This window comes from Xiphophorus couchianus, chromosome 9 (genome assembly GCF_001444195.1).
Source record: "Xiphophorus couchianus chromosome 9, X_couchianus-1.0, whole genome shotgun sequence".
NCBI lineage: Eukaryota > Metazoa > Chordata > Actinopteri > Cyprinodontiformes > Poeciliidae > Xiphophorus > Xiphophorus couchianus.
Genome location: NC_040236.1, coordinates 9,593,854 through 9,723,560, shown reverse-complemented (window position 1 = coordinate 9,723,560; position 129,707 = coordinate 9,593,854). Strand labels below are relative to the sequence as shown.

General features: G+C 38.1%; 4 protein-coding genes across 12 annotated transcripts in view; 1 reads left to right on the top strand and 3 right to left on the bottom strand.

The window, feature by feature from the left end:
• Nucleotides 1–9,202: 9,202 nt before the first annotated feature.
• On the bottom strand, nucleotides 9,203–61,572 carry LOC114151557 (arf-GAP with coiled-coil, ANK repeat and PH domain-containing protein 2). Of its 6 annotated transcripts, XR_003596955.1 has the most exons (27): nucleotides 61,168–61,572; nucleotides 49,161–49,218; nucleotides 46,130–46,249; nucleotides 45,579–45,632; nucleotides 42,692–42,750; nucleotides 40,802–40,985; nucleotides 35,543–35,587; nucleotides 35,337–35,432; nucleotides 30,163–30,237; nucleotides 28,672–28,683; nucleotides 26,500–26,562; nucleotides 23,407–23,519; nucleotides 22,495–22,546; nucleotides 21,453–21,553; nucleotides 21,176–21,281; nucleotides 20,722–20,930; nucleotides 20,031–20,100; nucleotides 19,809–19,903; nucleotides 18,886–19,088; nucleotides 18,272–18,373; nucleotides 17,612–17,704; nucleotides 16,476–16,702; nucleotides 15,988–16,097; nucleotides 15,799–15,909; nucleotides 15,520–15,581; nucleotides 9,553–11,750; nucleotides 9,203–9,517 (listed from the first exon to the last, which is right to left on the bottom strand). XR_003596955.1 is itself a non-coding variant. In XM_028028835.1 (26 exons), exons 1-26 carry the CDS (start codon nucleotides 61,218–61,220, stop codon nucleotides 11,647–11,649), a joined length of 2,577 nt encoding a protein of 858 aa, XP_027884636.1. In that variant the 5' UTR covers nucleotides 61,221–61,572; the 3' UTR covers nucleotides 9,203–11,646. The 6 variants fall into 6 exon arrangements, 5 of the variants coding, with proteins under 5 accessions (XP_027884636.1, XP_027884639.1, XP_027884637.1 ...); XM_028028835.1 differs by having other exon boundaries at nucleotides 9,203–11,750; XM_028028838.1 differs by lacking the exon at nucleotides 18,272–18,373 and having other exon boundaries at nucleotides 9,203–11,750.
• Nucleotides 61,573–62,613: 1,041 nt separating this feature from the next.
• ppp1r2 (protein phosphatase 1, regulatory (inhibitor) subunit 2) lies at nucleotides 62,614–84,801 on the bottom strand. Of its 2 annotated transcripts, XR_003596956.1 has the most exons (7): nucleotides 84,413–84,801; nucleotides 75,262–75,369; nucleotides 74,119–74,205; nucleotides 70,768–70,862; nucleotides 67,762–67,953; nucleotides 66,845–66,951; nucleotides 62,614–65,066 (listed from the first exon to the last, which is right to left on the bottom strand). XR_003596956.1 is itself a non-coding variant. In XM_028028840.1 (6 exons), the coding sequence occupies exons 1-6, from the start codon at nucleotides 84,541–84,543 to the stop codon at nucleotides 65,047–65,049; spliced, it is 633 nt and encodes a 210-aa protein (XP_027884641.1). In that variant the 5' UTR covers nucleotides 84,544–84,799; the 3' UTR covers nucleotides 62,614–65,046. The 2 variants fall into 2 exon arrangements, 1 of the variants encoding a protein (XP_027884641.1); XM_028028840.1 differs by lacking the exon at nucleotides 66,845–66,951 and having other exon boundaries at nucleotides 84,413–84,799.
• Nucleotides 84,802–88,833: 4,032 nt separating this feature from the next.
• On the top strand, nucleotides 88,834–124,493 carry rnf13 (ring finger protein 13). The gene is made up of 10 exons (XM_028027918.1): nucleotides 88,834–89,058; nucleotides 90,063–90,311; nucleotides 90,463–90,543; nucleotides 99,905–100,027; nucleotides 112,677–112,764; nucleotides 113,481–113,571; nucleotides 114,038–114,143; nucleotides 115,357–115,450; nucleotides 123,040–123,120; nucleotides 123,371–124,493. Exons 2-10 carry the CDS (start codon nucleotides 90,198–90,200, stop codon nucleotides 123,724–123,726), a joined length of 1,134 nt encoding a protein of 377 aa, XP_027883719.1. The 5' UTR covers nucleotides 88,834–89,058; nucleotides 90,063–90,197; the 3' UTR covers nucleotides 123,727–124,493.
• Nucleotides 124,494–126,570: 2,077 nt separating this feature from the next.
• The window catches only part of LOC114150693 (profilin-2-like), an 8,836-nt gene continuing 5,699 nt past the window's right edge, over nucleotides 126,571–129,707 (bottom strand). For 2 of the 3 annotated variants that reach the window (XM_028027294.1, XM_028027292.1), the window contains one exon: nucleotides 126,571–128,360. In XM_028027294.1, coding sequence (XP_027883095.1) covers nucleotides 128,263–128,360 — 98 coding nt within the window. In that variant the 3' untranslated portion in view covers nucleotides 126,571–128,262. Of the gene's footprint in view, nucleotides 128,361–128,520; nucleotides 128,777–129,707 lie in introns of those variants that run through there. The other variant, XM_028027293.1, reaches the window with a different exon arrangement.

The following is a 129,707-nucleotide window of genomic DNA, read 5'->3' as shown; positions in this document are numbered from 1 at the left end:
TACAGTTTTTTTGGAAGTTTGTTCCAGATTTGTGGTGCATAGAAGCTGAATGCTGCTTCTCCTTGTTTGGTTCTGGTTCTGGGGATGCAGAGCAGAACCAGAAGACCTGAGGGGTCTGGAAGGTTGATACAACATCAGCAGACCTACATTTACATTGATCTGGTCAATTGTTTCTCAAGAAGAATACTTTAACAATAGTTTGATATAAAACATGGCTCCTTTTGCACAGCACCATCATCTGGTTTAAGAATACCAGTTTAAAATTGTGATCTACCATGTTTCTATTTACTTATCAGTTTCAATGTAAAACTCATTAAAGACAAAATCTTGTAAATACCTGAAACTATTCAGAGCGATTGGAAAACTGTTTTCCTTTTCCTGTGATGGACATGTTTCCTAAAAAATCAATCAGCAATGAAATGAAATGTTCAGTTCCAACCCTCCATGTTGTAAAATTACTCCTCATTGCAGAGGAATTTATTTTATTTCATTGTGGGGTTTTTTTGGGGGGGGGGTTGGGTTTTGACACAGGATAAAGTTTATCGTCTCAAGAGGCTGGTTTCCCCGGCTCTGGGTTCGGTCAGTTGGTTAAACAAAGCTTCCTGAGCAAAAGTGGTTTGGAAATGTTATAGGAAACGACGACACCGGCAGCTCTTTTATGCATCATATGTTGGACTGCAAAGAAAAAACATCTAAAAATGTGATTTGCTGCTTGTCGGCTCCCATCATGGAACAAACCCATGTGAGTTTCTGGCCAGACATATTTAGGTCTAATCAATTTCTCCTCTCCACATTCCTGCACACTCTTGTCACGGCAGGCGGTTTAACAAGCTTTTTGTTTCCGGATCTCTTGGAATTGGCCGTTCAGGAACAAAGACCTGATGCAGAGCGCAGCGGGTCGCTCCAGCTCCCAGTTTGAGTTTCAATCTCTAATCTATCATCCCTGCCACTCAGAACATCCCACACATAGAGCCCACAGCTTCCTGCTGCATTCCTGGAGGTGTGATCATGCAAACAACACGGAGTCTTTAGTCATGCTTCCAACTCTCACCCCTTTCCATCCTACATGAACTGATGTCCGCCCTCACCTTCACTTCCCGTACATCTCCATAAATCCATGGCTGGGATTAGCTGCAGATCTGTGGAGCATCTGCCTCTGTTCAAAGCCACACTTCATGCTTCCTCTACGATGAGGTGGACCGCCTCCTCATCATCATCATTGTCTCAGTTTCTCCACCAGTCGACGGGAATCCACTGAGAGCGTGTGGAAACTCTCCAGCTGTTTTAGGTGATTCATAAAGGCAGGTGTGGGATCTTCAAAGCTCGGTTGTCACAGTCAGTCGGAGTAAAAACAAATCTACAAACTATCTAACTGGATGAAAATGACTAACAGCTTTAAAAATCAAGGAAATAATAAAAAAGATAAATGTTCAAGTCACACTCAATATTTATTTATTACAAAGGGAAAATAAAGTTTCTTCAAAGAGTTGTGGATGATGCTGTGGGCCGGGGAGGATCTCCAGTAGCAGTCAGTCTTGCAACAAATCTGAAGAGGCCTCTAACTAAAGACGCATGCTGGCAACCAAATATCTGATTCTATTAATTAGAGTCATTATAATTTGTGTTAAACTTGTGTATATTTTTAATTTGTTTCGCCAGGTTGCTGTATGTTGCAGATCTTTCGCATTACTTTTGGAAAAACTGCAAGTGGTCCTACTTATGGTTTCTTCTAACAACTCTTCCAAAAGGCCAGGTTTGTGGAGTGAATGCTTTTAGTAGACACTGGATTCTATTTGGAGGTATCAGTAAAGAAAGGTGACTAAAATTACTAAACACAATTTTGACATTTATATTTTTTTTATTCCGTTTACTACATAAAATCCCATAGTTTGTGGTTTTGATATGAAAAAAGGTGTATACGACCTGTTCAGGAACAGACGAGTGTGGCTCTTACACCCATAAAACCACATTTTAACCATTGCTGTTTGCGGTGTTAAAAAAAAAAATAAAAAAAAAAAATAATTTTTGCACCCCTGAAGCCCCAAAGAAGAGCTACAAATCTCCTTACAAGGAAAAAGTGATGCTGCGGCTGTGGGGAGGAGCCGATATCTGTCAACGAACTGGTTGTAAGCAGCTGTCGAGGAGACGGAGCGGCCCGGCAGACGGAGCATGTAGTCACCGTCTGTGGATGTGGTGATGGCGGTGATTGAGTCGATGAAAGGAAGTGGGGTCAGCAGCTCGGTTAAAGCAAATAAATCGACCCACCAGAAAGCCCGACCTGCTTCCACCAGGTCAAGGTCTCGCAGACTTCCTGGCAGTTCTGTGGGACCAGCGAGTGATGTGCTGGTGGTCCATGATGGAGTTCTGGATGTTCTTGGTGGACACATTTTTTTTTAAAAAAACATAATAATGTGGATTTTGGCCTCAGGGATATGTTTCCTCTAATCGCAGACAAAGATAAAAACCACCAACGAAGTATTTTGAAGAGATAAAACACACCCCAGCTTTGTTTTCTGTTTCATTGTATTTTTAAAAAAAAATATCCCTCGTGTGTGTGCATTCTGCACCTGAATTAATAAAATTAAATGTCATAACTGAACTAGAAAATGTGAAGTTGGCCTAATCACAGTTCTTAAATTTTGTCGTGGCAGGACTATTTGGTGTATATTCTATGTAATTTATTTTTCTCGTGAGACTTTTCTGTCAGGACGTTTGACATCTTCATGACCTTCTGTGACTCGAGGCGGTTGAGGCTGTAATTAGCTGCTAATAAATCTTTTCTAACAAACTAGCTGGCTTTTTGTGACTGTTATTGGTAAATGTAAATTATCGCCAATTGCTTTTGGCATTCTCTCACTTCTGTTGCCAATCCGTACGACGCTACATTCGTTTTGTGCAAAAAAAACAAAAAAACTTGGCACTACTACTATATAAAATACGTGATTTTCTTTTGTACATTTGTGTCCTGATACAAGTCTTAAATTTAATTCTTAATGGATTTAAAAAGTCTTAAATTCGAGTTGGTGGAACCTGCAGAAACCCAGATGTTGTCCTGAAAACTTTCTTAATTCAGAAGCAAAAACTTCATAAAATCTAAACTGTTCATTAATTTGACGATCCACGGCATAAGTAAGCTCGGCTTTCCCTGAAAACAAACACGCAGGTAGCATTCAGTGGATTCAGCGCTCCTCACAATACAAGATATTTTTAGCACTTACAAGTTTTTATAACACTGAATGTTTTCCTCACTTCAGCCATAAAATTGTATGTGCTTCATCAGCATTTTGTGTGGGAAACAAACACAAAGTTGTAGGAAAGGAAAGGATTTTCAATATCTTTTTTCTTTTTTTTATTTTTTTTATAAAATGCATGCCACAAGTTGAAAGAATGGCAAGCCTTTGTAGGAGGAGTGAGAGCGACTCTACATGTCAGAAGTTTTAAACAGAGCAGGAAGATGGAGCCCAGATGTTTCCAGTCAGCACCTGATGTCCTGCCAGTCCCGATTTCTCTGGTCCGTCACGTCAACCATCCTGGTTCAACACCCGCTGGAGCCATTGTTTCCTGTAACACTTCAGGGTAAAAAACGAAAAGAAAGTGCCTATTTTTCACCATTTCAGAAACATCACCTGAAGAATAATTGATCATCTTGCAGGTCTACTCAGAATTCATGATCAGAGCCATTTAAAACGCGTTAAAAACAGACTGCTTTGGGCTCTTGCCACTGAATGAACATGTGAAAAAGGAGTTTAACGCCTTTGCAAGGCACCGTGTGAATAAGTGTGACAGGAAACAGTTTATGTTATTGCATCGCAGGTTGTGTGCTCGCTCTGGGAGCCACTGGGACAGGGAGCTTCCCAGTGGCTCCCAGAGCTCACTGCTCACATCTTCACTTGGCAAGCCTGAACTAGGGAGAAGCGGCCGATGTCAAAACATTTAAAAGAGTTATATAAGGCTGGCTGTCGTCTCTGGCAGCCGTCAGCTGCAGCAGCTGTGCAGGACGAGTGGCGAGTGTGAACCCTGTGTTTGATCCCTGAGCAGCTCCTCGCTGATTAATTAGCTTCTTGAAGCTTCTTGAATTCCTCATTCAGCTGGGGGAGGAGAGCCGTGTGAAGTCAGGCTGACTTCTGGGTTCTCCAGCGTGGAAACTGTGGAGACCAGATTGGATTCCTCCCAGCATTTACCATGTAGACAAAAAGAAAAAAAAAAAAACTGCTACAGTGGAGATGAAAGTCACCACTCTGGAATCGGCTTAATTACAGAAATGTCTCAAATTAAAATTCCATTTGATGTAAAGTCTTATGAAAGTTACTTTTATTTTGTCACAGATGCTTCAGATCATCGAAGGCATTTAATTATCAGACAAATGTGAGCAGAATATGAGCGTTAAGTGAAAAAAAGATATGAAACAAGCTGGTCTTATGAGCAAAAAGTAGTAAACCTAATAACTGAGCCATCCTCAGTTTTTGTAACTGAATGACTCTTTTGTTGTGAGGAGATTTTAGGCTCTATGTTTTAATTTAGCCACCTTGGACAGATTTCAATAATACTACATTTTTTATTTATTCTTTGTTTGTTTGAATTGGTGCGGCCAGAACCATTTAGGGTTTTTCACCCATTCCCAGGACTTTCTGGTTTGCTCTGGATCATTGCCCTGCAGTTTTAATACCAAGATCATTACTGAAGTCTGGACATTCATTGCCCATCAGGATTTTCTGCTACTAAACAGAATTTATGGTTCCATCAATTACAGCAAGTTGTCCAGATGTTGCTGCACCAAAGCATTACCACCACTTTGAACGGAGAGGCGTTAGTTTTCTGAAATGTTGTTGGTGTTAAACCAGATGCAGTGGTGGGCACACTTCAGCTGACAGCGGAGCCAATTTTGCGTTCAGCACTTCTGCTAACTTCGAAAACGTTTAGCGCGCTTATAATCCCCCAAGTTCATTTTTTGGATAAATTCTTAAGCGCTAATTTACTTGGCTGTTTTGTAAACTTCTAGTTGAGTAAAGTTGACATTTGGGTTAAGGTTTTGGTTATCGGCTATAATCGACCCAATTATTTGGGTCGATTATAGTCATGCTCTTCCATTTCTCTTCCCGCTCTCTCCCCCATAACTTTATTTAACCAAGAAACATACAGGAACTAAAAAAAGACAATAGAGAACAAGATATGAACATAAATCACCTACAATATCTAGAGCAGTAGAACATGTAAATAATGTCAAAATTAAATTGGTGCTCCGGGTTTTTGGTTTTTCAAGGACAATTTGCATCGAGATTAGCGCAATAGCATTAGCTTCTGCTAAATACCTTAGCAGGAGTCTTAAGATTAAGATGGGAAGTTTTAGGATGGGCTACTGTGTTTGTTTTGGTCAGCAGCGGTTTTAAAATTGATCTCTACCCTTTCTGTTGAATCACAAACAAATCTTTTATTGAGGCAAGTGACGCCTGCAGAGTTTTAGATGTTTTTGGTTCTTCAGTAACTTTCTGGATGAGTGTTTTTGTTAAATTAAACTTCATTTTGAGTGTGACTTTGTTGAATCCAATGTTTTTATGTACAGACACTGAAATACAAAAAAAAAAAAACCCTAAACCAAACAGCTTTTGTATATTGTTACAAAAAACCTTAGCGTTTGATTCAGAGACAATATGAATTATTGTTGGCTTTAGGAGGTTAACAGAGAGAAAAAAAAAAGACAAGCTTGTTTTTTTTTGCAGTAGTTGTTTACAAAGCCTGGAGTGAAATTTATTCTTCCACTTGTTCACAGCTGCTTTGAGGGAATATAACAGATGACCCACCAGCAGAGTGAAAGTTTAGACCTTCAAACTCCTTCATATATTTGCATATTTTTAAAGTAAAAATTTTATTTTTCAGTAAAATATAGATCTATTGGCAACAATTAGGGAGGAAGGCAGGGAAGGAAAATAAGAAAGAAGGAATGAAGAGGAAGCAGGGAGGAAAATGAGGGTACAGGGAAGGTAGGACACAAGGAAGAAGACAAAGACACAATGAAGGAAGAACAGGGGTAAGGAAAGACAGATGGACACAAGAGAAGAAGCAAGGTCACTTCTTTTCATACTCAAAATTTCTTCCTCCAAACGTTTTCAGACCTGGAAAATATCGGAGCGAGCCTCCAGTCTTTCCCAGACTGTAGGACTCTGGTGTCCAACAGCTGGAGGGAAGACCTGCTGGAGGAAGAAGCAGCAGCAGCAAAAGGCCCATTTTTCCCCTTCAGATGGAGAAACCTGCTGGAAACATCTGACTGCTCTCCAGGGAAGCTCCTGTTGGGGGAAAATAAGGCGTGTTCATTCTGGGAAACGCGCAGCAGAGACATAAACTGAACGGGTGGAGGTGACGGCAGCGCATGGTGCAGCACATTGCTCCACCAACATGTGCTGTTAACACTGAGCCTATTCATGCCGCCGTCCATTCATCATCAGCACTTGGAGAAAACGGGCAGGACTGTTTGGATTGTCAGCACAAGGCCGCTGCAGAATATGAAACCCGAGTTGTTCGGTTCGGTGTGAGCGCTGGCGGTGTAAACACCACAGCTCAGGGCGGAGGAGTTAAAGACCACAACAGCACAAATGTTCTTCAGCGTTTCTGACAGGATGACGGCTCCTCTCTAACACCGTGGAGGCTGAGAGCTGTGAGGTGACTCCCGGCGAGCCGCCGTTTACTGTCAAACTGTAGTCCTTCAGGCGTTGGACGCTGCAAACACTGACCACAACCTTGAGCCTCCTGGTTTATTCCTCAGCATTTTAAAAACCAGAGGACGTTTGTGGAAAATGTGAACCATCCAAAGGCTAAATCAGCTGCAGCGAGATCCACTTCTTCCACAATAAGGCAGCAAATGAAGGAAGCTTTTTAAAAAAAATAATTACCCTCACTTAAAGAGTTGCAAGAGGTATTTCACAATGTGGAATCAACAACTTGAGAAGAAAGTAGAAAGATCTCAAAATGTTACCAATTATCCCCTGATCTAAAGAAACTCAAGAACAGATAAACACCTGTTCACATCTTTTGGTCTGAAAGGGATACAGGAACATTTCTAATACTTTGACACACCATTGAACCACAGTGAATCGATGTCAAGAGAGGCGAGTCTTAAAATTTACTTTTTTGTCTGTTTTTTCCCCTCTTTTGAATAAAATAAAACCTCTCTGTCTGGCATTTTTGCACCCTATAAAGCCATGAGCGACGACTCCAGACTTTTGCACTAAACCAGTTCATTATTTTTTTTTTATTAAATCCTTATAGACTTAAAGATGCACAAGTTTTGTACTTTTGTTAACTTACCGAGTTAAACTGCAGAAGGTGGAAAAGCCCTGGACGGGAGAACGGAAGTGGCGAAAGCAGAGACTGACCCTGCGGCTCAATCTGAGCAGCACGAACATGTCGGCATGTTGACATTCGGCAACCCAAAACACGGCGCTGAACTCAAGACACTCCTGGCTTGTGGATGTAAAGTTGGTGAAATGATCTAATCCCACAAACACCTGCGCGCTCCCTCTGTTTAAAGAAAACAAGCCCTCAGTTATCGCCGGACTTGTTAACATGACTGCGCTGCACAGTTTGGGCCCTTGGCAGCCGCAGCAGGATTAATGGGAGCTTGGCCCTCTGAGCATTTGTTCACGTGGTGTTTTTATGGGGGGGAAACATCTCCTTCGTTTCTCCACAGGCGAGCAGACCGCAGACTTCCTGGAAGGAGAAGATTCAGAGCAGAGGGCGAGGAGAAACGAGCTGCAGGCAGGACGGGACAGGAGGGAAACAGGTCGACGACTTGACCATTTGGAGGAAAACGAGCATCAGGAAATGTTTCAAGTTTCAGCTGACAAAATGCTTTTGCAACATCTTTGTTTCAGTTCCCCGTGTTGTGCTATTTATCCAGAAATCAGATTATCTCTCAGTCATGCTCAAATGTGGTTAAGGCAACATGTTTGCAGGATGACTTCCAGGTGGGAATGCGGCGTCTGAACTGAAGCCGCCGACGCTCCTGGGAACGAAAGGCCAGTCTCAGAGCGGACCGGCCAATCAAATAAGATGGCGGCACGTCGCCCTGCAGCCGCATGTGATCTGCGGACAAGCAGCAGCAACTAACCTGCACTTTGTGTTTGAGGTGGAGTTTTATTGTGGCATTTGTTGTGAGGAGCATTAGCTCGCAGCAGACTAAACAGATTTGTTGGCAGACCCAGTAGTTTGTGGTGGGCTTTGTTGAAACAGCTGCAGAAATAAACACCATGTGATTATTGAAGCAGGAAGGAGCCTGTGCCACGTATTAATGGGCACCGGGTCGGTTTTCATCCATGTGGACACCGAGGCGGGACGAACACGCTGCTAGATTACTGTAGGTCATTAGGGTCATGAGGCAGATGTGGTTAATCTGCAGAGACGGTTAAAAACAGAAGGAATTAGTTATGGGGGCAATTAATCAAAGGAGGAATTATTAATCTTAATAACCTTGTAAAAAAAAATACATAAGAGGAGTGGAGTCTACTTTATGTTAACCGGCTAACTGTTCCAGTCGTAAGGAAACAGATGAACCACATTAACTGCTGTAAAAACCATTTTAAATTGTCCGTAATTCCGTACATCTCAACTATGCAAGCTCATTTTTGCCATGAAAGAAAAAAGTCCAACAAGAAGTCATGATTTTGACGTTTAATGTCAGAATTATGAGATATGAAGACATCAATTTTAAGATTCAGTGATAATTTTGACTTTCTAAGTCATAAATATGACGTATAAAGTCACGATTATGAAATGTGGGCTTCCACAGGAGCAGGACTCCTTAGAGAAACAGTGACTCTAAATGACTTTGAAAGTCAAATTTATTACTACTTCTTGAGATTTTATGTCATTTTCATGGCAGAAATTAACTTTCATACTCTATAGTTCGGTTGTTTTTTTTTCCCCCAGTCAACATCTTTTGCAGATGGCAACATAAAAATGAATTTCAAAAAGGTAAAAAAAAAAATAAAGAGGGATGGAAGGAGTTTTGATTTCCAGGTTGTATTCACAGCATGAAAAGGGGAGTGGAAGCAGTTCTCCCCCTGCTGGACAAATTTCAGAATGTAGCTTATTGTAGAGGCGAACTAAAAAGAACCTGAACAAATAAAAACAAAATTAACTTTTTTAATCAGCAAAAAGCATCCATGCATTCCTGCCCATTCAAACCAAAAAGAGACCCAACAATCGGAGGTTTATCATTTGTTTCTGTGTATTTAAGACCTTGCAGATATTACAGGTGTATTATACAGTACATGTATACAGGCGAACAGACGGCACATATAAAAACAGGCTATGGCTATCAAAGGATACAAACAGCATATATAAAAGCTTATTTAAATCATTCAAGTACCTCTAACTCCTTACTTCAGTCTTGAGAATTTGAAATCATCTGTACAAAATGTACAAAAACTGTATCCCATGTTGCTTTGGACAGATTTGTCCTCTGATCAGAAAAATCTACACAAAATATCAAAAAGATAAAAAAAAAGAGAGAGAGAAACGAGAACTTACAAGATAAAACAGAACTGTATTATATTAAACCTTCTGATTTCAGCACAAAATGCTGAAATCACCATCTAAACTTTAGAGCTGAATTTCTACATTTGGGAACTTATTCAGAAGTGGAGGCTAATTCCTAAACAAGATCCTAGATGCAAACTTTGAATTGAATTTTATTCAACAAAAACACTCTAAACTTTAAGCTCCTTTTCCTCTACTGAAAAAGAAATGCAGGGATTAAAAAAGAGAATTCATTCATGATCAGTTCCCTCTGCTGTCTGCATCAGCTCCGACTCGGCTGAATAATTACAAACAATGCACTGTTACAGTCTGCAAATTTATCAACATGGACATTTTTACTCTTGATTTTCAGGCTGATCTCTGTTTTCTTCTGCAAGATGAGCAGCAGAAGAGCAAGAAGAGGAGCATTTACTCTTTAGCTAAGTGTTGTGGCGTAGAAAACTTGACACTCAATGAAAAGCTTCACTTGTGGGACAGGCGGCGTCCTGTCCTGGACAGACGGCGTCCTGCCCGGTTAGTGCTCCAACGCAGCTGATTCAAATGGTCCAATCACCTCCTTGTGTTTCTGCTAATGAGCTGTCATTATATTCAGGTGTGGTGAACCAGGTAAGGAGCTAAAACATGCGGCCGTCAAGGACCGACTTCGGACACCACTGAGGTAACAGCTGCACTGCAGTGAAAAAAGGATTTTTCTCTTTACAGATCTTCAGGTTTTCTTGTTTTGTTCGGCACACTTAAATGTTTCAGATCATTAAGTGAACATTAACTCAAGACAAAGAGAAGCTGAGTAAAGCTGGCCCCATGTGAATTCACGATTACTCCCCTTGTTAAAAAGATCCCTCACTTCTGGACACAAAAACCTGTCTGACAACACGAAGCAGGTTAAAAGAACAACTCATCATGCCCTGATCGAAATGCATTTAAGAAAACAAAAGCAGTCATGATGTCAGTCAGTCTAGAAAGGGTTACAAAGTCATTTTAAGGCTTTTCAAAAATTCTATTTATTTTTTAGTTTTATTCTATTGAATTCCAGTAAGGTCATTATTCAAAACAAGAGAAAACATGGAGAAGAGAAGTCACTCAAAGAGCAGCAAGAGCCTTGGTTAGGGTCAAAGTTCACTATTGAACAGGAAGAAAGAGACTGGGGGAAAAAAACCTCAAAGACCCGTCTCATATTAGCACAAAAACAGCTTAACGATCCCAAAACATCTGGGAAAATATTCAATTTTCTGCCAAGTATTGGCTCTAGGGAGGATAAGTTGATTTGATCAGATTTATACTCTATATAAACCATATTCTGTATTTACTCACCTGATTATTAAACTTGATGATTTGAAACTTTTAAGTGTGACACCTTTTCAGTGCTGAAAGTAGCTTAGTCTTTTTTTTAATGGTGTGTTATTGATGTGGAAGATGCTCAGTTAACAGATGTTTAAGCATCAACTGCAAAACAAAAATCCTTCCTCGAAACTTGTCAATTAACGTGTTTGGCTGATGTTTTCTTGCTGTGCCACAACATTTAGTTCGAGTTAAGATAAAAAGTTTTTCCCCAAATCTTCCAATGATACAATCTGCAGGCACCAAAACATTAAAACTACTAACATTTACAAATCTACTTAAATCAATGTTTTAAAATGACAAATGAAATATTAACAGGTTTGCTTCCAGTACATGAAGAGACTTGTGCAAATAAAGTAAAAGCATGTACAGGCCAAACCTTTCATGAAAAACATGCTGATATGCATCAACAATAAAGGCTTTTTTCCCCCCATAACTTCTCTACATATGTTTCGCAGATCCGGATGGGAGAAGTTAAACTTGGTCAAAGAACAATGACTGCTCTACATTCAGAGTTCAGTTTTCATCCGAGATCCTTTCAAACAGCTTTAACACTGTACCATTCGTTGACAGCAGGAAGGTCAAACTGAAAAGCAAACGAATGAGTGAGGTGGTTTTTTTCCCCCCATTCAGTTGACCAAAGTGCTACCAGACTCTTACAAAAACTAGAAGTGACATGAGATTCTTTCCGAATGATCCTGCAAGGAAAGTCGACGTCACTCCAGACCCGTAGTTGTTGTTCTTGGTTTTTTTTTTAAGTGCGGCGGCGCCGCAGCATCAGGGTCTCTGAGGGTCGTACTGCTGGTAGCGGTTCAGCTTGTCCGGGTCGTTGGAGGCCATGTGGGTGAAGTCCTGGAAGATGTCCTGGTAGGTTTCGTCCCCTGTAAAGAAAAGAAAAACAAGTGGAACAAACATAAACAAAACACAGTAGGAAAATAAAAGCCCTGCAGCTGTTTCTGATGTTCAGCGCCGAGTTATTGTCCACAATCAGCTGCAGACAATTTTTTTTTGTTACTAAAATCCTTCAGACTGACAAATTACAGCTTTCTAGTTCTGCTGCCGCAAAGTGAAACAGCATCTGACAGAATTAAAATTCGGACTAAAGTAATGAGGAATTACATTTACCATACTCAGGGTTTAGAAATGGTTTTTCAGACTTGCAAAGCGTTGATTCGTTTTTTTGTTTTTTTTTTGGTCCAGCTTTAAAGTAAAAAAAAACAAAACATGAATTTGTAACAAATATTCCAATGGAAGGAGAGATGGATGAATGAACAAATAGATGAATGACGGACAAATGTATGGATGGACAGACAATTGAATTGATGGGTAGGATGGAGGGATGAATAAAGGGATGCATCTACCGATAGGGATGGATAAGAATAGACAGCTGGACGCAACTTTTACAGAGTCAAGGAAAAAAGTCAGAAGACACAAATATTTGTAAACATTCATCCCGACCAGGAAATTCCCAAATCAAATTCCAAATTTTTCCAGACAGTGTGGGGAACGAGCTCCAGGTCAGCAGCAGGACAGGTCAGAGTTGAGAGGCTCATGCAGTGAAAGTTTTCATCGGAACAGAGAAGGAAAAAGTCGTTCCTACCTGATAGAGAGTCGGCGCGGCTCGAGAAAATGAAACAAAACAACACAGAGGAGAGAAGGAGAACAGGAAGAGCCAGCAGGGCTCCACTAAGGAGGAAATAAAGAAGCCCACAGACATTTGTTTTTCCTCAACTGTATTGTGATTAAAGTGCAGGAGTTTATATACAAAATACAGTTGTGTTGGCCTCAGTACCCCAAAGAAACAGAGAGAACAGAAGAAAGGCACAAACTCTGGGGTGGAGAGCGAGAAATGAAAAGCAAAATACAAAAACAGAAAGAGAACAAGATGAGAAGAACAACTGTTTGCATCAGGAAAGTGGTTCTCAATCTGAGTTGATGACAAAATAAATCTTCATTTTAGGTTTTCTAAAACTATTGTTGCAGAATTTTGAGTATTTAACTTCAATGCCATTTCTCAGATTCAGAACCACTCCGCTGCTTTTTATTCCAACTCATTAAACCTCAAACAAAGATAAACTTGGCTCCATAAAAACATGGAGGATCAATGAGGCTGGACCTTCCTCACCGTCCTTCCACCTAATTATCCATCAGTCTTCTCATAATCAATAAGTAGAAGTCAAAAACAAAACCCATCAGTGACACAACATGCTTATTCTGCTGCTAATTTACCTCCTACACATTTTTACAACAAAAGTTAAAAACTTTAACAAAAATGTGTGATGCCTTGCTAAAGTATTCACACCCTTTGAACGTCATAACGACAAACTTCAGTGCATTTTGTTGGTATATTTTATACAGACCAATAAAGTCTGTAAGGATATATATTTAAATCTACTAAGGATATAGTAGATTTAAAATCTTTGATGAGACTTAAAGTTCACTGCTGTGCTCTGTGCAATGTCTTTGAAACTATAACAGGCAGAAAGTTTATTCTATTAAATTTTATTAAATGTGCAAAGTTGGTAGGGACACAACCCAGAAGACTTGAAAGCTGTAATTACAGAAAAAGTTGTTTTGACTCAGGAGAGATGAAGACAAATGCATCCCACACTATTAAATTATATATTTTTACAGCTTTGGAAAAAAAGTAAGAGCCCATTGAACTGAACCCCATTGAAAACCTCATGGCTATTCCACCAAATATTGATTTCTGAACTCTTCTAAAGTTAAAACATTAGTATTGTTACTTCTAAATGAATATGAACTTGTTTTCTTTGCATTATTTGAGGTCTGACAGCAATGCATCTTTTTCATTATTTTGACCATTTCTCATTTTCTGCAAATAAATACTAAATTATATGTGTATATATATATATATACTGCTCAAAAAAATAAAGGGAACACTTTAAGTGTTAAACACCTGTTTAAGTGTTCCCTTTATTTTTTTGAGCTGTGTATATTCCCTTCCACTTCACAATTATACACTACTTTGCATTGGTCTGTTACATAAAAATCCAATGTCTGCTATTGTAACAGAAATATACAAAGAGAAAAGGAATGAATACTTTTTCAAAGCACTGTATGTATATTATTATTTTTACCAATCAGTTCTAAATGTGATAAAGAAAATGAAAAGAAATCAGCGTAAAAACATATCTTTAGTGCGCCCTCCAATGGTTATCACAAGCAGCATCTTCACATATTTCCATAAAAAAATAAATCAGTGATGAAGTAGTTAGCTCTTTTACTGACATTTGTCTTTTTAAACGTCTCATGTTGTACAGCAGGGGGCGCTCTTTCCCTTCCCATTAATTCAAAGTGCTTCAGGACCCCTCTGATGATTTCATGCAGCATGAAGAAAACGTATGAGATGAAACTGGGGTATATTTCAATCAGCAAAACCAAACTGAGCTCATTCCACAGTCTTTCTGAAGATTTTGATATAAGTTGCCATTTTAAAGCTCCCACGTGACTCTCACACAGAGAAGCTAGGGCTAGAAGATGATTTTAAAAAAAGCTTCACACAGTTACATATCCATTTTTTTCTAGGCTATTGCACTTGAAGATGCATCATCCCTAAATGGGTTTTGTATATCTGAAGAGAAATCTGCTAACATTCCAGACGATCGTCTTACAATTTTAGATTTCCTGTGAGCATAAGCAACACGCAAGGACACTGACTTTTCATAAATACGTTTCAATCAAATAAAAATAAAAAATAAAAGTACCCAAGGGTGTGAATACAACATCCTCATGGCACCCTGCAGCTACAGTCCCTCCTAACGCATTCTGTTAATCACAAACTATACACATGAATTATTTACAACATGTACAGTGAAAATAGCTCTCACATGCTTCCTAAAGGTACTTTAGAAAAGAAAAATGATCTAAAATAGATTTCTTTTTTCCAGGCATGTAGAAACAGCAAGACGGATCATATATTTAGACCATAAAAACAAGTAAACAAGCCCTGAACGTAATTAAGACCTTAAAACCAGACAGTCACAAGAAAGAAGGTACAATAGTTGCATATAACCAACAACTGGAATGTGCATAATTTCTAAAAATGGATGTTTATAGTTTACAGACACACACTACGCTACCCTACACTGAGCTTCATTCAAACGTCTTGATTATTGCCAGATCTTGTGATGAAGTCACTGAGTTCAGCAGGCAGCTACTTTGCGTTGTAGCAATAAATACTTTCATTTCTGGACCGTGGCTGTAAGTTAGAGAAGCCTTTGACAAAAACAGAGATTGAGAAAGAGACATTTTGTGCTATCTCGCATGAATAACAGTCACAGAAAGGAAAAGTCACTCGCTTTTGGAAGCAAAACTCTGGCTTAGAGTTCAGATTTGATGGCTTTATTGTGTCACGTTTCTCCTGTCTAACACCTGATGAAAAATGGTGCAGAGGCCGTTTCAGCTCCCAGCAGGAGCTCAGCTAACAGAGTTGGGCTAAGCTAACTCTAATCACAGATCACAATGCTCAGAGACTGCGTTTTCTCGGTTTGCTGCTTTAACTGAGCTCAACTCTGAAGCCCGAGCTTTTACACCTCTAATCAGACTCATCGTCAAGCTGCAGGCTAATGAACTCCTGCATGCACTTCCTGTACTGCATCTCGGTGGGGCTGTTGGAGTTATATTGACCTGACGGGTTGTAGGGCCCCTCCGCCTCCCGCATCTCCTCGTTCATCTTGGCTAACCGCAATCTGACGGAGAAAAGCAACAAGTCGGAAACGTAAATCAGAACAGAAATTACACCTATGAAAGCTTTAACAAGATTTCAGTAACACTGCAATCTCTTTACCACTCAGTGCAAAAGTATTCATACCTCTAATCATATTTGATAGGCCAACCCAGGTCAGGTGTTCAACATTTTTAAACATAATTGGACAGAACTTCTGAGTAACAAGGAATAAAACTCACAATGTGACAATATCTGCGTTTGCCGCCTCCACTGCTATGCTCAGCGGCGTCTTCTCGTCGATGTCGGCGGCATTTTGATTTGCTCCTCTTTTCAAGAACAAACAAACTTGGCTGTAACAGAGAGAAGTTGGTTAGATGCTCGGTTTTTAGAAACGTTAGAGGCAGATCGGCGTGGCTGTGTGATCGAACCCCGTGTGTCCCAGCATGGTGGCGTGGTGCAGCGGCCCTCTGCCCTGAGCGTCCAGCTGGTTCACATTCACTGCGTTTTGGAGCAGAAACTCACAGGTGACCAGTGAGCCCTGGAGAAGATATCATGATGGGCTTTTTTCTAATTGTACTGTATATTTGAGTAAGTTTTCTGCTGGATTCATGACATTTCTAACAAATTAATCAATGAATAAATATATACTGCTCAAAAAAATAAAGTGAACACTTAAACAACACAATATAACTCCAAGTAAATCAAACTTCTGTGAAATCAAACCGTCCACTTGGGAAGCAACACTGATTGACAATCAATTTCACCTGCTGTTGTGCAAATGGAACTTTGTACAGAACAAAGTATTCAATGAGAATATTTCTTTCATTCAGATCTAGGATGTGTTATTTGAGTGTTCCCTTTATTTTTTTGAGCAGTGTATAATAAGCCTGACAGGACTTCTTAAATTCACACTGACCCCATGCACTGCCATGATGAGTGGCGTCCTCTTGTCCTCCTCGGTGTTGACCCAGTTGACCTCGGCGCCGTGGGCCAGAGCCTCGGCCATGTCCGGCAGGCTGCGGCTGAAGGACGCCCAGTAGAGCTGCAGACCCGGGCTGTACTCCTTCGGCTCGAAGAAAACCACCTCCTTACAGGGCGACGCGGTCGGGAGCGTGGCGGGCATCGGGGGAGACTCTGCAGCTTCTGGAAATTAGAGGGAAAGATCTGTGTCATATTTGCCCTCTTACATTTATTTTCTGCTTTTTTTTTAGTCAAACATTAACGATTCAGGCCAAACAAACTGGTGACCTGCATGCAAAAATAACTTGTTAAACAATGGTTTCATTTATTAAAGAACAGAGTTACTCAAATATTCTTGATCTGAATATTTACTTTTAATGTGAAAAAGTAATGGGCTCAATTTAAACAGCGACAAAAAAACCTGATTACTGTCAAATCAAGAAATAATTTCACACAGCAGATCTAGATGCTCAATTCAGATTTTTTACTGATTTTTTTTTTTTACGTGGTCGTTATTCTTCTAATTCAATGCAACTGCAGTGAGACTACTACTACAAAGTGATTTGCATGTGCAAAACAACATTGACGTCACATAGCGTACAACTTATGGAAGTAATATATATTGTATATTGCTGTTTATGGTTCAATTTCAAATTTGTGGAGCAACGAGAGGTGACAGTGTTGTCAGAGGTTTATTAAATGGGAAGCAAAGAAAAAAGGAGAGGACAAGTGATAGCGATGTCTTTTTGGTGCAAAATTATTATCCGTTCCATGTCAATGACGTAAAAGTCAGATGAAATGCAACATGATTCCAGACACTTTAAAGACAAACTGACATGATTCAGCACCACATTTGCAAGTCGAACAACTCTGATTGCTTGGTAGTGAAAAGAATCTCAATTGGACCGTTCAGACAGCCTTGAAAAAGTTGGACATACGTTGCAAAACCCAACAAAAAAAAAAACAAACAAACAAAAAGAATCACACTTGGGTCACATTTGCCTGCTGTGAATAAATTGTTAATCATGTTTGGCAGCATGAAGTAGGCAAAAAAATCTCAAAAAGCAACTCATTGGGGTTGGGGCCTCTCACCTGCATCTGGCAGGCTGTTACTGGACGGAGTGGTGGCCAGCATCTCCCTGCTCCCATCTGCGCTGTTCTGAATGCCGCTGTCCGCACTTTTCACTGTAAAACAAACAATCTGATTCACTAGATGTGGTTCACTACATGAAACTGTTGTTGCCAAAGAACATGAAATAAAAGGAGCACCTTCCAGCTGATGAGTTTTGATTTGAGATAATCGATATGACACTCCAGATGTTCCTGAATGAAATGTTTTTATGAACTTTAGTATTGAGGTTTGTGCAGTCTGATTAGGAAGGTACACCTAATATTTCTTATTGGGAACAACTACATGACGGTAAACAAAACAGAGCCCTGGATGACAGACTCCCTCCATCACCTTAAGATCCCGGTCCCTAAAAACAAAACAAAAAAAAGAAAGAAAAAAACAAAACAATGACACAGATATAAGTGCAAATACCAGTTTGAGTGAGAGAAATACTGCCCTCCTCCTTTATAAACACAGTAACATGTCATGTTCTGCAAAGCTTACAGGACAGCATGAGTCTGGATGAGAAAGGAAGAGAAGAAAGGATAAAGGGCAGCTACTCCCAAAACTGTGAAATTCAAAACGAACAGCAGAGAGGGGGGGACGGAAAGCAAGCCAAATACTCAGCTTTTATTACTTACTGCTCCTGAGCTTGGAGGAGGTGTCAAAGTAGGAGAAGAGCGAGTCAAGCTCATCAGGACAGAAGAGAGAGTCGCGGCGGGCCTCTTTGCCGCAGGCAGCAGCTACACAAGGGATGATGGGAAGTGCAGTTAAGGTGGCGGGGTGGGGTTGTAGAGTTTTGAGGTCAGAAATACAAGAGGGGTTAGTCCAGAAGCGCAGAACAGCCAGGGAAGGAATGAAGGGAGTTAAAGTAAAAGGAATGAGAGAGGAGAGAAAGAAGAAAGCAAGGTAGGGGAACAGATGGTTAGACTACAGGCTGGGCTAACACTGGAAGAGACAGACTGCAAAAAGCAATGCGAAGCAAAGAGGCTGCAGACATATGCTGCTCACAAAGAACGTATGTTATGCCGATGGGTGGGCTACAAACACCACACAGCTGTCAGTCAACAGTCTGGATGAGAAAACCCCCCCACATCTAAATCCAGTAACATTTTACAGCCAGGTAAACCTGAAACGCTCTCAAAGCTTCTAAATGTAGTGAGATAGCAGTCAGGGTGACATTAAAATGTTTTTTTTCTTATTCTGAAAGTTGAGTTAGATAAAGAGCCACATGGTGTTTTTATTAGGCACCGACCTGACTGTCCAGCGGCATGAGAGCCCGGCCGAAGTTTGGGAGTGGGTGGAGGTGCTTTAGGCGGCAGGTGGTCCGAGCTGCTGCTCAGCCTCTTCTCCTCTTTGCTCAGAGAAACAACCTTGTTACGAAGCTCCTCGTCTGACGGCCGGCGGACGAAACGCCGATCCACGTATTTGGCTTTGATGTAAGCCTCCACCTCGTGTCTGCCGGCAAATCACACAGACATGTTAGGCTGATTAATGCAACCAAAGGAGGTCAAAAGCTATGAATATTTTTCCAGGGCACATTACGGTGTTCAGTAAAAGAAAAACTAACAGCAGGTTAGGGATGCAACTAATTATTTTAGTAAAGTTATCAATTATTTTGACAATTAATCAGATTAAAAAATGGCCACATTCTGCAGATTTTTTTAATTAGCCACTTAAGCTTCTTTATCACTGTAAAAATACATAACCTTACCAAGTATGTTTGTTCTAGTTTATGGTGCAAATATCTTAGTGCATTTGAAATAAGACAAAACTAACTTAAAAGTAATTTTTCAGCCAGATATAGGAGCTGAAAGTCAGTAATTTATTAATACTGATGAAAACGTCTGACTGCTTCACTGGTAGATTGTTTCACTGATAACTAGTACGTTTTCATCAGTATTAAGAAATTATTGACTTAAAATATTATATAGGTATTTACTGTATCTTGCTGAAAAGTCACTTGTAAGTTAGCTTGGGCTTATTCAAAGTTTTCTGAAATATTTACACTAGAAACTAGACCAAAAATACTTGGTAAGATATTGTGTTTTACCAGTGTACAATATTAAATATACATTAAAAAATGCAAAAAAAGACAAATAATTACATTCCTTTTTTAAATAAGAAAATAAACATTTCATTACCTAAAATGTAATAACAACATAGGCAGTTTTATACCTGGGGTCTCCCGGCTGTGGTTTTCTGGCTCCTAGTTCTTCTCGTCGAGCTTCATATATCTGGTTGATCACTCTGTTTCCCAGTTCACACATCAACTGGTGAAATTCATACAAAAACAAAAAAACAATAATTACTGAACTTGGCATAAATCAGAATAAAATACGGTTTGCAGCAGGGTCAAGACTTGATATTATATGAATCTCAACAATGAAGCTGAATTACCTTCAGCAGTTCTGGCTCCCATGAGTCTAAAGTTAAAGACCGAACCTTGGAGCAATGTACTCCCAGGCTCCTGTAGGGGGAACAAGGAAAAAAATAAAAAGATCACTTTACATATTTTTGTTACAGCAACACAAGTGAATTGAGCTACAGAGCAGATTTGACTCTCTTTCCTGCATTGTGAAGTTACAAAGCAAAATTTCCTTTCTATTCACTCTTTTCATCTTTGAGTAATGAAGTTTATTCTATGAATATATCCTGTGTGCAAGAGTCAAAAACAAAGATATGCCATTAGATTATTTTTTTATAATGTAGATTGTGGGAAAAATCATTTTCATATTAAGCTTTAATTAACATTGCTATGGAAAGTAATTAAATGTTGTGATAACATCCCACACACATTGAGGGTTTATGTAATCGCAGGCTTACATTTCTCAAATCCCAAAGCTTTTCACACCATAACAGGAAATATTTCCCCAAACTTACAAAAGCAAACAAGTTTTAATTATTTTTTGTTTTCACAGAGCTGAAGTGAACTCTACATGACCTTCGTTATGTAAGATCTCTAAAAGATAAATAAAATGCACTCAAAGTGCTCACTTGGTTTATTAGTTTTGCTGGATTTGTTAATGTAGAAAAACCTGCTGCATTTTGAGAGCATTTATCGGTGTGTGGAAAGCATCTGCATCTCTACCTGTGGATACCAGAGCACTGGATGCAGAGAGTGATGCCCAGGTTGATGCTGGCCCAGCGCGGGTCCGGCTGGCCACAGTCACAGCAGCAGGCGTTGCCAGGAATGGCCAGGACCTTCTGGAGAGCGCTCTCTCCTTTCAGCGACTTCTCCTTAGGTTCTCCTCCGGAGTCCAGACTCCCTGTTGACGTGGATGACTTCCTGTCCAGCTTCTGGCATGAGATTGCATGAGGAAACAGGTCAGTGTTCAGAATAGACAGTAAATTAAAATGAAGACTTAAATAAATAAACAGCTGAAAACTACGCCAGAAGTCCACATCTCTCCTCTCACACACATTTCTAAAATGAAATCCTATTCAATTGTGTTGTTAAAAGACTTAACATCTGAATCTTTCTGACATCATTTTTTATATTTGAATAGATTCATGCTCTCATGTTTTGTTTTTTTTTTCTTTACCTCGCCGCTATCTCCCTTGTCGCGGAAGGCGGTGGCGATACTGTTCTGGACGGCTTTGATCCAAGCCTGCCGCAGCTTCTCTGAGTCGGCCTGCATCATGCAGCTCCTTCACAGGGGAACACAAGCATCAAACAGCAGCTGTGAGAAAATCTGTTTGTGTGTCTTAAATGATAGATTTGCTGCTCCTCCAGCCCCAAACCCTTCATTTCCACATGCATTTCTGATAGACTTCAGTATTTCTTAGACTGCTAGAAATGTTCATGTGATTCTGTCTTACTTTGTGGGTGAAACTACTTCAAAGCAGAAGCGCCGCTCGATGTCCTCGCAGTGCTTGACTGTACATAGCCTCAGGTCTTCTACCACTACTGTCGGGTTGTCCTGTGGGGTGGCAGAAAAACAAAATACCACTCACACATCTAAGATACATACGAAGAAGGAAAGTATTGCTCAACACTTTTACAAAGTTAAGGTGCTACCCTGAGCCAATAGTTGAAAACAAACAGCTACTACAGTAATTACTTTAGAACTTATGTAAAGTCATTTCATAGAAATATGCAACTTTAAAAAACTTGAGTATATATAACACATGCAGATTTAGACTTATGTGTACCCTGTCTGCTTTTTAAATAGATCCTGGTCAGGATTACAACACATTATTCTAAATGCCAACTTTGAGATTCTGAAACAACATTTAAATCACTTCTATATAAGATTTTTTTCTACTTTCTCAGGTTTTGAAGAGTAAGACAGCATTAAGTATCCAAAACGAGCATTAACCCAAAACACGCACGTAGTTACGAACCTTGTTTCTTGAAATCGCTTTTTAATACACAACTGGTATTTGCAATGTGAACACCATTTAAAACGTTCTATTATTACTTTTAAAGAGAATGTACTGTCACTTTGCTTTCACAATCCATTTAATTTACAAATGAGGGTAGAAGATTTTATTAAATCATGTAAATCTACATGAGTGACTGGGTTTGAGCGATGTGTTTCTAATAAAATAATTAAAAAAAAACGCTACTACCATTGTATCAAGCACTCTAATTTTGAGTTAGTAGTAAATATGCATAACATTCATAACAAGGGTGAAAAATAGATGTGCTTATCTTCTACTGAATCATAAATACAAATACTTTTCAAAATTATAACCAAAACAGAAACCCATCCTGAAGTGCAGCAGTGCTTTACTCCACATAGTACAGTTGTTTCAAAGTTTTGCCTTACAGCAGTAAACTAAAAATACTCACAAAAAAACAAAAAAAAAAACAGAAGCATTTTTCTGTGTGGTTGGTGTGGGGAGTCAGTTGACATACCTTAAATTTCTTCTGGTAAACTAGCTGATTGTTTTGGATGGAGAACCAACGTCTGAAAGGAGAGCATGTATTTAAGAGGAAAATCAGTCGCATGCAATGAGCAGAAATGCAACTAAAATATCTCACAGGGAAGTCCAGAGAAACTGATGACTAAATAAATAACTTTTATTATTCTCAAAAACAAAGGACACCAAATTTAATTTTAAAGTAGTAATGCATCAACAGAAAATTATCAGTTTGTTAAATTAGTTGAGATTTCAAGGAAGAGAAGAATGATAGTTAAGGAATGTGACTTATGGAGGTACTGTAGTTTTATGGCGAAACTGTGCACAAACCCTGACGAAAAATGCACTTTTGAACATGTTTTCAAAGCATGTCAGGATTATTTTCTATACTTGAAAGCAAATTCTTTGGAGATATAAGTTTTAGGATTAATAAAGCTGGAAGTCATTGCATTTCTTTACTCAAGATGCTTTGAAGCAGCTTCTTTTAACCATCGCTTTTTTGGAAACTTTAATTTCTGTCTTCAAAGACTGACAAACATGCTCACTGGGCTGAAGTCAGATTGTTTTTGTGGTAATTTGAAACTTTATTGCCATCTGAGCAGTAAAGAGCCCTACAGTCACTGCTGCAGGATCAGACTGAATGTAAGAGGAGATGAAGAGATTTCTGTACAAAAAAAGTTAACATGTGCCATGTTTCTTTTGACCAGTTAGGACACATTTACTTGAATCTATAAGTCATTACCTCCTAATTCCTCATAAAATATTAACAATACATGCTATTTTGAAGCAAAAGAGCAAAAAACTTCTTATATTCGTTTATCTACTCAAAAATGTTTCAGTCTTAAAACTAATAAAGTTATATCTGGTACAGATTACTTCTAAGCCACCAGTTGAACTGTGTCATTACCTGTTCCATGTCTTGAAAGCGTTACTGGCCCTCTTGAATAGATAACCCTCCATTGCAATGCCATTATCTGCATCCACATTATACTCCAGCTTCGTGTCGTCATTTGAGAAATCCTGGAAATTACATGGAAAAAAAGGAAACATTGACATATAAACAAAAACTGTAAAAGAACAATAATCAGCATGAAATCTTTAATGATGCTTATTTTCTACAGTGGTATGAAACTAATTTGGAGCATAACTGAGAAGAGCGAAGTGGTCTTTCAGAGGGTAGCTGCTGCTCAGCCTGACCTGAATATATATTCCAAAAAAATCAAGCAATAGTGAGACAGCATGCCTGACTTACAGCGGCTATTTTAAATTATAACCACTGCATGCAACAAATTGAAACACAGAAACACACATTTACCATTTATTTGCCTCACGCAATACATAAAGGGTATCAAGTGAAAAAAAATACATAAATGTTTACAACCAACCTACTAATAAAATAAACTGTGACATAAATAAATGGTAAGGTTGAATGCTTCAGATTAGGGGTTCAATTCAAATGTTCAATAGACAAAAATTTGTTTGAAGGAAAATCTATGCAAAGCATAAACAACAACAATTGACCAAAGACTGGAAACCACCAATTTTCCCCCAACTGTCTATGATTGGAGGTCGGCAGGTCAAATACTTCACACTTTTTTTTTCAGTTCAATATAAATTAAGTAAAAGTAAAAAGTATTTGCATGGATGCATAAATGTGGTTGATCCTGTAATTCCTACATTTCCTGCTGGATTCCAAACTACTTCCTCTATCAAGGCCGAGCCGCCATAACTGTTTACGCAGCCCTCTGGACTCCAGAGAACGTCAAAATTATGGTAGTATGATTTGCCAAGTTTATGATTTTATCAGTCAAATCAAATCACTTTTTATTTTTACTATGTCAGAGTATATTAATGTGATTAATTAATGTAATTTTAAGATGTACTCCGAATACAGAAAAAGCTATAATATATTATCAGTGTGATAGTTCCATTAATGCGTTCTGCCACAACTGGCCTTTGAGGAAATTCATGATCTTGATGTGACTCGATATGAAAATGAGTTTGACACCCTGGTCAGAATCACATCAAAGACCCAATCCTAAAGCCACGAAACGGATTTCCTCAACATTATGGCCGCACCAAGAAAATCTCTCCATAAAGGTTATGAACAGAAACGGAGACAAAAGGAAACTTGGGCAAACTCCACCTCTCACAGGAAATGAGCCCAACTTATTGCTCCGACACAAGTTATACAGGCTACCAACAGAACCACCCAGAACATTATTTAATTCGCTCTGTTATAGCTCTTAGAATAATATGTTCAATTGGTCAAAATCAGAGCAGCTCAAATATTTAAGAAAATCTGAAACCAGTGAGACTATGAAGCTGCTGCTTTCCATATTTGCTTGTAGTTTGCATAGTGAAGAATGAGGCATCACAAAGTCTCTCTCTGAATATCCTGCATGTCTGCTGTAACTCAGTCTCGTGTCGTTATGAGACTGCTTAGCGTTAACTACCCGAGGTGCTGCAACGCTCTCCTCAGCTTCAGGTGACATTAGGCACCACCCTGTACAACTGCACAAGAGTGTGTAATAGTGTGTGTGTCCTTGAAGAGTCAATTTACAGCAAGCATCAGCATCTCCATAAGCAATTACAGCTTCAAGTATTCAGATCTGTTCCTGCAACAAGCAGGGGGATCATCTAATCTGTTGTCCTTCCAGAAACATCCAATGTCTTTCAACAAACCTCCTGGGTTAGAAAAGCGCTTTTGTCAATGTAAGCAAGCCGATATATTCAAAACGGCATTAGTTTACTGAATTTTAACTAAGAGGAACTAAAAGATTTCTCTGTTTGGGGATTTTCTATCAAGTACTGTTAATGTTCTAAAATAGCTATAAAACTACAATTTCAACAATGCAAGTCTACCTTAAACAAGCCTTGGGCTAAAACCAAAACATCACACAGTCATAAACAAAGCAAACATAAACCTGCAGAAGTCTAAACATTTCAGTGCCGATGACTGTTTGTCAACTGGAAGTGACCTCAGAGATACAGCAAGTTGTGACAATGGCCACCACTTCCTGCTTATTTCCTGCACATCAATAAGTCAGTTTTAGATTTCTAGACAACCAGAGTGCCTTGCAAAAATATCCATACCTATTTAACATTTTGTAACATTGTAGAAGAAAACATTTAGGTGTTTTAATGGGATTTTAATTGTCACGTGAAAGGAAAATGTTGCATGCTAATTTAATTTTGTTTCCCTCCAAAAATTCTGAAAAATGTGGCATGCATTTGTATTCAGCCCTATCCCTCAAGTCAATACTTTGTAAAAGCACCTTTTAGTACATGTCTGGAGATTGAAACTTTCACTGCTTTCTTTCTGCAGAACATCTCTAATTCCCACTACATCATACTGACACTACCGTGTTTTATTGGTTAGCAGGTTCAGGGTGAGGGAAAGTGTTTTAATCACATCGTATTTTATATGTAGGTATATTTAAAGATGTAAAACACCTTGAAAATCATTTTCCTTCCAATTCACAACTGTGTGCTGCTTTGTGTTGAAAAAGATTTCATTTTAATTTAAGGGTTAAGATTTGTGTTACCAAAGATTTCCTGTGGGATTAATGAAGTTTTTATCTTATTTTGGAAGTTTACTGTAGTATCACAATGTACAGCTACAGATCTAAAAAAGATATGCAGCTGTATATTGTATAAAGAGATTATACTGAAACTCTTCAAAGCTGTGGTTTCCTGGTCCTGTCATTTAAAAACCAAAGGACTAAAATGTGGCAATGGACAACAACCCTCACATCAAACCAGCAATCAAAACTCCCTTTAGAAGACACTGACAACAATACTGACATGCTGCATTATGAGGAGAGCAACACTGATGCATGTGTCGGGCTGTAAAAGTGAGGGAACGGACAAAGATGCAAACATCTACACGAACACTGCAATGCAGTTTCCAGGCATGTGCTGACGAGGGGATGATGGGCTGAGGCAGGTGGGGTTACAACACAGAAATCAGATGGAAGTCAATGCATCGACTACGTACAGAGGTCGACCTCCAGGCACAAAAGCTGCGATGGTCTGGTAAAAAGTCAAGCTCTGTCACCTCCTAAAATTTCACACAAACAGCAAGAGAACCACACAGAGAAAAGAAAGGTTGCATTTCCAAGAAAGGAAGAAGAGGCGGTCCAAATGAGAGAAAACGTGAAGCAAAAAAATAAAACACTACTCGAGTGGACATTGGCAGAGTGACACCGTTACATGCTCAACATGCACTCACCAGATACCACACATAGTGAAAACGGCTGAAAATCTTCATTCTTCTCAGTTTCTCCTTGCTAACTTGTATGAGTTTCCCTGTACAGCTGACACTGGTCAGCGCCTCAGTCTGTGTCATCTCAGTGACTGAAGTCACTTGAAGCCTCGTGGATCATCGTGTCTACAAACCATCACCTCCCCGCCTCTCCTGTCGCTACGTCTATCCAACTAGAGCAGCTGCTCCTCCTTCAGAGTGCTCAGGATTCAAGCAAAAGGTCACCTGTTTGTGTGTGCGTGGAGGGGTGTGTTTGTGTGTATTGGGGTTGGTTTTACAGAGGACTTGGAGAATAAAACATGACTTCACTTTGATAGTAGTACGCTCAGCTTCCTCTTCTAAAAGCTTATTATTAAGAATACATGTCATAGAAGTCTCTAGTTTATTGTCACATAAAAAATGTCTGCAGTTGTTTTAAACCATTGATCCCTACTTATTTTCTTTAGATAAGATAGAGATAGAATAGTCCAGCAGCACGTGACTCCATTTCTTAAAGGCACTTTAGCTGTGTCATGGTCTGACATCAGTTTCTGCTGAACAATGCACACAGGCACAGAATTGGCATACTAAATACAACCTTAGGACCCATTTAAACTCCCATAAGGATTTCAACAGCAGAATCATGATGACATTTTTTTTATTGTGCACAAAAATAAACATTCTAGGCTGGCAGACTTCCTTCTTGCATAATGGGGAAGTAACGTGATAAACGACTGAGTGATGATGTGGATGGTTTTTAATAGAAAAAGAAGTGCCTTGAACTGGTCTTATATATTTAATTCACACTTTCTGGCAAAATATTTCCATACACAAGCAGAAACTTTAGGTTTGACCTTGCAAAAGTATTCACACCCCTTGAATGTTTCCACATATGGTCACATATAATGCAGTTGTGCATGACTTTTTCTATTTTCAGAAGATAAACTGAACACGTCAGTCCACACATCCAAAGCCTGGAATATTGTTACATAACCAAATCCTGCTTTACATTCCTCCAAATCGTTCTCCCTGCCATGTCCACTCTGTTCCTTGATCTTCACTGATTTTGTTTGTTTTCCAGCGTTTTCTAACAAGAATGCAGGATTCTCTGTTTATTAATGAGAAAACTTAGAAAGGCAAGCGTTTGCATTTAATTTATAACTGAACACCAAATTTCTCAGCTTCTTAGTTGTAAAATATGTTGAAACCCGTACATCATATCCACTACGTCGCATTTATGTGTTTCTTTCTGCTGGTATATGACATAAAATCTTGATAAAACATTATGTGGCTTGAGGTATTAAGGTAATGTGACAAAATGTGAAAAAAAAATAAATAAAATTGAGAGAAAATACTTTTTCAAGGCATTGTATATCCAGAATGAAGTGGAGTGAAATAATATGACGCCAAGGATAGCAGGCAAAAGCGTTAGCTGCTTAGCCTTGTTTTCACAAAATGAGGGACTGTGTCAGGAGTAAATAATTTAACTAACTGAATGCTTTGCTTGAACTGATTTGGAAGAAAAAATGTGCGATAACCAAAAATAAATCTGAAGAAAAGCATTTCTTTTAAAGACCGAATAAGAACTGTGAATGATCAAACCTGCCTCAGGATGAACACACCATGTGAAGTCATGTGCAGTAACCGACTGAAGCATCAAAACAGCATTAACTTATTCAATAAACTCAGCAAACTCATAAGCGCATCAACAGCACAAAGCACAGAAGCATGCCTGGCAACTTAACTCAAATATGACAACCTATTATCCACATTGCCAATTAAATGTCTTCATCACTGAAGTCTTTCTAAACAGTGAGATATGCAGAAATCAATTCTGACCTTTCAGAGATCCAACACTAAACTATGTTCATGCAGATGTTGCATGGAAGTAAAAATGAGGGGAAAAGGAAAAGAAACACCACTTACCTGGAGTGCAGCCTGGAGAGATTAGAAAAAAGATGAAAGAAGAGCAAAAGCAGAAGGAAAGAGAAGACAACATGATTAGAAGGGTGTAGGTAGATGCAGCCAGACAGAGAGAGCAAGAACGCATAAAAATAGCATCCAGTTAAACTTAGGAAGGATAGCTGGAAGTTGGCACAGATGCCATAATGAAGATAGATGGAGGAGAATACAAGAGGAAGGAGGAAACACATACAGTATGTGTTTCTTCCAGCTGAGTTATCAGACAGTGGAATAAGAAAATCCCATTAAGAGAACAGCTGGGTAAGTAACTATTTTCTGTATTCAATGATGCTGCGCGATGTACAACTAAACCACAGGGCAAATAACTTCCATTACATGCTGGGATATAACAACCAGCTCCCGGCCTCACTATCTTTTAAGGGCATCATCAAACTCAACAGATGCAGGAGTCCCAGATCAGAAGATGTGCCACTGATCTGCTGCATGCTTTAGCAAAATGAGAAGCAGAGAAACTGAATGGTGAAATAAACAATTGCTAATCAGGAGATCTGAAAGCACGCTGAAACCAAACCGAGTTTGTTTAGCAACGGATTCCCGTCTGTTGTCAATAATGCATGTGTGTGTAGCTGAGATCATCGTCACCTGACACCTGAGGGCGGACTACTACTGCCATTCCCTCAATTGACAAACACACACTCAACTGAACAAGTTAATACCTAAGTATGGCATTGTCTTCCTTTATTTCTGACTCCCTTTACAAACTTTTATCAGATTCCTGATATAATTAAACAGCCAAACAAAATAGTATTACAGTTACTAAATATGCAAAATGCAGCTTTATTATGACACTGTGAGTAAGTGTTTGAGTGTTCTTCAGGGGACACAGCCAACAAGGAAGAAAAATCACTTTTTTGGCCTTCATGGAAAACGTTTTACAACACATGGCCCTGAAAACACCATCTTCACTGTGGCACATAGTAGTGGCAGTATCATGCTGTAGGGGTATCCTTCTTCAGCTGGTCAGAGTTGATGGATGGAGCTAAATTTTAGAGGCTGAAAAAGACTGAAGCGGAGGCTCACCTTCCAGCAGGACAACGAGCATAAACACACAGCCAGAGCTGCAAAGGGGAATGGCTTTTATCACAGCAGACGTGTTAAAATGGCCTAGTCAAAGTCCAGATGTGAATCCAATTAAGAATATTTAGAATAGAATAGAATAGAATAGAAGTACTTTATTCATCCCAGCAGGGAAATTACTTCGCAGTTACAGCATAGAGACAATTTGGCAAGTTTTTACAAAATGTATGTTCACAGATACTTTCCATCCATTCAATCAGGGCTGAAGCCATTTTGAAAAGAAAAATGGGTAAACAAGTGAGAACATTTCAGATACACTACATGTACATTACAGTGTGTGTTGGTATGGAAACCATCAGACCATGTTTGATTTAAACCCAAAAGAATGATGAGGAAACAGCGTTCATGTGAATTTACCTTTTGTTGGATGGTGGAGTGTTTCTGCTCCATGTCCCTCTTCTCCTTGGCAGCATCGACCACCAGCTGGTCCAACTGCAGGAGACAGAACAATATAGTTCAGTTTACCAAACCAACCGGTCAAAAACAGCCAAGCATCTCAGTCAGAAACAGCTTTAGCTTATGCATAAAGAGCAAAATGATCTCCCAGCACAAAGATAAATAGCAGCGCTTAGAATCTGAGGAATGACAACCATTTATGGTTTGAGAGTGAGGTTTATTTTTGACCTCAAATGTGTTGAAAAGGCAAATTTTAAGCTTTATACTGATCGAGCAATGATCAGACTTAAACAAGGCAAGTTTTCTCTTCTAAACAAAATGGGCTGTGTAGAGGTGGCTTGATCAAGGGTGAAATTAATGAGAAACCATCAATTTATTTCATTCCTTACAGTAAAAACTGCACGCAGGGAGGAAAACAAGGGCTCCTTTGAGAACACAGCAACTTAAAAAAGTTTTCAATAAAGAACTGGGGTTCATAGGCTGCTGCTGAAAATCTGCCAGTTTGCCTTAAAGCTGTGAAATCTTAACTAGGTCTCTCAAGGGTTTGTTGCTGTGGCATGACCTAAATTATGCTGTCTGCAGCCTTGAACACAAAAGAATCAGTATCTGATTAGAGGTCAGTGTTTGAGGGGCTGCAGGAGGAATGTGAGGCGTGATGAAGAAGGTTCAAAATTTCCTCTGGAAACTAAATATTCAGATATTGAGTAATGTTGGAGTTTTAAAGTAAACTGAAGCATTTGTGGTTATCTGAAAGCTCACAATTCAAAATATTTATTTTGTTTCAACAAAAAAAACCCTAAAATCACATCATGAAGTTATTTCTCAGCGAATGACTGGGCTGGTTTTGCCAAACATTCTGGCTGCAATATGAAAGAAGGTTGACAGACAAATTTTAAAGAAATAAATAAATGTGAAAATTTAACAAAGGGACAATTAACAGAAATGTTAATAAAAGATTGACTGCCTCTGGAGTCAGAACTTGGATAAAGGAATGGCTTCACACCCAAGCTCCACATCAGAAAAACAATAAATGTTGCTCATTGTGTTGCTAACTATTATCAGCATAATGTACATCTCTCCATTTTTGATTCAAACATTAGAAGCAACAGGTTTGCATGTAAAGATTCATGGTGCAATGTGTGCCACAAAAATGAAAACAAACATTTTATTCCTTCAACTTTCATATTCCATTTATATTTATAGTCCTGCATGAAATTAAATCTTAACTTAGGGTTGCTTCTATTTAAACATTTATTAAGACATGAGCAGATTTAACCATTCTTTTTTTTTTTTTGCAAAACTCTATTCAGAACACAAAATAATTTTTAATCATTTCAGATGGTTAAAAGCAACAAGTTAAAGCAATATCACAGTAAAACACACATCGTGTCATTTTTCTAGCTTTTCATGTCGACTGTGCGTCCATTTACATTCGCTAGCAGGAAAAGGAAAGCTGTTGTCCCAAAATATCTATCTATCAGGAAGTCGCTTAAATCTATTTTGTCTATTCATGGGACATACTCTGTCATATTTCATAAGATTAGATAGACAAAAGGATCAAAACCAAAAGAACTAGGAATAGAGTGTAATGCAAAGTCTTGAGACTTTAACTTGCAGTTCAAATTTTTTGTATGTTAGCTATATCTAGTTATTGGACTACTTATCTTCATCATTTATGATAATACTGAATGAACAAGATAAATAAATGTATACGTGGTATGCAGATACAGACTGTAAGTGGGAAATGGCAACTCATGGATACAAAATGGGGCTAAATCCAAAGGACTGAATTGATCTGGGGATCATTTAGAAAGGTTTCTTTCTAGGGTGAAAATAAAAGAAATGAACAAAAGTCAGCCAGTCAGCTGTAGCAACTTTTGTATTTTCACTTTTATTCCCCTCATGGCATAACATTTTTAATTTTTGTGGACATCAATGGATTTTTTTTTAGTAAATGAAGACTATACAAATAAATAAACATCTTAAAATGGCGTCTTCCATAAAGTACACACAGATTTTGCTGCTATCTGGCTGTTTTAAAGAAGACAGGACTGCAGTGGGTATTTGTTTTGCTTAGAACGGAAATGGGTGGACGAGAGTGCAGCAAGCTGATAAGATCAAGATGGAAAATGTTTTTCTCTGTTATGCTTTGATAACCAGTTCAGTCAAAACCATTCAGTCTCTCTGCTGCCTTCTATAAAACAGCAGAGAGTTAAATACATAAACCTGTATTTAACATTATATCTGTCTTTCCATCTCATGGCTCCCATGACAGAGTTCAGCAGTGGCAGATGCTTCATGACTGACTGACTGACCACAGATCTGTGCTTACATGAAAACTACAATGACAAGCTTTATGACTCATGGAAAAGATACAGAAAATCCCTCTAATTGAACATAGCCAGTGAATTCATTAAGTCATAAGGTTGTGCGTCACTGAAAGTTTCAATCAGAACGATTAGATCTGTGGGGCCAGTTGAGCATGAATGAAAAGTAACAAAACCAGAAGATCAGAAACCTTACCAGCAAACCAATCAGCTTCCCTCAACATTTCTCAAAGTTTATTTTACGTTTCTTTTCTTAAATTCTCAAATATATTTCTTTTAAATTGCTTGACAATGCTTGATACCTGTTGGCAGCTCCTCCACACCTCCCTGCACAGTCTCTCCACCTTCTTCAACTTCATGATGAGAGACAATAGAAAACACAATCCTCTCGCCGCGGCTTCCCACAGCCCACACGCTGATCTCTCTCTCCTTTCTGCTCTCTTTCAAATTCAGAGCGACAGGCTTGTAATCCACAGCAGGGTTATAGTCCAGTTGTTTGTCAGCTTGAATTCAAAGTCTCTTGCTTTTTGTTTCCTCCCTCTTCAAGGTCTGGGTCTTTTTACAGTCCTTCCCTTGAAGCCCTGAGAGTTCCTTTTATTCCTTCCAGAAAAGAAAATCTGCATTTGAAAGTTTGCTCCTGTCACTGTCCTCACATCACTGCATCGGATGTTCGGGAAGCAAAGGAAATGCTCTTCCCTTCAATTAGGTTTCCACTGCTCCATATTTTCAAATGTGGCTCCCAAAGATGCTGTTGTTCAAAATGTAAAAAAATATCTAGTTATCTAGTTCAAACATCACAAAAACTTTTTCTCCAAGGTCTATCTCACACTGCTGAGGATCCCTGCCTCAAAGCTCTGATTCAATACACTCCATATCCTCCAACTTTGAGCATCATCTTTCAGTTTTTGCGCTGCGTTCGCTCAGCTGACTATCAACCGTGTGAATCTGTGAAAAAACCCTCTTTCCAGCCTCCTGGCGGAAAGAGGGACCTTCCTCATTCCTGCTAACTGCAGCAGCAGCTCCACTGCGATAATCATCTTAAAGTCACATTTGGGCTGAGTTCTGCCCTAGAGGGCTGGCCCTGTTTGCTGGGGGATGCATGAATACAGACAAGGCGGAAACACACCACACACACACTCAGATTCACACAAACACTGATGAGATAGGAACAGAAACAGTTTGTAAGGGTGGATCCTTTTGGGTTGAAATCTCACAATTTAAAAGTATCTTCTTTGTGGTTTGGTTAACAGACTTGTTTAACATCATCACATAAATTTTAATCTACAGATTGCCTACTAAGAATAATAATGTTTTTACCAAAATCACAATGACAAGTGAATAATTAAAAACCCTTTAATCAGCTCTTCCTGCTTGACTTCACATCAATACTGAGTAGAGCTGATCTGTTGACTCGTTTTTTTTTCTTCAATTAACCGATTACTAATCAAACTGCAAAACGTGCGTACTAGGCGATATGCTTTGACAGAATCTGAAGCTGGTCAGTGAACCCTAGTTAACGATTAATCTCTAGATTGTCCAGAGTCCTGGCTCCTCTTTTCTTCAGCTCAACCCACAGATGTAAAACTGCAAAACAGCTGAAACACTGACATCCTTTATATTAAGACTTAAAATCCCACCTGTTCAGAGTTGCTTTTGACCCATAAAAAAAATCCAACATTGCCCGACATATAACGATTGCACATGACAAAATGCAATGTCTGTTGCTGGTTTTCACAAGTGTTGCCTGCGTTTATGATGTCTTCTCATTATGCAAAGTAATTCAAACCGCCTTGTTGCTGAAATATGCTGTACAAACACCATGAGTGAAATAAAAACCATGAAAAAATCATCTGAATGCAAAAAAATGACTCCTACAGTACCCAACAGTATTACTTTACGAATATTTATCCTGTTTCATGCCATACCCTCAAGAATATTTGTTACTAACATGTCACTCTTAAGACATGTTGAGGTAAAGTCTCACGACAGAGAAGCAAACTTGCAATGGTAGGATTCAAAAAGGTATTTTTTATTTAATGAACCACCAGGTGATAAGTAAATGGTACCTAGGTGATTGTCTTGGAGCCAATTTTAACTTAATAACAGATTGCAGAATGCAGTTTGTGGTATCACTTAATTAACACAGGATTAACATGATTTTTACCTGCATGGAAGGTGTGACTGAAGAAAGGATTTTATTTTTAACTCAAGGTGAATATGTCAATTCATTTATTTTTTCCCCTGAGTTCTTTTGAGTCCAAATGGATTTGTTAGAAGATCAGATCTACACCTGCACAGTTCAATAATGACCAAACTGAGGCTGAAATGGAGATTTGGCGACTCTAAGATGCTACAGTTATCTGACAGTGGGTTTTGGAAATGTTTGCCTTTGTTAACATCCTGCTTTCTTTGCAAACTGGCAATTTTAAAAATACAAATTTAAAAGATGTATCAATTACATTTATCTTAAAGTGTTTGCTAGACAATTTCAATAATTCAGTCACTAAGACTAAAACAACAATAATTTTTTTACTTAAAAAATTCGAATTAAAGTCTTTTTCCAATTGTTCAATGAGATTGTGCTCAACGTTAAGTTTTTATTTCATACTTCCATCATGGGAGCTAATAAATGTGTCCAAACTGAAAAAAGATCCTAACAAATCTAAAAACAACATTCAGCAAGTAACATGGATGATTTTTTGTAGGTCACCACACATAAAAACAGCAGGATTTGCACCAAAACATGACATCGCAAAAGTTGAATAAGTAACAGCGTAATCTGGATGTTTTTCAGAAAGCTGCTCGTACCTGTCCACCCAGCTGCTTCATAAGAGGTTGCAGTTCACTAAAGAGGTCGTAACCTTGATGGAAGAAAGTCAGATGGGCGTACATGAAGGACAGCATCTACATATTAAAAGCAAACAAAAAACAGTGATTGTTCAAACAGACGTTAAAAAAAAAAACCCAACAGATATTATTCAATTGGCTTTATTGTGATTAGAAGGTAGATTTACCGATTTCAGGATTTCTGATCTTCTCTTTGACTGTAGAACATTTATCTGCAAATAATAAAAGCAAAACAGCGAGAGTCAACAACATAATGTGACACAAAAATCCATAAAACACATTTAAAAGAATTAAATAAATGGAAGAAAACATTTTTAATGAATTTTTATTTCTCCAATAAAATCAGCTGACCTAAACTGAAACAGAAAGTAAAGTTGATGTTAAGGCTACAAATAGAGAAAGGACCAACAACCAAAAACAAACTTAAAAATACATACAGACAAAGATGATAATAGAGATCAAGCTAAACAAAGACCAGCCAATAAATAAGTAAATAAAATTTATTACACCATTTGCTGCAAGCATTTCCAGTCAGTGCTTCATTTTCTCAGCAGCAGGGGGCGCCCAAAGTCACACAAACATGGTCGTTTTCTCCTTACCCAGCTGAACTTCAGCCTCGTGTGTTCCTGCTTATGCATGACTCTGTGTGCAGCAGTTTACTGTCTCAAATGGCAGTAAACTTCTCAGGGGGAGTTTATCTCAGGTTAATGTTGCAGAGAAGGCATACAAAATTGAGAAAAATACATAAAGAATTATTAAATACTTGCCAGCCTATATTCATAGGCAGGAACCAATAACTGGGGCTGCACTATTGATGGCTTAGATGCAGCAAAAAGGTCATGAGTTGAAATCCAAGCTGGGGCTTTTAGGGTGGACTTTGCATGTCTTCCCTGTGCACATTACAACACTTCACTTGGATGATGAACCAAAAAACAGCCATTGCCAAAAATCCTAGTAGTTCACATAGTGCTGTATCAAAGCACGCTAATGGAAAGTTAAGTGGAAGGAAAATGGTGAACCAGCAACAAAAACAACTGCAGTTAGGGCTGCACAATACATTGCAAACATATTGTCACAGCAATATCAGCCTGTGCAATATTAAGCATAACTGAGTAGAATAATTGTTGGGTAGTGCATTCCAAGTGTTATGACCTAATGTAGTAATTAGTCAGCTGGAGAAAGTCTCAGGCCAGCAGATAATCACATTGGATACACGCAACTTTGACCACGATGCTAAAAGTCACAAAGTATTGGAGGCTCAGAGGAGAAACAGAAAAACAAGAAACTACACATATTTTGATAATTATGAAGCAAATCCCTGCAGGAGTTCATTGACGCAAACCAGAATAACATCACACATCATGCCATGCCAAACTGATGAAGTAATTCTTAAAAGAAAAGGGCACACCCACGTATTGAGAGCATATGATGTCCACTACATGGCAATAATTTCCATCAGGCTCACTGTTCTTTATTGTTATTATCATTATTATTATTATTATATATTTTTTTAATTTATAAAAATTTTCTGAGAAACTGAATTTTGCGTTCCCATTAAGTATAAGCTTTTATCACAAATAAATTCATTGCTCTCTGGGTGCAATGAATTTATATATTGGTGCTTCACTTTTGTATTAAAACAGAGTCGCATTTTAATCTATCCAGATGCATTTTATTGAGACAGAAAGGTCACTCCAGGGTGAAGTGGTGCTTTTAGCTGCTAGAAAAGACGAGAGACGCTCTAAACTCTCAGGTTAGCTTGTTTGCACACAGGGAACTGCTTGTGGTCAGGAAAGCATGCTCCCAAATCATCGGTACCTCAGAAAACAAAAGCTTGGATTAGTTTTTGTGGCCGGCGATAATTTCATGGTTGTAAGGCAACACTGACCACAGCTGTATTCCTACAAAGATCTTAACTTCCATCCTGGAAAGAGTCATTATTTTGCCACAGTAACTGAAGCATCACAGCTTTTATGAGCCTCACCCTCCCCTTCTCTTTTGATGGCAGGCAGTTTGTAATTGTGCCTGAAGTAGCATGTCAAAACGACGGCGATTTAGTTAGACTGGTGCAACAAGGGGCTGAGACAACAGCCATAGGCAAAAGTTACAGGCAATTACAACTGGTTGCTCAGTTGTGGTAAGTCGCATGTTACCGTGCGGAAGGGAAACAGAATTTTAGAACAATTAGGCCCATATTTGCCTTTGTTTCAGCTCAGAGGAGGCTAAAAATAAGTTAATATATAAAAATGTTCTGAAAAGAAAAAAACAACATGTCTAAGCGTTTTCTATATCTTTTTTTTTTATGGATTTTGTCTCTGTTTTTAGGGTCTGTCAGTTTCAGTAAGTTACTGTCACCAAATGCAAATTCTGCAAAAAGTGTTTACGTTTATAAATAACAAAGAAGCCCAGATACAGCTGAACGCAATCTATATATAGTGGGAACCATTATTTACATTAACATATACAGTTTGCTTTTCTCGTCCAACATTAAATCAAATTAAAACTTTTCATGATTCCACTTGTGATTACCAAAATACTTTTTTTTTACCAAATAATTTATGCAAGCTTTTGATTTTGAAAAGCTTAGTCTAATTTAATCTCAGACAGAGACAAAAAAAGTTCATGTTTCAGGTTCTTGTCTGTTAAGAGTTGACAGCTTTTGTTTCCTGTGGCTTCGATTTTTATTTAAATGTTAAGAATTGGTGTTCATTTCAGGGATGAAAAGATGAAACTAGTCAGGAAATTTTTCATGAATCTGTAGTTGAATCCAAAGCCCGAATGTTTAGCATTTTATTTGATTTATTCATTTCAAACAGGTTTTTTGAAAACAAGAAATCAGTAGGCAGAAAAAGAACATGTATATACATAACCAAGACCAAAATAAGCAGCTTAACTCTACTTGTTCTGTTTGAAAAGGCATGAACATTTAATTGCTTTATTTATCACATAGCTTTGCTCCTCACAGTCTGGTTAATACCTGTCTAACTAAAGCACAATGTTTCATCTGTATTTTCTCCTTCCTCCACTAACCAGAATGTCAATTTAAACTACATAACACATAATTGGGCAAAGACAATCTAGAAGAAATGAAAAAAATAAAGCTGAAATCTCTTAAATATTCCAGTAAGCACTGCCTGAGGGTGGAGTTTTAAAATGCTGACAACCCTAACCAAATATAAAGCATTAAAAAGGCCCATTTAAATCAGCTGAGCTAGCAACTCATTTAAAGATTTCCTGAAAGCAAACTAAAGAGCCTGATAAAAACTAAACTAATTCCACACAGTCAGGCTTTATTTTATAAGGCAGCGATTATGCAGAGCTGAAGCAGAACGTTGAAGTCTGCTTTTGGGGGAAAATGGTACAAATGTAGCAGTGCAAGTTCCTTTGGAGGGAGATTGAATGGAAAGTGCTGGCAGCTGCTTTATCAGAAATCACCAAGTAATTAGAGGTGCTGAGACTCACAGACACAGCTGATGCGATGGACTATATGCAAGTACTTTACAGCAAGAAAAACTTGCAAAAATGCAACACTTCTCACACCTGCCTTGTGATGTGTCTTGGAAATAAAGTGTTAAATCTTGATGTATGAAAATGTATTTCTTGTGAAACCCAACAGATATTTTTATTTAACATTAAACACTTCAGTTGTTTTCTTGCAAGCTTCCCCTTTTTCATTTCCTTTTCAGCTTATTTTCGATTAACGGGTTGATGAAGAAATGAGTCATTTGTCTTTTGTCTTTTCCTTACTGTTACTGAACACGATGCTGGGAGAAATGGGAGATAATATGACAGCCAGCGGATCTTTTTATAGCCATCACTCCAAGCGCAGAGTTGAATGAAAATTAAATCACATCAACATAATTGAGCAGAGGGACATCCTCCATTCAGATGGGAGTATTTGACAAGATAGCAGCAGCTGATAATGGTTTAATTAGCCATCTACCTGAGAGGAAGTATATAGATGCAGTTCGCAATAGATTTTTTAAGTTGTTTCACAAGATATAATTGCTTATTTTACTACTACTGTGTATTCATAAAGTATTCATACTTTGTCACATTTTGAGATTTGTGTGACAACAAAACAAAGTTCATAACTTTAATAAATGATACATTGTTTTCAATAAATTTTACTTGTAAATCTGGAAAGTGCGGCATCTATTTGTATTCAGCCTCCTTGAGTCATTACTTTGTAGAAATATCTTTTGCTGTAATTATAGTTCCAAGTGTCATCAGTGTTGCACGTCTAGAGACAAGGTACTTTGCATTGCCTTGTTGCTGAAAATGTGCTGTATAAATAAAATTACCTTTACAAAAAAATCTGCAGGTTGTTATGTGAAATGAGTCAGATCATCCATAAATATCAATATCCAAGTCTTACCACAGATTACAAGAAATATTCATTTTTGGACTTTGACTGGGCCATTTTAACGCATAGGTATGCTTTGGTTGAAAACAATTCAGTCTTGTTGGGCTCTGTGTTTCTAAGTAAACAACGTATCAATGTAAAGAGGTCGTTGCCTGTTTTGCCCTGAATTTAGCTTCATCCAGTCAACACTGACCAGACTTTATTACCCTGTGTAACACATATCCACACAGAATTATGCTGCCACCAACAGGCTTTAAAATAGGGTAGCATTGTTAATTCCTTATTGTTTACTCTGTTTGACCATTCGGATCATTTCATTATGTTTCTAAAAGTTGAATGTTTGTTTGTCTGTTTTAAACTTTTAAACATGAAAGATCTTCTATGAATAGAGTTTGGTTGATTGATATGCATTGTTAGATTTCCACCACAACAAGCGATCACTTTTAGTTTTCTGCTAACAGTTGTTGTCTTCTTGGCAGTTTCCTTTAAAAGCAAGCCTTCACAGAACATCTGGATCTAAACAGATTAAATCACACAAAGCTGCACTCTATTTACTAATAATTCAACTTGTGATGGCAACTGGCTGCACCAGATTTTATTCAGGGGAATCAGAGAAAAGGACCTGAGCACAAATGCATACCAGATGTTTCACATTTCTACTTGTGAAAGTAAATATAAAAAAAACGTGCTTCCAGTTCACAAGTAGGCCTTCTAGCACATTAAATCCGTTGAATATATAAATAAATTTATTTAATAATATGCTGATTTTTGCAAGACACTGTAGGCTGACATCGCTGAAGTACCACATATCTGTAAGTTAGGATAAAAACGGCATTATGACAGCACAGCTCATTTTTTAAGCTTTTCATCAGCAAAATGTTACTCTATTTAAAGCCTTGTTAAAAATTACTTGTGCACCATTTGACAAAGCACAATGTTCTGCTGAATAGTGCTACAAGATTTGAACTAAAATTTCTGTCGCAACATGATGTAGAAATATCAAACTGATCCCTAATGCACTGCCGTTATTCTGTGTTTTAATCCCACAGAGTCAGCATACCTGTAAGACGTAGTCGAGGACAATGTGTCGGAAGCATTTGCGTGTGGCGGTCAGGATGTTGGTGGCCTCCTCTACTTCATGCTGCTTGTTGCGAGGAGCCTGAGCATTCTTGATAAGCGCATTCTCCTTTTCTTCACTAACTTTGTCAAACTGTTTCTTGGCTTCTTTAAACTTTCGCAGATCACTGCAAAGAAGGACAATGGAAATTAGAAGCTTTTCAAACAAGTTTATTTTAAAACTGAAAAGAAGATCAAAGTATGGGATGCTGAAAGCAAAAGTCTTAAAACAAAGCTGTTAAAAAAATTACTTTTGTGGCAGATGATGCAGATTTAGGAAGCAAAACCAACAATTCAAGCAGATATATTTACACATAAAACGAAGACACTCTTAAACTCATATAGAAAAAAGGAAATGATGGTCATGACACAAATTACCATTAGATGGTAATTTAGCTTTAATTCTTACAACAGTCACTGTGCTGTTATAATTCAGCCTGTGCAGACAGTTGCTAAAATTAACATTTAATTCTAAAAGTAATCTCAATAAAACTCTTTATATCCTATTAGTGTCAATTAAGCAACATATTTTGTTATCCTGATATATCTTTGAAACACATTAGGCTTTTAAAACTATTACTTCTAACCTAATATAAGTAATAACATTCACAAAAAAATTTTATAAAAGAGTTTAGCTGCAATAAAAGCTTAAAGCTCATGCTTAGACTCTGAATTTCAGGTTGCTAAATTATGCCTCTGTAGACTATTAAATCAAAGAATAATGAAAAGAATTATATTTTTAGAGAATATGTGGATAATGCCTCATAAAATAGTAATTTATGGTGTTTCTCATTATCTTCAGTGGTCTTTTATGGGTAAAGTGACTTGTTGAAGTAAGAAATGCTCATCTTTCAGCAAGGTCATACAAAAACAAGCTCATTAAGGTCCAAGGTAATTCTGGAAATTTCTGGAGGTCAACTCTTGCTTTACATATTTTCCATTGCTATTATCAAAGCTCTCAGCAAAGGGACTCAGCCTTTTCACTTTGAGGTTTTTGGAAGTAATAATAAATAAGAACAACTTCTAGCTTCCCCTTAGAAGTATTAGAGCTGATAACGTGGGAGTTCGGTCTTGGCGTGCCTGAAGCTAAAACTGTTAATCCTGCTAATGAATTAATCCCGAGCTGTGACTGCTTCCTGTAATTATGCCAATGGTCTGAAATTTCAAGCTGAGGTTTAAAACACAGAGATATGATAATGCAAGTTGGGAAAAAGTAGTCATACACCTTTATCCTTTCCACATTTAGTATTCTAGCAGCAACCAAAAATATATTATAACAGGGGTTTTATTTGGTATTTTGACATTTTACAAATAAAAATCCAACAAGTATCTCAAGCATTTGTATTCAGTCCCCATTATTCAGAAGCTGATAGTGTAATCAACTAGGATGATGAAGAAGACCTAAAGATTCAATCCCCTCTCAGCTTCAGACAGTTTGTAAACTGGACTGGCCAGAAATCTCTGTCTCCAGAAAATGTTTTAGCTCAAGAGGGATGAATAAAAATTAATCACACTTTCAAATTTTTTCTCAAAAACTTTTTTTTTGATAGTTCCCTATATTATGAAATTAAACACTACTTTGTCTTGGTCTTCATAAAATAATAATGTGGCTTTCCCACCAAAAAAAATGGAAGAAACTGCAAGGAGGAATTAATACTTCTGTAAGGCACCAAAAAAAACATTTGACTGTAAATCGAAACTGTGAAAAAACATTTCTGTTCTTCTTTCTGTTTATTCTTCCCAACATTACATTTCCTAAATGTTGGCTACTTATGTTCACATCAAATCTCTTGAGTATTTCCTGCTTTTGCCCTTTTCTTTCATTGACACTCACTCTTTCACAAATGTTTGTAGCTGAGTCTTGATTGATCTCTGCGCCTGATCGAACAATATCTGTGAAGAAAGAAAAAAAGGTGAGTTTTGCTCCTTTATCAACATTTGTTGACAAACTATAAAGAAACATTTTAAACACTTAACATGGCATGTGTTTATCCAGGACAACCACAGAAACAGCAAGGTTTCCTTTTTCAAACCAGTTAGCATTCACCATCTCAGTTATGGAGGGATTTTGTTAACATCACAGGCTGTAATTAGGAAACTAAATTTACACAAACGGAGCAACTCTGTAAACTCCCCTCATAAAGGGATAAACACAAGGAATGACGCAAACTGTTTATTCTTGTTGGTGAGTCATACTCTCATTAACCTGCACGCTTCCTTAAAAAATTGGATCCCCAGCACAAAATAAGACCCTACAAGCACTTTAAGTAGAGCCTGAAGACAATATGAGCAATGTGCCTGGGAGAGGCAATCACTGACTAACAGATTGAGCTCTGTGTTTGAGAAGATCATGTGCTGAAAGGTCGCTGAGTGGCAAAAACCAATCAGGCAGTCAGCTGATATGGCCACAGTCGCCTCAGATGAGTAACAGTCGCAGGCTCACAGTACGACTCCTGGAGGCTTTTAGGGAACCAGACTTGAGTCACTATGGACTTCAAGTTCTGTTTTCATTATTTAAAATCCAAGTCTGAGCAGGTTTGTTACTATTTATCTCTTACAACTGGATTAGTGGCAGCTAGAATCTATATCCAACATAGAATCAATCTTTTCTGCATTTCATTCCTGTTTCTGCATTTTTGAATCTTTCCAAGGACTGCTCTAAGCTGCTTTTTATATTGACAGCATATTATATTTTATTTTTATTTTATCTTGTCTACAATTGCTACTCAGTGGTGGTTGTTGTGTGTCTTGTCTCTATGCTGCTGTAACTGCAAAATAATTTCCCTGCTGGAATGAATAAAGTAATTCTATTCTATTCTATTTTCTTAGCACCTGTAACAGAGAAGTTTGCTCATCATAGTTTTCTTCCTTTGCAATACAGATAAATCATCCTTCAATTCAAGTATATTCTCAATCTAAATCTGTCTAAATCTGGATCGTCACAGAATACTGGTAAACTTAACAACAAGAACCACAGCTGGGAAAATCTAGTTGCCACCAATAAATTAGTTTGGTTAAATTAGGAAAATGGTCTGTACTTTCTGTAGGTTCAAGGTTTTATCATTTATCCATCAATATTTGCTTGGAGATGCTCTGAGAAATTGGCTGGTGACTGAAATCAGAAAGTTTTAAATTTGACCGCACCATACATAAGCTCTACCAGGTCAAATTGGCAACAACTGTCTTCAGTGCGGAAGTTGTTACTGAGTGAAACCCCAAAGTTACCTATTTTTAGCTTATTTAAGAAGCTATCCAACATATTCTGTGTTTCATTCAGGCTGCGACAAATTGTGAGAGAGTGAAATTATCAGCAGATAACAGGAGGTTTGAACACAACAAGCAAAGCTGAATGTCTGCCATGGAAAAAACTGGGTTTGGAAATGTTTCTCCTTATTTACTTTATTATCGTTCTAAAATATTATTTAAAACCTCTGTTACAGTAGCTATTCTCTCACACACTTGCACAGTGCAGCTTCTGGTCCTAATATAAGCAAATAATGACCAATAAGAGAAGGAAAGCACAACAAAAAAATATTTTGAAATCTTTATTATTCAATTGAATTCAAAAATACTTTATTTATCCGAGTGGTAAATTAATTACGTTTGTAACTGATACCATCCAAGTATCTTCTAAAGGTTGTTGTGGATAGTGATGCTGTGGACACGAAAGATTTGAGTTTGTAGTTCTGGTATTTAAGCTTTTAAGATGCTAATTAGCTGCTCTGAGTTGTAAAGACAATTCTTTGTTGCCACAGTTACACATCATGACAGCTATGCAAATATAAAAACGTAAGAGAGAAAATACAGAAATTGTAATTTGTAAACTATTTGTATTAGAAAAGCAAAAAAACTGAAAATCAAAAATTGGCCACATAACTTATCTTCAAATTAACAGAAAAATAGCTATCGACCTAAAGAAACAAAATTTAGACTTGAGAAGGAGGACCAACATTGGAACAGTCACTGCATAAGAAGAGTCTCTAGCTCATCTTGTGCCTCTTCTCTGTGGTTAAATTAGCATTAATAAAGTAGACCGCTGTGCCTTCTTCTTTACATGCAACCACAATCCCAATCAGACACTAATAAGTCAGGATGTGACTAAATCAAAGTCATCACATAAATCTGTCAAGGCAGGTGCCTAAAAAGTTCAAGAACCTGGGAATGGCTGCTACGTATTAGCAAATATCCCACATTTGAAAGTGAGACTTATTGCAGCAATACGGCACTAAATCTGTAAGAGCAACAGAAACTCGCATCTAAAATCTAAATACTTCTTCTAAAATGTTGAATTGTCCTGAAGGATGATAACCGCATCATAAAAAATTGACCATGACCATGCTGACTCCACTGATGCATAATTTATTCTAACAGTTAAATTCCTGTGCTCCACAACATGCACTCTACCCAAATAGCTTTCAGCTAACCACTGTTTTATGGCAGATAGTGTTAGCTACTTAGACATGTTTTCAGCAGCGCTAAGCTTTGGGGCTTTTAACTCAGACATTAAATCTTAGCATCAGGTTTACTAAAAACTGATCCTAAGACAAAGTATTGTTTTAAAAGACATTGGAGAAATTTTCTGGGTTTCCCAGCAGTGAATAGAAACTGAGAGTAAAACAGATGTGGTGAACTATCTGCCCATCTGGGTTTGTCATCAGCCAACAGCGGAAAGAAAAAGAACAACTATTGGGAATTCATCTGGTTTTCACAGAACAGCGTACCGTGTGATAGTTGATCATCTCCTGCAGACTTTCGGCAAACTTTGTGAGGCTGGACTGTGAAAGAAAGAAAGAAAAAAAGGAAAATGAAAATAGGTAAAAACAGAAGACAAAGCAAATCAGCAAAGGTTGGACAAACACAATTTATCATATATACGAGCTAAAGGAAACATAATCTTTAGATGAAAAAAGAAATGCTATAGCATTAAGAAATGTCTTAATGCTATTTTCTATTCAAGTTAAGGTCTATGATATATGGGTGTATGCAGAGTTTGAATTTCACATTTCAGAGTGAAGTTGGCAGAGAGAAAGAAATTCACAAGAGAAAACAAAACATCTGGTCTCCACAACAAGAAGTGGACACAGGCTTTTATGAGCCATGTTACAGCATAGTTTATCTCATCAAAAACATTTAATGGAGGGAAAAAAATGTGTTAAATAAAAACGAAAAAAGTAACCAGGAAGAGGGAAAAAAAGAAAAAATCTAACAAAAATACCCTTGAAGCTGGGAACTTTCTTTGATCTCGTTCGGGTTAGATTATTTTATTGTTTACCTCAATGACTTCATCTTTGGCAGACTGCTGGGCAAGCTCCCGGATCCCGTTGACAAATTGCTTGTTGGCTGCATTGTAGGCTTTTCCAGCATCTATCATCCCAATACACAACTTCACCAGCTGGGGAAACAAAGGCGAAGTTGATGAGTTAAGTGTTAACAAAGGTTATTAGAAAACAGAAACAAAAAGCAATGTGCTGGTCAATGTTTCAAGCCATATTAATTTACATAGGAAAAATTTTATTATTTCTGAACTGTATTGTTCTCTGGATGACAACAAGAAAGGGTGTCCACCTCGAGTAAAGTAGATGCCACCTCATGGATGCTTGTTAACAAACAGAGAACGCAATTGTTTTTTTATTTTTAAGCAATTGTGAGGCACATTGGAAAAACCTTAAACTGCTGCTTTGCAAGTAACTCAACAGGTCATTGCTAGGTAACCAAAGAGTGAGGTAGTTGATGGCACCAATCTTGCTTAGCTTTTCCTAAATCCCCCAGAAAGCTCTTTGGTTCTGAATCGGAGTTCAGTGAATATTCTGTTGAATATTCTATCAGATGTGTTATCTATTGATATTGATCATATGTCAATCATGATATATACCATTATTGATTTATTGTCCAGTCCTATTTGAGCTTAGAGCAAAGAACTTTTATAAAATAACTGCCAATAATTACGTTCTAGCTTTAGACATAACCATTATGTCATAATCATTTTTAAATTGCCAAGTTCCTTAGTTTCAAAACATTTGGATAAACAATTTAAGAATATGTTGTCTAGTGTTCACTTTATGCATTTTTTTGTGTCACAAATATTTAGTTTTGGTTTTACATGTATTGCCCCATACCTCTATACAATCAGCTATGAATCAACACGTAATATAATATCTGGACTTTTGGTAGTTCTAAAAAATTCTTTACTTTACTTAAAAGTTCAATAATTTTTTTGTATTTTATACATGAGATTTCCAGTTGAGTTTAATCCAAAACAATCCCTAAAAATTACTCCTCCCATTAAATTTTCATCTATGGACATTCTGATAGAATGTCCATAAATGTGTTGCATTTTTGCAGTTTCAGTTTAGTCATGTGAGAAATCATCATTCTCAGAACAAAATAAATTTGTAACATCTGCAAACAGGATGAATTGTAATATTTTATCAGATGTGACAAAGAACATAAGTGTGCGCTTGTGTTCAAAGCAGCTAAATTGCTTCAGGAAAATGCAAATAACAAGAAATTGTTGAACTAATCATTCATCCTTTTTCTACATTTGCTAAATAGTAATCCAGGGTCACTGGGAGCTTGAGCCTATTCATGCTGTAAAGAGAGCAAAAGGGTAAACCAAGGACAGCCAGTCCATCACGGTACCCACAGCCTTTCCCACATACACACCGAAGGGTGATTTAAATGTTCCAGTTAAACAAACATGCATGTTTCAGGATGGTGGGAAGGAACCAGTGAGAACATGCAAACTATACACAGAAAGGCCAAAAGCCAAGATTTGAACTAGTGCTGCCCTTCTGGCCATGAAGCTGAAGTGTTAGCAACCACAACCAAAGAGCAGCAACTTAATTAACTGATAAAAAGATAAATAAAATTTTTAGTAAATTGCATTTTGTATGCTTCTTTTTCTTTAACAGTAAAAAATACACATGGTTCAGGTAGATTAATGCAAGTTACTGTTAGATTATTTTAAGATTTTAAAGAAAGTCAACAGTAGTAAAGAATACTAATCCACATCATTAAAAATAAAAGGCTTTCACTTTGCCGCTCTGAAAGCATGTTTACTTTTTATTCAACATGCCTGTGTGTGAACTGGCCGGGCAAACTGCGAGCTCCAAATAAAAAGAGCTGAACTTTGGTCTGTCGAAGCAGGACTCCACCCTAGACATGGGTGACATTACACACTGTCACAGCCACACTCATGCACGCAAACACACCCACTATCTGGCAGATCCTTCCTCTCCACAGCAAGAGGGGAAGTGAGGCCGGGGCTGAGTCACAGAGGTGGGGCTCTGAGACTGTAAGAGTCAGGAACAATGCAGTGGGTTCTCCCGGGATGGCAGCCCAGCTCTCAGGTAGTGAACGCAGCTAGTGAACTCTGCAGCACAGAGCTGCAGGGCGGTGGATGTCGGGGAATTTATGGTTTTCAGATCTGAGTTTAAAATGTATTCACCGGCTTGGATCTTTATATCATTTTATTGCTTTTACAAAACAATTATGATCAACAAAATTTGGCTTTTCTGACCAATAAAAATAAAAATAAAACACCATAAAAAAAAACTGATCAGTTGATTTCCAGTCTCAATGTAAGCTTTTTTAGCAACAATCCCCATGCTAATCGCAAATATGTAACGCTAAAGACAGTTTAAAAATAATGCTAATCCTCATACACCATCTTTTTTTACACAGCGGTGCTACCTACCACAACCTTTTTCCAGATTCAGTAACGGCGAAGCAGCTTTTAATGCCTTCACGCGATAGTCTGAAACGTGTTTCAGACTATTGACTATTGACATAGTAATCTTATGCTACTAGTACAGAAAAAAATATGAGTCCCCAATGGAAGGAGGACTAAAAAATATTGAATGCTGTCCTTATGCATTCTTATATTACAGGTATAGTTAAATAGGGCATTTTTGACTCCTCACATTCTCAGTTTTGATTGGCAAACTGTTAGAATAAACCATCTTTGACTTGAATAATCAAATACAAATAAGTCAGGTAAGTTACTGTGCATGTACATTGAGATCGTAGAGGTTATTTCTTTATCTTGACATTATCATGCAGAATTTCACAGCTGAATTACAATCATGCACTTTCACTAATGCAAACTAAATCTTACATATCTTAGTTACATTGTCTAAATGATTTTTTTTCTTCTGCTAAAGCAGTCTGCCTGAGGATATACAGTAGAGGAGGGCTGGGACAAACCTGCACCTTCCCACTCACAGAATGTCCGTTTGCAGCTGCCAGCTCTCACCGTGGAGCAAATGAACAATTAAGCAATGTTTTTCATGGGTGGTACTCACTTTGTCAAGCTTGGATTCCAACTCACACACATCCCCCTCCACTTCCTCTATGGTTGCTCTGTGAGGAGGAGAAAAAAAAAAAAAACATAAAAGTTTGAACTTGAGCACTTCACAAAACTACAGTTGCAGCACATGTATTAGGGGTCTGCGGAACATTGACACAAGCATGTGTAAACACAGAAACTGGTGGAGGCAGCTAAAGAGAGAGCTGCCATTTTGGGTCAGGCCTCGGAGCTGAAATCAGGACTGGCATCCTGCCCTTTAAAATGTGACAAAGCACAGATTGGGTCTCTGCAGGATCAGCAGACTACAAGCTGCAGAATATCACAGAGAAGAAGAGACTTAAATGACTCATCCCAGCTCCATCTGAGTTAATCTCTGCTCTCCTACATCTTAATGTGCACAGTTTAACACATTACTGTTGCTGCACTTGATTGTTAGAAACCCTTGTAAGCTTGTGATTAAAATATGAGAAACTGGAAATCTCTAAATGAGAAATTGTGTAAAAAGAGAACAATAAACCAAAATTTTAAGAACAGCCAACATATTGATTTATTTTCATAAAATAGCCCCTCACTCCACTTTAAGGTCTTAGATAATATTTACATGGCATATCATATGTCTATATCAAAAGTTTTATTTTGAAAACCATTTTTTCCTTATAATAAATATTTTTTTTATAAATTGTGCATTCTGTACTGAAATTATATGACTATAAATGATGTAAACTGCTGAGAAAGAGAAGAGTAATCAGTGAATAGAAATGATCCTTTTCTGTTTTATGTTGTAGAGTTAAAGCAAAAATAATCAAGAGTAGGATCATGTTGCAGAGGTAAAACTCACCCCTAGGGGTCTATGGCATTATATTTATGCCACTAACTTGAGTGTGCATTGTTCAATCAGTGAGATTGATTTGAACGCACATATCTATGTTACTGAACAATAATTTGAGGCATATGCCTTTAAATATCAAAACAATCACTCAATAGCGTTCTGACAAATGCTCAACTATGACAACTCTTGCTCTGTCTGTCTCTGTATCTTCTGTATCTTTGCTCACAACCTAAAATTATGTAAATAAACCATCAGACAGAATCAGGCAATCACAGAGAAATCTTTTTTCAGCTACACATTCAGCTAAAGTGCTCTGCACAAATGCAGCACATGACTGTTAAAGGTTGACTCAGCAGAATAGTCCAACCACAAAAAAAAATCTACAAAAAGTAATTTCCCGTATTTATCACTGTGGAAATACATTGAAGTTTCACAACGCATAAAGTGGTAGTTTTTCAAATTGCTTTCCATTTCTTCACTTGCTATAAAACATGAACATGTAATCTCCAAGCTCCTTGTATTGTTCGCCTTAACAACAAAATGCAAACTGCAGCTTCTCTCATGACTAATCTTGAAAACAAAAAGATTTATTTTGTAATTATTGAGAAAGGGGCAGGTTTTTATAAAGTTTTTTCTTCGTCCTGCTCCCTTTCACTCATGTAGATGAATTGTTACAAGACAACGTTTTTGTACATTGGTGAAATGTGTTTTGTTGAGTGAATAAACTTATTGATTGATTGTTCACACTATTTGTTTAAAAACCACCAGTTTTACTCATAAAATGCATCAAAAAGCTAAAGATCATTGCTTCATTCTCAAGATACCTTATATCATTATTTAAATCCTGATTTGTAGTCTAGTACTACCAATAAGCTACCGAATAAGACCTAACTAGCAAATAATTTTTAGTTTGTCTAATTTTAAGATTTGCTTTTTCTAATTTCTTAATTCATAGCACAGCTGCTACTCTCAGTGATGGATCCAACATGCAACATAAAAATCACATTTGTAGGTCTAAAAACTAATCTTCCACACTCATGCATACAACCTGAAAGACATAAAAAAAAAAGTAGGTTTAAGCTCAATAGATAACTTTTCAGCTTGAAAAGAGCTGACTGCTTCTGTGACCCAAACAAAAAAGGATGAACTTTAGTGCTAAAATAGACTGAAAGGCCAGAAACGGGGTCAAAAGCAATAAAGAGCATGCTTCTCACACACAGACATTGGCTGTGTTCAAAACTTGAGAACATATTATGTGAACTTTTTACCCTCATCTGTTGTAGTAGGCAAAGTCGTTTTTTAATGGATCAATTAGGCCACTCACCGAAAAAATAAAAAATAAAAAAATCACTGAGATAAAGAGATTTTACTTTTGTAAAAGGATATTGAAATTATTTAATGCACTAGATTAAGTACTGGTGAACAAAACTCAAACTCATTTAAAATTCACACTCATTCCATAGCCAAACACCATTGCATGAGCTTTTCCCCTTAATCTTGAAACTTAAGCCGGTGTGGTGAGGTTGTGAAAGTGCTGACAGAGGATAAGAAAAGGAGGGGCCCGCTCAAAATGAAAACTTGGGCCGTTGCCTTACATATCTGGCCTTGGAGAGTGAGCAAAAAGCAGAAGAGAACAAGAGCTTCAAGCTTTTCAATGTAACGCACACACACACACAGGCACGCACAAGCCTCTTTTAATTAAGAAACACTGTTCATTAGGAGGCAGAAAGTATGTAAAGAATACGCAGAAATCCTTAAGGAAACACTGACGGTCCTTAACCTGGAATCCATAACAGACTGATATTCCGACTGTAGAGCAATGCCAAGTTGAATAATTGGTTTCAGCAGATGGGAAGAAAGAACGAGGCCCAAAAATAAACACAGATATTTAAAGAGACAGAAATTCAGTTTGGAAGAAGCTTCACATCCAGATTCTTACATAAAAAAATAGAATAGTCCATTTTAGTTGTTTTTTTATTTTATTTTCATCAAAAAACAATCAACTAAGATTTAATTATCCCGCAACAAAAACCAAGTAGACATAACTTTTTATAAGTATTACAACCAAAAATAATGAACTTGCAATCTAAAGAGAACACATTTTACAATTTGTATCCTATATTATTTAACAATTTCTATCAAATTCAGTCAGCGGCTACTGAAGAACTTAGCTTTTTAGGATAAATGTTGAAATGTTTGACCATAACACCATAACATACAGCGTCAAACTTGGGGAAAACTAACTAACTAACTTAGCAAGGAGGAGCATATCTTATCAGCACATTGACATTTATGTCCAAAATATTTTTTATACAAAGGTTAGTTGCACCAGACAACTTGTGCTACAACAAAACATTGATTAATGTTAAGTTGGATGGCTGGGTTATGATTCAGAGTACACCAATTAAATAAGAATTAAAATTCTTTTCTTTCTTAAAAAAAAAAATAAAACAATTAAAGTCATGCAACAGTTCTCTTAAAACCCAGACGTGAACCCAACTGATTTTATGCAAGTTACGCATAAACAAAACCTTTCAAAGCTCAGTGAACTGTAACATCACAGTAAAGAAGGGCGGGTAAAGAATTGCAGCACAATGCTGTCAGATACTGATAAGGTTACACAGAACCTATTACTTAAAGGTTACTGCTGCTCAAAGGTGGTTGGAAGCACTCTTCAATCATGTAGTGGATATTATATGTTGCTACCAAATATCTGGAAACGTCAAACAAATAAAAAGTGATGGGATTAAGACTTAAAAGGCTTACTTCAGATGCTTATTCAGGTTCTCTCAACACAATAACACATTATTATTGCAAAATTAGATTACTTCATGAGCTGCTTTAATCTCTTCAGAGCCAACGTGTCTGATAACTCGGAGACGATGTGATAAGAAGCAAGAATAGATGATGAGGCAGGAATTCTGCTTCCAGGTCTGGAGAAACAGAAAAGTCAAACCAGGAAAGCAGCTGGACAGAAGTGTAAATAATGCAATAAGAGGATTATCCAATCAAAACAACAACAAAAAAAGAAAAGAAAAGAAACTAAACAACATGTGGGACATTTTTTCTTTTCTTTTGAAACATATTTGAGTGAAATGTTGTGCATTAAAGCTTACACATTTAAATAGGTTAGAGGTACGTTTTATGGAAGATTTCCCTTTGGAAATAGATTATCAATGAACCAAAAAAATATTTTCAGGTAGTTTTTGTACCTGAAGTAAAGGGCAATAAAATATGATGTAAAATTTTATTTAATGGTAATTATCCAATTTTAATCCAGGTAATTATAAACAATAATGCAGACTGTGGAATGCAATGGCAAATATTTTTCCATTATAATACAACACAATATCAATAATATACAACAATATCACATTACTGTCAGTATTTAAAGTAACATAACGGTATATAAACATAATTAATTAGAAATGCAGTTTGGCTGGTGAAAGGTTTTCCAGCTTTTACCATCTAGCTAAAGACTAAAAGATATTTTTCCCATCAGGGAAAGCATCATACCCAGGAACTTTCAGGTTGTGTCGATTGCATTCTTTGTGGTGTTACATAATGAAAAAAATTTAAAGCTATTTTCAGTATCAGTGACATGTTTAATATAGTAATCAGATTAGAGAAAGCACAGAAATATACAAGTTATTTCCCTCTTCTCTGGTCTGAGAGAGGTCACATTTTCTAATATTTTATTCTAGAAACTTTAGAGTCTTGATAGTTTTTTTAAACATCCCCTGTTAGAGTTTGTTCTGACTAAAGATATTGGAAAAAACAACAAAATAACTCAGCTCCACGTTTATTGCTGCACTGACTAAACGTTTTGTGACAACTGCAAGAAAATCTATCCGAGATGGTAAACTTTACAGGAAAAAGTAATGTACAAAAAGAAACATAAGCTCATTAACTACATTATGTAAAAAATACACTGAGAAACTGGATATCCTGAGGTAAGTGTTTAGCTGGGTGGGTGAAGTTAAATAATATGTGGTGTAGAAGAAAGACTGGAGGCCATGAAAAGAGTAATTTAAAAAGCTTGCCTTGTGAACCACATCAGTTAAAAACAGGCCTCTTCAACATCACTGAGGAAATGTTTGGCCCCGGTTCTCTTTATGATGACTGAGTGTATAAAAGGATTCTGATGAATACAACATGCCAGACAGAGGAGCTGACTAGATTAGAAATAAATTTCAGTAGCACAATTCTATGCAGATGTTCTAAATGATCAATTCCATTCGTTCTATAAGTCAATATTGAATCACTGAGAATTTCAACAAAAGCTGCAGGTTTCAGGCCATTCTTCCAAATGAGTCTAAAAAATAAACGTCTCAAATTTCCATTCTTTCTAAGTGTAACTGAAGTTGAGGTGGTTTTTGGGTAAACATTCACATAAAACTGCTATTTTTTCAGCGGGTGACTACAACACTCTCACTGCCAATGACCAAGAACAAAATAAGACAAGGCTCTGGACTCTTACTGGAATAAATTACTTGGCCACAAAAACTTGACTTCATTGCAGATGTGTTTTTTTTTTCTTTTTAAAAAAAAATCTTAACTAAAGACAGACACCTGATTCTACAACAGTGGTTAAATGACTCGATTTGAAACAGAAAGCACCTCTTCTGAAGCTCTGTGCAGCTGTTGGCAACCAGCTGCCGACCTGTTTATGCTCTGATTTCAGAAGTGAGCAGATGAGACAGATTTGTAACTCATTCTGTTGGCCTGATGGAGTCTACAAGGCTTCACAAACTAATACTCCAAAACCATCTCTCATACACTTATTTTGAATTTCCTCCAGTTATAAGGATCAGATGAAAATGTTAACTCTAAACTACTCTGGTTTTCATTACTAGGGAAAGAGAAACCAAAACATCTTCCAGAAGGAAAACATCCCCATTTTAAACCAATGAAACCGAAATTATTTTCTATTAAAACACTCTCAAAACAGTCCACGGCCATCCTAATACATGCTTACTTTAACAGTGCTTTAACAAATACTATTAAGATAAGCTATGATTTTTTCCCACAGCAATTTTTTGTCTTTATCAACTCTCCTTCTATCTGCCTCCTACATATGAGGAAATAGCTAAATTGGTTTTAGCTAGTAGTGCACCAATTGCACTAATCCCCCATTACCAATCTTTAAAAAGCTTCATCTGCCGATTCTGATTTTGGACACCAATTTTTTTGTCTGAAATGTCGCAAAATATAGCAGGAAAGTCACTGAGTTGGAAACAGCGGGATGACTATTGCAAACCTGCAGACATGACTTGGTGGTCCAGTCTATCAGTCAAACCTCTCTCACAAGAGAGCAGAAGAAGCAGTGGTTGATTTTTAGGCTTTTGCTTAGGTAGATAAGAGCGGGGAATAAGAACAGTTTCACATGCAAGTATCATCCAATCATCTATCTCCCAAAATTATGGAAATTGGCGTCGATAAATCTGTTTTGCTTTTTTTTAAAGAATTAAAATTCTGCAACAAAAGCTGAACAAGGAGAATGAAGAGGGTCTGAAATAACAGTAGTGGAGGATGGAAAACAATCCCACTCAGTGAAACTGTTACTGTGGATGGAAATGTGAAGAATAGGGTGAGCTTTGGTGCTGTGACGTAGATCCTGTGATTGTTCAAAAGAGAAGCAGAGGCAACATGCAAGAGGGTCCCACTGTGGTAAAAAAAAAACCATTAAGACAACACAGTGTCAACAACATCCACAAGATGAAGTCATTACTTTAACATAAACACTTACAAGCTTGGGGAAATTTTCTTTGCTGTCGTAATGACTGAACATTAGGGGTAATTTTACAGAGGGCGTAGATCCTCGATTGATCCTTCGTCACTGACATGTTGCAGGAAGGAAACACTGAGGAGAGGAGGGAGAAACTACAGCATTGTCAGGATCTATGACGACGATGGAAATGCCTTGTGTTTCAGATGAAAGCTAAAATTAAATAATTTGAATATGAAACGCCAATATTTCCTGAAATCTGTCAAAAAAAAATCCCCAGGACACCAAAATTACAATTGAAAATTATAAATAATAAACTAAAATAGGGTAGAAATTGTTATTGTATAAACACTAAGGGTTTTAGCACAGCTGCAGTAATGAGCTCAAATAGACCTGATAAACTGATCAATCACGCTCTGGTCAGCGATCAGAAGATTTCTCCCTGATCTGCTGGCTCTTCAGCAGCTCTAATAAAGTAAAACTGAAACAGAACATGTTCCACCACTGAGTTCATCAAGACTATTTTGGAGCACATAATATTACCATAATTAATCAAAGGAACCTGAATGGAGCAAGAATTTCTGCTCAGTTTTCAGTAGGTCATATTTACTTTATTTACACCCATTTACAGGGCTGGATTTACAAGGATGTGGGCCCCTGGGCTGGAGCCCGTTTTGGTGCCCTATCCACCAAAGTAAAATTGCTTTATTGATGCAAATTAAGAAGTAGTCCTATCAGTAGGTATTAACTGATGCATGGTAGGTTTAATAGGTCCAGTAGCCAATAACTACATGATGTTCCCAAAGATATCAATATAACTTCCTAATTTTTAATACATAAATATTGTTGATGATCATAAAAATCCTACAATAATACAACTCACATGATTTGGGCCTATGAGGTAGAGTAAAGGGGAAAAGGATGAACTGATCAATAAAATAATGGACAGATAGATGAAAGAATTAAATGTATGGATGGACAGATAGACAGATGAATAGTGAAGGTGTTTAAAACTCAAGATTTAATGTGTAGCGTGAAGAAGAAAAGTTGACTGTAATTATGTGTCTTTTTTAAAATAAAACCAGCATAAACGTTGCTGATAGGAGCAACTTATTTACAGAAATCATCACACAGACAACAAAGCCGAGAATTATGTCTGAAAATGGTAACCTTTTCCATACCAGCCAGACTTGGACAATACTTAAAAAATCCCACACTTTTCTGGACCTTTCAAGTCAGCTCTAAGCAGGATGAAAACATCTCCACAATAGCAGTCGTCCAACCAGCATTAACTGTATATGAAAACTATGTTGTGGCAACTGGCTTTGTAGGGATGGAAAGTCATCAAATATGTAAAACTTTTGTTCCTACACATGTGGGGAGTGAAGCCACAGCTCTCTGGAAGGATTTTTCCAACTCTCATAGTTGCAATGGAGCCAACAGAGCTCATGAGGCCGAGCCTCAAGTGGGAAACTAGGCTACAAGTGTTTATGCCAAAAATACAGATTTTTTTTGTTTTGCTCTCTAGTGTTTGTGCTCTCCCCAGGCTAAGAGCGAGGTCTATAACCAAAGACAGCTTCTCAGCTAAAGCAATGATGAGAGCTTAAAAAAAAAAAAGACACACGAGGGTGTGCCAAATTACCACTTAAAAAAACCTTCTCCACATTTCAGGGCTCCATATTCTCTGGCACAAAGTTAAAAGTAAACACCAAAATGGAAACAGATGTTGAGAAAGCTGGAGTTGCTCTGCGCTGCTTCTATATTCAATGTTTGTCATCCATCCCCTCTGTCTCTGCCACTGTCTTCTTTCCTGACCAAATTTAACTCATTGGGAGGGAGGTTGGAAAAATGTGATGAAAGCAGCGGGGACTGGAGCTGGAACTGTGCTGCGATTGCCTCTGATAACTACAGAACTCCTGCAGAGTTTATGTTGACAGGCGGCTCTGAGAAAGATCAATGGTAATGAAAACAAAGATGGAGAGTGGGGGATCGCTGGACCTCTAGAGAAGAAACTTTGTATCAGAAAAACAATATTACTAGCAATAAAAACAGACTGCAGTGTTCATATTGCTTAAATTCAGATCTTCCATGATATTGGATTGCTAGTTCATACAGGCATCAACTAATTAAAAAACAAAGTATCATGTGCCTGATTTCAAAGTAAAAGTAGCAGCTTTTTACATTAGATTACAGTAGAGTGTGCATTTAATGTTAGCCAGATTCACTAAGACACCATCATGGACGCTGGCTTTTTGAAGAAATAGTGTTCATCAATTCAATTCAATGGAGTGAAACTTCATTTGTACCTGAGGAGCAATTTGAAGACACATTCATCTTTATTATAATTGCATGATAGGCTGTTAAGATTCACAACATATTAATATTTTATGCCAGTGGTTTAAGTGAAAGGAAATTTACAAAGTTGATGGTGTCATTTATTAAATAATGTTTGGAGGTATTCTGAACTTAATACTTGCTTTAGATATGGAAAGCAACAGGATTTTTTATTTATTTATTGTTAAATGTTTTGACACCAACAAAGTTAGCGTTTATTAGAATATAACATAGCTTATTATTCAGAAAACTACATCTGAAATTGAATTTGCCTGTTTATGACTAAACTTCCAGGTATTCTCTCTGTAATATAGATTTCTTACTTTAATATCAGAAGACCAGTAATCCAGTTTCCCCATTTCCTGAGTGTACTAATTTCCCTCAAACTGCTTATCTCTTTGTGTGACTGAAGAAAAACCCCCAGAGTATATATACTTGGTCTCAGTAAAATTCAGGGATGCTACAGAAATGTGGCTCATTAATAACTTTCCTTTCTTTGTTTCCAAAAACTGTGCCTTGGTGGTACAGCAGCCCACTCCAACCCAGTTCTGCTGTGACTCAGCCCCTCTGTTGTTCACAATCGATCTAAAATTAGCTCCTTATATTAATGTTAAGAAGGAAGAAGCTTTAAAGTCAAGCCACCATCTTAGACTAACAGAACAACCATCTGTCAGCAGTTTAGCACAGTTTGGCTGTATGCTTTCACTTCTTATACATGTATTGCATATTTTCCTTACAAGTTTAGGCAACTCCACTGTGCGGGAAGTCCCCCTCTTCTCCAGCCCCCCTTACGTGATCCTGAAGGAAATGCGCTGATAAAAAAGCAACTTTCTAACATCTGTTCCTCGTTTGGCTGGGGGAGGATGTTCGAGCAACAGAGTGTGAGAGACAGGAAGAAGAGAGATGCTTTTCTCAAAACACTGAACGCAAAGCAACCCAAGGGGGATGGGGCGGTTGAGGACAAACACTCAACTTAACACCTCCCAAAGGGTTGACAAAGTGGGGAGAAAAAGCTGCAAATGATGACTTTTGAGATACAATATGGTCTAAAAACACACGACTAGTACAAGAAAACCAAGCTAAAGCAACATTGGTAGGAATGAGCAAGTTTAATCTTGTCATTTATGGAAACTTTAGTTGGTCTTTTTTTTTTTACTTCAAGTGTAACATCCACTAAGGCATGAGGAAGGACATTTATTATATCACTTGTTGCCATCGTAAAAAATTTCTTATCACGTCAATGATACATTTCAGTTGACATTTGAGGCTCCAAAATCTGACTGTATCAGTCACACAAATTTGTTATTTTTACTATTTTTTCCACTGTTGGTTCCATGAAAGCATTAATAGATATCAATAAAATTGAAAACATGATTAAAAGCAATAAGTACATGGAAAAACGTGATAAAAATCATTTGGTGTTCCAATATTTGTGTTTGTGGGTCTTTGACAGCAGTGATACCCAACCTTAAGGTTACCTAAAAAACGACCGCTAAGAAGTTGTAAAAACTTTTTATTGTTACTTTTATAGTTATCTCAATAAATGACAGTAAATATCAAAATAAAATTTTAGGTCCATATCGCCAACACTTACAAGAGCAGCATACAACTTTGCTACAGCGTCAGTGTAAGCATTACTGATTAGAATAATGACTGTTTAGTAAGCTATATTGATTACAATTATACTTCAAATATCAGGAATTCATGGTGTAATATCTACATACACCTGACAAAGACGATTAAAAAGAGAGGGAGCTTTGGAAACATCATAACAGCTGGGAAACAAAGGAGAGAGAAAATGTCTATTTACTCCATCCATCCACTGTTTATACCCGCCCTGTGATGGACAGGTTGCCAGTCCATCACAGGGCAACACAGCGAGACACACAGCATGCAACCATCCATGGAAAACCAAGGACATTTTAGGGGGACCAAAAAACCTAACAGACGTGTTTTTGGATCGTGGAAGGAAACCAAAGTACCCAGAAAGAACCCACACTTGTGCAGGGACAACATGCGGAAAGACTCCAGGGTGAGATCTGACAGAGGACCTTCCTGCTGCAAGGCAACAGTGCTTCCTGCTATTACAGAGGAAACTGATTCAATTTTCATGCAGGTCTGTCTTTTTGTAAGACTATGTGCTATGGTGGTTTAAAAGACTTAGATGAACTGTTTGAGTCCAAGAATTACAAGATTATTCCCATTTATGCATCCAAGATGTTTATCTAATATATATTTTTTAATAAACTCAACAAAGCAGGGCAACACCAGTCAGTCAGCTAGAGATCTGAATTCTCAATTGATCAGATCTGATTGATAAAGAACTGAACAATCTTAATTTTCTTGGTGCATTAAACATCTCACATTTTTCAACTCCTAGTTTGTTTGGTTTATAAATGCATCAACCATCAGCTTTATGCTTTTCAAGATTCAATAAACATCTACTTAAAGGTTCAGGAAATGTTTTTGATGTATAGATCAGGACAATCTTGTCATTCCTTCAATTTTTTTCTTTTATAGGAAAAACCTGCAGGACATTGGTATCAACCAATTAGATCAGTTGTTGATTAAGGATGCACTTTTACTATAGAAAATATGAACATTCTAACGTTCAAAACTTACATTTTAAAATATTTTCAAACTGTTTAAAACCAGCAGAGGAGACTTTAAAATTGTGACTCTGCATATTATTAAACTGTAATATACAGGTAGTGTGCTTGTAGTCTAGGAGTAATATGATTGGGCAACATGCTAAATCATTAATAATTAAGGATATAGTACAATGCACTGTCGTGTCAGTTCAGGCTACTGGCACAGCCAGTAATTCCCAACATTCATATTTAATACATTTTCCTATCTCTACATAATTTATGGTGAAAAACATTCCCTTCGTTTGGTCTCACCGAACAACTCAATGAGTTTGTTTGGTTTCTTTGCCCCACCAGCAGCCTCCCAGTCTGGATCCGGCTTTCTTAAGGGACAAAAATAGAAGAGCAGCAGGCAACAACCAGCAAGCTCCTTACTGCTGATCGTCGCGCTAACTGGATACTTTACACCGTATAAACAAATACCCGGATAAACAGGGGAAAGACGGAAATTATAGTCGCTCACCTGAAGCGTGGGGAGTCTTTCAGACATTCCTCAAAGTCCACGGTTATTTTCATCTTTGCCGCAGTGAATTGCGCCTGCACAACCTGCTCTCTATGTTTGATTAAAGCCAATAATCCAAGCCCAGTGTTTCTGGCTAATTAGCTTGCTCGCTAACGTTCCCGTTTCTCCGTCCGACCAGCTGGCTCCACTCGGTCACCGTTCCGCTAAGCCAGCTAGCCTCAGAGGCCAGCAGCTACCAACAAGAAGTGGTTGGACAGCGCTCATAAACGACGCTTTTCTTTGTGAACGAGTTCACCACCACCCTCCCCCCCCCCCAAAAGAAAACCGTCACTAAACTGTCCCAAAAGCGGAGGTCAGCACTGAAAACAGAAAGTGTTGTCCAGTAGCTCTATCATAGCAGTCCGCGGGAGAGGAGCTTTTCTCCAACAGATCTACACACAAAGATTGTCTATTTGAAAAGACTGCACACCGGCTCTGGAAATGGGTCTATAAAATCCAGTCGGACACTCTGAAACGTATTTTCCCCCACCGCCAAGAAGTGTTTTTTTCCAACTGACAATTTGATAATATTAGACAGCCACACAACTAAAACATGCGTTGAGTATGTTATTTATATGAACATTTTAACCGGAGGTAAGTGTGGTCTTTCGCTTCTGTTGAACATGCACAATTCTATTCAGTTGTGCAGTTGATGACACAATTACACCATACACACACAAAAGGAGATAGATAGATGATCTACATGTATTTATTGTATGTCTACATAAGTATCAGAAAGTCTGCAGCATATTTTTTAGTGTGTGCTGTATGTTAAGGGCCAGCGTTAAAGAATTGAAATGAGTGACAAGTCTACCTTTGAATACACAATCTTTGCGTCAGTTGACAGGAGCTTCCTGATCCTTAAAAAATACTCAGGAACCGTTTTCTTAATATTTTAATCTTCTCCCCTTCATTGTGCATCTGCGCACTGCCAAACAATGAAAGCAAAGCTAAAATACCTTTGAACATTTCTATTGTAATTTAATGACGCACTGCGTTAAATAAGAGGTTTCCCCGCTTTGATTTGATCAGTCTCACGCTTTTATCCCATTACTTACGAGAAAGCCTATGGGAACGAAAGATTGTGTAACAGCGCCATCTGGTGGCAATTTAGATAACAACAAAACCAAGCAAAAAACAAAAGAACTTTCTAAAGTAATTCTGCAATTGATTTATCACTTTTCACACTCAAAATTATGAGGTTTCCTGTATGTTTACACTTCTATTTAAATAGACCAGACCTTCACAAAAAGTGACTATTAAATTCATTTATAAAATAATAAAAGCAAAACGTTTTTATCAGTGTCAGAATAGATTGATTGCTCATTTGTAAGTTATCACCAAATCAAAACTGGCATTTATCTCATTCAAATTGCTACGTCCAAAGCAAATGAACATCACACAGGATTCTAACAATGTTTGTTTAATGACTGGAAAGAAACAAAACAATATACACAACTTGATGAGTAAGAACATGCAGACAGAAAATTATAAGAGAACATTTTTGAGACATATGATGGCCATAAGTAGAGAAACACCAATAACCAATTAATACATTTTGTTTTCTTTTTTTAATTTTCAAATTATTAAATGCACCATAACTAAGTCCCACCATTTTAGGTCCATAAATGCATCAACTAATATCAAGTACTTTGAAGCAGCTGATTTATTAAAAATCAGATAAAGGTTTGAGACATTTGCTTTGATGTATAGCAAATGTAAATGGGGATAGTCTTGAAATTTCTTTATTTATCACAAACTTTGTCAAACAACTTGCAGAACACGTTTTATAATCCCTGGGGAAAATAATTGAAATTGGCAAGTCAGATCTAAAAAAAAATAAATAAATAAAATTTAAAAAACCTGGAAACTTGCCAGAAAACATCTGATCGGTGCATCTCTAGATCAGAGGACTGCATAAACATCTACCCACCTTAGAAAACACAACAGAGCAGGTGTAATGCAAAACAAAAACAGAAAAAAAGAGGCAAAAAGTATCACGGAGCTTGTTCACTAAACACACAAGTATATTAAGTCATTAGAGGCACATTTGTCAGGTCACAACCACCTACAGGATGATTCATGTCCATTGTGTTTTGTCTAAAATGAGAAAAAGTATCATCTCTGCTTCTCTAGAGTCACACTTTTTCCACAAGTTTACAAATTAAAACAGCCGTATTGTCAAAAATCTCTGTTTCTTTGCTCAGATACTCATTCCATTTGCCAAACTCTATACTTGTTGGTTTGCTTTTAAACATGGGGAAAAAAATGCACAGAGACTTTGGCAGGAGTCGTACCAACAGCTGTGACCTGCAGTATTTCCGCAACATAAAGCTCGACGTGTCCGGTCACAGTGGGGCGTTAAAGGGCAAAGGGGAAAATAAAGAGATAACATAAGACATGCTCATGATTCCTGCATGCTTTTTCTACTCCATACTTAACTGAGTTCCCAGCGTATGCAGGAAAGTCCTACAGTCAACACGGGAGTGACTGGCTTTCTTTTTCCTTTTAAGACTATTCAGTGACACATGGCTGAACCTTGAAAGAGAACTCAAGTCCTCAACACACCTCCAATGAGCTGTAGTGGTTTAATTTGTCTCCAACGTCCTCCGACTTCAGTCAGTAGCATTACAATCATTTCCTCCTGCCCTATGATGATCCTGAGCTGAGTCATGCAAGCAGATCAAACATTGTAAAAAATAAAATAAAACCATGGATTAAGCCAGGTTAAAAAAAAAACATTAAACAACATTGTTCTGACTTTCCTTCAAATAACTTGGCACAGCTCAGACTGTTCATCTAATACCTATTCGCCAGGTCTATCAGTAGCACATACCAAAGTTCAGCAGCAGCACTTCCATACAGTCTCTTCTCGCCAACTTTACAATCAAAAATACTGTGGATTTTACACAGAGGAAGGAAAACACGGACGACCGAGCAGCTTGTCCTGTCTTATTCTTTAACAAAATTATCTTGAAGGGATGAAAAAGGATTCCATTGAATGAAAAATGTACCTCAAGATGTCTGGTGACATTTAGAAATGCTTGTAAACTGGAAATGAGAAACTAAAAATGAGCATCCAAGTGGGACAATCAAGAATGAGTCAAATGTTCTTCCTTGAAAAATACCTGTTATTTTAATAACACAATTTGGATTAATATATTCCCCAAACCAGTAATCATGTCATTTCAATATTGTATGTGGAGAAGCCTTGTTATTTTAGCAATTTAACTATTCCTAAAGACATACAGCCAGTAGAAATAAAATGCAGCGGTGTGATTGATCAGAAAGGAAAACAAGAAAAAGATCCGAGTTGCAGCCACTGGAAACTCCATCATGTGACATAAAACCCTTCAGAGAGGCCGTGGGGTTTCCCCCTGGCTTCTTCCACAACCAACAAGCTGTTTCAGCCAGAATAAGCTCAATGTTGTGAGGTTTTTCTTGTCATTTTTTATTCTTATTTTTAAAAAGACTTTGATCCTCCTTTCAGTGTCTGAGTCATAGATTCTTCAGTACGACATCAGTCCAGGAGAGGTGAGAGGAGGGCATTCTTGGCAGCAGGAGAGGGAGGAGGGACAAGCAACAGCCTTCGTGTGTGCATTTCGGATATATTCCTGGAGCTGAAAACCATTTTTAAAATTAAAAATAGAGGTTATATTGCACAGTTTTATGGGAATAGTGGAGACAAGGAGGGGACCGGTAATCTTATTGGCTGCTGGGAGATGTTGGACAGGTGGTGAAGCGGTGTTTGCCTTAACGTCTCTGCTTTCAGTCACAGATCCGATGGGCGGATCTCGCTGAATCTTGATCTGCCACGGCGCTGACGGTGGGAGAAGTCATCTACGACTCTAGGGAATCAGCTGGAGGACAAACACACAGGAATAAACAAAGGTAGATGTTTGGTATACACGAACATTTAAATATTCTCTAGTAAAACCTTTTTTTCCCCCTCTCATTGCACTCCTTGGTTTCCATAGTTCAGACTGATGTCATCACGCCCTGACATGATGACATGCCATCATGTCATCATGTCAGCTGCCGCCATCTTGTTTGACAAGCTCTTTTTTTACACCTTGTATTCTACAACATAGGATTATAATTATTTTTTTTTACACATGGGAATAAAGTTAGAATACTTTAAGAGCAAAGTCTAATTAATATGAGGATAATTAGACTTAATATCACCAGAGTAATATTGTAATATTAAGACAGGGTGGCAAACTAGTTCAGCATTAAGAGCCAAATTAAAGAGCCACACAGCAATTTCAAGATTAGCTTTATACCGCATTGCTTGCTGAAACAGTTTTGTCCTTAGTTCCTAAAGCTAACTGTGCCACCTAACAGTGTTTATGTTTTTACCAGTATCTCTGGGTTTGGTTTGTACTCTGTTACAGCCACTTGAAGCAACTCTTTCACAATGATAAGACTTGTTTCAACATAGTAAAATTTCATTCAAAGACATAAAGAAAACTTTTGAGCTCTGTGGAAGTGACCCTTCCACTCTTCACGTCACCGCAATGCGAACAGCATTGACTGCGCTCATGTGATCAGAACCGGTTTACTTTTCCCTTTAGTGGCACCAGAAACTGCTGTACAAACTCTGACATCATGTTCCCTTATTTGCACAGCAGCGGCAGCAGCTTGTTCTGCTTCACTCCCACATCTGCGCCACAATCCTCTGAGCTTGGGTGCGGCGCAAAGTGTACCGACGTGAAATAATGCAGCCGCTAGAAATATAGAGACCTGCTGAGGAAAACTGTTACCATGGAAACAGATTATATTCATAAACAATTCAGGTTAGACCTAAATTCTCTCCTCCTAGACCAGTGTTTCTCAAACTTTTTCAGGCCGAGGACCACTTACCCTTTTTACAAACACTCACGGACCACCTAATATGAAATTGGCCCCGCAATAACAACATCTTTATATGTCCTGAAATGAAAATATTAGTCTCTTAACCCATTGTCTTTATTCATCCTAATGTGAAAGGTAGTGCTGTTTTGTAAACGCGAATGGCAATGATAAAACCATGAACTACTGCTGCTCGGGATGTTTTGAGTTATTTACAGATTCTGAAAGCGTAGATTCTAAGCTTTCCAATGATAGAAAACACATACAAATCAAAAAAGTTCTTTACGACAAGTGTTGTGTGTATTAATAACATTTTAGGGCTATTTGCAATTAAGAAGCATAATAAAAGAAAAATACATTGGAGTTGTTTAGGCAAAAACAAACATTTTCTTTCAAGCCTACATAAAAACTTTATTTTAGGTGTTAAGATGCAGTTAGTCAGCAAGGGGTGCAGCTTTGCTCATCGCCTCAACAGCGTCATATCAGACTCAGCACATCCGCAGACCTAGATCTGCATGCAGGTGGCATGCTATTTATTGCAATAGTTTTCAAAAACAAAACTTCTGCAATTCACCCTGAGAAATTTCCCACCGGTACCTTCAGCTTTGGTAAACTAAGTGTGTGAGTCGGACTTTGAGCTAACCTCACGGCATGCAATACCGTGCGGACCACAAGGGAGTGCCCGCGGACCACTAGTGGACCGGGGACCACAGTTTGAGAAAGACTGTCCTACACCAACAACTACTGCAGACTTGTAGCGCTATCTTAATAGAATTAATTTCACAACCTGCGCTGCACGTTACGCTGCTTCTGCCTTCAAGGGGTGTGGGAAATTTCAGAATCAAAGAGCCACACAGGATCCGTCAAAGAGCCGCAGCATGCGGTTTGCCACCCCTGTGTTAGGAGAATGTAGTATTAATGTTATGAGTACTCCAACACGAAAATAACAAATAATTTAAATAAGGAATGTTGAGCATCCTCTGAAGTTGTACTTTGGTATTGGCAACAAATTATTATCAGTAGAAGGACTTTGAAACGATTGAGCAAACGACGAGTCTATTTCGAAGAAAGAACCACACATATTGAGCTGGTCACATTATATCTTGATAAATTCAAGATATAATCAAAGCTTTTATCTCATTAAAAAGACTTTTCTCATAATTTCATGAAGTTCTTTTGGTAAAAACCCATCTTTATTCTGCTAATATCATGGCTATATTCTGATAATTAAACAAAAATTCTTGTAACCTGGCCCTATTCCTCTGTTGTACAAGTCATGGAAGTGATCGTTGATATAAAAGCCACTGTTTGAAAATATTTTCTATCATCTGTATTTTTGTTTTTAAAAAGAAAGAAAAAAAAACTAACTAATCAATTAAAATCGGATCTGGTATAAAAAATCTGATGTTTTTAAGTCAAATTGCTCAGCCATAAAGGCTGTGTGTATTTTTATACACACTGAGTGATCACAACACGCTTTAGTCACCATGACGATGATTTATCGCTCTGATGCTCTAGTGTCTGGGAATATAATCCATGGGGAAGCAGAAATGGAGCGTAATGAAATTTAAACTAATGATGATGAGCAAAACCATTATGTCTGATCATTTTAACCAACATGTTTACTCATTCCTGTAGTGCCCTCCGATGCTCCCTTTCTACAAGCTCTGATGTGCGAAGGTACAGTGTCTCCCTTCTCCTTACCTTCCTGTGGCGGGTCTACACTGATCTCCTCCGTCTCCTCTGCGTTGTCCCTTGGATCCTCTGTGTCATCCCTCATCTCTTCATCGTCATCATCTTCTTCTAGTTCTTTAGCAATGAGCTCGCGAGCCAGCCTTATGTTCATGCCCTCATCATAGTGCATCTTCCTCATCATCTGAAAATGCTTCTTTTTGGCTGAAAGGAGAAACAAAAAACAAAATTACTTCAAACCAACAGAAAACACTGACTGTGCTGACTTGTGTGTAATTGTGTATAAACTCAAAAACCTGTAATTCATTTGGATAAAGCTCCATCCATATTGTAATCAGATTACACAAGCACCCCTATCGCTGCTGGGGAAAAATGCATGCCCACACCATGATGCCGCCACTACCACTGACAATGTGAGGATGATGTGTTCAGGGCGATGAACAGCGGTAGTTTTCTACAACGCAGAATTTTGCATGCAGGTCTGAGTGTGTGTAGTTGTCTGTCCTGTGTGTCTCTGTGATTCCTTGTGATGGACTGTCAACCTGTCCATGGCGTACCCCGCCTTTCAGCCTTTGGGAATCGGCACCAGCCCCGCCTCTACTACTGTTTAAGGATAAATGAGAAAAGACGACGGACGGATCAGAAAACTGAGCTGCTTTTGCGGTTTAATCGTCTCTACAAGCAATTGTTCTTAATTGGTCTGAATAACTTAATGTGATTCTGAACTTTGTACATTTAATACAAGCAATAAAGCAAGACTCAACAGTCAAAGAGGCCACCGTGACGTTTTATTTCTAATGCGCTTAACCACAGCAAAACCTTCATCCATCAACATTAAACCCCACATTGATCAAGAAAATCCTCAGATTAGTTTTAGTCGCCACATATTTCCTCTTTGAAGAGCGACACAGATCAGCCTCCACTCGGTACCACAGAGCATGCTGACATTGTTCACCTGACCCGGCCTCTGCTGCTGGGTCACATGTTGCAGTCTGTCTTCCTGGTTGTGTGTGGAACCTGATGATGGTGATGAAAGCTGCTCAGCTAGCGTGTTTTGATAACAAACATCTAAAAAAAATACAATAAAAAGAAAGTCTTTCATAAAAAGCATTTAAATATATCAGAAAAAATAAATGTTGTCAAACTGGGTGAGGAAACCATCCAGTCTTTCCGTGAGCAGTCTACACTTTCATCTTTTTCCAGCAGGTGGCGTTAATCGGCACATGGATCAGCATTTACTGAATCTGCAGCTGTGATGCTGAGTGATTTCGACTTGATTTGCAGATTTCCCAGAATGTATTTATTTTTTTCAACCTTCCGGATATAAATCTGAAACCCCAGCGATCGGTCTGAGTGGATTATTTCAGTGGTAGTACAGTGTGTGTTCTGCTCCGCCTCCACAGTCGGTTAAATTATGAACCTGAGAGCTCGAAGACGGGAGAGGTCACGGACTGGTTAAAATCCTGCTGACACGCTGTGGATGGATAATGCATGCGTCTTTGTCTGGAGAGCAGAATAAAAGGTCAAAAGGATCACAAAGACCACTTGATGACTTTTGATGGAGACCTTTTGTGCCGACACTCCACTGTGGAGCAGCACTGAGTCACCCTCACAGCAACAGAGGACGCTTTATATTAAGACCATGGCTATAAATAGAAAGGTGAACAGTGGGGTGCCCTTGATAAGATGGAAAATGAAACCTGCAACTACTGATACTGATCCAGAATCTACCAGCAATATAGTAGAAAAGTATTCCTAAACTCTGATACCCATAAATGAATCCAGTGCAACAAACTGCCTGTAAACGTCCACCTGTGTGTCATTTAATCTCAGTTTGAATCCAGCTGCTCTGTGAAGGCCTTGGCGGTTTGCTACAAAATATTGGTGAACAAACAGTATCATGAAGAGCAAGGAGCTGACCTGACAGGGAAGGGATGTAGTAGAGAAGCTTAAAGGAGCATTAGGTCTTAAAACATTATCCGAAACTTTGAGCATTTCCTGTCCGACATGCGACCATCCCATTTCCAGTTCACCACAGGTCATATAGTGGACACAACAAGCATGTAGAAGAAGGTGCTCTGGTGAAATCACACCAAAACAGAAGTTAAGTGTGCAAAATGCTATTCCTGAAAGAAAATCGACACTACACTTTGAACACCCAGACCCCATGGTGAAACATGGTGGAGGTGGCATCATGCTGTGGAACAGGGCAACAACCTTAAGCAAACAGCCAAAGTCCTGACCTAAATTCAGGACAAGAGGAGAAAATCATTCATCTTTACAAATGCTTTCCATCCAGTCTAGCCGAAATTAAGATCATTTGCAAAAAAAAATTATAGAGAAGTCTTTAGATGTTGGGTTGGCAGATTCAGAGTCAGTGACTTAAAAAAGCTCAGCATGCTGATGAAAAGGCGAGCTCTGTTCTGCTCTGGAGACACTAGAGATGATTGTACAAGGAACGATGCTTTATAAAATAAAGATGAAACTAAAAACCCCAGACATTCCTCTTCAGGAAACTCTAAGAGTGTTTTCAGTCAGAGCTTTCTTCAGATCTGCTTTATAGGCTGGTGCTTATCTTTGGCAGGTACAACCTGGACAGGATGCCAATCACAGGGTCACACAGGGACATACAGGACAACCATTCACATACAGTATACACGCACGCACACACACCTCTAAGGGAAATTTAGAGAAACCGATTAACCCAAAAGTCATATTTTTGGAGTACCAAAAATATGACCAAAAATAACACACATACACAGGGAGAAGATGCAAACCTCTTAAACACAGACACCAGGCTAGGATTTAAACCCAGGACCTTCTTTCTGCATGGCATCAGTGCTGCCAAGTGAATGTTGTGAATGTAATCTATTCTTAGTATAATTATGTGGTTGTATTGTGACAAAATGTGAAAACATTCATGAGGTAGAAATAGTTCTGTAAGGCACTGTTTACTATCTCACCATTATGACGGTACTGACTGAAAAACGGAAAATAAAAAAAAAAAAAAAGCATCACCTTGCACTTGTGGAGTCAGCTCCTCTTCCTCCTCCTCGCTGCTCTCTTCCGCTTCTTTCATGAAGCGTGGCTCCGCCCCCTCAGCTTCCTCCAACCTGACGAACAAAGTAAAGACGTCTTAAATATCTCCGAGAAGCACGTCGATAATAACTGAACACACCAGCCTTCAACAACAATGCAAAGAGATCCAAGCTCTTACTGCATCTCACTATAGAAATAGATGTAAGAGGAAGACGTTAGCAGGAAAAAATGTGCATTAAATGATGGAACAAAAGGCAGAGTGAACAGCGTTAATGACTCAAGAGATAAAAAAATAACACAATTTACTATTCTCACCTCTCAGCCCCACTAAATGTTTCAACAGGGTTAGACAAAATGAATAATGGCTTATGGTGAATATGTGGAAGCGCCTGAGGGAAACACCCCTGCACTGTGCTACTGCTCTCCAATCAGCTGGCACGAGTCACTCCAGGTCAAGAGTTTACATTTCACTACAGCTTCAAAGTGCTCCAATAATTGTGTTTGATGGGTCAAATTGGATGGGATAGAACAGCTAATACAGACCGAAAAGGAGGAGAGAGAATCTGTGATGTAAAAACATGAATGATGGGAGGATGATGAAAGGAAAAGAGCAGCAGCTGTGGGTACTGTCTGATGGGTTTAGTGTAAAACAAAACAGGGCATTCATTACAAAAGTAAACAACGGCAGCTAATTGACTTGCAAGCCTGAAGCTAATCACTGAGCTCTCTGCAGCATCCAAACTGCCTCATCCAATCCCAGCTTTAATGCACTTATGTAAGGATGATGGCCCAGAGCGAAAAACACTCCTCAGGCTCCCATTAACATTCTGCTGACAGCTTAGAGTGGCAGATAAATATTTCTTAACCCAAATGGACCATTAGGACCTAAAATGACACAGAAAGAAGATGTAATCCATCCATTTATTCACATTTGCTCTATGTAGCGCATCACAGTTGTTGAAGTGGTAAAACATCTGTTCTTTATTAGGTTGTAAAAAAGAGCTTTTTGATCGTGGCAGCAAAAAGGGAAAAAACAATTTAAATTAGAACATATGGACTGTTTTAACACAAATGCCTTGCAGCATTGACGTGTTTCCAGCAGGAAAGCGTGTTCAGGACTGTTTTCGTCGAGCGTACAGCCTCCTTGCAAGCTCGACATCACATCCCTGGAAAGCAGGAATGTTGGGAAACACCCTGCTTATTGGCTGATCTGCACTCGTATGGAATTTCATTGAGTGCCAAAACTAAATATTTTCACGTTTCACACACTGAAACATTTTACTGTTTCATACGTTAAACAGTAATTACACATCTTAAAAATCTTAAGATGTGCAAGATGTTTTCACATCTTACAGTCATCTTACAGCCACAATCTGGAATGTGTTTTTTCTGGATTATTTGTGATAGACCAGAGGAAAGAAAATATATGGTTTTGCATTTATAAAAATGTCAAAGGTGTGGCATGTATTTGCTCTGACAATCTCAAATAAAGCCCAGTGCAAACAACTGGCTCCCGAAGTCACTTAATAGAGTTAATTTATGTAATACTCTTCTCTAAAGTGGCAAAACTACCAAAACATGACGGCCCATTTAAACTCATAGCTCAATTAAAGGAAACACAGAGGACCTTGCTAACTCTGGAGGAGCTGCAAAACTCTAGAGGAAGAATCTGTCAGCAGGACAAATCCATTTAGACTCAGCAGAAAGAACAGAGTGAGCCAAACAAGGAGCTGTCGCATTCGAACAATAAAACTGTACAAATGTGTGTGGCGAAGACCAGTTGCCTGCAGCACATATCCCTCATGGGGATCCATCTAAACAGAGCCCAGGAGGTTGCTACACCCCTGATGGAGAGAACCCTCACACCCCGGTGCATTGGGAGATTCCCGCTGCTATAAGCTAGAGACTTAGCCTTCACTATCTAATGGGAGAGTCTCTTTCTGGGTAGAGTCTTCCCCATGTTATCAACATAAACAAACAGTTGATCACATAACACAATCCATGTGCAGTGAGGGATTGTCCCATCAGACCTTCAGCTCCCGAAACCACAAAATAAAAACCTAGTAAAAGTGCACGCAGGGTCAGTGTGACCCTGCTGGACTGCGCACAAGGTACAAAGTTTGTGGTGTCCAATCAACCCCGTCTCTTAAAACTGCAGGAGGGTTAAAAGACAATAAAACAGTGAACTAATTCAAACATGTGGTCATAAAACCTAAATGTTCCTATTTTTTTCATTGTACAAATGCTCCAGTATCCAGGCGTGATCAGTCTGACACCAAGTCTGGCCCATCTTGCCTGCTGTTGCTGCTGATTTTCCTCTTTGGTTCATTGCCAGTCTTTGTTCCCTGGGTTGTCACTGCGGCTGCTCGGCATGTTGCTGCTGACTCTAAGTTACTCTGTACCACTGGGGCTTCACAGCTGAATAACTGTCTGCATTATTTGTGAAGCTACATGTCTGCTTGCTTTGCAGCATCTGCCAGTGAGACAGTTGTTTGTTTAACTGTAGTGTAACATGAAGTTGCCCCCAAGTTTGTTAAAGGAGAAAAACCCTCATTTCTAACTCAAAACTTTAATAAATGTCCTGTATGTTTTGATACCCGGCAGTATTACAGCTTTCTTAAACCCCTTGTTCTTAGATCTCGTTTAATTAAAGTAGAGGATTGTCCATGACTTGGGCAGAGACATCAATTACTCACAATAAGCTGTGGGATTTGTTTCTATTGTATAAAGGAGAATAACACTGACACCTAACACTAGCACACACAGCAAAACCAAATCAGCTGTCAGCAAGCTAAAAACGCTCAACAGGCAGTTTTGTTCTTAAATGTTTAAGTTTTCCTTGTCAAGGTTTTGCTACAACAAGATGATAAGTTTTTAGGCCCAATCTGCCTGTTCTGTTCAATATCTAGAGACTGGGCCAAGGAGAATTTAGCTTTTTATGTCTCTGAGCAATATGTTTTGTCTTTGTCATGTCCTTTAATAGCAGAAACATTTTCCCACAGTGCAATTATCTTTGTGTGGCCAATGACTGTTTATTTAGACAGTTTTATAAGAATTTTTCATTGTTATTCCATTGTTTATTTATTTCAGAATGATCAAACTTTAACATCAATGTGTTTTGAGCGTTACTACCTAATGTCATTTGTTTAATTTACACTAAAATAAAAAAATAAAATAAAATGACAAAATCCCTGGTCTCACATTGATTGCTGTTAAAGCTGTAAATATTTTTGAAACAGGCCCACAGCATCATGGATCCTTCTTTGTTGTTTTTGTTTGTGTTCCCTCTGATTTTATTCTGTCTCCATGCATTCATGTTTCCATCCTTACTTTGAGGCCAGGTCATCAGGCGCGAGCCCACAGCCGTGGCCTTCTGAGTCACTGAGTGTCCCCTCATCATCGTCGTCCCCAACCATCCTGAAAACAGAAGGGCAGCAGGGGAGAAAAACAACCAGAAACATCAACAGGAAGAATGGAGGAAGGATAGAAACAAGCTAAAAAGATTTTTATTATTATTATTATTTGATCTCAGGTTATTTATAGATCTAATTTTCCAGAAAAAAATATTCTAGAGCAAAATAAGTAAATCGATTCAATTTAAAAACCAAATACCAGTTAAATTAAGTTATAACCCTCTTCAGTTTATTATAATCTAATTTTACTAAATTGGATTTTTACAGTGCAACCACAATTTCGTTGTAATCTGTTGATGACAATGACAAATAAATCTTATCTTATCTTAATTTGAGTCTTATTTTAAAAAGCAATTCAGTCCAATTACAATTAAACTTAATTTATTACAATAATCTTATTTTGTTAAATTCTGCATCTAACATGTACAGTTGTACAGAGTTGTCAGGTTTAGGAAGCTGACTTTACAATATTACAACAATCTCAGTTTAATCCATTGCTTTTAGCTGTGCAGTTCTCTCTGCAAGCACAGAGCATCTAGAAAGCTTCCACTTCCTCTTCATTTTTTCTGCATCTTGTTATGCTATCATTTCCAGAACAAATTCAAGTATTTTCTTCCTTAAGGTGAAGAACTTTAAAACTCTGCACATACTACACATTTTCATGCAGTTTGAAGTGGCTGACAGGGGTTTCCCTTTGCAAATAATCTCCAATCAACTGATTTAACCACAAGTGGACTCCAGTGAAGTTGTGGGAACATCAAATAACGTTCAGTAGGGACAAGAATGGAGCTAAAGTTTCTTTGACTTTGAAAGACGTATTATGTTCATAATTTTCAGAACCAAGTTCCACTGTACTGTAAATACATCCCAGATACATTGCAATTTAGAGCATTTACTTCTAAGTCTCTAAATTAACATATGTATTTTATAATCAAAAAAATAAAGCATGCCCTGAATATTAAATTAGTGGAGAGTTGAACAAAAATACAGTGACTGCTGTTTTAAAAATATTCAATCAATAGATTGGATATTATGAGTATGTAAATATGAGGCTTTTAACCTGTTATAAGGTGTGCTGGGTTCATCTATCTTCATCAGGCCATAGTCCTTGTCTGGAGGATGATATGTCGCTAGGATGTTCATCTCATCCCATTTGGCAGATTTCTTTCTGTAAAGAGATCAAAGAAAGAAAAAAAGGAAACGGTGTTAAGAAAAGAAGGCCCAACACTGACAGACACCCACTGTGTGAGGACGGCTACACACCGACCGTCAATCCACCGCACAGAAACCTCAGGGGCGACAGAGTCCAGTTATAATCTAGAGCAGAACGTGGCCCAGTTTTGAATAAAACTGCATAAATTTAGGAACACACAGACAAAAGCCCAGATACATCTCTGGTACAAAAATAACTGAATGATTATGCGGTGAGATACTTATTGTTTTGTTTTGTTCTTTTTTTTTGTTATCAACTGTGAAACTCTAAATAACATAACAATCCAGTTAAATTGTCTCTTTCTAATATTTTTCTTCATATCAAAGAGTATTTTTGTTCTTTTTAACCTTGATATTTTTAGTTGGACATTTTACGTTTTTGTACACTTCAGTTTAATTTCCTAAGCAAGTAATTATACATTGTTTTTAAGGCTTCAGAAAACATCTCTTCCCTCTTATTCAAGCTAAGCTACAGCACACACTCCTTGAATAGGTCCATGGAAAAGGTTGAAAGCATCACAGGAAACAGGAAAGCAGAGGGGGAGAGAAGGATGCTAAATTCGCCGCCTGCTGCCTGTAAGTCTTGAATGAGCCTCCACTTATAGTCAGAACTGATCCATTCAGATTACATAAAGCTGAAATACTGTCAGACAGCTGATCAAGGAAGAACTTCAAGCTCAGAAAATAAATTTTTCATCAACTGACTCCACAGATTTCCTCATCAAAAATATCTCATATTTTCAGAAAACAAATTCTGACAGCTTGTACCAAACATTTTGAATGTGAATATAATGAGTCATTACATTCAGCCTTAGCAGACATAGAAAGCCACTCAACATCTGGTTAGATAAACAATACTTAATTAGGTTACTCAAAGGAAAAGAAGGCTGTTATTCTGAACATTTTGCAACAACTTGTTACTTATTCACCAGTTGTTCCAAATTCAAAAGTAAACTCATCTGACTGACATTGTTGGTTTGATACCATAGCATTATTAGTGTTTAGCTGCATTTGGAAAAGGAAGTGCAAAATGCATGCCACACTTTCCAGATTTTCCTTTTTGTATCTTGAAAACAGAAATTAATTTTCCTTCCACATCACCGTGCCATGCTACTTTGTATTGGTCAATCACATGAAATCCCACTAAAAACTATCAACATTTTTGATGTGAAATGTGAAAAAAGTGCTTTCTGGTTACACAACATGAACCAGAAATCTCTACTCTAGCTAAACTGCGTCAGCTCCTTTAAATGATTCGGAGATATTCATCATAACTAAAACACAATGATGGAGCACCGGCAGTTGTAACATAAAAAAACCCCCAAAAAAACAACTTTGCTCACTAAACACTCGTAGACTCTAAATATAGAGGGCACTCTCTTACGTGATAAGGTCTACCTCTCCAGGGTGGTCAACAGCTGGCGACATAACGCTTCAGGGAAACTCATTAAACAGAGTGAGTCATCTCTGAGAGCCGAGCTGCACTATCAGGTAGCATCGCCAACGTACGGCGAGGAAAGGTCGAGCCTGGTGCCCCGCACAAAAACACCGCACTCGACGCTTGCTTTGCGCGGGAGAAAGGCGCTCATCATGATGTAGAAAATCTGCTGCCTCCAAATACTGCACCCAACCAAGAGGAAATTGGTGCCAGCAAGAGCCAGAGGGAAAAGCTCATCAATTTCACATTCAAGCCTCCCGTCTCACTGCAAGACTCTGGTTAATTGGCACAGATTTCATTAAATATGAAATGTGTCTTGGTCTGCTTTAAATATTTAAAGGAAGCTAAATTCTCTGACATATTGGCAGCTCTATTTCATGATACAATGTGTTTTAATATTGTATTATATTTAATTGTAGATGACTACAGAGACAAAGTTTTGTGCTGGTCAATGAAAAACTATTTGTAAAAACAAAAAATGGCTATATTTCAACAGTTATCAAAATTATCTTCCATATCCGAGTAATCACATAATTTTTTTTTTTATCTTTGTATCAATTTCCTTTGCTATTCATCAAAACAGAAACTGGGTTGCCCACCTTGAATAACCTTTGCAAAGTAAGATGTAAGCTGTGCTTTTCTTGGTCAGATTATGGAAAGTCAGATTCACTGAGAGTCACTCAAACGGCCCATCACTCAGAGAGGAGAGATTCATTTTCATGGAAGCAGCCATAAAATATGCATCACTAAGTGTGAGGCCTACAAGTCACTATTAACTAAATAAGAGCAGCTAACAAAACAGGTGACAAGTAATTCACAGAACACAAGCCCCACTTTGCCCCGACACACAGAGGTGTCAAGAATAACCTTAACACTGATTTTACAAACGTATAACAACTCATGTAGTTTAAAACTGCAAGAAAATGTAAGTATTAGATCGAAGACTCATTCACAAACGCCCTAGAAACCCCTCAAGTTAGAAAGTGAAAAACTAGAGGACAGGATAAGTATTTAACATTAATTGTATACATTTTAAGATTGTCGAATAAGAAAATTTTAAGTCTTACAAAAACAGAATAAATGTTTCTTTTTTCTGGAATTCTATGTTTATAGTCGTTTCAAAAAGTAGTTTGTATAACTTTGTATTTGAAAATATTGCTAAGTTCATTATTATTTTGGCCAGAAAATATTAAGAGCAACAATGCAGCTTCATAGCAACAGACTGCAGATCTCTGACCTTTGTACATCTGAACCCTATCCCAAATTCAAAACAATCAGAATAACTATTAATAACTGCATTTGTTTTAATATTTGGTGCTTATTTTGGTTCAATGTGACATTTTCTAATAACTCTGATTTCTTTTAGCAACAACAGATCTGGTGGAAAAATGTCAATCAAATACTTCTATGGATTGCAGAGAATCTTTTACTGTCCAAGAGCTTTTGGATCGATGACCAACAACTACAACTCTGCTGCCAACATTCAATACAAATACCACATGGATACTTATCATATCAACAGTGACACATATCAGGGTGTCACAGTGGTGTGATTGTATTCTCACCACAGAGATACAAGGTTAATTAGTTTGACCAAGCAGGCTTTTCCATTCTGAAATGGCTTATCCTCCCTGCACATGACTTGGTTTTGTTATTGTAATCAAGCTTCCTGTCAGTGAACCTCCCAGTGTCTCTGCGTTGGTCCCTTGGTGGACAGGGATCTCTGTCAGTCCAGGGTTTCATGTTTAAAGCTGGGATAGAGTCCAACCATCCCCAAAACTCTGACTTAGATAAAGAAGTGTGGAAAATGAATGGATGAATCAACAGTGGTGAGCATTCTTGTTATGCGGGGTGTGTAATAATTTGGACTATTTAGGTGTCCCATATGCTTCTGCAGACTAATGTAATACGAATCAACTAGAACTAATACGATTCATCATGATGAATCAATTATTGAAACAACCAACTAATTTAGAAATTGATTGACCGCTAACTGGAGTATACAAACTCAATAGCCATTTGTTGAAAGAACAACACACTCAATCTATACATTTTGCATTAAGAACAAAAATCAGACCTACTTTGTATTGATGTTAGAAAGGGATGAGTTTTTCACATGTTGATGTTAAAAGTATTTTTAGGTGAAGATACGGTCTTTACTACACATGATCAAGCATACACTAAAGGAATGCTAAGTTATTGCATTTTTGGCAATAAAATTTGTATTTTCTTAAGCAAAAAAGGAATTGATTTCTTTGTTTGTATTTTTAAATGTATTTCTAATATTGCATAAAACAAGCTTAGGTGGTTAAATGAGAAATCTTTAGATGGTGTCAGTTTTTTAAATTGATTATTCATCATTGTAAGGGAATGAATAATCAATTACTAATATAACCATTAGTTGCAGCTCTAAAATCAATAATGGAGAAAACATTTCATCTGTAATTTTGAAGGTTTCATTTTGGCATAAGAACCATTCTTTAAATATATTTTATTTAAAACTTATGTGGCCTGTTTGTTTTAGCAACCTAACAAACTGTTTTTTATGTAGCTGCTAGCAGTGTTCAGGTCGAGACATCCAAATTTTAAAAACTGCAATTCAGGCCCTACAGAAGCATTCATTAAGCAGCTTCGTGCATCTGCAGACCGCAGCAGTAGATTTTAGGTCACCAGATCCTGACAGGAAATTTACGACATAAACAGACAGGTGGTCAAATAAATCCCCTCTGGATGGTACATGTTTGTAGAGGCAGAATAGGACATCCTCCAGGTACCGCAGAAGGATTTAGGAGGGCGATGTGATCAGTTCTGAACAATTAATGCAGACGAAAGGGGAAGCAGTTTGTACGGCTGTTAGTGAATGCTGCGCCTTAAAGAAACAGCAGACACAAAGCGAAGCCTTTTGAATATAGTCTGTATAAAACAAGTTGTGATTGCACAAACTAAGTATTATATTTTAATTTGCATTGCTATCAACTACATAAAGACATCAGACAGAAAAATTGTTATTGGCTACTTTTACCATGAATGACTCAGATCTGTGATTTGCAAGCTAACTGAAAAACTTCATTTTTAGTTATTGTTATTTTTCTTGATAGCAAGAATATATAGCACATGTTTTCCCTCTCTTGCTCTTCAGAAAACAAAATAACAACAGATCTGATTCTGTCAGAATTAGCAGATAAAATTTAAGAAGTGTCTGATTGATGCAGCTCTTCAACAAAAGCATGAAAGGTTTTCAAGTTTAGTCCCTTAGACTCATGAGAAACTAGGGGTGGACAATAAATCAATAACAATGTATGTCACGATAGACACATGATCAATACCAATAGATAATACATTTGCTAGAATATTAAAGATTCAATATAGAAAGTATTCACTGTACTTCAATCCAGAACTGCACAGTATTCTGGGGGATGTAGGCCGAGGAAAGGCTGTAGCTGCTCAACCTTTCACGGCCAACTAAGCAAGGTCAGTGGGATCAACTAACTCATCCACTCTTAGGTTACCTAGTAACAACCAGCTAGGTAACTTGTGGTTACCTAGCAAGTTACAAGTTACTAGCTAGCAACAACCTGTTGAGTAACGTACGCAGTACCACTTTCAGGTATCGCCATGGTGCCTCATAACTGCTTAAAAATAAAAATCGAGGTGGAATGAAAACTGGATAAAACAGGAAATGTCACACCATTAATATTTCAAATATTTAAATCAATAATCAATAATTATCTGTATCAAAACATATGAAATACTTGTAACGTGATACATTTTTCAGCCATTCTGTCTAGCTAGGCCCAGGATTTATATGTATTTCTTATTTTTAATAATTTAAAAGAGCTTTATTGAAGTTCAATCAATAACAATAATGAAGATAAATCATGAAAAAAGCATGAAAGAGCATAATAAGTTCCCTGTTAATATAACAATGGCACAAATAAATCTAGGGAAATATTGTGTTACCCAACAGACAATCCATCCCCTGCATAAACAGTCTTTTTATTTTTTATGTTTTAAACTTAAAGCTGACAGCAGCAGCATGACGGTCAGCCCTCATTCCCTTTAGAGGATTTGGCACTTGGCTGCACACAGAATCCATTGAAAATCTCCTTTTCCTCCACTTCCTTGCTGTTCAAAAAGAGACTATTTTTGTAGCAACACTGAAAACACTGGGTTCACTGCTAAGGGGGGGGATCCTAACCGTTACCATTCTATGGCCTAATTTCTCATGCAGCAACTCAGATTACTTCTCCTAATTATCAGACAGTGAAATAAAAAGAGAATACCGCGGATATCCTTACATAACTGTTCACTGTAGTAAAACATCGTCTATAGTGCAAACCATTTAAAAGTCGCATGTTATTTTATTTTAAAGAGATTAAAATCTACACAAACATTTGAAAATCCAACTAGCATCAAACATTTAGCAGCATTTGGCAGGTGGGTGGTGTTCGTTCATCTCTATGCAGAAGCTCTTGTGCTAAACAGCTTGTATTAGGCCTTAAAAGCTCTCATACGAGTGAATTTATTTTTAGACCCAAACACTTTAACATATTGTAAGCCCCTAGATTAAAACATGATTGCACCAATTTGGATGTCATCGCATGTTGCAGATCCTATTCTGAAGGCAACCTGGAGGAAGGGCTTTGCTTTGTGCAACTCTGCTCAAGAGAACAGAGTTTCAAAAATGCAAACTATGGAGTAACAAGAAGAGATAAGAATAACCTTCAAACCTGTAGAGGACCTATAACTGTTGTTTCTTTGTGCTCAGAAATGTTTAGTGTAACTCCCCAAGCCACAGCAAAAACTAAAAATATCCACATCATCTTTTGTACGTAAATGCTGTTAAAATTCCGTGTGCAAGTCATTTCTTTGTTATTTTTAACTATTTTGGTAATAAATAAATACATTTTTTTATACAAAAAAACATGAAATAGAGAACTTTGCGATGGCTGCGATGGAGAAGATAAGAACAGAAAGGTCTTTGCGAGTTCAGTGATTTATGGCAGTGCACCTCACCGCAAAAGTTAAAGTGTCTCTGGCAGAGATACTGATGCATAAGCGTCTGCAAAGCAAGAGAAGCCGCCGCTCCGACACTTATTAGCTGAACCAAGCGGCAATGTGCCCACTGGGCAACAGAACAGCTGACTTGGCAAAACCAGACCTGCTTTTAATGATCTGAATGAAACTATAGACAAGATTTCCCAACCTGACAGACTTATACTCCATACTCTGATTATTTTGCGACTTAGATCAATCCTGAATTACATTTACCAACCAACTTGCACTGCTATGGCGGCGTATATGAGCGATCATTCTGGTAATCAATGTGGAAATAAGTATTTAAAAATAAGAGATCCCGGACAACATAATAGAGATCGGAACTGGACTAAAGAGCACAGTGACTTTTTCCAGCGGCTACAACAAATACCATGATACAACAAATAAACTCATCTTTTATGAGCTAGAGCAAGTCTATTACTTAAGTGCAAAAGTTAAAGGAAATTTTAACCATTCAGATTTGCCTCATCGCAATAATTCTATGTCTTGGTTGCATGAAATAAAGATCAACTTTACGTTTTGTGTAATGAGCTGCATATACTTATATGAAATGCTCACACAATATTCATACATCGGATCAGTGTTACTGCAGCTTTTTGTTGTATTGAGTGAATCAACACAATACAAATAAATTTTTATATCCCTTAAAAGAATTTTCCACAGTACGTCTACTTTACGACAAAATTCTACACATTTTTTTTAATTTGAGGTTATAGAGAATCACAAAATAGGGCAGAATTGTGTATTGGATCAATACTTTGGAGAACAACCTCTCATTGCAATCACAGCTTTCTTCAATTTTGGATCATTCAGACTGGATACAGAGCACCTGTCAACCGGTTTTAAGTCTTGCCACACATTTACGGTTGGGTTTAGCACAATACTTTGACTGGGCCATTCCAACACATGAAAAGTACATGGATATAAATTATTACATCTCTGACTGGATGTTTTGGGTCGCTGTCCTGTCCTGAAAGGTAAAATCTCCTCTGCAGTTTCAGGTTTTGCTGCTGCCAAGTGGGTTTTCTTCCAGGATTGCTACATCTTTATCTCATATATATTTCCTATTCCTGCTAAGCAAAATCATTCCAAAGCATTATGCTGCCATCACCATGATTCATCATAATGGAGATGTTGTTTTCCATCACACTTACTGCTTTGAATTTAGATGAAAAAGTTACATTTTGTTTCATCTGACCAGATCATCTTACTTCACAATGGCTTTCTTGTTGCCACTCCTCCATAAAGGCCAATTATTTTGAGCGCACAACTGATTCTCTGTTTATGTTATTAAATGTTCCCACTGGCCCAGTCTGCAGGTTTTGGCAGGCAGTCACTGTTTTCAGAATCAAATAGTAACTAGTTATATTAACTCAATTACCTTTGCCGTACTTGAGTGACTTTTTTTTTTTGACAAAATGTACATATAAGAGTATTTTTATTATGCTGTACGTTTTAATTTTCCTTCAGTAATTTTATTATGACATATCACTACTCTTACTTGAGTAAAATTTCTGGATTCTCTACCTATTGTGAGTAACTTCACTGAATGAAGAACAAGTATGTTTTAACCAAAAATTCACCAGATAAAGACGTACACCTGCAACTTTTGTTAAAGTTTCAGAAGTTTTTATTGAAAGGAACTGATTTGGAAAAATGTTATTTTGCCTGATACGAATCATTGTTATGTTTGTCCTTAAAATACCAACATTTACACTTAACTTTATAATTTGGTCCGTCTGATTATGCAATTTTTAAATATTAAATCGGTTACTAATAATTTGATTGTTTACTAAGTATTTGAGTAGACTTTTTACCAAATACTTTTTTTACTCTTACTTTAGTCATTTCTTGGAGGCTACTTTTTACTTTTACTTGAGTAAAAATATGTTGAAGTAGAGCTACTCTTGAGTATTTTTGGTTACTCTACCCACCTCTGACTGTGTTTTAACCTAACCACCGACCTCTGAAATCACTTGAGCTTTATTGGAGTATCAATTTATGGAAACATGACTTCCCTTTCCACTTCACAATTATTCACTACTTTCTTTTGTGTCATAAAACAAACTAACATATGTGGCTGTAATATGACAAAGTGAAAAAAAATTAACAAGTGAAAAAAATGAAGAGATAAGAATACATTCACAAGATACTATAAATAACCTTGTCAGACTCATGAGACTTGCTGTTATAGAAATGTCACCAATCATTAATTAACGGTTACAATCACATCAAGTGACGTGACTAACTTATTTTTAGCTAACGACTAAGCTAACCAGAAATGAGCCTTACTAAAGTCAGTCAAATATCACAATTACACGAAAGGTAAAATTTATATCAGGGGAAAAAGATGTCATTTGATACTCTAAAAAAAAAAGACCCAGGAAGCTTTTAGACTCGGACTGGAGGTTGCTGGTTAACCGCCAAACAAATGTCAGAGCGCGGCTAACAAGTGTTTAGCTACCAGGGTACCACCCTGGGCGCAGCTGAGAGGAAAACTTACTGGTGGTCATCCTCCGAGAGTCCCGGACCATGCTCGGTCACCTCCGCCGGCGCCTCGTCGGACAAGGATTTCAGGTTTCTGCCGCTGTTCTTGTTTTTCAGGATGCCTTTAATCGGTCGGGGAGCTGCCATTCCCACACACACTGACACAGAGAGCCAGACCCGCCGGTTGCTTTCTGTTATGTGCCTTTCTCTCTCTCTGTCCCTGGATTCAGTGATGCTTACCAATAATTTCCTTTATGCGGGTTATTATTTAAAGCCGCAGTCGTTCATAATTCAACGCTGTTTAATAAACGCAGGATAATAACAGACAGGTTCCTGCATGCACTGTTTCAGCATGCCTACTCTCCTGATCGCCTGTCTACTGGACAAGATCCCTACTAGCGGGTGGTTCGGCTCAAAATATCGCGAGGTTTCCGAACTGCGGACCATGACGCCCTCTGCTGGCTTCATATGGAATTTCATATAAAAACGTAACTATTTTTTGTGTTTATAAAAGTACCTGCAACAAACACATGTATTCTAATGCAGGATAGATATATTTTAGAAATAACAAACAGTAATAACATATTTTTTATTAAAGTTATGTACTGCAGTTTGAATAAAATGTAACAACATAGCAAACTAATAGAAAAAATTTAAGCAATCTACTTGCAAACTGTATGGAGACTGTTTCATGTAAAATTCACGAGCAGTAAATATTGTGCTGGTATCAGTATTAAACCAAAGAAAGTAATGCAGTTGCAAGCCTTTAAAATTGTGACGCTTTTTATGGGTCAGACTCAAGAAATTATACCAGCAGCTGCCCAGGGGGGGGCCCAATTTCATTTTTTGTCATGGGGCCCAAGACTCCTGGCGGCGCCCCTGAATAGTTGTTTTGCATTGTGGCAAGTAATAACACCACTTGTTCAAAAAGGAAATTTATAAGTAATTGAATTTCATGGAGGTAAACTAAATCTACTACAGAAATTTACATTTTTGGTCAACATTTAATAAAAACTAGTTTCTTCTTATTGTTTTCTATATTTTTTATGCAGAAACAAATGGTGCATATATATAATCAGTAAAAATTTCATATTTAGCTAAGTATCCTTCATGTCTCTTATGGCATTTCAGCAGTTTAGATATTAAAGACTATGTTGTTTTGTAGTCATGCAAGACTTGGATTCATAAGTGGATTCTTTTCTGGCAATTGTCCATACTCGGCTTCTTCAACCAAAATTGTTAGTTATATCTGAATGAAAAATAACAAATAGCAAACCTCCATACAATCAGTACTAACCATAAGTAACACATATTTGCAAAACAAGTTGCTGTGCATTTGCCAAAAATATTCACTTACAGTTCCAGATAGTCCTTTAAATCCATTCAACTTCCACAAAAATGTTATATTATTTTTTGGTATTTTAATGAAGCATCTCTTGGCTATGTCATACAAAAAATTATTTTATTGGTTTTAAGAGACAAAAAATGTCATGCACACATTTGAATTTATAGATTTTCTCTAATTCATTCAATTTTTGAAAGTAAATATACAGCATCATGCATATACCCCAACTAATATTTGGAAATTTGGAAAGTTGCAGAAAAAACACACACTTTTTCAGTCATCAACATTGTTCTGGTATAATTCTGGCTGAGTATTACTTTTCATCAGAAATAAAGCTCATTAAATTAACTGGTTTTCTTGCAGTGTCCTATAATTTTTCTACAGGGTTAAGGTTAGCGACCTTCCAGAAGATAATGTCAGCCTGCTTCATCCATCCAAACCAGTGTGAACGATGATGTGTTTTACATGGCAAAGTATTTGACGTGATCTTTAAATGAAAACTATATGGAATCTGTATGTTGCTAGCAATGAGAATCGTCCCTAATTATATCCATAACATCCCAGGATTTCTCTGATTTGCAATGAAAAGGCTTTGAAATGTTTTTGTAGCACACACAGATAAAGTGAAAACATCTGCATTTCTGTTCATCACAAACAAGTTGTTTGCGACTTACAACAGGACATTTTTTCCAAATTGAAGCTTCATATGGCCATCAACTGTACACATGACCAGTTTTCTTTTATCTTAAAGCAGTATTAACACTTTCCTGCACATGACACCTTGTGACCAAGTTCAATGATTCATCCTTGCGAGTTAATATCACACACACACAAGTCCAGTATTGATAAGAGTATCTGACGAACCCTGTATACAAATTCTGTACAGTATTAATAATTTTCTCCTCTATCTTGACTGTGTATAAATATTGCTTTATCATTATTTCAGTGGTTTTCCAGTTGCAGCTCAGGACAGGAGTTAGCATATTAGCAGAGACAGCGATCACAAGACTGAAGGTTCCACAAGTGTGTTAACTTGAATGAGCGAGTCTCATCGGAAATGTGGTTCACACCCCAACGGTTCAAAATCAGCCTTTTCTTCAGACAAAACAGATCTAATCCATCATTGTTTTGAAGGTTTGAGTGATGTGGATTCCTTCTTTCTTTCTTTCTTTTTTTCTTTCTTTCTTTCTTTCTTTCTTTCTTTCTTTCTTTCTTTCTGTAGCAGTCCACGTGTTTATTGTATTCTCTGTTGGCAAAATCAAAGCTATAAATTTATTTCTTAAGGCCCTAAGCTTGCTGCGCTTGTTCTTCTTTTTCATTTTAGCCATAAATGAGTACATATAGTGGAGTGAAAAAATATTTGCTTCTTTACAGATTTCCTCTGCTTTTGCTTGTTTTAATTTTAGATAACTTTGTTAATGTAAAATGCAATTTAAAAACAATTACATTTATTTAGTAAGGAGGAAAAAAGCTACTCAAAGCAAACTGCCTCTATATGTGAAACGCATTAAATAACTGAATAACCAAATATTTGGATTCAGTTTCACAAGATATAATGAGTTCTAACCCAGCTTTGTTGACCTGTAGAACTTGATGATTCCCATGAAGCTTGGAAAAAATGTGGCAAAATATTTGACAGAAATTGCCCTTTCTAAAACGTGTCCGATTTAACTGGGGTATAACTAGCATATTTTTAAAAAATAAAAAATAAAAAAATAGAACAAAATGATAACACATGGTGGCAGTAGAGGAATATTCTTGGATGCTATTTTTTTATAACAAAAACTCCTGATAGAAAGTATAACTTTCAAAATACTTTTTAGATTTTCATGTCACCATTGCAATATACACAATAAAATGTGACAATATTTTAAGTCTGTTTTGCCCATTCCTAACTCTAGGGCAGACAAAATATTTGCTGAAGGGATTATATTAAGTGCCTTGATTAAAGTATTCATACCTTTTGCTTCTTTTCTTTCTTTCTTTTTTTTTTTTTTTACATTTTGTTACATTATAAATAAGTATAAATATAGATATCAATATATTTTATTGGAGTTTTATGTAACACACTACCATAGAGTAGCTCATAATGTTCTGAAGTGGATGAAAAATGGCACGTTTTTGGAGTTTTAAAATTACTATTAAATAATTAAGTGAACTTTGAAGGTCAATAGAGGCACAATGTATTTTATTTAGGGTGAAGAGAGTCTGAAAACATGTCGAACCTCATGTCAGCAAACAAACCAAATGAATGCTGCCACTGCATATATCTGAAATACATTTTGAAAAGCTATAGTAAAAAAATCACTGGAAAAGTGATTTCCAGATTTATGTAATTCAGTGTAATTATGACCTACTACTATTCAAAATCTGTGCAGCGTTTTAAAGTCTATAAATTTAAGAATTTAAGAAAACAGGCAGCAACCTGGTGTGTACGTTTTGGTCTTGTGATCAATCGTTATTGCTCTCCGCATGTCTGATTAGTTTATGTTGGAGCTGTGACCTTTGCCTTCTAAAGCAGGTAAGTAGAGGATAATCAAAGAAACATACGCAATTTATCAATGATGTCCTTATTATTGCTCTCCTGGTGTCTGATTAGTTTATGTTGGAGCTGTGACCTTTGCCTTCTAAAGCAGGTAAGAAGAGGATAATCAAAGAAACATACGCAATTTATCAATGATGTCCTTATTCACCCCAGGTTATTGTCAATGTACTGAATAATAACAATTTAATGCAATTTAATATATCCAAATAACGAAGTTGCATCTTATTTTCTATAGATCGTGCTCAATATTTAAAACTCATTGTTCACATGTTAATTTTGTACTCTTCTTGTTGTACTGTAAGCCCTCACAGTAAAGTGCAATTATTGAGCAATTCTTGCTTTTATCTTAAATGAATCAATTATTACAATGATCAGGTCTGCTGATGGTCAAATATCGACCTCTCACTCAGCTCATGAGACTGCAAAAGGCAGCGGATTGTTGCTAGCGTGTCACGTGGATCTGTTTATGTCCTTAGTCTCTTCCGGGATTGGATGACTGACGGGACTTTCGTCCAATCAGAGGCTGAGGGTGGATCGCCGCAGGGGGCGGAAGTTGTTGCTCTCACATGAGAAGGGAAAAGAAGCTAACGGCGAGGATTAAACTGTAACGTTTATGGTCATACTCATCGAGCTCCTCGTCCAAACGGAATGTGTAGCATCTGTTGTCATCACTTTTGGGTTTGTTCCTTAACGCGATGCGCAGTAAAAGATTGTAATGCCGCAGACAGCTGGTAGTTTTTTGGAAAAGGCAAAGATACGTGCAGAAAAAGAGGTAAACACCCAGAAGGGGGCTAGCTGCTTGTGCTAGCCTTATGCTAAATTGCTCTGTTTTGGTCGTTGACATCAACAATTTAAGAGGGTAAACATTGATTCTTGCACAAGTACTGTCCTGATCATGTAATGCTTAGCGTTATTGTGATTGTATCAATTTCTTTGCACCGACACGCGTGTAATTATTAATGTCCGATTTAGTTTAATGGTAGTTTAGACTTATGGCCATGTTTTGTCATTTGCGGTTTCCCCTCTTGGCTTCTAGTAATCAGATCATGATCTCATCGTTACTTTGGAAAATGTGATCACGGTCACTTGATGTTCAATCATCATTTGACCCTTGTTGTCCTCACTTCCCTATTATAGAGCCTTTGTTATGCAGGAGATATAGGGAATGCCAATCAACTGTACGACAATCAAGCAGTTGAATATCAGCAGCAGACTCGATAATCATAACATATGTACTAAACATAAGTGAAATTATTTTGCATGTGTGTCTTTGACATATAATTATAAGAAGGTAGAGTTCAGGCTAGGAGTAATAAGAAATCATTAGAATTGTAATAGTATTTTAAATGGTTGGCGTTAGTTTTTCCAATAAGAAAAAGAAAAGCCACATTCAGGAAATAAAACATGTCTTTTTGCATATGATGTTTTCATCCAGGAAAGCTTGCTAAAGTTGGTACTGCTAGCATTCTCTCTCTGCTTTTTATGTGACTCTTTAACAGTTTGGTTTGCAGCATGTTTTTTTTACTTTTGTGGTTAGTTATATATAGATAAAACTTACAGAAAATATATTATTCACATTTATGGATGTTGTGCTAACCTTGGAATGCCAACATTTTTAATACCTACTATTGCAGCTGCACCGTTAGCTAGCGCTGCTTTCAGACATCCAAGCTCCCATTAAGCAGGTCACCTGACACAGACAGACAGGAAGCTGCAGCAGCCAACACCGTCTCACTCTACTTACACAAATATCCCTGTATTTTCTATCTTTTTCAGGTGTGACGACCACAGCTGACATCAGGGAGCCCTGCTGCTGGCCAGTCTGCATGGCCATTTGAGTATATGTGCTTCTGGTTTTGTATGTTAATGAGCGAGTGGCATAGAAGCTGGGGATTGTAAGGTGATGCCAAAATGCTGCTGTCTCTGGGAATGCTGATGCTCTCTGCCACCCAGGTTTACACCATCTTCACCGTCCAGCTTTTCGCCTTCCTCAACCTGCTGCCAGTGGAGGCCGACATCACTGCTGTAAGGAATACAAGATACAAAAAAAACACACAAATTGACATTATTTTTGATCAGATTAGAATAGCTAATTTATTGTTGTGTTTTAGGACTTTGAGCAGTCATTGTGCTGCAGTTGTGTTTAAATACTGAATTTATTTTTGCTTTATTTCAGTACTCCTTTGATAACAAAACCGAAACCTTCGACGACATGCCTGCTCGGTTCGGCTACCGGCTCCCCAGCGATGGACTTAAGGTGAGTGTTTGAGGATCAGCTGTTGTTCTTATCAGTTCTGAGTTTCGGGGATCCCCTGCAGACTGGAAACATATTTAATATTTTTATTTACCATTTATAAAATTAGGAACATTGACTAAATCTGCCCAGACTAAACTCCTTTAATCAATGATTTAATGGATGCAGATAAAATAAATAAATAAGTTGATCTTTTTAAACTGATCTGTATTCAGGTAATATTCTTTGTCTTTGATTCACCACATCAAAACTCAGGTTTTGGTCCAAGTCAGTTATTGTTGTGATTTTTGAGTATCAGACAGAATAAATGCACACACATTCAAAATCACAAAAGGATAATTTCACAGTTTTTAAAAAATTTTTATTTTTATGTCTTCCTGAACTGGACCTTTATGTTCTTAAACAGGGTTTTTAGCCACAAAAGTGTCAGATAAATAACTATTCATAAGTCATGATTTTACAAGTACAAGTATGCTGATCCATTTTTTAAGGTGCCTCAAAAGCCATAAAGTAACTCTTTACCACGCATACAAACTAGATACATAATTCAGTGTTGTATTGTTTCGTGATTTGTGGAAGCTGTAGATAAAAATCTGACAAAGTTAGTTTTACGTTTAAAAATACAGAATGTTACCAAAACAGTCAAAACTATTTAATTTCAATGTGTTGTTGTTCAGTTGTTTTTGTTGTTTGGATCTCTTTGTATCCCATAATTAGCAGCCCTCACAGAAGTTGATCCACAAAGCTCCCAAACAGAGGGGGTGATTCATGTCTGCTATCTAAGCTGGCCATTTTAGTGATTCCCACAGGCAAGAACTTGTTGATGTTGCACAAAAAGGCTTTTCATTCAAATAGACAAGTTAATGGAGAAATATGTAATGCCTTGTTTTGTGTTTGTTGGGTGTTTGGACAATCACAGTTTGTAACACTAACAAATTAGTGTGTGCAATGTTTATCATCATTATGTGTGTTGTAAACTATAATCTTAGCAATGACACCAAGGTATGATTTTAAATTTGAAAGTCTTGCGTTGTCACTTTTTTTTTTTCCAAGTATACAGTTTCATTGGATTCATTACCTGTGAAGTGGAGAAAAATATTTATGATCAGATGGATAATTGTAAATGCAGATGCACTCATAGGGATTTTGTGGCTGATATTTTGATCTGCAGTTTTTGTAAAGCTTTAATCTGTCTATTCCAAGAATTAAAGGTATAAAATAAGGGAAGATTAAAACAAAAGTCTGTCTATACTAGAGAGCAGTCGTAAAACTGTTTTTTTAATTTTATTTTTGTATTTTAAAACAAAATCAAAATAATTTGCTGATGGATTTTACAAACTTTCTTTAGCATTTGATAGTAAGGACCGGTGAGGTTATCACATCTAGCATAAAAAAGAAAAAGCAGTCTCTGGGTGCATCCCCTTTAAAATAAATATAATTATATATATATTGAGATCTGTAAGGGCCGTCCACATTTGCAATTTTAACATGCTTCAAACAGAGGTAGGAACCATAAAAAAGATCAACTTTGCTGCATTTCACTTAGCCTTCCTGGAAGCTTTCTCTCGCTTTCTTGTAGCCTGAAGGAACATGTCTGAACATAAAAAAAACAATTTCATTTTAAACAGCTTTTCACATCTTTTCTTCTTCTGACCTAATTTTTAACACCTAACTGGTATCAACCATATCTAATTTTCTCCCCAGTAACAGCTTACACTCTGTAAAATGTTGTCAGTACAGACTGGCAGCTCTTAAGAAGAAATATTATAAATAATATAAAAGTCATCTGTTCCCAGTCAACAGCTCATTTCTCTCTGTGTTTTCAATTATAAATAGATTGAACATCTGAAGAAGCCTAAGCGAGTTAACACCTTTATCTAAAGTGCATGACATAACCATCCTGTTACCAGGTTTTCTTTCTCAGATCAAAAATACTCATGGATATTTTTTTTTTACTTTAATCAGTTTGAAAGTGACTCACATCAACCCAGAAAAACAAAAAGGATTATCATTCAGTCAATGCAGTTTGTTTATGTGTGGGAGAATATTAGTATTGCGTAACAACAGGATTACTCTCTCTGTTTTCCGTTTTAAATTATTTCTAATCTCTGTGTTTCATCGATCTCCTTTCTTTACCTCTGGCCTCATGTTGCTGTTCAGAGGGACAAAAAGCTTCAACGTCACACATACTCGCTGCTCAGGTGTCTGAGGGTTTCCAAAATTACTCCCTTCACTTGCTGCCTATATTTGTCTCTGTCTGGTTGCGTTTGGCAGCAGGCTGTCACAGTCTGTGATTTTTACAGCTGCACGGAATAACATTTTGTTGTCCAATGTAGCCCAGAAATCAACTTCGAGAAGGAAAGTTTTTGGTTTTTTTTCTGATCATGGAGGACATTTGCCTAGAGTCGTAAAATCTGTGTTTTCATATTGGTTCATCCCTTAAAAAATGCTCATGTTTTTGACATGTTTAGGAAAAGTTAGGTTTCAAACTTCTGGTTTAGGGTGATTTGCAGTATTAGTTTCCCCTACATGTGACGTACTATTGTCCTCCAGTTATGCATTACTTTGTCTGTTGCTCTATTATATTAGATCCCAGCAAAAAGCAAAGGATTTGTGTTTGTAATATGACAAGATCTGAAAAATCTCCCAAGAGCTGTGAATCATTTTTTAAAGCTGCGTATTGGATAATTACTTTCTTTACTAAGAACTGCTAAAAGTTTATTGTAATATAATACTGTAAGTTTACAGTTGTTTTAATCTCCAGAGAAACATTTGGCATCACAAGACGACACGAGCCTGTTTATTTCCTGATGATTCCCCACAGGGAAGACGGCTGCATACAGAGCCCTTCCTGTTTCCAGTTGCACAACTCTGTGTTTACAGTCAGCACAGCCTCTGCTCCAGACAGCTCTAGGCCTGTGCTGCTCACCAAATGTATTCGCCAGATCAAACCGTTTTATTGGTAACTTTAATTCTGTTAATTATGCCAGGTGGCATAATTAAGTTTAGATGCAAAACGTTTTTTTATGAAGTAATTGTTTCACGTTTTTCTAGAAATAATTTCATTAAAGCTGAAAACTTTCTAGAGTACCATAGACAATGCTCTGCGATTTTAGAGGTGGTGAGTTGATTTTGTAGCAAAAATTTCCTTGAGAAACATCGGATTTGTTTAAGTTCCCAATTTCTATGGGTGTTCTAGATAAGGCTCGGCGTAAAAGCAAACATGAAGGTCTCGTTCACCTGGAAAAATCAAGCTAGTCGCTTGATTTGAGGTGTTTTTATATTAGACAGTGCCTATAAAATCACAGTTTATAAATAATCCTGATCCTCTTGAAGCAGAACTATGTTTAATTTGGTCTTTTTTGTTTCCGTTCTATTAATTTGCTTTCTGTCAGTTCTGAAAACGGTTGACTGTCTGACAGGTTTCTTTTTAAAAGCTTGTGTCATTAGCAACACTGATTTATTAAAAACATTGTTACTAACAGGTAGGAAAAACATTGTGAAATAAACCAAAATAAATGTTTAATACAATATTTTTAACCCAAAAGTCAGATTTCTCTCTGAATGTTTTTCTACAAGTTGTAAATATGGAAGGGGACAGAGAAATCAAACCGCATCTGTTACTATTATTTCTCAGTGATTCTCAGTAGCTTTTTTTAGTAAATGCTTTTAAGGTTTGTTTCACTTGATCTACATGAAAGAATTAAATAGTTTTGATCTTAGACCTTTGTTTTCATGCAGACTAAAAACAGCACTATGCTTTTCACACAGAGTCCAGAGTGTCAGACAAATTGACAGACAAAAGACTCAATATGGTGACAGTACAAACAGAAAAGCTTTGTGCAAACAATGAGGCAAACTGTTGACTTGCTGTTTAGCTTCAAATGGTCCAGGTTTTTTTTTTTTACTCGGTCTACTTCTATATTACCAATTCACACTTTTTTTTACTCTGGGGAAATTTTTTCTCACCTTTTTTTGCAGAATTAATTTTATTCTATCAATTTGGAGCACAAAGAGCTTGTTTAAGGTCATTACACACCATCTCATTTAAATGTAATTCCAGTCTTTGACTAGACCACTTTAAAACCTTTATTGTGTTTATTTTTTAAACCACTTATGCTTAACTTGTTGCCATGCTTTGGTGTCTGATGCATAGCTAAAGCATGCTTGAGCACAAATGGCTAGACTTTGTCATTCAAGATTTTCTGCTAGGAGGCAGATTTTAGGGCTCTGATATTTATACCAAGTCGTCCAGGTCCTGAAGTAGTCCCAGATCATCACACTGCCACCACCCTGTTTCAGTGTCATTGTGACATTTCTAAAATGCTGTTAGTTTTAAGCCAGATGTAGCCACACTTTAAACATTTGTGTATGGCAAAACTCAAACTAAAACAGATAAAATCTGTGAGGTGGAAAATACTTTTTCACTACACTGCAATTCCGGCAGCCAGTTCTGCTCACGCACTAATGGCATTTCTTGCTCAATTATATTTAAATTGAGGCGTGAAATCTCAAAAAGCCCTGAGGTCATCCTGGGTTTTCTGTAGCTTCCTGCTCAAGTGTGCAAATAAGTGAATTCATTTCAATTCCAGGAGAAATGTCAAATGTTCAAACCGTGAAAGCACTTAAACAGTTTAGTCAGTAGCGAGTCATTATTGCCGTTCTGCGCCTTCAGCAGTCACGTGTCTCTTTTTCTTGTTCTGGCAAAAGCACAGAAATGACCTGATCACCTCTACTCACTTAAGCAAGCTTTGTACTCCAGCTGAACTGGTTGTTGCAGAAAAGTTTCTCTAGCCTGGAAATTTCTCCCTTTCATGCTTTTGCCGGGAGATGTTTCTGACACATCAGCTGCAAGCCGCGATTAACCAGGTGTTGGACAGAAAGCGGGGCATTGTTTTTTCAAGTTCTTCTGTTCTGCTTTTTGTCAGTTTGCAACCTTTACATCTGCAACCTTTACAACCAAACACACTTTTGCACTAAGTCCAGCTAAATATAACTCACTCACTCCAACATGGGATTTTAATATTTGTGGAAAATGCTAAAAACACACTTGTAGTATCATTCTGTCATGATTAAATAAAGTTACATATGGCATAATAACAAATGCTAAAACCTGCATTTGTTATTATACCATATGATATAAAAGCATTAGTTGGCTCTTGCTTTTATCCAAGGTTATCGAGAGCCAGTGAAAGGCCCGTGTTTCCAGTTTATATGAATGTCTTCCACGAGAGAAAATTAGAAAAGTTATAATTGTCTGGATCTCTGGATTGCTTGTGTAATCCCAGTAATTTATTAGTATAAGTGTTTTAGCTGAAGAAAACATGGCGGACATTAGTGCCAGGGTCAGCTGCCATTATAGATTATAGACCTGCACATTTGGAAACCAGCACAGATGAACCAGTTCCTATTTTTGTGGGTCTCACTAACTGCTGGGGCATCTGGAGGGAAATTCTTAGTTCTCTGCACCAACATGCCAGGTATACTTTCTACTAGGGCATAGGTCAGCTTATAGCCAAAGAAGCATTTTTTTTTTTTTACCATTTTGTACTTTTTTTTTTTAAAGTGAAACCTTTTGTCCCAGCTGGTGATTTCCAGTCATTTTCCATAAGGTTCAGATTTCACTGTAAGGAAATGTGGTGATGTGATGCTAACAGATACTATACTAAATTGTCTCTAGAGAAGGTTTTTTGTGAATCTCGGAATCTGTGTGCGCTAACCAAAGCAGGAGGGAAGTGTTTAGTTTTGTTCCTGTTTTAAACAATTTTGCTAGAAGTTACAAAATCAAACACTTCGCTTCTGTGGTTTGACTAAGTGGCTCATGCAGTGAATGTGGGGGATCAGTCCTGGCCCGATCAAGTGATCAAGTCTTATTTATGGTTTCGCTGGGTTTTTCTACCTACTTTAGGGGATTTCCAGAAAAATGTCCTCATTCTCCATCCATGTTTTCTCAGCAGACTATAACCCAGACACAACATGATTCAGATTACGTTCATTCACTTCCTCCCACCTATAAAGGTATTCAGTAAGAGGGCTTGTGGTCCGTGAAGCATCCTGGTCATGTAGACACTGTGCAGTCATATAATTATTGTTGTTGGCTAAGTGCACGGTCTGTACGAGCGTCTAAAGATGAGCTCTGCAACTCTGTGTGCATGCAGTCTGCTATGGATCCCAACATCAACTAATCTGAGCCTGAGGTCGCTCGAGCTCTTAACCTGCTCTCAGGAAGCCTCGGTCAGTCCTCCAGCAATCTAACCAAATCTATTGATTTTAGTCTTCCAACTAGCAGCAAAGCTTCAAACAAGCCTGATAGGGTGCATCGCTCTGACAGGATTAAATGTAATCCCTGTGAAATCATTTGGAAGAAATCCTCCCCTCCTCTCACTCGCCTGTGGAGCGACGGAACAACATGAAATCCCCTCTGTTTGTCAGCTCTGTGGGTATAAAGCATTCATATCACATAAATCGTTTTACATTTTGTCACATTGCAACTGCAGAATGACTTAGAAATAATATATATATATATATTAGCATTCATTAAGATTCAGCTCCCTTTACTGTCTCTAAACAATAAAGTCCAGTGCAGCCAGTTTTCTAAGTTTCCTCTTTAGAGTTGATACATTTTAAAAAATGAACAAATATGAACAGAAACCAAACACATACCCACAGGAATGGTCTAGATATGAAATGATTAATCGGATTAATTATAATGACTCGATTATTGAAATGATGGTCAACTAATTTAGTAATCGATTAACTGGACTCAAAAAAAGGGTCTGAAAGGACAACACACTCATGTTTGAGTTTCATTTTCTTTTTTAAAAAATGAATGGGATTTTTTTTATTTGCATCATGCAATGTATTTTGTATTGCACGATGCAGTGGTTAAATAACTTTGTTTATATGATTAATTATCAGGATAATTGATCAAATAAAATAAACGTTAGTTGCAGCTCTACACAGGTCAGGCAGAAAGTTACGTAAAAGTTTATAACAGGACTAGGATATAAAACAACATAACTGCAAACCAAGCAAGACATGGCCGTCTACCTAAATGGACGGACCTTGTACGCGAGAAGAGCATCAATCAGAGAAGCAGCTAGAGGCCCACGGTGACTCTGGAGGAGCTGCAGAGATTCGAGGTTCAGGAGGGAGAATCTGGTGACAGGACATCTATTAGTGATGCACAAAACGACTCTGGCATCGGCAGAAGAGTGACAGTCCTGCTGTAATTGTTATTTTGGCTTAACTTTAATTGGACCAGACCCAGACGACTTTATTTTTTTAATATATTAGCAATTATCTTTTTTATGTAGTGGAACTTTGGCTACATTTTAAAACAGAATGAGTTATCACAGAATTCAAGTTTGTGTTTAAATGTTTATCTACAGAATGGTGTTAACCTTAAAAAACAGTTTCTTGTATTTATCTATTTATTTTTCGTTGCAGCTGATAGCAGTGAGACGATTGGCTCCTCAGTTCTTGTCTCTCCAGATCTTACAGGCAGCACAATTACAGTTAATAACCCTTAAAGATCGGATTCATGACTCGATCACAGCAGAACATGTAGAAATTTGATCTCAGATAAGAACATTTTCAAACTGCGGCTGAACGTTTCATTCTCAAATAGTTATGCTTTTCTTTTCTGCCTTTTAGACATGGATAGATTAATGATTCATCTCTTGGACACGGTGCTGTCACGAGTCACGCATTTGTCACTTATCTGCTCCTTAAACTCTGGCCTTCTCAGATACATTGATTTGTTCATTAGAAGCTGCAGTAGAAAGCTTACTTCATGAGCTTCATGAGTATTTCTAGAGTTAAGTAATTCTGTATGGCTCTAATTACCTCGTTAGGCTTAATGTGCCATGCTTATCCCAGTGTTTGTCTAAAGTTAATATCTTTACTGAATAAGAAGAAGAAACTTCCTCCCAGTCTGTTTCCAGGATGGCTCCTCCTTCCCCTTTAGCTTCCTGTCTCTCAGCCTGATGCTGTCTCTGCATCCTGCGGTGTTTGCATGTGCATCTCAGTATTTATTTTCCCTCAACAGAGGGCACTCTTGCTTTTGGTTTGTTTGGAATAGGAATGTAAGGCAGTGGCACAGTGACATCATTTAGCAGCGGCTGCACTGGAGGCACCCAGAGGTGATGTTGTTGTAGGCACTGGGTGATTCCTCACATTCCTTCTTCTCCATTTCCTGCAGAATGTAGTCTCTATATCTCAAGTTTTGCTCAAGTTAAACCACAGCGACACGGTGCAGATTTTGTCCTCCTGCTGGGTTACAGACAGCTGTGCGAATGCGATGCATCACTTTGGTCATTATTCAATTGCTGCTAGTACTATGTCAGTGTGGCATCCAGCCAGATGTGCTCAGAGGAAATGGGTTTGCTGCAAGCTGACGCGGGCCTTATGTGTGTGAGAGAAAGAGTTGACTCCTCAGTTTGTTGTGGCAGGTTTGAAAGCCCCAGCTTTCTAAGAGAGAGGGAGACGCAGAGTCCCACTGTGATCCACACTTCCTGTCCTCCTCTGGTGTTAGTTACACTTGCATAAGCGAAGCTGAGGTTTTGAAATGTTCCTAACACTAGGCCATACTCTATTCTCTTGTTTATAACACCTTACTCCTCTTTAGACTGTAGAGAGTTGTTTTGTTGAGTTGGTTTAACTATTTTTATCTTATTTTTCTCCCCTGTCGTTCTAGAACTGTCTCATTTCTGTCTCTCTGCTGTTTCTCCTTTTGTTCTTGATCACGGCATCGCACCAAAAAGCCCCCTCTTCTCTCATCTTCTCTCTATCTCCTCATCACTCTCTTCAAAGCTGTAGCTGCAAATGGGACAAAAACAGGAAGTCGCAGAGAGGAGCTGTGATAGTGAAATGGAAGAGTCTGAATTTTTCCAGGAAAATCTATGAACAAAAGCTTTATTGACATCAAGCTAACAATATTTCGTATGTGTAGTTTTTCTTAGTTTGGTTTAAAAAGTATCTACTTTCATGTTTTGCCAGATTTATTTCTATCTCTTTTTAAGCCAAGTTGCAGATTAAAACTCGGCTTTCTATAAGAGTAACATTAACATTGTTTTTAGTTAAATTATCTGATTGCAAATTATATGTTCCTACATATGTTTGAAATAAAGCCTGTAATTGCGCTAATAAACAACTGCTTAGCTTCATTTTAGATGTTACTCTACAATACTAAAATGATCCTTTATGAGTTTTTAACAATAAGCATAGCTGCTTATGCATTTTCTCTTTTATTATGTATTTTATCTAAAAAATTCTTTCTTTGGTGTCATTGGGGAGAAAATGTGCAGATAAACAGGGACAGATGAAGTATTCCTCTTAACCTGCACTCATGCCATTCCCACAGGGTTTTCTGATCGGTGCCCGACCTGAAAATGCGTGTGAGCCCCTCGACCCGCCTCCCAGGGAAAACTTGACGGGCGCCTTCATCGTCCTCATCAAGCGATACGACTGCAACTTCGACATGAAGGTACCAAGTTCAGACTTGCTGGTTTTTGTGAAATCCTCTTTCATGAAACGCCAGCAGCATGATTCCCAGACGTATCAAATTTTATCTTTACATCTGAACGCAGGTGTCTTGAGCAGTTTATTCAAATATATACTCCTTGAAACCAAAATGAATAAAACTGACAAAAATTTCTAGAGTAAAAATTATTTATTCAGCTGTGAATTTATAGAGTAAGGCTGCTAAAACCTGATAGAACAGTTTGTGTTGGTTTTCTGTTCATTTGTATCAGCAGGTGGTGTTTCTGAGTTAGTCTGCTCACAGATCGCCCTTGTTGAGGCAGGAAAACAGGAAGTGGCCATTTCCCTAAATACAGTTTCCTGCATGATTGTCCAGCTCATTCTGTCGCCTCTCTGGCTTTTCCTGAGTTTTTTTTTTTTTTCTTTTTTAATGCTGCGGTCAAAGGAGTTGGAGACATTTTTATCAGATGTGAAACTGACAGCATGGGCGGTAAAGGGCGCTTGTTGTATGATTGTTGAATGATTAAGGAGAACAAAAATATAAAAGTTATAAAACCATGATTGTAAGGGTAATCATGCAATAAACGGAGGTAAATAATTCCACCAATACTTCTGGCTTACAGTGAGGAATTTGGAAACATTATTAATCAGCCTCAGGGTGATTTATGGTGACAGTTTCAAGAGACGTTTGTCATTACCTGTCTTAAACCATAATAAAGACAAAACTACACTATGCAGTGATCCAAAATAATGAGCCATGTTTTTAAGCACACTCAAATGGCAGATATACTTCTTGTTCACTCAACTTAAGTTGTGTTAATTTATCCTGTAGATAAAATATTCCTGTTGCCATCACACAGGTAAAAGTCTGCACCTTTCATGTGTTATTCCAACTACGTGACCCAAGACGATGTTACAGAATTGCTTAATCTTGCTGGAAGTGGTGCCAACAAAGATCCAGTGGTGGAACTGGTTTGGTGGAAAAAATCCCCCCTGGGCCTTGTGAATTGTCTTGTGACTGTGAGAACTGACTCCTCACACAGGAGCTTCAAACTACCTGTGTCAAAAGACCAGTTTTTAGTTCTCTAACTAAATGGCAGAACAGTGAGGGAAAAAAAACGAAGAACAGAGGGAAAGATGGAGTTAAAATAGTGAGAGCTGAGATGAGTAATAAGAAGCTTGGAATCTGTCTTTGAACTGCTTTCCAGCTCTCCTGCTCACTCTTTCTCTCTGAGCAGGAACTTTTCCACTTCCGTTCTTTTCTCTTTCTTCACTCTGTGTTGAGTCTGATCCACAGAGTCTAACATTTTCAATTTTTTTTTTATTTACTGTATCACTCTTTGTCTTCTCCGCCTTGCTGTTATTTCACTCGGTTGCAGCCACGGCCTTATAAGGTCGAACTGCATCACACAAACGCAGAAACATGTTGACAGACTGGGCAGTGATGTGTTTCCTGGACTGGAGTGTAACCAGACTCCACATAACTGTGCACGCTTTCTGACCTGCCTCTGATTGGCTCTTTAACCTTCAACAACTTTCATGTGATGTGATAAAAGTTTATTCTCTTCCTTTCCTTTCTTTCATATTCATTCTGCCTTTTTTTTTCTTTTTTGTGTGTTCACATAAATGACAGTGTGCGAGTCTGTACATGTTTAAAGTGCTTTGTTTGCTTTGGATTTATTTGTATGGTCTTGCTATATTCCAGAGGAAAATGGCCACTTTATGTACATTTAATGGACAATAAAGTAGCTTTGTTTATCTTACCTTGTTGATGGTGTCAGTTTTACTGACACCATCAGTAAAACTGAAATTCATACTGTCAAGATGAATTTCAGTCAACAACAGCATCTGATTAACTTTTAAAGAAAGTTTGGCTGACTTTTGTTCAGTATGTTGTAAAACATTCCAACATTTCTGTCACATGATTTGTCTTTTTAGCTTCTTGCTGAACTGTGTGACACGTCGGCATCTCCCTCCATTGTGGAGCAGTTTAATGCGTCCTATCTGGTTCTAATTAAACAAAATCACAGTCGTCTGAAGGTCACTGATTCCGTTGGATAATTTTTATAGTTATGGATGCATGTTGTATTAGCATTAACATAAATATTGGCTGATGTTAGTCATTTTTAACATATCGGTATTGATCTGGTCCGATCTGGGCCGATGCAGTACTTTGTGAAATTATTCCTGCCTCCTGAACTTTCTCACACTACAAGAATGAAAGTCTCAACATCTATTTCAATGAGATTTAATGAAATATTAAAGAAGTTAATAATAAAAGTGGATGAATATTTTGAATTGGACCCACCTTTACTCTAATACCCCTAAATAAAACCCAGCGCAACTACCTGGTTTAAGCCATGTGTGGGTGTTCAGCAAACAAAGAGTAAGATGAGACCAAACTTGAACGTTTAGGCCTGAACACATAATCCCCACCATGAAACATAGTGGTGGCAGCATAATGCTGGGGGGCGGATGAAGCTAAATGCTAAATAATAAAGTCCAGGCCTAAAACCAACAAAGACTCACTCAAAAATTGATCTTTGTTGACACTACCCATCCAGTGCTTGAGCTATTATGCTAAGAAATTGATAACATTTCAGTTTTAAAAGCTGGAGACATATCAGAAACACTTGCAGCTTCAATTACAGGGGAAGGTTTTTCTACAACATATTGACTCACAGGAGCTGCATATAATCAGCCCTGTTTTCATATACGGTCCTAATAAACCATGAATACTTTTACAAAGCACTGTGTTGAAGTTTTCTCTGCTTCAGTACGACAAGGAGACAAAATTATTAAAGGTTCAGATTGTCTCTAATGAAATTGGTTTAAGTAGATGCTTTTGCATAGAGGAGTTGCAGTCATGATCCATTCTCCTAATGTTGTTTTCAGTCTATAAATAGTGAGTATTTAAAAATTAATTGGCTCTAAATGTTGCCATAAATTCAAGTTGCAGTGAAGGTAAAACTGGTTGCAGATTTGTTTCTTTTTGGGAAGAATTTTTCTGTTTTTTTATCTCTTTTTTTCCCCCCCCGATTCCTTTCTGCATCTCTTCAGTCTGTCTGGGAGATCTGGCTTGAGCCTCTGCCATAATGATCAGTCATACCTGGAGGCATCATCACACGGACACACAGCTACAATCTAACAGCTCTTCTCTCTTAGACGCACACATCCACACACACTTCTTCCCTTCCTCACATGGCAGACTTTGTTTCTCCATCACTCGCTTTCCTTTTTCCTCTTATCTTGCCTGTCCCTCGCCTTAACTCTTGTTGGCCATCTCTTGCTCACACATTGATACTACCATGCCGCTGTCGACCCTCCACCCCGTCCTTTCAGTCACACACACCCCATACAAAGGAAAACCCTCCCTCCTTCCTCTTTTCTCCTCTCTTAGCCGGGATCTGTTTCCCCAGAAGCTGCAGGGAAACAAAGGGATAATAGATCCCATCTTGACTGAGAAGAGCCACTTGTCTGTGTGGGTGTTTAGTCCAGGGGTGTCGCCCACCCCCGCTCCAACAAGCTCACTGTGTTGATATATTCTTTCTGTCCTTCAGCAGCATCCAGACGCAATGGCGTTTTAATGGATCCGTGACCGTAATGGCCAATAAAAGCACGCTAACCCACTTAACCTTCCTTAAAGTGTTAGCATTTCACCTCTATGGAGTATGGCTGCATGTTAAGGGGCGGGGGAGTACATCAGAAGATGCATACAGACTTTTCCAGGCATGCCCTCCCCAGTGTGAGGTCAAATGCCGAGGAGTGTGTGTTAGAGATGGAGAGGGAGCAAAAGGGATCAATTAGAGAGATGTTAATAATCACTCTTTGTGCATTCCTTCATGGCTGCTCTTTTTGAAACAATTCCAGAGGGTGAGGGTTTGAGCTTCCTGTATGGCCGGGACTCTTTGAGGTGTTGGGGGAGCGCCTCGGTGGTGACCTCTCTGACATGGAGGGAGGGGGTCGCACAGGAAACTCCAGAGCTTTTTTTTCCCCCCTGCAATTTCCCTTAAGTCAACACCCTGTTTTAATAGCCGTGCATTTCTTGTTGACTTACCCATTCAGCTCCGTTTTCTCTTTAATGACAGACGCACCAGCACATCTGTATATATTAATATTGTCTGTATGTATTGTAGAATAGAAACAACTTTTATTATACCACAAAAAGGAAAGTTGGGTGTAATAGCAGCATCACATATAAAGGATCACAAAAGAAAGTTCCTAAAGTGTTAAAACAATATATATAATAAACAAGATGAACAATAATAGTAATAATCATATACTGCACAAGACTATAACATAAAAATACGGTGCGGTTATTAGAAAATGAATCTGACTCACAATCTCATTGTGACGTTTTTCAAAAATTTACATAATATTCATATTGAACATTAAAAAAGAAAAAGGTTATTTACAATACAGAATATCAGTGTAGAAAACATGTGCAACAACAGCAGAAATGTTATTTAGAAATGAGTAAGAACGGTGTACTCGGATACAAGATCTGTGTAATCATTCAATCTCGTTTTGCTAGCCAAAACATTCTTTTGTTCTGTCTTGCAAAGATGAATGATTATACGTTAGAAGCGCAGTGCAAAAAAATATTGCATAATAGCCGTGTGAAAAAAAAACAACACACACACACAAAAAAAAACACCTACCGGATTGCTGAGCTTTTTTTTTTCCTCTGGTGGAAATTTCCCAACTTGAGACCTTGGTCGTGCTGTGATTCAGTCGGCAAGGCGCTTTGTGCTGATGCAACATTGTTCACAAAGAAACATGCACATGTAGTTAGATTTAAAACTGGATGAGAAATGTTGTGTGGCTTGCACAGTTCAGGTTTCTGCACGTGTGTTCAATAAGCATTTGCATAGAGAGGGGAGCAACATTTTAAAAATTACACAAACACATTACTTTGACACTTCTGCAGCTACCATCAGTTCAACAAGATGAGTTTCTATAGTTACAGGAACAGAGGAGATGGCAGTCATTACTTGAACAAAAGGAATAATAGCCTGGTTAGACCCACAGTTGAGCCTAAAGTATTCACACCCCTCGCAAATTTAGATTTTAATAAAAACTTTAATTTAAATCCAACACTGTCATAAGTATGAATAATTTTGGCCATAGCCTTTTGTAAAAAGTATCAATAATAAGTTTTATTTTAATACTGACACTCATTTCAAAACATTTAAACATGACATAACTTAAAATATTCATTGTCCATTTGTATATTGCGATGGAGGATACTTTAATTTCTAATTAAACTAAACGGAAACTTTCTGTATGTGAAAGTCTGCGGTATCTCCCACCAAACTACAGGATAGGTCTGTGAGTTATACAAAACATGTTCATTACATTTAATACTGAAAATCCTTCTCAGATATTGAGATTTCACCCGATCAGTTCTGCCTGACTGTTTCTAGAAGCAGGAGATTCCCATATGGAAGCACAGAAACATGCAAAAAGTGAATTTTGCATAATAGTGTACATTTAAAACATCCTGACAGTTGCATTTTTGATTATTTGTACCCCTGGTTTATGTCTCATTTAATATTTCATACAGTACAAGGCATGTAAGTGAATCTGTTGCTCTAGTGTTTGAATAAATGAAATGCAAAGAAAGAAAGAGCTTATTAGCTAATTAGCTCCACATTTACCTTTTGAATAGTGGATACATTTCTTCTTAGTGGTGATAAAGGTGATCCGAGTACAACAAGTGGTTCTCGTACCACAGTTTGAGGCACCTTGGATCTAAATTATTTTATTTCATTCTGTGTATTTATTTAAAAAGATATTACTTTAAAAAAAGTAATATCCTTTTCATTTTCCACTTTATTTTTACTTATCCAGAAGGTAATGGTTCTTTGAAGAATGCTGTAAAAACTAAATGAGTGCAATGATGTGGAAAACTGGTTGGACCAGTCCTGTGAGTTCAGACATGTTTACACCTTTATACCTATTGTTGCTATGGGACTGTGATGCTTATCTATCTAGGTCACATTCTGTTATTTACAAGTTGAAGGCTAACCTGAGCGGAAAAAGGACAACAGAGTACTTGTTCTGAAATAATCCACGACTAGGTGAAAAGTACCAACAGTTTAATAGCACACCGCCCAGTTTCTGCTGGTACAGAAGTCAAAGAGAAAGAGAAGAAATCCCAGAAAGGTGTGGGTCAAAGTTCCCTAACTCACTTGAAGTTACCGTCTCATGAAGATTCTTTCTCTTTAGTTTGTTATCAGCAGATAAAGCAGGACTGGAAAGATGTAGATTAGCAGAGAGTGGTCTTAAAACAACACCTCAGTTTTAGTTTACTTAAGTCACAGGTATGAAACGTTCATCAATTTAAGTCAGCCAGGGTGTTTGATTTCACCAGCAGCAGAGCAACTGTGTCAGCATCTGCCCTGAGGCCAGTGATTTCCCCTCTAACCCACTCTTCTTTCCCAGCTCTTCCTTCCAGTGAAATACTTTTCATAGCGAAGCCTGTTTACAGTGCAGTGTCCTAACGCCCCTAGCACCCTCCCTGTTCCACACACACACGCCCACACCCCTACACACACACACACACAGAGACTTCTGTCTTCACTCAGACCAGGATATGGCCTCCTGCACACGCTCATAGTCTTATGACAGGGTATGACTTCGGCTGACTGGATGTATGACTCGCTGAAGAAATGTGTTTGTGAGAAAACGGTGGAACTGGACAGATCTCATATTGGTGGTTCTCTTTCTGGGCTGGCGTTATGTCTTTGCAATTTGTTGTGGCAACAAACGGCTCAGAGTTGATATCTCTGACCTCCAAGACTCACAGGCGCAAAAACATAAAGTGCTCAAAATATATTTGTCCTTCAGAAACATCTCCGTATTTTTCCATTAAAGCTGCAGACGTCGTCGTATTCTTAGCAGAATTTTTAAGAGAGACCAATCTAGGTCTGGAGGACGACATGGTTGAACAAAGTATCATGATACAAGCATTTCATATCAGTTGATGTCGGTAATTATTGATTATTGAGTTTTCACTCCATGCTGTTGTTTTTTATTTTTGAGCCGTTATGAGGTCTGGGGGCAAAACGTGACACTGCTGTTGGACCAGCAGATTGTTGCTAGGTAACCAAAGAGTGAGTGAGTTAGTTGATGCCGCCAACTTGGCTTAGCCGGCTGTGAGACGTTGAGCGGTTAAAGCTTTTTCTCTGCCTACATCCCCCAGAATGCTTTGTAGTTCTAGATCAGTTCAGTGAAATTATTGAATGCTCTGTTCTCAGATGCTCACACTTTAATCCGTCCCAAGGATTGAACTCAAATGACACTGACTAGATTTGCACCCAAACAATATTGCAGCTACAGTGAAATTCAGATTTACTATTTTATTCCTATTGGCTAATAATTACAAATACACGCCACACTTTTCATATTTTTCCATCGAAAAAATATCCTTACTACTTGTGTTGATACGTTTCAAGAACGTCTAATGAAAGTGAACTTTGTCATTGTAGCATGACCTGATAAAGACTGTACAACTCTGCTACAGAGCTGGCTTGGCATGCACCTGACTATGAGAAGGAAGCAACAATAAAGGGAGCTTGAATTATCTTTATTGCACCTGTAGTTCAAACATTTATTCTCTCAACACCCCGTCGGTGCATTGCATGAATTACAGCTGTGCTTTGTTATCAGGACCCGTGGCCCCTCCCTGCAGCTTTATTGAACCCTTTATCTAATCAACCGTCTCTGGACCTTGAGAGTAAGACCCAACCAGCATTCCTCTGAAACACAGTGGGGGGTTGGTCGTCGCTGAAACCAGGAAGATGGGTTGGGCAGACTTCTGAAGAAGACGGTAGTTTGAGCGATTTACCGATGCTAATGAGAAAATGAGGAAGGGAATTTAACTTTTTTTTTGATGAAGGGAGATAAGAGTGGAGTTTGAGGGTTGGGATGGGCAGAGAGGAAAGGAACTGTGGCATAAAGAGAGACGGAGTGAGAGGGGAAAGGAGAGGGAGGGAACAGAAAAACTAGAGGGAGAAGAGGAGACAAAACATGAAAGTGTGGAACAGAGAAGAGAAAATGCTCTGATTTGTTATGTGGTTAGATTCTGGTTTCTGTCTGCTAAGGTGTAGTTTGTTTCGAGATTTGTCCAGCATCTGCTGTGCTACTTCAACTCATTTACAAAAAGCTGAGGTCAGGCTTGCTTTATGCAAATCCTGACCAAGAACTGCCACAAGCTCCGTGTGATCTGAACTGAACAGGTTCTGGGGAAAAAAAAAACAACAGCCAGGAAGTGGATGAAAAAGGAAGGTAGAAAAGGAGGGATAAACTGTTTATTTTAACTGCAGCGCTGCATTAAGAGACTGCTGGCAGCAGATTTCCACACAGCAGTGAAAGAACTGCAAACTCACACACACCCACAATCACACACACAGAGCGTGGTGATGCAGCAGTAGTTAGTGATGCTATCAGCAGTCTTGTTTCCACACGGTGTTATATGGATCCTGGTTTAAAATAAACCAAATATAATCAGACGGTTGAGATATATACAATGTAATTTATCTATAGCTCATCTGGTACATAGATAAACAAACTCGGGTCAAAAACAGGGATTCAAACTCCTACTCTGGTTCCCTGAGACGACCCAGACAGACCAGCTGTACACACTCACACACACATCCGCCAAAAGGATCGAAAGCGCACTGACCTGCAGTAGAAACAACTTTGAAATGCCTCCTTTCCATTATACGGTTGAGTAGAACCATGTTTTTTTTTCTTTCCTCCTGTCTTCAGCAGCACATTGCCTAGCATTTCCACACAGTTACTGGTTATTCGATACAGCAAAGTCGACTGCTGTTGGCCGCAAGACAGCAGCTTTATTCAGCCAGAAGGACGTGTAGCAAATAGTTTGAAGGTCACAGTCAGTTAAAAAAATATCTGGCATTCATTCACTTAGAAGGGAAAAATGTCAAAGATTAACACAACATATAAGTAACACAGCAAATATTCATACTTTCACAGCTTCTCCACATGTTACTGTACAGCCACACACTTTAATGTATTTTACTTTTTTAAGATTGCTGTATAGTTAGCTCTTTCCATTTTCCCATTTACGCTGACCGCTTTCCTTTTTCCAGCTAAGCAAAAGTCTCCCCTCACCATGATGCTGCCACCACCATGTTTTATGCACAGTGCAGCTCATGTAACAATTTGAATATTGGGTAAAACGTTTAATTTTGGTTTAATATGAGCAGAGCACCTTCCTCCACATGTTAGCTGTGTCCACTGCATGAGGAAACTCCAAATGGCTTTATGCTTAATTCATTTTACAGATACAGTGACGTACTTTCTGCAAGCATTTGAACTGTAGCATGTGTAAATTAGAGCACAAACATAATTCCTTGTGTGAAAAAAGGAATTCTTTAAAATAATATTGTTATTTATATTTACAAGAGATAACTGTCTTCATCATGATGCTTTGATGGTGTGGAAATGAAACTCCTCTCCTGATTTCCAAATTAGCCTGCTTTTGTATTTCTGGCTGATTTCTTTTATTCCTTCCCAGTGGCCTTCGTGTCTCTTTTTCCTCCTCTCTCCGTTTCTTCCCTCTCATTCGTCTCAGGAATGCCTAGAATGTGCTTATCTGTGCCCATGCAAACACAAGTGTGAGCCGGCAGGAGAGGTCGAGTTTCTCTGCAGAACCCAGTCAGACTCACTGCAGCACAAACTGGCATCCAGACAGCCTGAAACCAGAACCAGATCCTCATTCTTCCTGTAAAGTCCCCTAAAAGGACCGGCTGTGCCAGTGTGTGGCCAAATATGACAAGTGGGCTAATTTAACAAGTGGTGAGGATACCATGGAAGCTTTAGTTGTTTTTTTTCTACTATTATTATTATTTGTTAACTTGATAAAATCTGGTATGTAAAGTTAATAGCTCAGTAAACCCTTTTATTATAAAGACCTGAAGAAAGTCTGATTGGATCTGTCCAGCACAACTAAGGGTTTGTCCACTTTTATTGAATTCTAGAAAGACTTCTTCATTTGGGAAAGTGTGAAGTCAAACTCTGATGAAAACCAGAAAAGCTAATTTTGGTCCGTCTAATAGCTTAGGTCTTGGTTCGGTTGAAGTGAACTCTGGCGCGGTTCGGATACATAGGTGGACCACAGAATGCTCTAAACCCAGGAAGCGGATTATAGTGCATTGCATTCTGGGTAAATACAACCAAAACAAACGTGTCTGGTTCTAGAGTCTTGTGTTAGTGGGAGGAATGGCTCGTTTTCTTTCACTAAAGACAAAAGAAACATACAGAACCACTGAAATCTGAGGACATTCCATTCTTTACTTTTCATGAAGAAGGAAGTTGGACTCATGTCTTGTTCAGAGGTTTTCATATAGTTTTCTTTTAATTCTTGGTGCACAAGATGCAAAGGTTTTTGTAAAAAATAAAAAAAACTGGCAAAAAAGCATTTCTTAGGTTTTTCCCAATCTGAAAAATGAAACAAAGTTGCCATATTGGTCCCCAGTCCAACCAAGTCTACCAGACTATCAGCTGTGAACAGATGTTACGCTTATGCTGTGAAACTTTACAGCCTCCATTATCACACTCCTAAAAGACAAGTAAAAGACAAATGGATCAGCCCAGACTTTTTATATTTTTAAGAATTTTTAAAGTTGTTGTTTATTAATCACCTTCGGACAGGTTCTGTAAGACTGGGCTCTGGGTAAAGCTGGTGACATTATAAGATTTGAGGTAAATTACTTCAGGTAAATACAAAATAAAAACAGTGAGAGGCTCCACATCCTGTTTACCAAGATAATCATTAAACACATTTGTGATTATATAAAATATAAAATAAAAGCAATTTCTCATAAAAAGAGGTTTTTAAATTCATAGCCTTTTCGTGCATAAATTATTCTCTAGTCGTCGGACTTTGCATCTTTAAACAGCCACACAGAAATGCATCCAGACATGGTTTATTGTGTGTTTCTCTTGTCCAGACGGCCTGCCTCTAGACACACACTAGTAGCCATTGATGCATCCGCACAAAGCATCCTCACAGGCAAACACATGCGACAACAATACAGCCACTACCATACGCCCTGCTTCACGTACGCCTGTGCATAAAATCAGCCTGACAAGGAGCAGACAAAAGGCCGGACTGTTGGCGTCCATGAAGGCCCCGATACGCTCGCAGTGTTCAACCCGGCAGGTCTAAATGGATTTCCTCGCATCGCCGCAGAGGACAATGAGTCTTGTTTGAACTGCAGGGCTTGGACTCATGCATATACACACACAGCTGATTCCCAGGTTATAGTGAGAACCCTTGTCTTTTAAGAAACATCAGACGACACTTGTATCCTACAGTGTGACTCAAACTGAAGAGATTTTCCTCTTCTCTCTCGCTTTGTTCTCGACGCGGCGCAGACTCTCACTGTTCTCACACTGTTCTCACCTTCCCCGTCTGATTCTGTGTGTTAATTTACAGCAGGAAGGCGACACGCAGACTCTGAGTAATGATTAACATCAGCCTTTCCTCTGTGGCTTCAGTCACAAGGGTTATGATAGAGACAAAAAAAAAGAATCCAACTCTGCTGTCTTTTATGGCTAAATATTATCAATCACTACTTTCATTTGTGTTTTATGGTGTCATTGCACAAGGCGACTTTGTCCAGCTTTGACTCTGGAACAGATCTGATCTGTGTAGATCTGTTGTTTTTATTGCATATTTATGCTAAATGGATTTTTACAATGACTCTGAAGTCCAAGTGTACTTTCACATTTAAATATGGCTAAGTATTGTGTCACCTTTGAAAGGTTCCCAGACAATTTGCCACAATTTATGCTAAACATCCATCTTAAGGTTCCAACTAACTAGAAAGAGATTAACAAAGATTAGAGCATAAAATAAAAAAGCATATCCTGATATCTATGATCAAGTTGCTGAAGTTGCTGATGTTGGACACTACCTCTGAATAAACTGGCCGATTATTTTATTATTAAATCAGTTCTGGGTATTTTTCTTCTGGGTTTTATAGAGAAAAGGTTTCAACTCCACATTTATTTCCTTGTGTTAAAACACACAATGATTCATTGTGAGGTTATGCTGTCACATCCTATTTCCTTCTTCACATCTGCTGTGTGAGAGCTCCTCTAACAATGACTAACAGGATACTGTAGCTCCTCTATGTGAGAGCAGCAAAAACAGCCGTACAGGTGCAAAGTTCGTCATTATGCCAGTTTCCCTTGCATTCATGATGCAGCAGACCTGAAACTTTTTTTTATTTTAAAGTTGGCCTGTAGAGTAAACCGTAAATCCCAGTTAGTGTTGAATTTCTGGTGAGAATGGCCATTGCAACCACCACCAGCCGTACAATCTTCTGCCTGGAAAAAACTGGCGTACAATTTTTAATACTCACTTAAGGTTATCATAATGGATTCCACAAAATATCTCAATACACGTTTAGGTCATTATTGCCCATCTGTAATGGCATCCATATTGGATTTTAAAGTTTAGGTTGATAATACTCTAACTTTCTTGGCTGGAATCCCTAACTTGAATGCTACAGTTGATTTTTCTGTCATTAATTGTAACTCATTAATCAACAGTGCTCTGATTTCCTCTACAAAAATGTGTTTTCCCTTCATCACAATGTTTTCTCTCCACTCAGGTCCTCAATGCACAAAAAGCTGGATATAAGGCAGCCATTGTTCACAATGTGGACTCTGATGACTTAATCAGCATGGGATCCAACAATTGTAAGTTAATGCACTGTTTTAGCCCTCACATGCCGACTAATCCTGAATATTCAGTATCTTGATTGTTGAACAGAGAAAAAGTCCAGCAGCAAATGTTCTGTCGCGAGGTTCTGGTGCAGCTCATGTCACAGACTGTGTGTAGCACCACTTTTCTTCTGTTCTTTTGAACAACCAGATGTGTCAATGTGCCATGATCAAAGTGATTTTTTTACTTAAACTGACCATTTGACTTCCCGTTTGAAAAGTTGTAGTTATTGTTTAATGGGTGCAGAAGTGGTAGCAAACAGAAAACATTTTCTTTATTCTTATCGTATCCCCTGAACTAAAGCACAATTGAAATAAACAGAACTGAAATTTCATCCACCTTACTGATTTTACTGAGACTGCATCATTTTATGATGGGTCTATTGATTAGCTTTGAGAACAAGTGAGATAAAAATTACTTCAATGGAAAAATATATTACCAAATGATAAGCACTGATTAGAAAAGCGGCCGAGCAGGAGGCTTGTTATTCCCTAAATAGGCTGTAGTTTATTAGTCAAACTGTTTTAACATACACACATAACATTTTGAGATTAGGTTAGCATCAGCTCTATAATAAAAGCTAAAACATAACTTAAAAATATTAAACAGCAGTTTTTTCTGATTTTCTGTAAACACCCCATTTCTTTTTGCCTGTACTTACATGATGAATGTATTGTTTTTCTGTTTTTAGTGGATGTTCTGAAGCAGATAGTTATTCCCTCTGTATTTGTGAGTGAGCTGACCGCCAATGCTCTCAAAGACGACTACATGTACGACAAAGGGTGAGTCTGAGCCCAATGGTCCATTTTAACAGAAACCATTTCCTTCTCATCTTCTCTAAATGCTGTTTGCAAACCCATTAGCTCGCCAGCTACATGCTAAAATTGATGCTCATTTTAAATAGTATCTGAATCTCACTGTGAAACATCGTCATTGCTGCTGATGTGATATTTTCCGGTTTTGTAAGGTCTCCTTGTGAGCTCAGCATTAAGATCAGCTGGTGTGTTTGTGTGTGTCATCTTTGTACTTTTCCTGTCATGTGAATAAACGGCAAACATGACATTGGCACAGTTTTGAGTCTTACTGGCGAACAGAAGCTGAGGAAATCCTCATTGAATTATGTGTAGTGATAGAATCAGTACGAACAGCTCCAGTGAGAAAATTAGCCTCAGTGTTGCTGCCATGATGTAGCTTTGACATGTTAGAGGTTGATGATTTTTTTTATGTGTTTTCTGCCTGTTTGACCAGAGGACACCTGGTCCTGATCCCAGACTTCAGCCTGCCTCTGGAGTACTACCTGATCCCCTTCCTCATCATAGTGGGGATCTGCCTCATCCTCATCGTTGTTTTCATGGTAAAGCCTTTGTTTCTAAACTCATTTTACTTGCATTAAAGTGTGCTTTGAGGTCTGACTGGCCAAAGTTTGATTTCCAAGCTCATTATATTGTATTTTTTATGCCTTGTGGGTAGAAATGAGAGATTATTCTTTAAGGAACTAATTTCTGATATCTGGCTCTTTTGACCTGCTTATATAAATTTAACCACAATTGTAATTCCTGTTCAAGTGTTGTAATAGACAAAGGTGTAGGCACAATATTCAGAAATATCAGTGATCATTAATTGTTTAATCACTTTAAAATAAACGAAAGTCTTGCTCTCGCTTGCTTTGTTGCAGCCAGAATGACCAGCACACATCTCATAGAAAATACCGTTTCCTTTAAACAAGCTTCCTCTTAAACATCGCTGCTTTATTTAGCGACACTCTTTCCAAGAATGCAACTAGTATCAAATTGATCACTTTTTATGTTGTTATTGGAGACTTTTGGAGACTTATGGGAAAGTACATATCGTTCTCAATACACAGACCTAAAACAGTCAAAGGCGGCCCAGTCCTCCTGTAGCAACCCATCACAGCTGTATCAAGATGGGCAACATTTTTATGTTGAAAATAAAATAAAAATAAAGCACATTTTATGGTGTTTTTGCTTGTGTCCTATGATTAATCCTCTCTCCTACATTAAAATTACATGCAGTGGTCAGTTATGCAAATTATATATAATTTTAATACTAATTAAGATCAGCTGGTGTGTTTGTGTGTGTCCTCTTTATACGTTTCCTGTCATGTGAATAAACGGCAAATATGACATTGGCACAGTTTTGAGTACAAGTCTTACTGGCGAACAGAAGCTGAGGAAATCCTCACTGAATTATGTGTAGTGATAACAAACAGCAGCTAGTTATTTTGTCTACAAAGCAGTTTTCAGCAGTGCTCCATGTTGATTTTAAACACTTCACTGATGTGGAAAACACTCCAACTTCTTCCTTTAGTAGTAATTTCCACATTCAAGAGTGTTATTTTTAGGTCAGTCTGGTTATTGCTTAAATATGATGCCTTCGTTGCTTGGGAAAAGATCAGATTATTGAGTTTTGGACCAATTTAGATTCAATCCAAAAATCATCTGACTCCTGGTCGCCAGTCAATTTCCTCAGTGCATTTCTAGTGATGGGTCTGTTTTAGCTCCGTATCCCTAAAATCCCAAAGGTCTTTTATTTCCCGTTTAAACCAGATCACAAAGTTCGTCCAGGATCGACGTAGAGCTCGGAGAAGTCGTCTGAGGAAGGATCAGCTGAAGAAACTTCCCATCCACAAGTTCAAGAAAGGTAAGGCATCCTCAAACATCATCTATCAAAGTGAGAATAACAGTAACATTTAGCATAATCTAAATATCCCCAAAGCACATGTGGTATTGCCTATTAAACCAAAAAAATGAAGATAATGCATGGAAAATTACATTAGAGAAAAAAACATTTTTCCCTCTTAGAGGAATGTCTTTGACTGCCTGACAACACCTCAACGCTCCACTTTATATAGAACCAGTCACACCAAAACTATTCCCATAAAAACATACTGGTGAGCCTGGTCCAGACATCAAGCCTTTTTACTCGTCAACATTCAGTAGTGTTGCCGTTTCCTCAGCTTTTCCTCACGCGATCCGAGCCAGGAAGAAAACACCATCCATCCATTTGTATGGCACATCTCTCCTCACCACAGCTCCGCACCTTGGAGTTAATCGGATTAATGTGGGCTTGATTTCTCCACAAAGCCCACTGCTGCAGATTAGAGCTCGTCTCTGTTGAAACTGGACACATGACTGCTGATTTGGAATGTGACTTTAAAAGTTTGGTGGTTTTCTTGAGGCAGGTTGAGCTGTTTTTTTTTTTATTATTGTAAAGACAGACGGAGGAAGAGAAGATGTCATAAAGGAGCTGCTGCATCGAACTGCCGCTTCTTCTGAGGTTTTATTAGACGACACTCTCTGTGGGTTTTAAATAAGCTATGAAAAGTCCTTTTTGAGGCTTAACATGTGGAGGTTTTCCCTGCTTGCTGCGTTTCCTCTTGCAGCTCTGTTTTGCAGACTGGAGAGCAGTGACTTCAGTCAGCCGTGCTGGGAAACACCGGGGGAGCTTTGGAGAAAATAGGTGGTGCATAATAAGTATTTCCCTCTCTCCCCCGCTGCAAAGCTTCAGAGTGAAGTGGCTGATTGAGCCGAGCCACTAGGACCCGCCCAGAGAGCACAGACGTTCAGCAGCCAATCAGCTATGAACCACGACTGTTGCTCACATTAGCAGAGTCATGGCTGCGTCTGTGGGCGATCGGACGCAGGGTTTGCACAGTCTGCTTTGGCCTCTGTTACAGGGAGTCCAGGAAAAAAAAAAGGCTCTGGGGTTCTCGTTTGCACTTTCTGCCAGCTGAGTCAGAGCGTTTGGCTGTAAAGGACGGGGACGCCAAATCTCTGCCTAATCACTTTTAAAGCCGTTCTCTGGAGCGGCACTAGCTTGGCACAAACTCATTGCTGTGATTTGACCCTGGGGCGCTGCTGGAGTTTTCTGAGATCTGGGGTGTCTAAAGTTGTGGCCCTCGACCAAAATTAACAAATACAGTGAATCTGGCCTGCACATCACAGATGGTTGATGCAAAGAGACACTGTTTTGTTATTTATAAAATTAAACTACTTTATTTTTCTCATTATTAATGTCTTGCATATTTAGCGTATTATTTAAAAAATGACTGGAAACGTATTTTTCCATTTGAATTTTTCTCTAATTATATTTCTCTTTTCGAGTTGCTCTCATCTTGGCAGTTTTGAGTCTCATGGGCAAACATTTGGACAATGCTCTCTTAAAGGGTGTAACGTCCAGCAGCTAAGAAGAAAATGACTCTGCTGATTCTAGCATCTTTGTTTCTGAAATTTAGAATCAGAAAGAGAGCAGATTTTAATCCGCAGCATTTTCTGCCTCTGCTGTTGTCATCCTGCACCTTTTTGGAGTTCATTCCTGAAGTTTATGCTGGCTTATACATGGTCAGCAGAGCGTGAACAAATAATTTAAAACAAAACGTGTTGCAAAATTTGCTTAAAGTGGCAAAAGCTACATTTTGTTTGGAAATTGTTTGTGTTAATCTATTTGTTGTTGAATTTTTAAACAAAAAAACAATTTTACTTTTATCTTTTAGGTGTTAGTACGAAGAAAAATATGAAACCTTAAAATCTAACAATTTTTTTTAGATGAAAGGAAACTTTCATATTGCCAAAAGAACAAAAATAATAATAAATAAACAAATCCCTCAATTATTAGTGTCATTCTGTTGTTAACATCCTTTGCAGATATTGCATGGAAACAGAAAAAACTGCTGCAACTCTCCTTTTTTGTTACATTTACATAGGAAACAGAAGTTCTGAATTTTGCTGCATTTATTGAACAAAAATAAAACTTTCCCAGTTTTTGACCTGCCGATCCTCAATCAGAGACTATCAATGGAAAATGTAACAATTCCAATCTCTAAACGATTGATTGGTGCATCTTTGTCAAAAACATTGAACAAAACCTTTTTAACATCAACTCATTAAATTACAATGACCATTTCTAGTCATTTCTAGAGTTGTTTGTGGAGATGTGAAGGTATCATCCCCCGCTGCTGCTGCTGCTGCTGCTGCTGCTGCTGTTGCTGTGCTGGCAGGATTTCTTCCTGCTGATGAACACTTCTACCCACCTTCACGGTTGTTTCACACATTTCTTGATTCTGCTTCTTTGAGAAACTGGTTTGGATCTTTACAGATACCCCGATGCCAATTTCTGGCTTTCTGAGCCTGGACTTGATTGTCATGTTTTTCTTTTTTTCTAAGGATGGGAAAAAAGTTGCATCAGGGTCAAATCTGATGGAAAATTGGCTGATTTCTCTTTGTAACAAAAAAACAAACAATAGCTGTGTTTCGACTTTAATTATCTCTAACATTCTTCTTTATGAATATATCATGCATTTCTAAAGATGAGCTGATGTGCAGCATCCAACTTGCATGTATGTGAACAGAAAACCTCAGACTGACATGAATATCAGAGTGCGTCTTTCTGTATGGACAATGCCTTAATGGAAATCACGCCACCCATGTAATTAGCACACAATAACAGCCTGAGCAGCGTCCTGCAACCGAGGATCTGTGTCAGTGTGTGCAGGATTATGTAATAGCTGCTGTCCTGGCTGTCAGAGTACGCCGCTGCCCTGCCGTTAACTTGACTTATGCTCAGGGTTTATTACTGAGCCTTACATCATCCTCACTCACTGGCTGGTTTGGGTTGTTCAGACTGGCTTTCTGACGGAACATTTTAGACAGAATCTGGACTGTTCCTCTGATCCCTCCTTGGTTATGATGACTCACTCCATTCCTCTCTGCGGCGCTCTGCATCCAAACAGTGGGCAGAGATCTGAAGCACACCCACAGAGCGAGCAGACCAGCTGCAGTGTGTGTGTGGAGCATGTTGATGTCACTTCTAAGAAGCTCTCTCTCTCTCTGTGTGTGTGTGCCAGTCAGCCCGGTCTGGTTGGTTCCTGCTGTGACATGCTGGAGATGTTTTTTTTCCCCCTTTATACAATTTTTTTTTTTTCTGTCACACTTGCTTTTATTCGCTCACTTGCTCTAACTCCCCCAGACACATTCATCGCTCATCCCAAGTTCAGTGGGCCAGCGTGGCTCCTTTGAGAGCCAGGAATGCTGACATCCTGTGCGATTAATGAGAGAGAGGAGCTACTAGAGCTTTACAAGCACAATCTGGGCTCAAACGGTTAAATGCAACGAATTCCCTGCAACTGAATGTAAATCCCAATCTCTTTAGGTTAAGTAAAATATACAGTGGTGGCCACATTTAGTGGCTCCCATGGGGAAAAAAATTTGTAAAATAGCTAAATTCATCTTTTAGCGCAGTAGCATGAGACACACTGGAAAAATGTAACAATGGCAGCTTTAATTTGACTACAGAGGGGTAAAACTAAATCAAGTTGTTTTTTTACATCACTACTGCCACAAAAATTGATAACTAGAAAATTTCTGAAGAAATTTGAATGGGGGCCACTTAACTGTGCATGTCGGCTGCACCCACATCAAAATTAGCAACATTGCTGGGTTATCTTAAATATAGTCAATAGCATGTGGGTTACAACAAGCATAATTTAATCCATTCAGTATCCAAAATATTGTCTAAGATACAATTGGCAACAATGCTAAGGTTAGCATGGTTCTCAATAACAAGTGGAGTATTATTAGCATATTGACTAACATGGACATACTCCATTCAATATGCTAACATTAGTGTATAAGGTTTAATTAGCTAAAATGCTAATGTTGACTAAATAAAAGTTTAGTTAAATTGCTGTCAGTCGCCAGTGGGCTTTCATTATCATATTGGCTTCCATTAACTCACTCCATTTGGTATGCTAGACTTAGCTTAGATTTCAAAAATTAGCTAAAAGTACTTCTTTTAGCTATACAGCTAACATTAGCATGAGGGCTATCACTAGCATGTTACATGCTAGTGATAGCAGTATTATGCTAGTTGATACATGCAGTATCAACTAGCATGATACTGCATGGAGAGTTGATACTACTCCATACAGTATCAACTAGCATGTTGATACTACCTTTAGAATGTGTGTTATCACAAGCATGGAGCCTATATTCTAAGCCAGTATCCCATTGTACTCCTTTTCTTAGCATAATATGTAGAGTAGATAAAAAACAATGATGCTTTTGTTTTGAAAATTTGAGTAAGCTTCATTTTTAAAACTTACCAATCGCACGTGTAACATTGGTTGGGTTAAAACAGTCATATAAAACCCAAAGCTGCAGTTACCCTATTTTGTAGGTATGTGTTGGTCTTATTTTGAAATAAGTCCAGTGTTTAGGTTGTCCAAGTCTCATGAGTCGTATGGAACCTACTTCCTTTGGTCATCTGTTATTTTGACTCTGCCAGTCACCAGAACCGGTTATGAACTCTATCCTCGTCCATGTTCTGTTGATTTGGTAATTAATAAGCCTGTCAACTGACCTGTGAGAGATACACACAGGTGCAGATAAAGGTCTTTCTATCTGAGCCACCTAATTTGACTAAAAAACCCCCAGTCTGATCAGCATCTTCCCTCTCAGAAACCACAAGAGGTATGGGAAAAATGATCAAAGCGTGTTTTTAATTTTCTTTATTTAACCAGGTAGATCACGTTGAGATCTAGATCTTATTTTCAAGAGTCATCCCTTTGCATTGATTGTACCGCGATTCACATCTGTACCTCATTCACAGTGAGAGGGAGATGGTCTGTGCTGGGTGCTCAGATGATGAATGGCTGGGAGTTCCCGCTGCCTCTGACATCAATATACTCTGAAGCGCTTTAACAGAAAACAATCAGCCCCTGAGCAGTTTCAAAAAGATTTCATGGAAGCAGACGTACTGGACGATAACATGAACACGCATCATCGTGGGAGAGCGATATTTGTAGTTGTAGCGGGTGAGTTAAACAGTGTAGCCGATTGGCATTTAATGTCTGCCACCCTCTAAAATCCAACCTTTTAACATTGTTCCTTAACACTGTACAAAGAAAAACAGATTTTATTTGACTGATAAAATAATATTTAAGCACACAACTTCTATCCTGAAGTTTTCCTTTTGTGACTCTCTACAATCTAGAGGGCCATAAAAATGGCTATGGAGTACCGGATTTGGCCTGAGGGCCTTGAGTTTGAGGCATGCTCCAGGAGAACAGAATCATGTATTACTATTTAGAGTAAAATAGAGATTTGAAAATATATATATTTGAACTACTTTTTTTAAGTGAAGGATTTTACTAAAAACCAACTAAATTAAAGGAAGAACATTTTCACCACTGTTAGTTAAAGGTTAGATTTTTCTACATTTCTTCCAAGTGAGATTATAATACTGCAATAAATACATAATTACCAGATGTTAGAAAAATTATCCTCCTGTTCATTTACTTATGAGTTTATTTTACAAGTTATGTTTTCATATTATTCTTTTTAACATTATCCTCCTGTTCATTTACTTATGAGTTTATTTTACAAGTTATGTTTTCATATTATTCTTTTTATATTATTACTCTCATTTTTATTCTTCTCATATTATTACTCTCATATTATTCTTCTTTTTATATTTACTTAAACTTCTCTTTCTTTTGTAGTATATTATTAACTTTGTTTAGGATGTTTGCCTGGAAGCTGATAACGTTAAACATTCATGTGTTATTAGTTCCATATGTAACTGATTAGTTGTGGTCAGTCACATGCCCTTGTAAGGGCATGTCCATAGGCGGTACAAGAATGTGAAGACGGTTGGTCAATTCTCTGTGTGAAGAAGCCCAACCTCCTTTTTCTATACAATAAAGAGAAATGCAAAGAAAGATCTAGCAGAATTGATTTCAGACAGTGTTTGACAGCGATTCGTCGCGTCTGTTCTCAATTCTCCTGTTCTGCAGAAAAGAAAAGAAAACTAATCTCTGTCTCTGGCTGATTCTTTGCAGGTTAGGATAAAATAAACCTATCACCAGAAATATCATAAAATACTGTATGTTCCAAAGATCCTCTTATAAAGACTTACTGTAGATCAGATTTATATTCAAGCTGCTGTTGGTTTTATCTGCCACTCTTGTGTAAACAGATACTCAGCTCACACCTAGAAGGTACTAGAAGCTGAGAATTGGGTGTGTGAATATGTGACGAGTTGTCGTTTTTGTGCGTTTAAAATCATCAGGTTTCATATTCATCTTCAGACATTGTCCAAACAGAAGAAACTGTTTAGATGATAAGCAGCCCTGTTCAGTATCTCTGCTGTCTGCAGAGTTCAGAAAGCCACCAAACTTTTTTTATTTTCCTGCTTCTCTTAGAATAGCTCCCGTATTGCTACAGATCAGCAGTTTCTGAGTGTATTCTGGACCCGAGCCTGCATTAACGGCGTCTCCCATTCACCCCCACTGTCCAGCCCTGTTGGAGAGGAGGAACGTTTGATTATGAAGACGGTTGATGAGGACAGCGGTTCTATTTCTGCTCGAGATCTAAAAGAAACGGAGCTGAAAATGTAAAGAGGAAGGGGGCCGTGGGCAAGCTGCTGATGCTTGGAAAGAAAAAGAAGAGGGGAGGCGGTTTCGATGCGACTCCCCTTCCTTATACGGTCACATGCAGCCCTGGCACGGACACAGAGTCCAGTCAGGGAAAACATACTCTTTTAAAGCTTACATAAACACGCAGGCCTCCGCCCCCCAGCAGGGAAGAGAAAGGGAAGGAAAACGAAGAGGAACTCTGAGGAATCTGTAAGGGAGTACAAAGACAAATTCCTGAACTTTCGGCACGCGCACCAGAGGCTTTGCAGCACTTATTGCATCAGAGGCTGTGCAGCCTGCTGGCTATGGACCAGTCCGGCAGGGTGGGACAGACGGGTGGGATCAGGGACATATTTGGACAAAGAATGGAGGGAAGCCCAACTTGTGAGGAAGCAGAGTTTTTAATTGCCTGGTGCGTCGTGGAGCTGCCTCTAGGCTTTTGATCTCCTACAGAAGACTTTAACAGGGCCTTATAAAAGTATTCACGTTTTGTCATCTTAAATCTCCAGACAAACCAATGTGTTTTATGAGACATCCACAGAAAACAGGACAAAAACCCTTCCAGATTAATTTTTTTAACAAATATGCAAATTGTGATGTGTTTGTACCCCTTTTACTCTGATACCTTTAAAGTTAATCCGGTACCACAGAGTGCATTCAGAAGTCGCCTCTTTAGCTGAATTCAGCCCTTCATTCATCAGACCAGGTCTGACTTGGTTTGGCAGTGAACCTCCCCTACTTTTAGCTTGTGGGAAAATCAGTAAATGATACAAAAGTTTCATATCAAACTGCTCAGTGGTAAATATTTTCATTTCAGGGGATAACTATGATGTCTGTGCCATCTGCTTGGATGAATATGAGGATGGAGATAAACTCAGAGTCCTGCCATGCTCTCATGGTGAGTATGCTCAAGTTTAACAATATGATATATTTAAAAACAATGACTAAAGTGATGAACCGAAAGTAAAAAAATTACCACATAGTACAAAAAGACATCACCAAGGAGAATAAAACTTCCTGAAATCAGTCCCTTGTTCAGACGGTCTAAACTCGCGGCTCTTGGAGTCACGCAGGAAGTCAATGGCCAGGATACTGACGTGCGGAAAGGAAGCTTGTGTTTTCTAAACCCGATGCTCTTGTTCTCCTAGCCTATCACAGCAAGTGTGTGGACCCCTGGCTGACCAAAACCAAGAAGACGTGTCCTGTGTGCAAGCAGAAGGTGGTCCCCTCTCATGGCGACTCGGATTCGGATTCAGAGGAGGGGGACAGCGGCCCCGACGAGAACGAGGTGTCCGAGAGCACGCCCCTGCTGCGCTCCCAGGCCTCGACCAGCGCCCACTCCTTCGGCACCATGTCGGGTGCGTCGCGCTCGGAGCAGGACTCCTCCGAGTACGACGACGACGAGCTGGACAGCAGCGACAGCGAGGAGGAGGTTACCGTGGAGACGGTTGTGGTGCAGATGCAGCAGCCGAGCTCCGACGAGCACGACTTACCGCGAGCTTGACTGGCACCCTCATATCCGCAGAGACTTTATGGGAAAACAGATCCATCATCTCTGTTCTTCTGTCACTGCTTACATTAGGCTCCTGTCCTGTGTAGGAGTTCAGACATGTTTTAACCTGAGAGAACCCGACTACAGTAGACTGCTACACTGTATTTATTCATGGAAAAGAGCCATGAAAAGGGTCCTGCTGCCCTCACCATGCCTGACAGAGAGCAGCATAGATATTGTCTGTTTATATAAAGTATAAATCACAAGAGGCTCCATATTAACCTTTGATTATCTTCAGTCCTACATGTATATACATAGAAGCACATTGACATGAACTCGCAGCGTTTCAGCTCAGCAGTACTGTGTTGCCATTTTATTTCTAGCCTGATGTTTGCGGGAGTTTAGACACCGACGTCTTTTGTGCCACAGTTTTTCTGTTACCACTGACTGACATGGAGTGAAGCACAAGTCAGTCTGGATCGACAGACTGATTTAAGGCAAAAAGAAAAAAGAATGTGCTTTCTATGATGCATCACATTTTGTTTTGTGTTACAATGTTCTGCACTCCCTGTGGTACATATTTTGGCTGCTGCTTTTTTTTTATAAACCTGGTTATGGACTCATACTGATATGTTTTGTAGGAAAAGTGCAGAATTATCCTGTTTAATTCATAAAATAATTCCTGTTGCCTTTTTAGTTGTATTTTTGTCCTGTTTTCTTCCTGCTCATGTACATTTGTTCTCAACAAATCATGTCAATAAATAACCCCGAACTACAAATGTTGATTCAAATTAATGTTTTACTACCATTTTCAAAGATCCAGTTGCCTCCATCCACCAGTTCTGGTTTTGTTTTCAAGCATGTTAATGGAAAGTTGAGCGGAAGGAAAAACTGACTTAAAACAGAACATTGCAGTTTTGAAAGGCAAAACATGTTTTTTAAGATGGATATACACTACAGTACCTCTAATCCAGAGCAACAAATAGAAATATAAAGTTGTGGATGTCAACTTGTGTATTCCTATTTATTCACACATTACATACATTTCTAGATTTCATTTTTTTAAATAAGACATTCAGGATGACAAAATGTTTACTGTGAAAGTGTTTGGTCATTTCTCAAAGGTGTGATTAAAGTTAGCTTCTTATTTTAAAGTAAAGGGTAATTTCACCACTTTTTATGCATCTGAATTGTGTCACAATAAATCTAAAATATTTGTAAAAGCATCACATGGGACATTTTGGGACCTATATTCTCTTACAAACTAACTAGACCTTAAGAGAAAGTGTACAAAAGTATTTATTGCATCTATAGGTTATAGTTCAGCAAGTCACTCACTGCAGAACTGTTAAATTCAAGGTGGGGTGTGTTAAAAAAAAAAGAAAAGAAAATGAGGAATTTTAAGACAAAAATGAGAAATTCATTCCAGGGGGATTTTCAGACAGCCAGACTTTACATTATTTTTTTTAAATTCCAAGTTTGTTGTATTTTCTATTTAATCTTTTATCTCACAGTAGAAGCGAGGGACAAGAGTAAACAAAAACGTTGAATAAATGTCTTTGCTGATCATGTTATGAGGAACTCTAGTCACTTAGAATCCCTACATCTCAAGACCACAAACTTTTGTGCTGACGCAATTCAAATTGAAACATCCATTGCCTTCTTTAGTGGTTGGATGATGAGTCATATGGGCCAACCATTTGATTTGATTTTTCCTAGGCAGAACCATCTCATAACATTGTACTGCGACAGTTTAATCGGGTTCCCCACTTGTTTTCCAAGCTCGTTTCTAAAACAAGTCCCATGTTTAAGTTTAATTTTTTCATTAGTTAAACCTTGTCACTAAAAGAAACTCTCAAAAACAGATCCATTTTCCCTAGACTAAATGCAGATTCATTTGATTTAAGTTTTAAAATTTTGTGTCTTCATTTTATCCTTCCTTCTTTACATTTATCCATTTTCCTCTAATTTGTGCTGTGGCATTTTAGGTCAAATTCAATCCCAATTTAAAAGTCTGATTATAAAGACTTTTTTTTTTTTTTTTTTAAACAGTTTGAATTTTGTCAAGTGGGTAATGAAATTTAGTTAAATGCTAGTGTAATCAGATATGGCCTCTCAAGTTAATTCAAAACTCACTCAGACATGACCGGACTTTTTCCTTCTGTCTGGACAGAAGCTTTCAACCCGAAAGAACAAAAGCAAATTTGACCTTGCTCTAGCAGGGGTCGGCCATCCTGGTCCTCAAGGGCCGGTGTCCTACAACTCTTAGATGTCTCCCTGGTCCAACACACTTGAATCCAACAGCTGAATCACCTCCCAAGTGCAGTCAGAGTTCTGCTAATAACATTATTTGACTCAGGTGTGTTGAAGTAGAGATGCATCTAAAAGTTGCAGGAGACCGGCCTTCGAGGCCTGGAGTTGCCCACCCCTGCAAGGTGAGCACTGATCATCAGCTCTTGCCCCTCGCGCATTTTCAGGCTGACATGGAGCCAGAAAAAGTTAAAGACCCTGGCAAGTATGCAGCCCTTCAGAGAGCTGACCCTGAGTTGTTTAGTCTGAAAGCAGCCATCAGGAGCTGCTGCACAAGTGAAATGACCAACAATCTGACTTTACAGTAAGAGGAAAACATACACTGGTTAAACTTTTTAAAACAGATACTTCTAAGATGCAACATAACCAATTTTAAGAGTTTGACATTTCTACAGGAAAATACAAAGTATTAAAACTTAATTGCAATGAGAACTTTGATTAAATCTGCAGTTAGAAGTGCATACACCCAGGTCTGATTAGAGCAGGTCAGACCACATTTCCCATAAAATGAACACAAGACATTTAAAAGAACAGAGTAAACATTTATCTGGTTGGAATAAATTTATTTGATCTGTCTGTAAACAAGGTGATAAATCAATTTATGGCATTTCTTGGTTTATGCATACAACATCAGATGCATTAAAGACTGTATCCCAGATGCAAGAAAAAAAAAATAAAGTGGTGAGGAAAGAAAATGAACAGATCAGCTAACAGGACTTGAACAGTGTTTTTGAGTACACATATCCCACAAGGCCTAAGACAGTGGAGCTGAAGCTACAAATTAAAAAAAAAAAAAAAGTGCCGATGAAATGACTCCGTAGCCAACAGTGGGTAAAATCCATCTTACAGAGCTCTACATTATGGCACAGGATACACAGGTTCTGTAGTTATATTTCAACAAGACAACCATGAGCATCTTTGTTCCAACCAATACCCTCGTCTCCCATCGAGTGTCATTTCTACTTTTAGAAATTAGGTGTTTCTCAGTTGGACGTTAAAGTTAGCAGTTCTGAGCGTGGACAGATCAACAGACGCCCCCCGTAGCTCAGTTGACTATAAAGGCAATTTATTCCACAGTTATGCAGTTGTCAACACAGCATGGCTTTGTACAAATGCAGTTGTTTCAACAGTAATAGTGAGGATTTTTTTAATTTTCCAGATTCTCCCACCCTTACCTGCCCTGTACACCCCCCCCATTCCCCTTTTAGTTTTAGCCACAACATCTCCGCCTGGTCACAGTTTTTCTTCATCAGAAAAAGTTAGTCATCCTTCACATGATTTGGAGCAGTTGTATAAACACCCGGGCTGCAACTACACTTGGTCCTATAAAAAAACAAAATTCAAACTGGACACACTCCAGATTGGTATATGCTGGGATAGCTACTGTCCAAAAAAATGGCAGCCTTTCCAAAAAAAAAAAAACTTAACAGATGGCAAACAAAACAGTGTTAAGTGCCTGAGCCTGTTACTGTGGAATGTCCATGGAGTTTGTGTAGTTGGGAAGTTTGTGATGCCAGGGTGGGAAGGGGGGATGGGGAGGACTAACTGCATCTGGATGTCATGAACTGAACTGATCCCAACCCCACTTCTATCAAAACTGATTCAGGACAGTACAGCAACTCTGCTGAGAGAGGTGGGTAGTGTTCAATAAAGGGTGAGATATGATTTAGTGTCATCTGATTTAAGCCAAAATAATGGGGGGAGCTAAATAATTTGGCAAGGAGGAAGTTAGTGTGATGTTTGTTGAGGATAACATGTAGACAGTCTCCTCTCCTGGACATGGAGGAAATAAAGGAAGACATGACGAGCTTCGTTAGAGCTCAAACGCTCCAAAGGCATAGGCTGCTCAAGGAGGGAGTGTGTGTGATATGAGAAGATTTAGTGGTGAGTACCATAAAACACAAAAGCAAGGATAGTTTACAAATTGATGCTATAGCTTCCTTTGTCTAAGTTCTGCCAATTTTTTTTTTTGCTGGTCTTGGTAAAGTAGATTTGTCATGACATCCTGTTTAGCAACATGCTCATTTTTACTATGGATAAACATAAGAGTGCTTGAAAGGAGATAAGAATACACAGAGCGAATGTGTGGAGGGAAGAGGTTCGAGGATAAATGGGGAGGGAGGAAAGAAATGGGGAGGAGAGAAGGCAGAAAAACAAACTACAAACTAGGACTGGAAGTAGTGTCAAATGCAACAGGGTGGCAAGGGTGAACTGCTAGGTAGCTGGTTACAGGTTGCTTTAGTAGCCGGCCTTCCTCAGGTACTCAGCCATCAGAAATGCTTTCTTGTTGAGCTGTCCTCCATGGACACCATCTTTTCCCATGACAAGAACCAATGCTGGAGTACACAAAAGGACAAAAAAAATTGAAGCAGCATGATGAGAGCAGGGATGGGAAAATAAAAACACTTTGTTCTACCTCTGATAAATATGGGACTACACCGTTTAGGCTGGGTCTGAGCCCTGCACCATTAAATGCTCCTGGGGGGTTTTATTTGATGAGACTGCCTGTGTATGGTGTGTGTGTGTGTGTGTGGTGGGGGGATGCGAGCTTGACAGAAACCTTTTTTGTCCTTTTGAGCTTTGTTTTTTGCTTTTTTTTTGTTTTCCTTTAATTTTTTTCCTCCCTCTAGTACACCACAAAAGCTACTTCTAATCTAAAACCCTGAATCCCTCAAGTATTTTGCCATCGAGTATGCCTTCTTATTCAATCCGCCTCCATGGACCCCTTCTTTGCCCATTACCAAGACCAAGACTGAAAGAAAAGAGACAGAAGGAACATTTAGAAGGGATGTTGAGATCACACAGGTGAAGAGAAAAAACAAGCAGAGCCAAAAAGCAGCAAGCAAGATGAAGAACCATACGAAAAGCTGTGCAGTGCCTTTGGTTGGAAGGTTGTATGAGGGAGAAACCATAATTTTCTCATCAGTGCTGCTGGTGATGAGACATATTACTACAATTAGACAGAGTGAGTAGGACATGATTGAAGATGTGTTGCATGCAACCTGTTTGACAGTGTACTTTCGTTAGGACGAGAACAAGCAGAAGCATAGTGCAGCAAGTCTGTGCAAGGCCTAATTAAAGCTCAGCATTTTCACAAGGAGTTTAAGTGACCCATTTTGTTTAAGAATGGTGCTTCAAGGAAAATTTCTGAGTATAAAAGGCTAATAAAATTAAAACAGTTAAAAAGGCAGTATTATGCATTTTCAAGCCACAGTGCTATTTTATCGCACAATCAAGTAACCGTTAACTTCAGTTATAAAAAATGCTGTATATCAAATATGGCGTAAAATTTTTTTGACTTTGCAATTTGGTGTCTTTAAATTGAACCTCTGTCTACCTTCTGGAAGTCATAACAGCACATCTCCGTTAACAGTTTTACCTGCGTTGTACGCAATAGTATCCTGAGCTCCGCAGATGCACAGTTCTACTACATGTTTACTAATTGTTGCCAGCTAGTCTGAAGGAGCCGTGGGAGGATGCTCTGTGAGGTGGAAGATCGGAAAGTGCAGCTCCGGACAGAAGCCTCACCTCGAATGAGATTAATTGATTCCTCAATATGCATGAAATACTCAAGGCAACTCGCCAGGTACCTTTTTGATGAGATAATATTGCAACATGTTGTAATGTTCAAAAAGTTGATTTTACATAATACTGCCCTTTTAAGAAGCTAGAGATTTTGTGAT

Coding starts and splice junctions, on each gene's coding strand:
- LOC114151557 (XM_028028835.1), bottom strand. CDS start 61,220: ATGAAAATAACCGTGGACTTTGAGGAATGTCTGAAAGACTCCCCACGC. Junction 19,089..19,808: donor CCACAGCCGGGAGACCCCAG/GTATAAAACTGC, acceptor ATTTGCCGGCAG/ACACGAGGTGGAGGCTTACA. Junction 15,910..15,987: donor ACCATGCTGGGACACACGGG/GTTCGATCACAC, acceptor TCTCTGTTACAG/CCAAGTTTGTTTGTTCTTGA.
- ppp1r2 (XM_028028840.1), bottom strand. CDS start 84,543: ATGGCAGCTCCCCGACCGATTAAAGGCATCCTGAAAAACAAGAACAGC. Junction 75,370..84,412: donor CTCTCGGAGGATGACCACCA/GTAAGTTTTCCT, acceptor ATCTCTTTACAG/AAAGAAATCTGCCAAATGGG. Junction 67,954..70,767: donor GCTGACTCCACAAGTGCAAG/GTGATGCTTTTT, acceptor TTCTCCTTTCAG/CCAAAAAGAAGCATTTTCAG.
- rnf13 (XM_028027918.1), top strand. CDS start 90,198: ATGCTGCTGTCTCTGGGAATGCTGATGCTCTCTGCCACCCAGGTTTAC. Junction 100,028..112,676: donor ACTGCAACTTCGACATGAAG/GTACCAAGTTCA, acceptor CTCTCCACTCAG/GTCCTCAATGCACAAAAAGC. Junction 112,765..113,480: donor CAGCATGGGATCCAACAATT/GTAAGTTAATGC, acceptor TTCTGTTTTTAG/TGGATGTTCTGAAGCAGATA.